Source organism: Odontesthes bonariensis, chromosome 2, assembly GCF_027942865.1.
Source record: "Odontesthes bonariensis isolate fOdoBon6 chromosome 2, fOdoBon6.hap1, whole genome shotgun sequence".
NCBI classification, from domain to species: Eukaryota; Metazoa; Chordata; class Actinopteri; order Atheriniformes; family Atherinopsidae; genus Odontesthes; species Odontesthes bonariensis.
Window position 1 is genome coordinate 56,063 of NC_134507.1, and position 143,792 is coordinate 199,854.

Consider the following 143,792-nt stretch of genomic DNA (forward strand, 5'->3'; position numbering starts at 1 on the left):
TGAACGGGGGGGGGGGTAATAGATGAACTGAGGGGTAATAGATGAACTGAGGGGTAACAGATGAACTGGGGGTAATAGATGAACTGGGGGGGGTAATAGATGAACTGGGGGGGTAAATAGATGAACTGAGGGGTAATAGATGAACTGAGGGGTAATAGATGAACTGAGGGGTAACAGATGAACGGGGGGGTAATAGATGAACTGAGGGGTAATAGATGAACTGAGGGGTAACAGATGAACTGGGGGTAATAGATGAACTGGGGGGGGTAATAGATGAACTGGGGGGGTAAATAGATGAACTGAGGGGTAATAGATGAACTGAGGGGTAATAGATGAACTGAGGGGTAACAGATGAACGGGGGGGGGGGGTAATAGATGAACTGAGGGGTAATAGATGAACTGAGGGGTAATAGATGAACTGAGGGGTAACAGATGAACTGGGGGTAATAGATGAACTGAGGGGTAACAGATGAACTGGGGGGTTAATAGATGAACTGAGGGGTAATAGATGAACTCAGGGGTAACAGATGAACTGGGGAGTAATAGATGAACTGAGGGGTAACAGATGAACTGGGGGGTTAATAGATGAACTGAGGGGTAATAGATGAACTGAGGGGTAACAGATGAACTGGGGGGTTAATAGATGAACTGAGGGGTAACAGATGAACTGAGGGGTAATAGATTAACTGAGGGGTAACAGATGAACGGGGGGGTTAATAGATGAACTGAGGGGTAACAGATGAACTGGGGGGGTAATAGATGAACTGAGGGGTAACAGATGAACTGGGGGGTTAATAGATGAACTGAGGGGTAACAGATGAACTGGGGGGTTAATAGATGAACTGAGGGGTAACAGATGAACTGGGGGGGTAATAGATGAACTGAGGGGTAATAGATGAACTGGGGGGTTAATAGATGAACTGAGGGGTAACAGATGAACTGGGGGGTTAATAGATGAACTGAAGGGTAACAGATGAACTGGGGGGGTAATAGATGAACTGAGGGGTAATAGATGAACTCAGGGGTAACAGATGAACTGGGGGGGTAATAGATGAACTGGGGGGGTAAATAGATGAACTGAGGGGTAATAGATTAACTGAGGGGTAACAGATGAACGGGGGGGTAATAGATGAACTGGGGGGGTAAATAGATGAACTGAGGGATAATAGATGAACTGAGGGGTAATAGATTAACTGAGGGGTAACAGATGAACGGGGGGGGTAATAGATGAACTGGGGGGGTAAATAGATGAACTGAGGGGTAATAGATGAACTGAGGGGTAATAGATTAACTGAGGGGTAACAGATGAACTGGGGGGGTAATAGATCAACTGGGGGGGTAAATAGATGAACTGAGGGGTAATAGATGAACTGAGGGGTAATAGATGAACTGAGGGGTAACAGATGAACGGGGGGGGGTAATAGATGAACTGAGGGGTAATAGATGAACTGAGGGGTAACAGATGAACTGGGGGTAATAGATGAACTGGGGGGGTAATAGATGAACTCAGGGGTAACAGATGAACTGGGGGGGTAATAGATGAACTGGGGGGGTAAATAGATGAACTGAGGGGTAATAGATTAACTGAGGGGTAATAGATGAACTGAGGGGTAATAGATTAACTGAGGGGTAACAGATGAACGGGGGGGTTAATAGATGAACTGAGGGGTAACAGATGAACTGGGGGGGTAATAGATGAACTGAGGGGTAACAGATGAACTGGGGGGTTAATAGATGAACTGAGGGGTAACAGATGAACTGGGGGGTTAATAGATGAACTGAGGGGTAATAGATGAACTGAGGGGTAATAGATGAACTGAGGGGTAACAGATGAACTGGGGGGGGTAATAGATGAACTGGGGGGGTAAATAGATGAACTGAGGGGTAATAGATGAACTGAGGGGTAATAGATTAACTGAGGGGTAACAGATGAACGGGGGGGGTAATAGATGAACTGAGGGGTAATAGATGAACTGAGGGGTAACAGATGAACTGGGGGTAATAGATGAACTGGGGGGGTAATAGATGAACTCAGGGGTAACAGATGAACTGGGGGGGTAATAGATGAACTGGGGGGGTAAATAGATGAACTGAGGGGTAATAGATGAACTGAGGGGTAATAGATTAACTGAGGGGTAACAGATGAACGGGGGGGTAATAGATGAACTGAGGGGTAATAGATGAACTGAGGAGTAACAGATGAACTGGGGGTAATAGATGAACTGGGGGGGTAATAGATGAACTCAGGGGTAATAGATGAACTCAGGGGTAACAGATGAACTGGGGAGTAATAGATGAACTGAGGGGTAACAGATGAACTGGGGGGGTAATAGATGAACTGAGGGGTAACAGATGAACTGGGGGGTTAATAGATGAACTGAGGGGTAACAGATGAACTGGGGGGTTAATAGATGAACTGAGGGGTAACAGATGAACTGGGGGGGTAATAGATGAACTGAGGGGTAATAGATGAACTGAGGGGTAACAGATGAACTGAGGGGTAACAGATGAACTGGGGGGGGTAATAGATGAACTGAGGGGTAATAGATGAACTGAGGGGTAATAGATGAACTGAGGGGTAATAGATGAACTGAGGGGTAACAGATGAACTGGGGGGGGTAATAGATGAACTGAGGGGTAACAGATGAACTGGGGGGTTAATAGATGAACTGAGGGGTAACAGATGAACTGGGGGGGTAATAGATGAACTGAGGGGTAATAGATGAACTGGGGGGGTAAATAGATGAACTGAGGGGTAATAGATGAACTGGGGGGGTAAAAGATGAACTGAGGGGTAATAGATGAACTGAGGGGTAACAGATGAACTGGGGGGGGTAATAGATGAACTGAGGGGTAACAGATGAACTGGGGGGTTAATAGATGAACTGAGGGGTAACAGATGAACTGGGGGGGTAATAGATGAACTGAGGGGTAATAGATGAACTGAGGGGTAATAGATGAACTGAGGGGTAATAGATTAACTGAGGGGTAATAGATGAACTGAGGGGTAACAGATGAACTGGGGGGTTAATAGATGAACTGAGGGGTAACAGATGAACTGGGGGGTTAATAGATGAACTGAGGGGTAACAGATGAACTGGGGGGGTAATAGATGAACTGAGGGGTAATAGATGAACTGAGGGGTAACAGATGAACTGGGGGGGGTAATAGATGAACTGAGGGGTAACAGATGAACTGGGGGGTTAATAGATGAACTGAGGGGTAACAGATGAACTGGGGGGGTAATAGATGAACTGAGGGGTAATAGATGAACTGAGGGGTAATAGATGAACTGGGGGGGGTAATAGATGAACTGGGGGGGTAAATAGATGAACTGAGGGGTAATAGATGAACTGGGGGGGTAAAAGATGAACTGAGGGGTAATAGATGAACTGAGGGGTAACAGATGAACTGGGGGGGGTAATAGATGAACTGAGGGGTAACAGATGAACTGGGGGGTTAATAGATGAACTGAGGGGTAACAGATGAACTGGGGGGGTAATAGATGAACTGAGGGGTAATAGATGAACTGAGGGGTAATAGATGAACTGAGGGGTAATAGATTAACTGAGGGGTAATAGATTAACTGAGGGGTAATAGATGAACTGAGGGGTAACAGATGAACTGGGGGGTTAATAGATGAACTGAGGGGTAACAGATGAACTGGGGGGTTAATAGATGAACTGAGGGGTAACAGATGAACTGGGGGGGTAATAGATGAACTGAGGGGTAATAGATGAACTGAGGGGTAATAGATGAACTGAGGGGTAACAGATGAACTGGGGGGGGTAATAGATGAACTGAGGGGTAATAGATGAACTGAGGGGTAACAGATGAACTGGGGGGGTAATAGATGAACTGAGGGGTAATAGATGAACTGAGGGGTAACAGATGAACTGGGGGGGGTAATAGATGAACTGAGGGGTAACAGATGAACTGGGGGGTTAATAGATGAACTGAGGGGTAACAGATGAACTGGGGGGGTAATAGATGAACTGAGGGGTAATAGATGAACTGAGGGGTAATAGATGAACTGGGGGGGGTAATAGATGAACTGGGGGGGTAAATAGATGAACTGAGGGGTAACAGATGAACTGGGGGGGTAAAAGATGAACTGAGGGGTAATAGATGAACTGAGGGGTAACAGATGAACTGGGGGGGTAATAGATGAACTGAGGGGTAACAGATGAACTGGGGGGTTAATAGATGAACTGAGGGGTAACAGATGAACTGGGGGGGTAATAGATGAACTGAGGGGTAATAGATGAACTGAGGGGTAATAGATGAACTGGGGGGGGTAATAGATGAAATGGGGGGGTAAATAGATGAACTGAGGGGTAATAGATGAACTGAGGGGTAATAGATTAACTGAGGGGTAACAGATGAACGGGGGGGGGGGTAATAGATGAACTGAGGGGTAATAGATGAACTGAGGGGTAACAGATGAACTGGGGGTAATAGATGAACTGGGGGGGGTAATAGATGAACTGGGGGGGTAAATAGATGAACTGAGGGGTAATAGATGAACTGAGGGGTAATAGATTAACTGAGGGGTAACAGATGAACGGGGGGGTAATAGATGAACTGAGGGGTAATAGATGAACTGAGGGGTAACAGATGAACTGGGGGTAATAGATGAACTGGGGGGTAATAGATGAACTCAGGGGTAATAGATGAACTCAGGGGTAACAGATGAACTGGGGAGTAATAGATGAACTGAGGGGTAACAGATGAACTGGGGGGTTAATAGATGAACTGAGGGGTAATAGATGAACTGAGGGGTAACAGATGAACTGGGGGGTTAATAGATGAACTGAGGGGTAACAGATGAACTGGGGGGGGTAATAGATGAACTGGGGGGGTAAATAGATGAACTGAGGGGTAACAGATGAACTGGGGGGGTAATAGATGAACTGGGGGGGTAAATAGATGAACTGAGGGGTAATAGATGAACTGAGGGGTAATAGATGAACTGAGGGGTAACAGATGAACTGGGGGGGGTAATAGATGAACTGAGGGGTAACAGATGAACTGGGGGGGTAATAGATGAACTGAGGGGTAATAGATGAACTGAGGGGTAACAGATGAACTGGGGGGGGTAATAGATGAACTGAGGGGTAACAGATGAACTGGGGGGTTAATAGATGAACTGAGGGGTAACAGATGAACTGGGGGGGTAATAGATGAACTGAGGGGTAATAGATGAACTGAGGGGTAATAGATGAACTGGGGGGGGTAATAGATGAACTGGGGGGGTAAATAGATGAACTGAGGGGTAATAGATGAACTGAGGGGTAATAGATTAACTGAGGGGTAACAGATGAACGGGGGGGGGTAATAGATGAACTGAGGGGTAATAGATGAACTGAGGGGTAACAGATGAACTGGGGGTAATAGATGAACTGGGGGGGGTAATAGATGAACTGGGGGGGTAAATAGATGAACTGAGGGGTAATAGATGAACTGAGGGGTAATAGATTAACTGAGGGGTAACAGATGAACGGGGGGGTAATAGATGAACTGAGGGGTAATAGATGAACTGAGGGGTAACAGATGAACTGGGGGTAATAGATGAACTGGGGGGGTAATAGATGAACTCAGGGGTAATAGATGAACTCAGGGGTAACAGATGAACTGGGGAGTAATAGATGAACTGAGGGGTAACAGATGAACTGGGGGGTTAATAGATGAACTGAGGGGTAATAGATGAACTGAGGGGTAACAGATGAACTGGGGGGTTAATAGATGAACTGAGGGGTAACAGATGAACTGGGGGGTTAATAGATGAACTGAGGGGTAACAGATGAACTGGGGGGGTAATAGATGAACTGAGGGGTAACAGATGAACTGAGGGGTAACAGATGAACTGGGGGGTTAATAGATGAACTGAGGGGTAACAGATGAACTGGGGGGTTAATAGATGAACTGAGGGGTAACAGATGAACTGGGGGGGTAATAGATGAACTGAGGGGTAATAGATGAACTGAGGGGTAACAGATGAACTGGGGGGGTAATAGATGAACTGAGGGGTAACAGATGAACTGGGGGGGTAATAGATGAACTGAGGGGTAATAGATGAACTGAGGGGTAATAGATGAACTGAGGGGTAACAGATGAACTGGGGGGGGTAATAGATGAACTGAGGGGTAATAGATTAACTGAGGGGTAACAGATGAACGGGGGGGGGTAATAGATGAACTGAGGGGTAATAGATGAACTGAGGGGTAACAGATGAACTGGGGGTAATAGATGAACTGGGGGGGTAATAGATGAACTCAGGGGTAACAGATGAACTGGGGGGGTAATAGATGAACTGAGGGGTAATAGATGAACTGAGGGGTAATAGATGAACTGAGGGGTAACAGATGAACTGGGGGGGGTAATAGATGAACTGAGGGGTAATAGATTAACTGAGGGGTAACAGATGAACGGGGGGGGGTAATAGATGAACTGAGGGGTAATAGATGAACTGAGGGGTAACAGATGAACTGGGGGTAATAGATGAACTGGGGGGGTAATAGATGAACTCAGGGGTAACAGATGAACTGGGGGGGGGTAATAGATGAACTGGGGGGGTAAATAGATGAACTGAGGGGTAATAGATGAACTGAGGGGTAATAGATTAACTGAGGGGTAATAGATTAACTGAGGGGTAACAGATGAACGGGGGGGTAATAGATGAACTGAGGGGTAACAGATGAACTGGGGGTAATAGATGAACTGGGGGGGTAATAGATGAACTCAGGGGTAATAGATGAACTCAGGGGTAACAGATGAACTGGGGAGTAATAGATGAACTGAGGGGTAACAGATGAACTGGGGGGGTAACAGATGAACTGAGGGGTAACAGATTAACTGGGGGGGTAATAGATGAACTGGGGGGGTAAATAGATGAACTGAGGGGTAATAGATGAACTGAGGGGTAACAGATGAACTGGGAGGTAATAGATGAACTGAGGGGTAATACATGAACTGAGGGGTAATACATGAACTGAGGGGTAACAGATGAACTGGGGGGGTAATAGATGAACTGGGGAGTAATAGATGAACTGAGGGGTAATAGATGAACTGAGGGGTAACAGATGAACTGGGGGGGTAATAGATGAACTGAGGGGTAATAGATAAACTGAGGGGTAATAGATTAACTGAGGGGTAACAGATGAACGGGGGGGTAATAGATGAACTGAGGGGTAACAGATGAACTGGGGGTAATAGATGAACTGAGGGGTAACAGATGAACTGGGGGGGTAATAGATGAACTGAGGGGTAACAGATGAACTGGGGGGGTAATAGATGAACTGAGGGGTAACAGATGAACTCAGGGGTAACAGATGAACTGGGGGGGTAATAGATGAACTGAGGGGTAATAGATGAACTGAGGGGTAACAGATGAACTGGGGGGGGTAATAGATGAACTGGGGGGTAACAGATGAACTGGGGGGGGTAATAGATGAACTGGGGGGGTAATAGATGAACTGAGGGGTAACAGATGAACTCAGGGGTAACAGATGAACTGAGGGGTAATAGATGAACTGAGGGGTAACAGATGAACTGGGGGGGGTAATAGATGAACTGAGGGGTAACAGATGAACTGGGTGGGTAATAGATGAACTGGGGGGGTAACAGATGAACTGAGGGGTAACAGATGAACTCACCGCCGGGTCGGCCACGCAGCAGGAGAATGGGACGCCGCACTTCTCCCGGCTGCGGTGGGTCCCGTTGCAGCTGAAGTACACGTTCAGGTCCCAGTCCATCGGGTCCTGGGCGCCGCAGCAGTGGTTCTGTTCAGAGAGCGGGACACAGTCAGCGGTTCTGAGCGGTTCTGAGCGGTTCTGAGTTAGGAAGTGACCCAGTTACCATCCTCTGCAGCGAGTCGATCAGGTTCTGCAGGTCGATGTCATCACGGTAACCCCGGATGTTCTGGAGGAAGAAGTCGTTGATCCACTCTCGGACCTGGTTCTGGAACACCACGGCCAGCACCGCCGCCGTCAGCTCCAGGAAGAAGATGAGGCCGATGACGCCTGAGAACTGGACGAAACCAGAGGTGAGCCGGAGGTCGTGCGGTCGGGGTTACTTACAGATGTTTCCACCCATAGATGTGTATAGAATGGCTAGATGTGTTACGTCTGAGTTTAGAACGTCCGCACAAGTCGGCCATCTTACCACAGGGTGAGATGTCCGGGAGACAGTCAGACCTGAGGTAACCTGAGTTACGGTAAGTGATCTGCTCTGACGCTATTATTCTTATCTCCCAGAAATCTCGACGATTTTACACTGTTTTACATACTAAAAGACCCTGTGCGATATTTTATTTATTCGGTCATCTGTGCAATAATTCCCGTCACCATGTGCAATATCTTATCTGTTTATGGTCAGACTATGTGCATACAATGTGTAATTAACACAAGTGTAGTGCAATATGGGCAATAACTCAACCATAGTGCTATAACTTACTTTATTTAACTCTCTTTACTTTGTATATCTTATATAGCCTATATTCTTTTTTACACTTTGTTTTAGATTATTCTATTTTAATTATATATTTTATTAATTATTCTATATTATACTGTATTTTAGATTTATAGAGATCCTATGCGTCCCAGCAACACGGACGAGACATCTAGCCATTCTATACATATCTATGATTCTATACATATCTATGATTCTATACATATCTATGTTTCCACCTACAAACTTCAGCAGACAGATGTTTTCCCTCAGTGCGCCCACGCAGCCGGCGAAGCCCAGCGTGAACGTGACTCCGCCCACCACCAGGACCAGCCAGACCGGGTCGAAGCCGTGCAGCCGGGTCACCTGGGTCAGGTCCAGCAGGACTCCCTGCGGAGCACAACAGAAAGCTTCAGAGGATGCGTCGCGGTGCCGCAGAAAGGCATCGTGGGTAACGTGGTTCCCTCACCTTCTCGCTCCACGCCCAGAACCCGGCCGCGATGAAGGCGGCGCCGGCCAGCTGCAACACAACACAAGCGTCAGAGCGGCCGCACAGGAAGTGACGTCACTTCCTGTCAGGCAGAGAAAACAGGAAACAGAGCTTCCTGTTCACAGTGTCCCACAATGCACTGCTGCAGCTGGTCATGTGACTCACCCAGAAGACGATGTTGTAGCTGAACATCAGATACTTGTAGCAGCAGCTGACCTCAGCGTTATCATAGCGGTAGTAGTACATCTGGGGGGGGGCAAAAGGGGCAGAAGGTTATATACTGTACATCAGGGGGGGCAGAAGGTTATATACTGCACATCAGGGGGGGGGCAGAAGATTATATACTGTCCATCAGGGGGGGCAGGAGGGGGGCAGAAGGTTATCTACTCTCCATCAGAGGGGGCAGAAGGGGGGCAGAAGGTTATATACTGCACATCGGGGGGGGGGGGCAGAAGATTATATACTGTCCATCAGGGGGGGCAGGAGGGGGGCAGAAGGTTATCTACTCTCCATCAGAGGGGGCAGAAGGGGGGCAGAAGGTTATATACTGCACATCAGGGGGGGGGGGCAGAAGATTATATACTGTCCATCAGGGGGGGCAGGAGGGGGGCAGAAGGGGGGCAGGAGGTTATCTACTCTCCATCAGAGGGGGCAGAAGGGGGGCAGAAGGTTATATACTGCACATCAGGGGGGGCAGAAAGTTATATACTGCACATCAGGGGGGGCAGAAGGTTATTTACTGTCCATCAGGGGGGACAAAAGGTTATATACTATACATCGGGGGGGCAGAAGGGGGGCAGAAGGTTATATACTGTCCATCAGGGGGGTCAGAAGGTTATCTACTGTCCATCAGGGGGGGCAAAAGGTTATATACTGTACATCGGGGGGGCAGAAGGTTATATACTGTACATCAGGGGGGGCAGAAGGTTATCTACTGCACATCAGGGGGGGCAGAAGGTTATATACTGTCCATCTGGGGGGCAGAAGGTTATTTACTGTCCATCAGGAGGAGCAAAAGGTTCTATACTGTACATCAGGGGGGCAGAAGGTTATATACTGTAAGTCTGGGGGGGGCAGAAGGTTATCTACTGCACATCAGGGGGGGCAGAAGGTTATATACTGCACATCTGGGGGGGTAGAAGGTTATCTACTGTACATCTGGGGGGGGCAGAAGGTTATATACTGCACATCAGGGGGGCAGAGGGTTATATACTGTACATCCGGGAGGGGGGTAAAAGGGGCAAAAGGTTATCTATTGCACATCAGGGGGGGCAGGGTTCTTATTATTTTAATCTAACCTAACCCTTTGGTTCCTACTTTAACCCTTCAGTTCCTACTCTGACCCTTTGGTTCCAACTCTAACCCTTTGGTTCCTATTTAACTCTTTGGTTCCTACTTTAACCCTGCGGTTCCTACTCTAACCCTGCGGTTCCTACTCTAACCCTGCGGTTCCTACTCTAACCCTGCGGTTCCTACTTTAACCCTTTGGTTCCTATTTAACTCTTTGGTTCCTACTTTAACCCTGCGGTTCCTACTCTAACCCTGCGGTTCCTACTCTAACCCTGCGGTTCCTACTCTAACCCTGCGGTTCCTACTCTAACCCTGCGGTTCCTACTCTAACCCTGCGGTTCCTACTTTAACCCTTTGGTTCCTATTTAACTCTTTGGTTCCTACTTTAACCCTGCGGTTCCTACTTTAACCCTGCGGTTCCTACTTTAACCCTTTGGTTCCTACTTTAACCCTGCGGTTCCTACTTTAACCCTTTGGTTCCTACTCTAATCCTTTGGTTCCTACTCTAATCCTTTGGTTCCTACTCTAATCCTTTGAATCCTAGTCTAACCCTGCGGTTCCTACTCTAACCCTGCGGTTCCTACTTTAAACCTGCGGTTCCTACTCTAACCCTTTGGTTCCTACTTTAACCCTGCGGTTCCTACTCTAACCCTTTGGTTCCTACTTTAACCCTGCGGTTCCTACTTTAACCCTGCGGTTCCTACTTTAACCCTTTGGTTCCTACTCTAATCCTTTGAATCCTAGTCTAACCCTGCGGTTCCTACTTTAACCCTGCGGTTCCTACTTTAACCCTGCGGTTCCTACTTTAACCCTTTGGTTCCTACTTTAACCCTTTGGTTCCTACTTTAACCCTTTGGTTCCTACTCTAATCCTTTGGTTCCTACTCTAATCCTTTGGTTCCTACTCTAATCCTTTGGTTCCTACTCTAATCCTTTGAATCCTAGTCTAACCCTGCGGTTCCTACTCTAACCCTGCGGTTCCTACTTTAAACCTGCGGTTCCTACTCTAACCCTTTGGTTCCTACTCCAACCCTTTGGTTCCTACTTTAACCCTGCGGTTCCTACTCTAACCCTGCGGTTCCTACTTTAACCCTTTGGTTCCTACTTTAACCCTTTGGTTCCTACTTTAACCCTTTGGTTCCTTGTTTAACCCTTTGGTTCCTACTCTAACCCTGCGGTTCCTACTTTAACCCTGCAGTTCCTACTTTAACCCTGCGGTTCCTGCTCTAACCCTGCGGTTCCTACTTTAACCCCACTCTAACCTTTTGGTCCCTACTTTAACCCCACTCTAACCCTTTGGTTCCAACTTTAACCCTTTGGTTCCTACTTTAACCCTATGGTTCCTACTTTAACCCTGCGGTTCCTACTTTAAACCTGCGGTTCCTACTCTAACCCTTTGGTTCCTACTCCAACCCTGCGGTTCCTACTTTAACCCTGCGGTTCCTACTCTAACCCTGCGGTTCCTACTCTAACCCTTTGGTTCCTACTTTAAACCTGCGGTTCCTACTCTAACCCTGCGGTTCCTACTTTAACCCTGCGGTTCCTACTTTAACCCTTTGGTTCCTACTTTAACCCTGCGGTTCCTACTTTAACCCTTTGGTTCCTACTTTAACCCTTTGGTTCCTACTTTAAACCTGCGGTTCCTACTCTAACCCTTTGGTTCCTACTTTAAACCTGCGGTTCCTACTCTAACCCTTTGGTTCCTACTCTAACCCTGCGGTTCCTACTTTAACCCCACTCTAACCCTTTGGTTCCAACTCTAACCCATAGGTTCCTACTTTAACCCTTTGGTTCCTACTTTAACCCTTTGGTCCCTACTTTAACCCCACTTTAACCCTTTGGTTCCTACTTTAACCCCACTCTAACCCTTTGGTCCCTACTTTAACCCCACTTTAACCCTCCTTTAACCCTACTCTAACCCTTTGGTCCCTACTTTAACCACACTTTAACCCTCCTTTAACCCTACTCTAACCCTGCGGTTCCTACTTTAACCCTGCGGTTCCTACTCTAACCCTGCGGTTCCTACTCTAACCCTTAGGTTCCTACTTTAACCCTACTTTAGCCCTCAGGTTCCTACTTTAACCCCACTCTAACCTTCAGGTTCCTACTTTAACCCCACTTTAACCCTTCGGCTCCTACTTTAACCCTACTCTAACCCTTTGGTTCCTACTTTAACCCCACTCTAACCCTTTGGTTCCTACTTTAACCCCACTCTAACCCTTTGGTCCCTACTTTAACCTCACTTTAACCCTTTGGTTCCTACTTTAACCCCACTCTAACCCTTTGGTTCCTACTTTAACCCCACTCTAACCCTTTGGTTCCTACTTTAACCCCACTCTAACCCTTTGGTCCCTACTTTAACCCCACTCTAACCCTTTGGTCCCTACTTTAACCCCACTCTAACCCTTTGGTCCCTACTTTAACCTCACTCTAACCCTTTGGTTCCTACTTTAACCCCACTCTAACCCTTTGGTTCCTACTTTAACCCCACTCTAACCCTTTGGTCCCTACTTTAACCTCACTTTAACCCTTTGGTTCCTACTTTAACCCCACTCTAACCCTTTGGTTCCTACTTTAACCCTTTGGTTCCTACTTTAACCCTGCGGTTCCTACTCTAACCCTGCGGTTCCTACTTTAAACCTGCGGTTCCTACTCTAACCCTTTGGTTCCTACTCCAACCTTGCGGTTCCTACTCTAACCCTTTGGTTCCTACTTTAAACCTGTGGTTCCTTTTTTAACCCTTTGGTTCCTACTCTAACCCTGCGGTTCCTACTTTAACCCTGCAGTTCCTACTTTAACCCTGCGGTTCCTGCTCTAACCCTGCGGTTCCTACTTTAACCCCACTCTAACCCTTTGGTTCCGACTTTAACCCTTTGGTTCCTACTTTAACCCTGCGATTCCTACTTTAACCCCACTCTAACGCTTTGGTTCCTACTTTAACCCCACTCTAACTCTTTGGTTCCTACTTTAACCCTATGGTTCCTACTTTAACCCTGCGGTTCCTACTTTAACCCATAGGTTCCTACTTTAACCCTTTGGTTCCTACTTTAACCCTTTGGTCCCTACTTTAACCCTACTCTAACCCTTTGGTTCCTACTTTAACCTCACTCTAACCCTTTGGTTCCTACTTTAACCCCACTCTAACCCTTTGGTCCCCACTTTAACCCCACTTTAACCCTTTGGTCCCTACTTTAACCCTACTCTAACCCTTTGGTTCCTACTTTAACCTCACTCTAACCCTGCAGTTCCTACTTTAACCCTGCGGTTCCTACTTTAACCCTGCGGTTCCTACTCTAACCCTTTGGTTCCTACTCTGACCCTGCGGTTCCTACTTTAACCCTATTCTAACCCTTTCATTCCTACTTTAACCCTTAGGTTCCTACTTTAACCCCACTTTAACCCTTCGGCTCCTACTTTAACCCTACTCTAACCCTCTGGTTCCTACTCTAACCCTTAGATTCCTACTTTAACCTGTAGGTTCCTACTTTAACCAAATTTGGTCGCCTGAGGCTGTTTAAGTGTGTTTAAATGTGCCCTATAAATAAACTATGACTATGAGGGGTCCAGAGACCTGCAGATATCTTGTGATCGATCCACTGATCATGATCAGATCATCAGTTATCGATCACCTGATCACTTACCCGCTGAAGCTGATCGATAGTTTCATAAAGTGGTGACTATATCCCCTTATTTTGGTTAAATTACCGAATGACCGGACGAGGTGAGGGCCGTTAGCGGCTGTTGGTGGGGACTTTCCGCTATGGATGAGCGGAGTTTGGGGGCGAACAGGAAGTGTGTGGAGCTAACAGTAAAGCTAACAGTGAAGCTAACAGTGAAAGAACAACAACAACATGTGGAATATAACGGGACATTTGATCACTAGCAGTAAGACTCACCTCAGATCAGTGATATCGATCGGTTCCTGTCGCTCTGTGATCAATAACACACCGCTGAAACCCGAAACTCTTCTTCAGTTGTTTACCACAGGAGCGGCTCTTCTTCTTCCTCCTTATTGGGCGGAAACACAGTGAGGTCACAGCGCGCCCCGGTGGTCAGACGGGGTAAGGCGCTCTGACCCAACTCTAAACAGAGAAAGTTGGCCTTTTCCTCTCTCAGGGTGTTGCGCCTTCATATTTAAACCCATACTGAATTAAAATCTTTTGTTTAATCCCATTTGCCCCATTCTCAGCCCTTTAATGTCCTCAGTGGGTTTCATGAGAGCAACTGGAAGAAATCTCTTAATTCTCACTGTTCCATCGTCACTGTGAGAAGCCTTTGGTTTCAACTCCATATGTTTCTACTTTATTTCTGTCTTTTCCTCAGCTGGTACCTGAGCAAACCCTGGGGATCTGACAGGCCTAACCGGCTGTTTCACCTTATCATTACTAACTAATCAGAATAATAAATCAGAACCAGAACCAGAACCAGGTCCAGATGCATGAGAGCATGTCAGCTGTGTGTGATCTGTTACCGTAACATCTCGCCTCCAGCATCCTATAACCATCTCCATAGCAACCAGAACCAGAACCAGAACCAGGTCCAGATGAATGAGAGCATGTCAGCTGTGTGTGATCTGTTACCGTAACATCTCGCCTCCAGCATCCTATAACCATCTCCATAGCAATAGAACCAGGTCCAGATGAATGAGAGCATGTCAGCTGTGTGTGATCTGTTACTGTAACATCGCGCCTCCAGCATCCTATAAGCATCTCCATAGCAACCAGAACCAGAACCAGGTCCAGATGGATGAGAGCATGTCAGCTGTTTGTGATCTGTTACCGTAACATCTCGCCTCCAGCATCCTATAAGCATCTCCATAGCAATAGAACCAGGTCCAGATGGATGAGAGCATGTCAGCTGTTTGTGATCTGTTACCGTAACATTGCGCCTCCAGCATCCTATAAGCATCTCCATAGCAATAGAACCAGGTCCAGATGGATGAGAGCATGTCAGCTGTTTGTGATCTGTTACCGTAACATCTCGCCTCCAGCATCCTATAAGCATCTCCATAGCAACCAGAACCAGAACCAGGTCCAGATGGATGAGAGCATGTCAGCTGTGTGTGATCTGTTACCGTAACATCTCGCCTCCAGCATCCTATAAGCATCTCCATAGCAACCAGAACCAGAACCAGGTCCAGATGGATGAGAGCATGTCAGCTGTGTGTGATCTGTTACCGTAACATCGCGCCTCCAGCATCCTATAAGCATCTCCATAGCAACCAGAACCAGAACCAGGTCCAGATGAATGAGAGCATGTCAGCTGTGTGTGATCTGTTACCGTAACATCTCGCCTCCAGCATCCTATAACCATCTCCATAGCAACCAGAACCAGAACCAGGTCCAGATGGATGAGAGCATGTCAGCTGTGTGTGATCTGTTACCGTAACATCTCGCCTCCAGCATCCTATAACCATCTCCATAGCAACCAGAACCAGAACCAGGTCCAGATGAATGAGAGCATGTCAGCTGTGTGTGATCTGTTACCGTAACATCTCGCCTCCAGCATCCTATAACCATCTCCATAGCAACCAGAACCAGGTCCAGATGGATGAGAGCATGTCAGCTGTGTGTGATCTGTTACCGTAACATCGCGCCTCCAGCATCCTATAAGCATCTCCATAGCAACCAGAACCAGAACCAGGTCCAGATGAATGAGAGCATGTCAGCTGTGTGTGATCTGTTACTGTAACATCTCGCCTCCAGCATCCTATAACCATCTCCATAGCAACCAGAACCAGGTCCAGATGGATGAGAGCATGTCAGCTGTGTGTGATCTGTTACTGTAACATCTCGCCTCCAGCATCCTATAACCATCTCCATAGCAACAGAGCCAGAGATGTGATGGTGTCTTTGGAAGGTTTGACTCACGGGTCTGAGCTGTTGAACAGTTTCTGAGTCGGCTCAAAGGAAAACACAGAAAGCTGTGGTTCGGTTTTTATTTCATCGGTAAAGAAACTCATGAAATCATCACTGCTGAGAGTTAAAGGAGTACCTGGCTCAGGGTAAACCCTGACCCTGGTTAACCCTGGTTAACTCTAACCCTGGTTAACCCTGCTTAACCCTGGTTAACCCTCAACAGAGCTTTGACTCTTCGTCAGTCTGGCTGACGGACCAACCAGGTAACAACAGAGAACTTGTAACAGGAAAATAACCTTTATTGACTCTCCAAACTAAACATTTCTGTACAAAGTGTTTCTCCAGACGACCTCGCCGTCCCGCTGAGTATCCACAGAAACCTCTGGTCCAATCAGAGCGCAGTGGCTGGCTGCATCACTTGTTGCCGGGCTGTGCAGCAACATAGAGCGCCACCAGACAGTAGAGCACCCCCCCCACCGTCAGGCCCATGGTGGTCCGGTACAGCAGCTTATCCATCAGACCCTTCTTCAGGTGAACCGGGACGCCGTCAGAGATCTGAGGGAGAGGAGAGAGTTTACCTGTGAGGGGCGGGGCTTACATCACCTGCCACATTGGGGGCGGGGCTTACATCACCTGTCACATTGGAGGCGCGGCTTCACCTGCCACATTGGGGGCGGGGCTTACATCACCTGACACACTGGGGGCGGGGCTTACATCACCTGACACACTGGGGGCGGGGCTTACAACACCTGACACACTGGGGGCGAGGCTTACAACACCTGCCACATTATGACCTGCTGCTGAGTTACCTGGAAGAACTTCTGCATGGCGGGGACTTTGTTGGCCCCCAGGTACTCCACCTGACTTCCTGCTTCAGACACGACTTTGGTTGGAGTCGCAAAGATGACGGGAGGACTCTGAGGGGCGGCGGCTGGACGCAGACCCTGAGGAACGCCAACAGGTGTCAATAGGTAACTTAACATCTGAGCACACAAGAATCACGTGTGGAGTTCCCCAAGGTTCCATCCTGGGACCTCTTCTGTTTAACATCTACATGCTCCCACTGGCACAGATTATAAAAAACAACAAAATAAACTACCATAGCTATGCAGATGACACGCAGATATATATTACAATGTCACCAGGAGACAGAGGCCCTGTACAGGCTCTTGGTAAATGCATTGAGGAGATTAATGACAGGATGTGCCACAACTTTCTCCAGCTAAACAAAAACAAAACTGAGGCAATCGTTTTTGGAGCCAAAGAGAAACGATTACAGGTCACCACAGAACTTCAATCTATACACCTAGAAACTACCAACCAGGCCAGAAATCTGGGTGTAGTGATGGACTCAGACCTAAACTTGGAAAAACAAATTAAGGCAGTAACAAAGTCAGCCTACTATCACCTTAAGAATAGGGTTAAAGTCTGTGTAAAGCACTTTAAATCCCCCTGTAGTTGGGTTGTTCTGCAGATAAACCTGCCACATTGACAGCAATCCATCATCTGACCACCTGATCACGAGATCCGAAGCATTAATAAACTAACTATCTTCAGGTTGACTCGGGTTAACTCAGGTTAACTCCCCAAATAGCGCTGTGACTGTCTGTAGCTGTGAACATCTGGATCTGTGTTCCTGCTTGGCATTAGCATTAGCACTAGCTTTAGCATTGGCCGCTGTCCGGTGAAGGTCAGGCGCCCCCGGCCTCACCTGCGGGCTGTAGGCGGTGGCGGAGGCTCCGGTGAGCCGCTGCGTCACTCCGTTCAGTCTGTAATACATGTTCCTGCCGAGCTGAGCCACAACACCTGCACGCAAGGGAGTTCGCTGCGCCGAACAACGGGGCTACGCTGACCTGCCACTTCAGAGGCTGAGCGTGATGACGTCACGGCAGCTCAGAAAGGACCTGCCAGGCGGAAGCTGTCCACCACCTGCCTGAGTGGAAATAACGTGCAACAAAAGCCCCTTTGACTAATAAAAGTCCTGTTTGGGTTTCAACTAAGTGGCAAAATGAATCCCAAGATTTTCTTTATTCATTTATTAATTATCAAAGCTAAACTTCACATACACAAATGCAAATGTTTGAAAAGAAAACCAAATTTCAATGTTTTTTTTTATTGAATTAAATCAATACTTGCAGAGCCTTCAGTTATCAGGCCCCTCTCTGTGGAACCAGCTGCCAGTTTGGGAGGCAGAGCCTTCAGGCCCCTCTCTACCTTTAAGATCAGGCTTAAAACTTTCCTTTCTGATAAAGCTTATAGTTAAGGATGGCTCAGGTGATCCTGAAACATCCCATAATTAAGCTGCTATAGGCCTAGACTGCTGGGGGAGCTCCCATGATGCACCTCTCCATGTACATGTGAGATCATTGTTGTCATTAACTTGTGTTTTTCTCTCTCAGCAGGGGCCCGTTGCACAAAAGTAGGATTTAGACATCCAGGATGAATTACTTAGCCAGGTTCAAGGAATCCAAAACATGGCGCCCAGGCTTAGTTGGTTGCACAAAGGCCAAGCCAGGATGAGCAGACACGGATTCATTAAGCCAGGTGAAACCGATCCTGGATAAGTGCTGCACACGGCTTGCTTAAATAGACCCCACGATCGATCATAGATTCACTGATTCACCATGGCCACAAGGGCGGCGTATTTCTCCCCAGCGGAGCAAGAATTATTAATGGAAGCATATGAAGAGGTGACGGAGAAAATAAAACAAAAAGGAAATACTGCCACAGTTAAAAAACAAAGGGAGCAAGCGTGGCAAACCATTGCTGACCGCCTGAATGCGTAAGTAGTGCACAAATACACACTCACCACTCCACTGAAACTATCACAATTAGGCTACAATCCAAAATAAAATGTTAATTAACATATTTGTAGCCTACTTTGATTATGAATAAGTTGAAATTGACTGCATGTGAGTGAAACTATCTAAATGTAATGCAGTGGACTGCACACACATCAAAATAAAATCCCCCTCAGGTGGCCATGAGGGGGATTTTGTGACCAGGAAAAACTTCCACAGCATCAATGTACAGGTGAACATGACTTTTGATAAAGTTAATTAATGAACACTGTACATTGCCTGTAATGTGCATTAATTGGTTTAACATCTTATCATTTCAGATGGTCTGCAATGCTGACTATTTGATCAGTAATGTTGTGGCAAAGTGGCCCGGCTCGGTCCACGACTCCCGAGTGTTTTGGTACTCAGAGATCTATCGGCGCCTATCACAAGGTGAGCCACAGAACCTCTATTGATAACCACTTTTAACATCATGGCTGTGTTAAGAATGTCACTACTTATCAGGTTGTGATGGTAACATTTTGTATTCACAGGTGAATTCCCGGGTGTATTGCTGGGTGACAGAGGGTATGCCTGCCAGCCTTTTCTGCTCACTCCATTTGCAGACCCTCTGGAGGCACAACTGGCACACAACCATGCCCATGCCAGAACAAGGGCCCGGATAGAAATGACATTTGGCCTACTGAAGGCACGCTTTCAGTGTCTGAACCACCTGAGGGTCAGCCCAGACAGGGCATGTGATATCATTGTGGCCTGTGCTGTCCTCCACAATGTGGCCTGCCTGAGAAAGGAGAGGGCCCCCAGAGTGCCAGCTCTCATAGACTGGGACATTCCTGCCATCTTCCCGGATGACGACTGTGGTCGGCTGGTCAGAGACAATAGTTGTTAAATTATTTTAATTAATATCCATCCATCCCATCCATCCATTATCTTCCGCTGGTCCGGGGATCGGGTCGCGGGGGCAGCAGCTTGAGCAAAGAGACCCAGACGTCCCTGTCCCCGGCCACTTCCTCCAGCTCTTCTGGGGGGACCCCGAGGCGTTCCCAGGCCAGCCGAGAGACATAGTCTCTCCAACGTGTCCTGGGTCTTCCCCGGGGCCTCCTCCCAGTGGGACGGGCCCGGAACACCTCACCGGGGAGGCGTCCAGGAGGCATTCTCACCAGATGCCCGAGCCACCTCATCTGACTCCTCTCGATGCGGAGGAGCAGCGGTTCTACTCCGAGCCCCTCCCGGATGACCGAGCTTCTCACCCTATCTCCAAGGGAGAGCCCAGACACCCTGCGGAGGAAACTCATTTCGGCCGCTTGTATTCGCAATCTCGGTCTTTCGGTCCCTACCCACAGCTCGTGACCATAGGTGAGGGTAGGAACATAGATTTACTGGTAAATCGAGAGCTTCGCCTTCTGGCTCAGCTCCTTCTTCACCACGACGGGCCGGTGCAGAGCCGCATCACTGCAGACGCCGCACCCATCCGCCTGTCAATCTCCTGTTCCATTCGTCCCTCACTCGTGAACAAGACCCCGAGATACTTGAACTCCTCCACTTGGGGAAGGATCTCATTCCCGACCCGAAGAGAGCATTCCACCCTTTTCCGGCCGAAGACCATGGTCTCAGATTTGGAGGTGCTGATGGTCATCCCAGCCGCTTCACACTCGGCTGCGAACCGCTCCAGTGAGAGCTGAAGGTCACGGCCTGACGACGCCAACAGAACCAAATCGTCCGCAAAAAGCACAGACCCGATTCTGAGGTCGCCAAACCGGACCCCCTCAACGCCCTGGCTGCGCCTAGAAATTCTGTCCATAAAAATTATGAACAGAATCGGTGACAAAGGGCAGCCCTGACGGAGTCCAACCCTCACAGGAAACATGTCCGACTTACTGCCGGCAATGCGGACCAAACTCTGACACCGGTCATACAGGGACCGAACAGCCCATATCAAGGAGTCCGGCACTCCATACTCCCGGAGCACCCCCCACAAGAGTCCCCGAGGGACACGGTCGAACGCCTTCTCCAAGTCCACAAAACACATGTAGACCGGTTGGGCGAACTCCCATGCACCCTCCAGGATCCTGCTGAGGGTATAGAGCTGGTCCACTGTTCCACGGCCAGGACGAAAACCACACTGCACCTCCTGAATCCGAGATTCGACTATCCGGCGGATCCTCCTCTCCAGTACCCCCGAATAGACCTTACCAGGGAGGCTGAGGAGTGTGATCCCCCTATAGTTGGAACACACCCGCCGGTCCCCCTTTTTAAAGAGGGGGACCACCACCCCGATCTGCCAGTCCAGAGGCACTGCCCCCGATGTCCACGCGATGCTGCAGAGGCGTGTCAACCAAGACAGCCATACAACATCCAGAGCCTTGAGGAACTCAGGACGGACCTCATCCACCCCCGGGGCCACCGAGGAGCTTTTTGACCACCTCGGCAACCTCAGCCCCAGAAATGGGAGGCCCCACGTCCGAGCTCCCCAACTCTGCTTCCTCATCGGAAGGCGTGTCGGTAGGATTGAGGAGGCCCTCGAAGTATTCCCCCCACCGACTCACGACGTCCCTAGTTGAAGTCAGCAGAGCCCCGCCCTCACCATACACGGTGTTGACGGTGCACCGCTTCCCCCCCCTGAGCCGCTGGATGGTGGACCAGAATCTCCTCGAGGCCGTCCGGAAATCGTTCTCCATGGCCTCCCCGAACTCCTCCCAAGCCCGAGCTTTTGCCTCAGCAACCGCCGAGGCCGCATTCCGCTTGGCCTGTCGGTACCCATCAGCTGCTTCCAGAGTCCCACTGGCCAAAAAGGCCCGATAGGACTCCTTCTTCAGCTTGACGGCGTCCCTCACCACTGGGGTCCACCAGCGGGTTCGGGGATTGCCGCCACGACAGGCACCGACCACCTTGCGGCCACAGCTCCGGTTTAATTAATATGCATGTTGATTTGAGTTGGGCCTGCAATGGCAGTTTTTGTTAGGTTTTTGTGGTGTATAGGCAAGGCAATTTTATTTGTATAGCCCATTTTTCAAACAGTTTGTCTCAAACTGCATGATTTGATTCTGTACTTTTTGTCTTGTAGAGCACTGTGTGACTTCAGTTTTGAAAGAAGCTGATGGTTTACTTGCTTTGATTTATCCTTGTTTAATAAAGGAACATCATGGTACTCTCTAATGTGTATTTATATTTATATGGTGATGTACTTTATGTGTAGTCTGTGGGAAACTAAATTATCTAATGATTGCAAGTTCATCTAAAATCATCAGTTATCTAAACTGATTGCAATTAATGATCACAAATGTTTCAATAATGATAGTGGGTATAGTTAAATGTTTAACAATATGTTCTAGGCAGTGGAATAAATATTGGTTTCCATATGTGGCGACCGCTGACTGAGATAAGGAATGAGATTAAATAGATCCTGGAACTTAGCCTGGTCTGGAGCAGGCTAGCTTCACAGAATAAATCTCAATGGTAACTTAGGTCTGAACATATCCCACTTCCCTCTATCCCACTTTTGTGCAACCGGATCACGGATAAGTTGAGCCAGGATAGCCAACATATCCCGGCTTAATCCCTTAACTTAGTTTTGTGCAACAGGCCCCAGGTGTCTCTGGCCTGGTGTTACGGTGCTTGTTGTCCCCTCTTTCCTGTCCTCGTCCTTCATTATAAGTTGTCCTTCTTGGACTCACTGTGTGACTACAGTCTACACAATCTCCTCAGATCCACCTGAACCTCTTTATTCTGGCTGGTTCCTGGTTCCTTATGTCAAAGACCTGACAGCATAATAACTATAATCAACTGTATCTGCTGGCATTTTTAGTGACTGTAGGACTGTTTAGGTGAGTTTGTCTGCTGAATCTGCTTGTGTGTCTTTTCCTGCCTCCACCTCTGGCACCCTCTATACTTTCATTACCCCCTACCACAACCAGGGTTTGAATCGCATTCCTACTTATCTTTAAGGGTTATGGTTATGGTTAGGGTTAGGGTTCTATTTCTACCCCCTACCCGAACCAGGGTTTGAATCCCCCACCCCGCTGTGACTGGTGTGCTGGGGTAGCTTGTGGCTGTAAAAAAAAAAAAAAGATGGTTGTTGTGGTGTGAGGATCAGTGATGGCTGCCATTTGGGGGGGTGACTCTGGGACGCCAGTGATCACTCTCTAGCCTCTTGGAGGTGTCATGGGCCCAACTAGACGAAACACTGATGAAAGGAGGTTCTCTACCTGATGACCCCAATGACCTGTTGGTCAGCACTGCTCACTGGTCTTTATTAAAGGGATTATAGGGACCAGGAGGTTCTTCATTAGGCACTGAGTCAGTATTAGAAGGTTATTTGAGTCTGGTCCATTTTTTTTTTTGTAGCACAAGTTTCTTGTATTTACTTTGAATGATGAATGAATTGTTTAAAATGAGACTGTGAAGCACTTGTGAAGCCTTCCCTATTTTCAAACTGATAAAAAAAAAATAATTCAGACATTTATTGATGAGTTATTTCAGTTTCAGAACAGACTTAACCCCTTAACGCCTATTGTCGCATGTATGCTACAAACCGTTTGACTCAATCAACCAGCTGAGATAGCATCTTTATTCCCCCAATGCCAGTTAGTCCATATTCACTATGGACCTAGGAACCTTCGACAAGCACTTGTTTCTAGTGGGACCGCAAAGTGACGGACTTATTTCCTGTTGCAGATTTAAGAAATAAATATGTTTTAAAAAAAAGGGGGAATAAAAAACATTGTTTTTTCACTGTTATATTGCTGTGTTGTTGTTATCTTATTATTGACCATTATGCCTGTTGTTGCAAATTTAAAACATACCAAAATTTCTATTTATTTTTTGTGCAAAAGTGAAATTAATAATCTCAGCATTATTTACCATCTACTTAAAGGCTAAAACACACACAAAACATTTTTTTTATATACAGCTATATAAATTCAGGCGTTAAAGGGTTAAAATTGTTTCAGTTCAAGAAGGTTAATATTCAGAATTCATCCTGATATCACTGTGGTGCTTATTGTTGTTGTTGTTCAGGTAAAGTTTTCCTGACTCCACGGTGAAAGTTAGACCGTTGCGTGACGTGTTTAAAGGATCAGAGAGAAAATCTGCTCAGCTCCACTTTAATCTCTGAGTTAGCTGTGAACTCTGGCCCTTCATGTGCGTCACCCATGGTTCATCTCTTCTGTCTCAGGTCGTCAGACCCTGGATGTCTGACATCAGTGGCCCATTGGAACAGCAGACCACCGACCTCTGAACAGACTCTGATGGGACTCCAGTTTCATATCTGAACATGTTACAAAGAACTTTCTGCAGTAAAGAGTCTGTCAGGTCCAACCCACCCCGTCCGGACCCCCGTGGTGTGTCCCTGCGTCATGGTGGCCATCCTGAGTCTCAGCTGACATCAGCAGAGTTAATCTCTTCTTCATCTCATTAACTCTACTTACCTGTACTTACTTCTAATTGGAGGTTTGGTTATTGCTTTGATGGACAGAGGACTTCCTAACGAATCGGGCCAGTAGACCACCGGCGGACCACCGGCGTTAACCCCTTAACGCCTATTGTCGCATGTATGCTACAAACAGTTTGACTCAATCAACCAGCTGAGATAGCATCTTTATTCCCCCAATGCTGGTTAGTCCATAGTCACTACGGACCTAGGAACCTTTATTTAAATAAATGTAAAAAACAAAAAGGGTGAATAAAAAACATTGTTTTTTCACTGTTGTATTACTGTGTTGTTTTTATCTTATTGTTGACCATTATGCCTGGTGTCGCAAATTTGCAACATACCAAAAAATCTATTTATTTTTTGTGCAAAAGTGAAATTAATAATCTCAGCATTATTTACCATCTACTTAAAGGCTAAAACACACACAAAACATTTTTTTATATACAGCTATTTAAATTCAGGCGTTAAGAGGTTAATGGACAGGAAAGTTCAGAGAGACAGGAAGCAGGGGGCAGAGAGAGGGGGAACAGCATGCAGCAAAGGGCCGTCCGATGCGGGACTCGAGCCGGCGCCCGCTCAGCCCACTACGCCCACTACGCCACAGACCCCCCCTGGAGACTTCTTAAAGGCTCTTTAAGATGATTGAAATAAGACGAGCAGACAGTTTGATCTCAGTCTTGATCTTTTTATACGTGTTACTGTGCACATCAGAGCGACTACAAGCTCCGCCCAACAACAACTGACAGCAAACAGCACAACAACAACAACAACAGAAACACACAAAGATCAACAGATGGAATTTAAAAGCTACACAGCATGAAGAACACACTCTGTTACACTGAACCAGGGCCAGAACAAGACCAGTTTATAGGTGTGTTTACACCTCTGGATACACCTGAGAGCACCCCTGGATACACCTCTGGATACACCTGAGAGCACCCCTGGATACACCTCTGGATACACACCTGAGAGCACCCCTGGATACACCTCTGGATACACCTGAGAGCACACCTGGATACACCTCTGGATACACCTGAGAGCCACCTGGATACACCTCTGGATACACCTGAGAGGACACCTGGATACACCTAAGAGCCCACCTGGATACACCTCTGGATACACCTGAGAGCACACCTGGATACACACCTGAATGTACGTGTACAAACTTTAAGTGGCTCTGAAAAAGATTCTGCAGATTTTTGGTATTCTAAAGACGTAGGTGTGCACACCTGTACATACACGTCAGACATGTTGGACGCTGGACTTCAGCTGAGCTTCGAGCGGCTGGAGTCAGGAAAACCACCTCTCTCTCCACATCAGCAAAACTAAGGAGATGATCGTGGACTTTAGGAGGCGGCAGGGGGTGGAGCATGCACCCCTCCACATTAACGGCTCTGAAGTAGAAAAGGTCAGCTGCTTCAGGTTCCTTGGGGTTAATATCAGCCATGATGTCACATGGTCTGTCCACACGGACAAGGTGGTCAAAGCTGCCCGGAAACGTCTCTTCTTCCTGAGGAGACTCAAGAAGTTTGGCATGAACCCAGTCATCCTCACCGACTTCTATAGGTGCACTATAGAAAGCATCCTAACTGGCAGCATCTCAGTGTGGTTGGGGAGCTGCACAGACATGGACCGTAAGGCCCTACGCAGTGTGGTCCGATCTGCTGAGTGCATCATGGGTAGGAAACTCGCAACCCTTCAGGACATCTACCACACAAGGTGTCTTCGTAGAGCTGGCAGGATCCTAAAAGACTGCCATCCCCCATCCTTCAGACTGTTCACCATCCCTCAGCCTGTTCACCATCCTTCAGACTGTTCACCATGCTGCCTTCTGGTAGGCGGTACAGAAGCATCCGGTCTCGCACCCGCAGAATGGAGAACAGTTTCTATCCTAAGGCCATCAGGCTCCTAAATGGACTATAATGCACTCTCATCACTTACATACTTATACTTTATACACTTATACTTTACACACTCGACACTTTACACATGCCTACCTCCTCTGCTGTTTGCACTGCAACATGCAATATTGCACAACATTGTATTTTTTATTTTTCCTTATGTTATAGGTTAGTATAGGTCTTAGATTAGCATAGGCTATCATTGCCTATCTATTGTTACTGTCTTGTAAATATTTTTGGTAGAGTACTTATGACATGACATGTTACGGCATGTTATGTCTTGTTATGGTAGCTGCTGTACGGTGTCATGTCCTAAGGATTTCAGTGCCCAGTCCGACTCTGTTGTTCTGTGTATCTGACAATAAAAGACTTGACTTGATCGATGGCGTTTGGTATCAGATGAAGAAAAGCATCAGAACGCTGAGGGTTGGGGGGGCAGTTAATATGTTTTACAGCTGCATCAGAACGCTGAGGGTTGGGGGGGCAGTTAATATGTTTTACAGCTGCATCAGAACGCTGAGGGTTGGGGGGGTGCAGTTAATTTGTTTTACAGCTGCAGGTTCCTGAGGTTTGAAAATAAACTCAACAACATATTTACAAAGCTGTGTGTGTGTGTGCAGAGGTGTCCGGTTGTTCTCAGTTCTTTGCAGTGGGCGGAGCTCTCAGGATGTGGCCTCAGGTGCGTCCGCACCCTCCTCCACCTGGTTGGCCCTCCCCAGCGTCTTCAGCTTGGTGATCATGTCGGCGAACGTCTCCTTCATGCCCTTCTCCAGCAGCCAGCCTTCGCTCTCACACTCCGGGTTCTCCGGGTCCGCCATCGTCTCCAGAGAGGTGCTCAGGTACTTCAGCCCCGCCACGTCGGCCGACTGTGGAGACAAAAATCTGTTTACCAGCTGGAATGAACGAGCTCCCTTCCTTTAAAAATACAGATGAGACAATGAACGCTAACAAACTTTAAAGCAGCTTTTGTGTTAGCAGCGAGCGTAACCAAGGTATAACTCTGCTGAAATTAACCCAAACCATCAGCAGTAGGGATGGGAATCGAAAACCGGTTCTTGTTGAGAACCGGTTCCCAGTGTTTCAATTCCTTGGAATCGTTTGGCGATTTTGCAAACGATTCCCTTATCGATTCCAGTGGGCGTGAATGACGTCACCACGCAACATTGCGTGGCGAGTCCGGCGCAGCCAGCAGCCAACAGTACAAACGCTACAAACGCTCGAAAGTTTGATTACACATCCCTAAAAAAGACGACAACAGGGGAACTTGCAAAGTGAATATTTCACCAAAGAGAGGAAATACTACCAACATGCAATAACTATGAATGAATGTCGCGTTTTCCATCTGCTCCTGACTAACGTTGGTGAATCTGAACCCAGCAACGTTAGCATGTCCTCGGCTAACACTGCAGGTCACTAACTAACAAACACTGCCTATCATGTTAGCACCATTTGCCTGATTGTAAAAGCTGCTGTTAGTAACGGTTAAGGTTAAATGAATGCCTTCTCAGGCATTACATTTAGATGAAATCATGAGAGACAGAGCCTGACTGGCTCAGAGCCAGAGGCTGGTGGTACTACCCCCAGTTCACCTCTACCTCCAGCTTCTCCTTTCACCAGAGCAGGAAGAGTTAAATTACCCAGGCCAGGATAGACCAATGTGGACCTCACTGTTGTTGGGTTTGTGAGGTCATGACTTGTGTTACTTCTAAACTAAACAAAGTTGATGCTGATCGACCGGTTTGTTATCCTTTTTCTCCAAATGAGAATCGATAAGGGAACCGACAAAGAAGCGAATCGTTAAGCAGAATCGAACATGGAATTGGAATCGTAAAAAACTTATAAATTCCCATCCCTAATCAGCAGTCATCAGAGAGGTGATATGGGACAGACCGAAGGCCCTGGGTGATCTATAGATCCAGTGATTATCATGGTTACCTCACAGACATCCTGGAGTATGGAACCCGTCTGTCTCTGTAAACAACATGTTTTACTGCGGCCACTTGTTGTTGGAATGGGAGGTTTGGATCTAAAGACTTTTTACGGTTCCAACTTGTTCTGTGGGGCAGCCATGTTGGTTCTTTACCATCAGGCTGGTCCTGTGGGTAATAATGTTCCGCTAACAGGGAATGTAGCATTGATGCTAAAGCTTCTAACGTGATGTTTCAGTTGTTGGGATGTAATCAGTTTCAGCTTTGATGATGTGAATGTTGGCCCCCCCACTCAGTATCCCCCCCACTGGTGTTCACGCTCCCATAATGAAGCTGATGCTGGTGGATCGTGGTTTTCTGTATCTGATTCAGAGTGAGTGCTCTGTTCAGACCAGGATCTCTGTGTCACCTTCATCTGAAGGAAACATAGATCTTAGACCAGATCTAGACAAGAAGAAGTAAAACTCTCAAGTGATAGTTGAAAACAGGTGAAGTATTCAGATACTTATTGAACATTTCTGGTGGGTAAAAGTAGCAGAAAACACTTCAGAGCTGAATAAGGTCAGCTGGACTTCTTCTTCTTTGGTTCTTGGTGACGTTTCACCCGTCATCGAAAAGGATTCTTCAGTTTTAAATGAGTTGGTGGAAAGTCCAGTTATCCTTATTCCAGCTCTGAGGACCACCTGACTGGGATGAACCATCAGCCCACAGAAACTCCTTCAAACATCTTCTTGGTTTCATTTGTAAGAAAATGTCAGAAACTTCCGGTCCTGGTACTGCCAGCTGGAGTTTTTAGAGGTTTCAGCAGCAGAACCAAAAGTGGAACCTGATCCTTATGACCTGCGGAACCTGATCCTTAGGACCGGCGGACCGGACTCTGCCTGGAATCATGATGACCTCTGATAACTACCACACAGGGAAGGAAACCGGTCCCTAAAAGTAGGCCAGGGCCCGCCTCCCCAGGCCTGAAACCCAATCAGAACCCACGCCGGGGTCGGAGTACATCAGTTCAGGAAGTCGGTGTAAAGCTGTTCAGGTCAAAGCTGTTGTTCTGACCCAGATAACAGATCCGTTTGGCCTCTCAGGAGGCCTTCCTCATCACGCTCTTCCCAGAATGCATCCTGCTGCTGCTGGAAGATTAGTAGCTGATCCTCGGTGAGCCTGACCCCCGCTCGGCAGATTAAGGAGGAGGAAGGTGGTGACATTTCAGACACATTCCAGTTAATGATCAATATTACTGACATCTGTACGCTCAGTGTGTTCGTGGGTTAGGTCTGTGAAAAATGATAAAGAGGAAGTACAGATAACAGATACAGGAAGTAAACCTTTAACAGCAGGTGCAAAGAGTGAGAACCTGAGAACCAGAGAACCAGAGAACCTGAGGACCAGAGAACCAGAGAACCTGAGGACCAGAGAACCAGAGGACCAGAGAACCAGAGAACCTGAGAACCAGAGAACCAGAGAACCAGAGAACCAGAGAACCAGAGAACCTGAGGACCAGAGAACCAGAGAACCATAGAACCAGAGGACCTGAGGACCAGAGAACCAGAGAACCAGAGAACCAGAGGACCTGAGGACCAGAGAACCTGAGAACCTGAGAACCAGAGAACCAGAGAACCAGAGAACCAAAGGACCAGAAAACCAAAGGACCAGAGAACCAGAGAACCAGAGAACCAGAGAACCAGATAACCAGAGAACCAGAGGACCAGAGGACCAGGGGACCAGGGGACCAGGGAACCAGAGAACCAGAGAACCAGAGGACCAGAGAACCAGAGGACCAGAGGACCAGAGGACCAGAGAACCAGAAAACCAGAGGACCAGAGAACCTGAGAACCAGAGAACCAGAGAACCAGAGAACCAGAGAACCAGAGAACCAGAGAACCAGAGAACCAGAGAACCAGAGAACCTGAGGACCAGAGAACCAGAGGACCAGAGGACCAGATAACCAGATAACCAGAAAACCAGAAAACCAGAAAACCAGAGGACCAGAGAACCAGAGAACCTGAGGACCAGAGAACCAGAGGACCAGAGGACCAGAGAACCAGAGAGCCAGAGAACCTGAGAACCTGAGAACCAGAGAACCAGAGAACCAGAGAACCAGAGGACCAGAGAACCAGAGAACCTGAGGACCAGAGGACCAGAGAACCTGAGAACCAGAGAACCAGAGAACCAGAGAACCAAAGGACCAGAAAACCAAAGGACCAGAGAACCAGAGAACCAGAGAACCAGAGAACCAGAGAACCAGATAACCAGAGAACCAGATAACCAGGGAACCAGAGAACCAGAGAACCAGAGGACCAGAGAACCAGAGGACCAGAGGACCAGAGGACCAGAGAACCAGAGGACCAGAGGACCAGAGAACCTGAGAACCAGAGAACCAGAAAACCAGAGGACCAGAGAACCTGAGAACCAGAGAACCAGAGAACCAGAGAACCAGAGAACCAGAGAACCAGAGGACCAGAGAACCAGAGGACCAGAGAACAATAGGACCAGAGGACCAGATAACCAGAGAACCAGAAAACATGAGGACCAGAGGACCAGAGGACCAGAGGACCAGAGGACCAGAGGACCAGAGGACCAGAGGACCTGAGGACCAGAGAACCAGAGAACCTGAGGACCAGAGAACCAGAGGACCAGAGGACCAGATAACCAGATAACCAGAAAACATGAGGAACAGAAAACCAGAAAACCAGAAAACCAGAAAACATGAGGACCAGAGGACCAGAGAACCAGAGAACCAGAGAACCAGAGGACCTGAAAACCAGAGAACCAGAGAACCAGAGAACCAGAGAACCTGAGGACCAGAGAACCAGAGGACCAGAGGACCAGAGAACCAGAGAGCCAGAGAACCTGAGAACCTGAGAACCTGAGAACCAGAGAATCTGAGAACCAGAGAACCAGAGAACCAGAGAACCAGAGAACCTGAGGACCAGAGAACCAGAGGACCAGAGGACCAGAGAACCAGAGAGCCAGAGAACCTGAGAACCTGAGAACCAGAGAATCTGAGAACCAGATAACCAGATAACCAGAGAACCAGAGGACCAGAGAACCAGAGAACCTGAGGACCAGAGGACCAGAGAACCTGAGAACCAGAGAACCAGAGAACCAGAGAACCAAAGGACCAGAAAACCAAAGGACCAGAGAACCAGAGAACCAGAGAACCAGAGAACCAGAGAACCAGAGAACCAGATAACCAGGGAACCAGAGAACCAGAGAACCAGAGGACCAGAGAACCAGAGGACCAGAGGACCAGAGAACCAGAGGACCAGAGGACCAGAGAACCTGAGAACCAGAGAACCAGAAAACCAGAGGACCAGAGAACCTGAGAACCAGAGAACCAGAGAACCAGAGAACCAGAGGAGCAGAGGACAAGATAACCAGAGAACCAGAGAACCAGAGGACCAGAGGACCAGAGAACCAGAGAACCAGAGAACCAGATAACCAGAGAACCTGAGGACCAGAGAACCAGAGGACCAGAGGACCAGAGAACCAGAGAGCCAGAGAACCAGAGGACCAGAGGACCAGAGAACCAGAGAACCTGAGAACCTGAGAACCAGAGAATCTGAGAACCAGAGAACCAGATAACCAGAGAACCAGAGAACCAGAGGACCAGAGAACCAGAGAACCAGAGGACCAGAGGACCAGATACTCTGAGAACCAGAGAACCTGAGGACCAGAGGACCAGAGAACCTGAGAACCAGAGAATCTGAGAACCAGAGGACCAGAGAACCAGAGAAACAGAGAACCAGAGGACCAGAGAACCAGAGAACCAGAGAACCTGAGAACCAGAGGACCAGAGGACCAGAGGACCAGAGGACCAGAGAACCAGAGAACCAGAGGACCAGAGGACCAGAGGACCAGAGGACCAGAGAACCAGAGGACCAGAGGACCAGAGGACCAGAGAACCTGAGAACGTGAGAACCTGAGAACCAGAGAACCAGAGGACCAGAGGATTTCGCAGGGCCACCGGTCGGACCACCGGTCGGACCCCCGGTCGGACCACCGGTCGGACACCCGGTCGGACCACCGGTCGGACCACCGGTCGGACCACCAGTCGGACCCCCGGACCCTTGAACAGTCCAGTTTCAGGAGTTCTTACCTCCAGGACGATGGTGACGATGAGCAACGCTCCGATGCTGTTCATGATGCTGCTGTAGTAGGAGAAGACGGCCCCCCGGCAGCCCCGGCTCCAGATGTTGAGCTGTTCGATGCGGTGGTCGTAGTCATAGTGGGCCGTGTTGTTGGTCAGGTGGTGCTGGATGCAGGGCCGCGGGGACCCGGGGTTACAGCAGCTGAACGGGACGCTGTCCATCAGGTACTTCCCCTCCACGTTACTGAGGACCCGGCTGCAGGACAAAGACATTCTGAGGTCAGACATTCTGAGGTCAGACAATCTGAGGTCAGACAATCTGAGGTCAGACATTCTGAGGTCAGACATTCTGAGGTCAGACATTCTGAGGTCAGACAATCTGAGGTCAGACAATCTGAGGTCAGACAATCTGAGGTCAGACATTCTGAGGTCAGACATTCTGAGGTCAGACAATCTGAGGTCAGACATTCTGAGGTCAGACAATCTGAGGTCAGACAATCTGAGGTCAGACATTCGGAGGTCAGACAATCTGAGGTCAGACAATCTGAGGTCAGACATTCTGAGGTCAGACAATCTGATCTGGTCCCCCTGAACCCTCTGGACCAGGGGTGGGCAATTAATTTCTTCAGGGGTCCGCATGAAAAATCTGAAATGTGTTGGAGGGCCGAACCAGCAATGACTCAAATTTAATATTTAATTTCTCATTATATTTCTTTTTATAATAAAATATTTAAATCAGATTATTTTGGTAATAAATAAGAATATTTAAATATTTATAAACATGAACAAATTGTGGTTTAGGTTGAAGTGAGTTGAAGTGGCATGTGAGTGAGAATATTATGTCTGATTTGGCTTGAAGCTTCAACTTCCTACTGAAGGCCTCGACTGCACTGTACATTTCATACACAAAAAGGCCCTTGCTTTGCAGTTTAACATTTAGTTCATCCATCTGAGCAGTCACATCAACAGTAAAAGCAAGATCTGCCAGCCAGTCTGCCTCTGAAAGCTGAGGGATGGCATGTCCCTTCCTCACACAGAACTCCTGAATCTCCTCTCTCAGGTCCCAGAAGCTCTTCAGCACTTCTCCCAGACTCAGCCACCTGACGGCTGTGTGGTAGCTTAGGTCACGGTGGTCAGTCTCAGTTTCTAAAAGTGAAACAAACTGTCTATGATTCAGTGCCCTTGATCTGATAAAGTTAACAGTTTTAGTTACAACATCAACAACGTGATTCACTTGTAACACTGACTTGCATAACACTTCCTGATGTATAATACAATGAAAAAAAGTTCTTTTCTGCCACTTTGTCCTGGATTCGCTTTAACAGACCAACTTTTTTTCTTGTGAGATTTGGACCCCCATCTGTTGTCACGCCCACCAGTTTGTCCCATTTCAGCCCCACGCAATCGAGACGTGCATTTACCTCAGCTAAGACATAACTCCCCGTTGTTGTCCCTTTCATACATGTCTGCCAGCTCCTCCGTGATTCTGAAGTCTGCATTGATCCCGTGCATGAAGATGAGCAGCTGGGCAGTGCTGGGGCTATAGCTTCCCGCTGCTGGGGCTACAGCTTCCCGCTGCTGGGGCTATAGCTTCCCGCTGCTGGGGCTACAGCTTCCCGCTGCTGGGGCTACAGCTTCCTGCTGCTCGGGCTACAGCTTCCTGCTGCTCGGGCTATAGCTTCCTGCTGCTTCCTGCTGCTTCCTGCTGCTCGGGCTATAGCTTCCTGCTGCTTCCCGCTGCTCTGGCTATAGCTTCCCGCTGCTCGGGCTATAGCTTCCCGCTGCTCGGGCTATAGCTTCCTGTTGCTCTGTCTATAGCTTCCCGCTGCTCGGGCTACAGCTTCCCGCTGCTCGGGCTATAGCTTCCCGCTGCTTCCTGCTGCTCGGGCTACAGCTTCCCGCTGCTTCCCGCTGCTCGGGCTACAGCTTCCCGCTGCTTCCCGCTCCTCGGGCTATAGCTTCCTGATGCTTCCTGCTGCCGGGGCTATAGCTTCCCGCTGCTCGGGCAATAGCTTCCTGCTGTTCGGTCTATAGCTTCCTGTTGCTCGGGTTATAGCTTCCTGCTGCTCGGGTTATAGCTTCCTGCTGCTCGGGCTACAGCTTCCTGTTGCTCGGGCTATAGCTTCCTGATGCTTCCTGCTGCCGGGGCTATAGCTTCCCGCTGCTCGGGCAATAGCTTCCTGCTGTTCGGTCTATAGCTTCCTGTTGCTCGGGTTATAGCTTCCTGCTGCTCGGGCTATAGCTTCCTGCTGCTCGGGTTATAGCTTCCTGCTGCTCGGGCTATAGCTTCCTGTTGCTCGGGTTATAGCTTCCTGCTGCTCGGGCTACAGCTTCCCGCTGCTTCCAGCTGCTCGGGCTACAGCTTCCCGCTGCTTCCCGCTGCTCGGGCTACAGCTTCCCGCTGCTTCCCGCTGCTCGGGCTATAGCTTCCTGCTGCTTCCTGCTGCTGGGGCTATAGCTTCCCGCTGCTCGGGCTATAGCTTCCCGCTGTTCGGTCTATAGCTTCCTGCTGCTCGGGCTATAGCTTCCTGCTGCTCGGGCTATAGCTTCCTGCTGCTCGGGTTATAGCTTCCTGCTGCTCGGGCTATAGCTTCCTGTTGCTCGGGTTATAGCTTCCTGCTGCTCGGGCTACAGCTTCCCGCTGCTTCCAGCTGCTCGGGCTACAGCTTCCCGCTGCTTCCCGCTGCTCGGGCTACAGCTTCCCGCTGCTTCCCGCTGCTCGGGCTATAGCTTCCTGCTGCTTCCTGCTGCTGGGGCTATAGCTTCCCGCTGCTCGGGCTATAGCTTCCCGCTGTTCGGTCTATAGCTTCCTGCTGCTCGGGCTATAGCTTCCTGCTGCTCGAGCTATAGCTTCCTGCTGCTTCCTGCTGCTCGGGCTATAGCTTCCCGCTGCTCGGGCTATAGCTTCCCGCTGTTCGGTCTATAGCTTCCTGCTGCTCGGGCTATAGCTTCCTGCTGCTCGGGCTATAGCTTCCTGCTGCTTCCTGCTGCTCGGGCTATAGCTTCCTGCTGCTTCCCGCTGCTCGGGCTATAGCTTCCCGCTGCTCGAGCTATAGCTTCCTGCTGCTTCCTGCTGCTCGGGCTATAGCTTCCTGCTGCTCGAGCTATAGCTTCCTGCTGCTTCCTGCTGCTCGGGCTATAGCTTCCTGCTGCTTCCCGCTGCTCGGGCTATAGCTTCCCGCTGCTCGGAATATAGCTTCCCGCTGCTCGGGCTATAGCTTCCTGTTGCTCGGTCTATAGCTTCCCGCTGCTCGGGCTATAGCTTCCTGCTGCTTCCTGCTGCTCGGGCTATAGCTTCCCGCTGCTCGGGCTATAGCTTCCTGCTGCTTCCTGCTGCTCGGGCTATAGCTTCCCGCTGCTCGGGCTATAGCTTCCTGTTGCTCTGTCTATAGCTTCCCGCTGCTGGGGCTACAGCTTCCCGCTGCTCGGGCTATACCTTCCTGCTGCTTCCTGCTGCTCGGGCTATAGCTTCCTGCTGCTTCCTGCTGCTCTGGCTATAGCTTCCCGCTGCTCGGGCTATAGCTTCCTGCTGCTTCCCGCTGCTCTGGCTATAGCTTCCCTCTGCTCGGGCTATAGCTTCCCGCTGCTCGGGCTATAGCTTCCTGTTGCTCTGGCTATAGCTTCCCGCTGCTCGGGCTACAGCTTCCCGCTGCTCGGACTACAGCTTCCCGGTGCTCGGGCTATAGCTTCCTGCTGCTCGGGCTATAGCTTCCTGCTGCACGAGCTATAGCTTCCTGCTGCTCGGGCTATAGCTTCCTGCTGCTCGAGCTATAGCTTCCTGCTGCTCGGGTTATAGCTTCCCACTGCTCGGGCTATAGCTTCCTACTGCTCGGTCTATAGCTTCCCACTGCTCGGGCTATAGCTTCCTGCTGCTCGGTCTATAGCTTCCCGCTGCTCGGGCTATAGCTTCCTGCTGCTCGGTCTATAGCTTCCCACTGCTCGGGCTATAGCTTCCCGCTGCTCGGTCTATAGCTTCCCACTGCTCGGGCTACAGCTTCCTGCTGCTCGAGCTACAGCTTCCTGCTGCTCAGGCTATAGCTTCCTGCCATTCGGGCTTTAGCATTCTATAGCTATAGAACACCTGAACACCTGAACATCAGAACACCTGAACACATGGGGGGTTTATGTATGGAGGGGTCCCTCCAGTTGAGGATCACTCTACCTGGCAGCACATCCAACAGGACAATGGGTTGTCACCAGGTGACTTTTATTTAAAGAAATCCTTAAATGCGTCTGAAAACTGAGGTGAACTGAGGTCAGGTGCTGTTTGTGTGTTATATAATACACAGATATTAATAAACCAAACAACCCAGCTGAAAACAGCTTCACTGGCTGGTTACTGTTGAGTCTGGAGGAGAGCAGGGAGCCTCACATTGAACCCTGAGGGACACCTTTTAATCAGCTGATCCCTCCAAAAGTTCAACTTGGCGTCCCCTTTAGGCTGCAAAGTTCACTTCCTGGAAAATAATGTGCTTCAGAGAAGAGAAACCCTCCCTCAGAGTCAGTTCACCAGCAACAGAACATGGAACATTATTGGTCAGATTTTACGTCCGACATCATAGTTTTGTAGAAACGAGTCTCATAAGTTATTCAGCATCAACTCTGCCTGCGGTGTTGGTGGATGTGAAAGATGCAGCGAGCTGCACATATCAGCCCGATCCTCTTGGAGAGGAGAAGCTGGGACATGGAGCTGGGAACCTTTACCTCATTAAGTCATAATTGATCCTCAGATCCTCTGACCGACCGGACTCTGAGCTCTGGATGCTTCAGAGCTGCCGGTTAAATCCCGCCTCTCTCAGGCCTCAGAGAGATTAAAGCAGAAGAGAAGTTTTCAGTCTAATGAGGACTTTGGATCAATAAAACAAATTAAGCTCTATCAGAATCATTTTTGATGTAACTATGTAATTAAAAACAACCAAACTACAGTTTGCAGACACATGTAGGTCTGATCTCTCAGGGTAAGGGTTACAGTTAGGGTTAGGGTTGGGGTTAGACAGTGGTGTAGTGGTCCCTGGAGAAGTGGGTATACTCTCAATTTTGTCCCAATTTTTTAAGAAGTCCAGAAAAATTAACCGTTTTAGATCCAGTAACATGTAAGACTACTCTATTTAGTTTACCCAAAAATTTGTCAGTAGTATTTATTCACTATTACAACTTGATCAGGTGGAGTTTGTTGGTGTTACTGGTCACACAAGCAGCCTACATGAATGTAAAATATATTCAACATGAGGCAAACATGGTGTTTCAGGTCATTTTTCAGCATTTATTTAAATAAAATACTTAAAATCTGAAGTTGACAATGTATCCTTGTTCAAATCTCATCATATTTCACCAAAAATCATTCCCTTCCAAACTTCAATACCAATCAGATAAACTCAAAAGTCCACAGTCGTAACATTGAAACTAACCATTCACTTCTCAATAGCTGAACACTATTCCAGCATACTTTGTTAGATATACAGAATATAAATATAACTGAAAATATTGAATATAATTTTTTTTGGATGAATGTTATTTTAAATCATTCAACAAAATTTGGATTTAAATTCTTCTTTTTATTTGGCAGTCCACAGGTCTGGCCAGTCACTATTGATGTCTACTGTAAAGAACTAAAATGATGCCTGCATATCTCTCTATCTCACCCACTCACATTACTGCGATCACAATATTCATCAGCAGGACATACGCGTCCCCCTCTTTACATTAACAATCTGGGCAAAGCGAGGCTACACTTCTATAAAGTGGAGATGCATTTAGCTGCCTTTGAATACTCTGACCTGGTGGTGGTAGCCTGGCTCCTTGTGTCTGCCCACACTGACTTGCCTGGTTGGGAGCTGGCAGGGCTGCTGGTTTCATGGCTGGGGTCTGACTGGGCCTGATCTGGGTCTGACTTGTGCTTCTTTACAAAGAAGTCTTTTCATTGTTATCTGTCCCTACACAAAATAAGACAGCCTGGTTAAACCTCGATATTGTGTTAATCTTAAACCATTTGTCTCCATTCTTGTGCTTTAACTTACTTTAAAATCAACTACAAGCCGAGCTGCTATAAAATTAAACCAGATCATGTAGGTTAGTCAGGTGAAGTAGCTTGGCTAAAGTTATACTTTTAGACCTTTATAATAACAAACAAGCTTCATGGACATTGTAACAAATGCCCAAAGATTATATCAGTTTCATCTAACGTTACAGTATGAAATCCTTATGAACTGTGTTGATTATACACTTACTGAAAACCAACAATGATATGCTCCCCCCCACATTATCCCAACACAGTGATACATTGAGTTACGAGTTTAATTCGTTCCGTGACAGAGCTCATAAGTCAAATCAATATTCACCATTGAAATAAATGGAAATGCCATTAATCCGTGCCCCCCCAAAAACCTCCCCAATTTTTTTTGTGATGGCTTAAATTTATTTTTAAATAAAAAACATTGTAGAACATAATACGATATGATAAAAGAGAATGTAAAGAAATATACAGATTTTATCAAGTATATTTATCTTGGAGATCAGACGCTTGGACTGGCAGAAGATGCGAAGCAGGTTTGCAACTTTAAAAATTTAGACAACTTACTCATCTTCACTGACGTTTGGCTTATTCGCCACGCTTTCCCCACTTTCATCTGCAGCGCGTTTTAATAAAAACCTGTCCGAGCAGGTTTGGTTAATCCTGCCTTTCAGAATGTTTCTGTTTCTGTGTCATTATATAGCGCAGCCGCGCGACCAGTTGCATTTTTTCAGGGTGTTTCTTTCAAATGGACTTTGAAAGTTTGGCTAAACAACTGCACAAATGCGAGCCCAAAACACGAGATGCTTCCATGTGAACGAGTAGGAGGCGGGATGCTGGCCGGATTCACTCACCAAGCCAACTAGCGACGGTGTCCCTAAAGCTTCATAACAAGTAACTTAAACTTCTGCACGCAAACCAAAGCAAAAAAAAAGAAATCGACGGAATAAAGGCTCGTAACTAAAAAAAAACTCGTATGTCGGGACACTCGTAACTCAAGGTACCACTTCATTGTGCTACATAGCTTCATTCTAACGTGACGTTAGCCTTTCATAACTTTAGCCTACTTGTACAGTGTAGCAATTGGCAACAACATTTCTTCTGTAAATGTGCAGTCTTTAAAAAACAATGACTCATTTGGAAATCAGATTAAAACTTAACTCAAATTGATGTATTCCACGAAAGTAGGTTCACTCCGACAGTAGCTTCAACACCACACTGTCTATGCCTGCCACTCATTTCAAAGACGCCGCGTTTCTCATTCGCATCGAGCATCTTTCTAAGAGACATACCTGTCAATCAACTGGAGTGGCACCTGAGTTGTCCAATCAGGTTCTAGAAGTGGCCAGCACATCTCCCGCCCCACTGCCTCTGATTATCTCACTAGTTCTTGTGCCTAAAATTAACCGGTGTAATCAGTGAAGGCACTGGCAGCGAGTACCGGGGGAGATTTAGAAGTGGGTATACGCAATGCTGACTGAAAAATAAGTAGGTATACGCCGTATACCCGCGTATACCCTGGACTACACCACTGGCGTTAGAGGTCACTGACAACTGAGGGTTAGGGTTGGGGTTAGGGTTAGAGGTCACTGACAACTGAGGGTTAGGGTTGGTTGTTAGGGTTAGGGTTAGAGACCACTGACAGCTGAGGGTAGGGGTTGGGGTTGGTGTTGGTGTAAGGTTAGGGTTAGGTTAGGGTAGGGTAGGGTAGGGTAGGGGTAGGGGTTGAGGTTAGGGTAAGGGTTGGGGTTAGGGTTGGGGTTGTGGTAGGGTAGGGGTTGGGGTTAGAGGTCACTAACAGCTGAGGCTGTACTCACTCTTTCACCAACTCGTTGCTCATGTCCAGGTAGCGGTTGCTGATCCACTGAACCTCGAACCAATCCCTGAAGTTGTTGTTGCCACAGCAGCGGAACTCGATCTGCGTCATGTCCAGAGTCCTCTTCATGAAGCAGCGTCCTGGCGTGTCGGTGTCCTTGTAGAACCGGATGGCGTTCTTCAGGCCCTCGGCCAGCGTCAGGTAGACAGAAAACTGCATGATGAAGCAGAGCAGCACCAGCAGCAGCAGCAGCGCGTTGAAGCCGCAGCACAGCAGCATGTACGGCCTCAGGAGGGGCTTCAGCTTGGCGAACTTCAGTGGGTCCAGAGAGTCGTGGCACGTCTTCCCTCCGAAAGCGTTGATCCCGCAGGCCAGCGCGCCCACCAGGATCAGCAGGTTGGGCACCAGGTGGCTCTCGCTGTTGTCCATGATCTCGCTCCTCTTACGCAGCTCGATCTTGAAGAAGAGGCCGAGGCTGAAGATGGCGATTCCCACGATGACAGAGAGCCAGTATAGCATCCACAGACCCTGAGCCAGCTTCACCCGGTTCTGCAGGTTGAACTTCACCGTCAGGAACGGCATTGTGTCGTCTCAGGACCGAACGGTCATTCACGGATCAGCAGCAGCCTCAGTACGAGCCCTGAGGAACCTCGAACCCTAAGAGCCCTGAGGAACCCCAAATCCGAACCCGGGTTTCAGAGCTCTGAGTCCATCCAGAAACAGGCTCCTGGTTTCACAGCCATGATGCGCAGCAGCAGCTCCATCCTGCAGGAAAGACTCCGGCTCGGTGTGTGAGAGCTTCCCACCGGAGGAGGTGTGAGGAGCTGCGACACGTCATCCTAAACCTTTGATCCCATCATCAGATTATCTGCTGCCTCTAATCCTGATAATTGGTTTGGAGTTAAGCAGCAGCTTCCTCCTCTGAGTGGGTTAGGGTTAGGGTTACTCTCTCTCTGCATATCACCTCTGCACAGGTGAGCCTGATGCTCCAATCTGTCCAATCAGAGAAAGACTTCGACATCAGACATCACTGATAAAAGCATGTTGCCATGGCAACAGACTGTCCAATCATGGAGCTTCAGCTTCAAGTTTTCACTCGATGTTCCATAATGTCTGTATTCTCCAAAGAGCTGAGGGTCCCACCAAAGCTCTCTGAGGGTCTGAGGTGGAAAATTGTAAAACTGCCTAGTTGGTTTTAAAGTCTGTTGACTTCCTGATGACCCCAACTCATTCTGTGATTCTGTTGTTGGTCATTAAGGGAGGCAAGTTTTAAATTCATCAGGAGGTTTTATGGTTGACATATCCTGAGAAGTTTAGCTCAAGGAAGTCATAAAGGGGCACCTCGTAAACCGTGTTATCTCAGATCCAGAACAGAGCAAAGGGGCCATTTGTTCTTTGAACATCTGAGTATAAAAATTTGGAGTATAAAAATGAATGTGTTGATTCTGTTCGATGCTCACTGTGCTGGGAGCGCCCAGACAGGAGACTTCAAACACTATGTGCCTTTGAATAAAATATAAAGAAAGACAAAATCTGGATTTTCTCTTATTATTATTTGAGTAGTCTTCTTACCCACTTTGATAAAAAAAAAAAAATCCACAACAGGTCCCACCACAGCTCTCTGTGGGTGCAGAACCAGCCCACATCATCAGCCCTCCACCTCCATGCTGACAGCTGGTGTGAGGTGTTTGGTTTCCTCCAAACGTGCTGCTGTGCATTATAAGCAAACATCTGTTCAATTAAATTCAGTTTTTATTTAGCACCAAATTACAACAAATGTCATCTGAAGGCCCTTCAACGGAACATATCTCCATCGTTTTACACCGACTCACTCCCAGTTAGAAGAATCATTTCAGGACGATAAACTGGGAAACAAAATGCTTTAAAGTCCATTTTTATTCATTTTTCTTGTTCTTTTACAATATGGTACAGTTACTAATTTTTACAAGAATTCACATATTAACAGTCATGTGATCATCATGAGGCGACACGCCGTCCAGACGAGCAGCGGACTCACCGTTTAAAAAAAACAAACTGAAAACCAGAAAATCACATTTTCACTTATTTAAAGAAAATCTGTTCCAAACTCAAAACACTCAAACAGGAAGTGACATCACAGCACACCACCAATCACCTCTTTAAATAAAACATTAAAAGGAACTAAACTAAAACTTCCTAATACGCAGCTCATAAGTTTTCCTGATTCCTGCTGAAGCTGCTCACATGGGTCAGTTTATTGATCAGCTCTCGTCACATGGTGCTTTATCCCTGTTGCCACAGAGACAGAAAAACCACCAGCTTCTGCAAGTTAAAATAAATATTCTTTAAAGATCATCCGATTCCAGCAGAAACAGCTGAAGATGATGACGTCACTGAGGACTGAAGTCATGTGACTGAATGAATCCCTGCAGAACTGACGGCGTCAGCAGATCACTGTCCAACACTTCAGTTTCCATGGAGACGCAGCCTGTCAGAGGAGACCTGCATTGGCTTTTTGCCGGTGAAATGCATCATGGGAGCATTCACATGTAAGAAAAAAATAAATAAATGTATTAACGTCCATTTGTAACTCGTAGCCAATCAGAGGGCAGGACCCCGGTTAGTTTTTCCCCAGGCAAGAGGGGGCGGGGCTTCGCTCAGATGATGTCACCGAGTCCCGTAAACTCAGATGATGTCACAGAGTCCCGTAAACTCAGATGATGTCACAAAGTCCCGTAAACTCAGATGATGTCACCGAGTCCCGTAAACTCAGATGTCACAAAGTCCCGTAAACTCAGATGATGTCACAGAGTCCCGTAAACTCAGATGATGTCACAGAGTCCCGTAAACTCAGATGATGTCACAGAGTCCCGTAAACTCAGATGATGTCACAGAGTCCCGTAAACTCAGATGATGTCACAGAGTCCCGTAAACTCAGATGATGTCACAAAGTCCCGTAAACTCAGATGATGTCACAGAGTCCCGTAAACTCAGATGATGTCACCGAGTCCCGTAAACTCAGATGATGTCACCGAGCGTAAACTCAGATGATGTCACAAAGTCCCGTAAACTCAGATGATGTCACAGAGTCCCGTAAACTCAGATGATGTCACAAAGTCCCGTAAACTCAGATGATGTCACAGAGTCCCGTAAACTCAGATGATGTCACAGTCCCGTAAACTCAGATGATGTCACCGAGCGTAAACTCAGATGATGTCACAAAGTCCCGTAAACTCAGATGATGTCACAGAGTCCCGTAAACTCAGATGATGTCACAGAGTCCCGTAAACTCAGATGATGTCACAGAGTCCCGTAAACTCAGATGATGTCACAGAGTCCCGTAAACTCAGATGATGTCACAAAGTCCCGTAAACTCAGATGATGTCACAGAGTCCCGTAAACTCAGATGATGTCACAGAGTCCCGTAAACTCAGATGATGTCACCGAGCGTAAACTCAGATGATGTCACAAAGTCCCATAAACTCAGATGTCACAGAGTCCCGTAAACTCAGATGATGTCACCGAGCGTAAACTCAGATGATGTCACAAAGTCCCGTAAACTCAGATGATGTCAGAGTCCCGTAAACTCAGATGATGTCAGAGTCCCGTAAACTCAGATGATGTCACAGAGTCCCGTAAACTCAGATGATGTCAGAGTCCCGTAAACTCAGATGATGTCAGAGTCCCGTAAACTCAGATGATGTCACAGAGTCCCGTAAACTCAGATGATGTCAGAGTCCCGTAAACTCAGATGATGTCACAGAGTCCCGTAAACTCAGATGATGTCACCGAGCGTAAACTCAGATGTCACAAAGTCCCGTAAACTCACTGATATTGCCTCTTATTGGTGGGTGAGGCTGAAGGAAAAGAAATCCCTGAAAACTGATTTGTGCTCCACAGGCAGCTGAAAGGAGCCGATTGGTTAAATGGATGGTTTTTATTCAAGGTGGGGTGAAGGCTGAGCCAATCAGGTGGTGTCCAGGTCAGGTCCAACATCACAGGTGCTGCCAGTCGATGGCGACAAGCGTCTGATTGGCCTCTTGAGCATGGCCAATGACCTCAGAGATGCCGTGCTGCCGCCACAAACGCTCAATTTTCCTGTAACGCTCCAAACACAGGTGGAGGGGGTTTCCCCGCCTGTAAACAAACAAACAAACAAACAAACAAGTCAATAAACAAACAGGTGGAGGGGGTTTCCCCGCCTGTAAACAAACAAACAAACAAACAAGTCAATAAACAAACAGGTGGAGGGGGTTTCGCCGCCTGTAAACAAACAAACAAACAAAGTCAATAAACAAACAGGGGGGTATTCCTAGAAAGTAGCTAAAGAAAGCCAGGCTATACGGTAAGCGTCGCTTCAACTAGCGCCATCTCCCATTTAAGCCTCAAGTTGTTCCTCGAAGATATTTTAGCTGCATCTCGGTGAGGCTAATCCAAGCGAGGCTTACATAGCCTAGCTTAGTGCGAGTGCACGAGCAACGTAAGAAGCCCTGACGAGTGGATGGTGGAAAAACGGAGATCTGTGTGAAAATGAGAGCAAGACACGAGCTGTTATTTTTTCGGCAGCTGAACAAATAATGCTGGTGGAGCTGTATGAGGATTTTAAAAGTGTCATCACCAGAAATGGTAATACAGCTGCGATCAATAAAGCGAAGAAACGGCATGGCTAACAACTGCAGACAGACTAAATGCGTAAGTTATGAAAGTTTCATACCATTGTCAATTGTTAGACATTCATTTTACTGTCCTCGTGTATTTATGCTCTCCTCTTTGTGTAATGTGTTCACATAAAGCATGCTGAATTGTCTCTGTATGTGATGTACAGCACAAATATACTGGCCCTGCTCACTTTATTAATACTGTAACCAAATAATCGACACGCATCATCATACTTTGTGACTATAATATCGTGAGTGTGAGACCCACATATTAATTTTTTACTGTTACATCTCAACAGGAGGAATCTTAACAGCCAAAAGCGTACCTGGCAGCAGGTGAAGGTAAAGTACAGGAAAATATTTCAGAGTGGTAAGTAGCCTTTGAAGAAATGTGTTTGTCCAATAAAGAGAGCACCAAACTAGATATGGAATACAAGAAACTGAAAATAAAAAAGATCAAGCCAGAGATCATGAAACTGGAGAGGGATGTTAGTATAAATTCAGATAAAGGAGAATTTGGTGTTGTGAACTGTATTTAATTCTGTTTTCTATCCACAGCTTGAGAAACATGTAATAATAATTAAACAATTGAACTCAACTTTAACTCAAACTTGTCATTATTGTACGGTTCATGCAACGTGTTAGACATGTGTTTTTTACATTTATATTCACAGTGGGGTGCCATGACCTAACGTGTGGAAAGTTATAAATCATCTCTGTCTATTTAGCGAGCATTAAAGAGAAACAAATAAAATAAAATCATTTAAAAACAAGCAACAGTCTAGATAAACTAAAAGATAGCGTGCAGATTTCATGCATAGACACATGAAATACACACACAGAAATAATCTGTTTGAAGAGTTTCAGTCTGGATTCAGTGTGCATCATAGCACAGAAACTGCACTGCTGAAAGTTACCAATGATCTCCTCTTAGCCTCTGATAGCGGACTTGTGTCTGTGCTTGTCCTGTTGGATCTCAGTGCTGCATTTGATATGGTCGATCACAGTATCTTATTACACAGACTTGAACATGTTATTGGGATTAAAGGAACTGCATTAGGCTGGTTTAAGTCATATTTATCTGATAGATTTCAGTTTGTTCTTGTAAATGAAGAATCTTCCTCACACACCAGAGTAAGTCATGGAGTTCCCCAGGGTTCTGTGCTTGGACCGATTCTTTTCACTTTATACATGCTTCCATTAGGTAACATTATTAGACAGCATGGCATAAATTTCCATTGCTATGCTGATGATACTCAGCTGTACTTATCTATAAAACCAGATGAACCCAATAGGTTGGTCAGACTACAGGCATGTCTTAAAGACATAAAGACCTGGATGACTCAGAACTGTCTGCTTCTAAATTCAGACAAACTGAAGTCGTTATCTTTGGACCTGAGCGTTTCAGGGAGAAATTGTCTAGCTATATAGTTACTCTAGATAGTATTTCCTTGGCTTCTAGTTCTACAGTGAGGAACCTTGGAGTTATTTTTGACCAGAACTTATCATTTGACGCGCATATAAAACAGGTTTCTAGGACTGCCTTCTTTCACCTTCGTAATATTGTTAAAATCAGGAACATCTTGTCTCAGAGTGATGCAGAAAAACTAATTCATGCATTTGTTACTTCAGGATTGGACTACTGTAATTCTTTATTATTGGGCTGTCCCACATATGCTCTGAAAAGCCTCCAGCTGATCCAAAATGCTGCAGCCAGAGTTCTGATGAGAACTAACAGGAGAGATCATATTTCTCCAGTTTTAGCTTCTCTTCATTGGCTCCCTGTTAAATTCAGAATAGAATTTAAGATTCTTCTCCTTACATATAAAGCTCTTAATGACCGAGCTCCATCATATCTTAAAGATCTCATTGTAAGATATTTTCCTAACAGAGCACTTCGTTCCCAAACTGCAGGTTTACTTGAGGTTCCCAGAGTTTCTAAAAGTAGAATGGGAGGCAGAGCCTTCAGTTATCAGGCCCCTCTATTGTGGAATAAGCTGCCAGTAAATGTCCGGGAAGCAGACACCCTTTCCACTTTTAAGACCAGGCTTAAAACTTTCCTTTTTTATAAAGCTTATAGTTAGGTCTGTTGAATCTGATAGTGTATCTGCTAGTGTGTCTTGTTCTGCCTCCACCTCTGGCACCCTCTATACTTTCATTACCCCCTACCCGAACCAGGGTTTGAATCCCATTCCCGCTTATCTTACCTCTTTTATTTCTCCCCCTACCCGAACCAGGGTTTGCATCCCCACCCCGCTGTGACTGGTGTGCCGTTGGTGAGAGGCTGAGGTAGCTTGTGGCTGTAAAAGATGGTTGTTGTGGTGTGAGGAGCAGATCTATATAGGGAGTATAGGGAATTACTCACTGAGTCTGCTCCTTTATTTTATTATTTATTTTTTCGTTAGCACAAGTTTCTTGTGTTTACCTTGAATAGGGATGGCTCAGGTAATCCTGAAACATCCCATAGTTAAGCTGCTATAGGCCTAGACTGCTGGGGGGCCTCATCTGTCACACCTTTCCTCACTTAACTCTCTTTATGTATATGTGATATTATTGTGGTCATTAACTCGTGTTTCCCTGTTCCAACAGATATCCTTTGAATGGTGTTACAGTGCCGCCGCCGCGGCGGCCCCCTCCCCCCCCCTTTCTGTCTTCTCAAACCCCAGCTGGTCGAGGCGGATGGCCACCCTTCCTGGTTCTGGTTCTGCCAGAGGTTTCTTCCTGTTCAAAGGGAGTCGTTTCTCTCCACAGTCGCCTCAGGCACGCTCAGGACGGGAGATTGGACCGAAAAACAAAAAGTTTTCAGTGTAATCTGTTGGTTTTCTTAGCTAGGAAATTGTTTTTGAATTGGCTCTATATGAACGAATTGGATTATTTTATGAATTATGATTATTATTAATTAATTGCATTCCAATTGGCTTGAATTGGACTTACTATCTAAGTGCCTTGAGATGAAATTTGTTGTATTTGGCGCTATATAAATAAAAATGAATTGAATGAGAACAGAAATGTTTTTAACCTGGATTTAAAAATGTCTACATTTTATCCCCAAGTGTACCTGTACATTTAGGATATGGAAAAATGTTGGGTTTACATTGTCAGCCTCCACGGGTCAAGCAGGGGCCTGGACAATGTGACAATGTTTAAATCCAGACTGAAAACAGTTCTATTTAGATGTGCATATGACACCTGAAAGTATTTTATCTGCACTCTTCACTTTTAAATTAATTAATTAATGATTTTTTTTGTTTTTTGGAATGATTTTATTGCCTTCTTGTGATTTTATGTAGCTGTAAAGCACTTTGAATTGCCCTGTGTACGAATTGTGCTCTACAAATAAAATTGCCTTGCCTTGGATGCGTACATGGGTACAGTACGCCCCCCCCCCCCCCCGACATTCGCAATAATCCCTCTGTTCAAGTCTTAACTCAAAACCCATCCGTTTAACTTTGCTTACCTACAGTGATTGCTCCGTTCTGTGTATTTTTAATATGGCATGATGTTTTAATTCCTGCGTTTTATCTAATATCTTGTTTGTACAGTCCTTGACTGTTTTGAAAGGAGCTTTCAATAATTTGTATTATTAACATTATTACCTGTCCCCCATTTTTCTGAGTCTGGTCCTACGTGGGCGTAGATCGGATGTTTGTTAGGTATTGATTAGTTTTAATGAATACCATGTTCTCTCTCATTTCATTTCATGCTCAATACGTGTGTATACTTGCGTTTCTTTAGTTGCACTGGCACCGACTGATTGATTTTTCGAGACAGTGAAAGTGGTGATATGATAACCACAGTTTTTGCTTCGTTTTTTTAGACAAGACATGAGTTGCGGGAGCGCAGAATTCTTGGTGAACATTTCTTTCCGGAGTCCGTTTCAGCCGGTCGGACATTTGAGTTGCAGCTAAGCTAAGCTTCAACTTTAGCCTGCCCGAGACCAGGCTAGTTCAGCAGCATAAACTACCATGGTTACCCGAACCAGGGTTTGCTACCCGAACCAGGGTTTGCATCCCATTCCTGCTTTTCTTACCTCTTTTTTTTCTTCCCCTACCCGAACCAGGGTTAGCATCCCCACCCCGCTGTGACTGGTGTGCAGTTGGTGAGAGGCTGAGGTACCTGACTTATCGCACTTACTCTAGCACTAGTTTTGCTCTTAGCTGTTTGGTTTTGGAAGGAAATGCACTTATGATTTCTTGGGATCTGAAGTTCTTTTGCCTACCGATGTTGAACGCACTTATTGTAAGTCGCTTTGGTTAAAAGCGTCTGCAAAATGACCGTAATGTAAATGTTATGTACTCAGCTGGCGTTCAAATAAGCCACCTTTAGGGAACGGAAGTCTCGCTAAATTTAGCCAGAAGTAGCAAAATAAGCCAGGCTTTCCGCTAAGCCAGCTTCTAGGAATACCCCCCAGGTGGAGGGGGTTTCCCTGCCTGTAAACAAACAAACAAACAAGTCAATAAACTAACAGGTGGAGGGGGTTTCCCCGCCTGTAAACAAACAAACAAGTCAATAAACAAACAGGTGGAGGGGGTTTCCCCGCCTGTAAACAAACAAGTCAATAAAAAAAACAGGTGGAGGGGGTTTCCCCGCCTGTAAACAAACAAGTCAATAAACAAGCAGGTGGAGGTTGTTTCTCCGTCTGTAAACAAACAAGTCAATAAAAAAAACAGGTGGAGGGGGTTTCCCCGCCTGTAAACAAACAAGTCAATAAACAAACAGGTGGAGGGGGTTTCCCCGCCTGTAAACAAACAAACAAACAAACAAGTCAATAAACAAACAGGTGGAGGGGGTTTCCCCGCCTGTAAACAAACAAGTCAATAAAAAAACAGGTGGAGGGGGTTTCCCCGCCTGTAAACAAACAAGTCAATAAACAAACAGGTGGAGGGGGTTTCCCCGCCTGTAAACAAACAAGTCAATAAAAAAAAAACAGGTGGAGGGGGTTTCCCCGCCTGTAAACAAACAAGTCAATAAACAAGCAGGTGGAGGTTGTTTCTCCGTCTGTAAACAAACAAGTCAATAAAAAAAACAGGTGGAGGGGGTTTCCCCGCCTGTAAACAAACAAGTCAATAAACAAACAGATGGAGGGGGTTCCCGGTCGAATTTGAGAAAAAAATAAATAAAACATGCACAGAAAGATTTATTCCAACAAACCAAACGCTAACAAATAAAGAAATATATACATAAAGAAGCAAACAACACATCTGACAAACAAACAGCTTCCTGTCACTAAATAGTTTAAAAGTATGTTACACTGACTGTGTTACCATGGTAACATAACAATCAGACAATAAACACAAACACGTACTTGAGGCCTTGGTCGGTCTCGCCATAGTCGTCCAGGTACGGAGGAGGATAGAAACAGCCCTTTGTTTTACCTGCGACGAACAACACCTGACTCTCTCTGACCCTGCACACACACAGATCAACAGGTCAACGTTAGCCTGTAGCATCCCATCATTAGCTAACCAGCCAGGTGTGTGAAGATGAATAAAACACTGTCATAAAACACAACAATGGGAACCTAAAGTTCGATTCTCACTGGACCGACTCGTCTGTAATATCAGAACATCACAGAGTTCTCTTTGTTACATATCAGAGAGCCCACAGTTCAGTATGTGTACCTGTGTAAATGAAAACATGTGCGGCAGGTAACAGAAAGAGGAATTCAAATCGTCCCAGATTTACCGTCATGGCTTCATCTCACTGACAGTTTTTGGGTTCAGCTGCTGACACAAAATCAAACTGGTGTGTTCATCAGTAACCTTCACTACCCCTCAGTCTGTTACCGGGGTTACACTACCCCTCAGGTAGTCTGTTACCGGGGTTACACTACCCCTCAGGTAGTCTGTTACCGGGGTTACACTACACCTCAGGTAGTCTGTTACCGGGGTTACACTACCCCTCAGGTAGTCTGTTACCGGGGTTACACTACCCCTCAGGTAGTCTGTTACCGGGGTTACACTCCCCCTCAGGTAGTCTGTTACCGGGGTTACACTACACCTCAGTCTGTTACCGGGATTACACTACACCTCAGGTAGTCTGTTACCAGGGTTACACTACCCCTCAGTCTGTTACCGGGGTTACACTACCCCTCAGTCTGTTACCGGGATTACACTACACCTCAGGTAGTCTGTTACCAGGGTTACACTACCCCTCAGTCTGTTACCGGGTTTACACCGCACCTCAGGCAGTCTGTTACCGGGGTTACACCGCACCTCAGGTAGTCTGTTACCGGGGTTACACCGCACCTCAGGTAGTCTGTTACCGGGGTTACACCGCACCTCAAGTAGTCCGTTACCGGGGTTACACTGCACCTCAGGTATTCTGTTACCAGGGTTACACAACCCCTCAGTCTGTTACCGGGGTTACACTACCCCTCAGGTAGTCTGTTACCAGGGTTACACTGCACCTCAGGTAGTCTGTTACCAGGGTTACACTGCACCTCAGGTAGTCTGTTACCGGGGTTACACTACACCTCAGGTAGTCTGTTACCGGGGTTACACTGCACCTCAGGTAGTCTGTTACCGGGGTTACACCGCACCTAAGGTAGTCTGTTACCAGGGTTACACTGCACCTCAGTCTGTTACCGGGGTTACACTGCACCTAAGGTAGTCTGTTACCAGGGTTACACTGCACCTCAGGTAGTCTGTTACCAGGGTTACACTGCACCTCAGGCAGTCTGTTACCAGGGTTACACTGCACCTCAGGTAGTCTGTTACCAGGGTTACACTGCACCTCAGGCAGTCTGTTACCGGGGTTACATCGCACCTCAGGCAGTCTGTTACCGGGGTTACACCGCACCTCAGGTAGTCTGTTACCGTGGTTACACTGCACCTCAGGCTGTGGGAGGCGTTTCCTGTCTGAATATCTCTGACAGCAGATGGCAGGTGAGAAGTGTAGAAAGGTGACACGTTTTGATAAATACAGCTGACAGTTGTGTGTGCACGTGATGCATTCAATGACCAGTAAAAAAAGGTGAGCTACCTGAGGAAGAGGCCAACACCTGCTCCACAGGTGAAGGTGTGGGCGGTGCAGGCTCCCACATCGTCTCCGTCCACCTCAGTCTGACAGCAGTAACTCTGAGAGCACAGCATGGAGCCGCAGACCAGGCACAGCGTAGGCGCACGAGACTTATCCCCACCTGAGCGTGGACACCTGCACAGGTGACACAGCCACAGCAGGTAAGGTCAGCAGCACACTGTACATGTGACATCAGCATCAGAGAGAGACGTTTTCATGTTGGGAAAAACAATGGAAATATACCTGACAGACACACAGAAACCTGTGTTCAACTGCGCTCACCTGAGCTCACCTGTGTTCACCTGAGCTCACCTATGCTCACCTGTGTTCACCTGAGCTCACCCGTGTTCACCTGAGCTCACCCGTGTTCACCTGAGCTCACCTGAGCTCACCTGTGTTCACCTGTGTGTGTGTGTGTGTGTGTGTGTGTGCATACTGACGTGAAGCTGGATGCCTGGTTGATCAGGACGCTGTAATCTTCAGGCAGATCAATCAACCTGTTCGACTCTCTGGGGAATCTGACCATGACTCCGCCCCCTTGCAACATCTGTCTCACACCTGGATGACAGCACCATCTGAGGACCGCAAACAAACAAGTGTGTGAGAGTGTTACCTGTGTCAGACTGTCACCTGTGTGAGAGTGTTACCAGTGTGAGAATGTTACCAGTGTGAGAGTGTTACCTGTGTGAGTGTGTTACCTGTGTGAGTGTTACCTGTGTGAGAGTGTGAGAGTGTTACCTGTGTCAGAGTGTTACCTGTGTGAGAGTGTCAGAGTGTTACCTGTGTCAGAGTGTTACCTGTCTGAGAGTGTTACATGTCAGAGTGTGTTACCTGTGAGAGTGTTACCTGTGAGAGTGTTACCTGTGTCAGAGTGTTACCTGTGTGAGTGTTCCCTGTGTGAGTGTGTTACCTGTGTGAGTGTTCCCTGTGTGAGTGTGTTACCTGTGTGAGTGTTCCCTGTGTGAGTGTTACCTGTGTCAGAGTGTTACCTGTGTGAGTGTTACCTGTGTCAGAGTGTTACCTGTTAGTGTGTTACCTGTGTGAGTGTTACCTGTGTCAGAGTGTTACCTGTTAGTGTGTTACCTGTGTCAGAGTGTTACCTGTGTCAGAGTGTTACCTGTGTGAGAGTTCCCTGTGTGAGTGTTACCTGTGTGAGTGTTACCTGTGTGAGTGTGTTACCTGTTAGTGTGTCACCTGTGTCAGAGTGTCACCTGTGTCAGAGTGTTACCTGTGTCAGAGTGTTACCTGTTAGTGTGTTACCTGTGAGAGTGTTACCTGTGTGAGTGTTCCCTGTCAGAGTGTTACCTGTGTGAGTGTTACCTGTGTCAGAGTGTTACCTGTGTCAGAGTGTTACCTGTGTGAGTGTTACCTGTGTGAGAGTTCCCTGTGTGAGTGTGTTACCTGTGTGAGTGTTCCCTGTGTGTGTGTGTTACCTGTGTGAGTGTTCCCTGTCAGAGTGTTACCTGTTAGTGTGTTACCTGTGTCAGAGTGTTACCTGTGTCAGAGTGTTACCTGTGTCAGAGTTCCCTGTGTGAGTGTTACCTGTGTGAGAGTGTTACCTGTGAGAGTGTTACCTGTGTGAGTGTTACCTGTGTGAGTGTTACCTGTGTGAGTGTGTTACCTGTGTGAGTGTGTTACCTGTGAGAGTATTACCTGTGTCAGAGTGTTACCTGTGTCAGAGTGTTACCTGTGTCAGAGTGTTACCTGTGTCAGAGTGTTACCTGTGTCAGTGTTACCTGTGAGAGTGTTACCTGTGTCAGAGTGTTACCTGTGTCAGAGTTTTACCTGTGTGAGTGTGTTACCTGTGAGAGTATTACCTGTGTCAGAGTGTTACCTGTGTCAGAGTGTTACCTGTGTCAGAGTGTTACCTGTGTCAGTGTTACCTGTGTCAGAGTGTTACCTGTGTCAGAGTGTTACCACCTGTCAGAGTGTTACCACCTGTCAGAGTGTTACCTGTGTCAGTGTGTTACCTGTGTCAGTGTGTTACCTGTGTGTGAGTGTGTTACCTGTGAGAGTATTACCTGTGTCAGAGTGTTACCTGTGTCAGAGTGTTACCTGTGTCAGTGTGTTACCTGTGTCAGTGTTACCTGTGTGAGTGTGTTACCTGTGAGAGTATTACCTGTGTCAGAGTGTTACCTGTGTCAGAGTGTTACCTGTGTCAGAGTGTTACCTGTGTCAGAGTGTTACCTGTGTCAGTGTTACCTGTGAGAGTGTTACCTGTGTCAGAGTGTTACCTGTGTCAGAGTTTTACCTGTGTGAGTGTGTTACCTGTGAGAGTATTACCTGTGTCAGAGTGTTACCTGTGTCAGAGTGTTACCTGTGTCAGTGTTACCTGTGAGAGTGTTACCTGTGTCAGAGTGTTACCTGTGTCAGAGTGTTACCACCTGTCAGAGTGTTACCACCTGTCAGAGTGTTACCTGTGTCAGTGTGTTACCTGTGTCAGTGTGTTACCTGTGTGTGAGTGTGTTACCTGTGTGAGTGTGTTACCTGTGAGAGTATTACCTGTGTCAGAGTGTTACCTGTGTCAGAGTGTTACCTGTGTCAGTGTGTTACCTGTGTCAGAGTTTTACCTGTGTGAGTGTGTTACCTGTGAGAGTATTACCTGTGTCAGAGTGTTACCTGTGTCAGAGTGTTACCTGTGTCAGAGTGTTACCTGTGTCAGTGTTACCTGTGTCAGTGTTACCTGTGAGAGTGTTACCTGTGTCAGAGTGTTACCTGTGTCAGAGTGTTACCACCTGTCAGAGTGTTACCACCTGTCAGAGTGTTACCTGTGTCAGTGTGTTACCTGTGTCAGTGTGTTACCTGTGTGTGAGTGTGTTACCTGTGTGAGTGTGTTACCTGTGAGAGTATTACCTGTGTCAGAGTGTTACCTGTGTCAGAGTGTTACCTGTGTGTGAGTGTTACCTGTGTCAGAGTGTTACCTGTGTCAGAGTTTTACCTGTGTGAGTGTGTTACCTGTGTCAGAGTGTTACCTGTGTCAGAGTGTTACCTGTGTGAGTGTGTTACCTGTGTGAGTGTGTTACCTGTGTCAGAGTGTTACCTGTGCATGAGTGGCTCCAGCTGTGAGACTTGGCTCTGGTAGAGCAGCAGCAGGTTGGAGGGCAGACTGAGGTAGCTGCACAGCGCCTCCCACTGAGCGGGACCTGCAGCTGCAACAAAACAATTAAAGAGTCCAAATAAAGCTGAGTTTTCACGGTGTTTTTGTTGTTGTTTTGTTGTTGTTCAGCGTGTTGTTACCCAGCAGGTCAGCAGGGGGCACTGAAGAGTTCAGGTAGTGGAAGAAAAGGGCAGCGGCTCGGAGGAATGGCAGGACGCCGGCTTTAACACAGTTCCACAGCTGCCACCCAGAGGACACCTCAGGTAACACACTGTCAACATAGAACAATCCATAAATCTACCAGTAATCAGATCCAAGTTAGATTTATTTATTATTTTATAAATGTGTCAGATTCAGGAGTTCACACTCACCTGCCCAGGTGTTTCCTCAAAGTGCTATAAAGCTGACAGGTGAGCTCCTCTTCCTCTGATCCTCCGCTGTCCTGATCCATGCACACTTCCTCTGGACACACACAGGTGAGACACAGACAGGTGAGACAGAAACAGATGAGACAGGTGAGATACAGACAGGTGAGACAGAGACAGGTGAGATACAGACAGGTGAGATACAGACAGGTGAGATACAGACAGGTGAGACACAGGCAGGTGAGACACAGGCAGGTGAGACACAGGCAGGTGAGACAGAGGCAGGTGAGACAGAGGCAGGTGAGATACAGACAGGTGAGATACAGACAGGTGAGACAGAGACAGGTGAGACAGAGACAGGTGAGATACAGACAGGTGAGACACAGACAGGTGAGACAGAGACAGGTGAGATACAGACAGGTGAGACACAGACAGGTGAGACACAGGCAGGTGAGACAGAGACAGGTGAGATACAGACAGGTGAGACACAGACAGGTGAGACAGAAACAGGTGAGACAGGTGAGATACAGACAGGTGAGACAGAGACAGGTGAGATACAGACAGGTGAGATACAGACAGGTGAGATACATACAGGTGAGATACAGACAGGTGAGATACAGACAGGTGAGATACAGACAGGTGAGACACAGGCAGGTGAGACACAGGCAGGTGAGACAGAGGCAGGTGAGACAGAGGCAGGTGAGATACAGACAGGTGAGATACAGGCAGGTGAGACAGAGGCAGGTGAGACAGAGGCAGGTGAGATACAGACAGGTGAGATACAGACAGGTGAGATACAGACAGGTGAGATACAGACAGGTGAGATACAGACAGGTGAGACACAGGCAGGTGAGACAGAGGCAGGTGAGACAGAGGCAGGTGAGATACAGACAGGTGAGATACAGGCAGGTGAGACAGAGGCAGGTGAGACAGAGGCAGGTGAGACAGAGGCAGGTGAGACAGAGGCAGGTGAGCCAGGTCAGACAGAGACAGGTGAGACGGGTGAGACAGAGACAGGTGAAAATGTGTGTGTCAAACCTGTGATCGAGGTGAGCAGGATCTGAACCAGGTGCGCCACAGTTACCAGGTGAAGGAGGTGGACATGAGCAGAATCCACAAAGCTCTGTCCTGATTGGTCCAGACTGTGAAGTGAGCTGTAGGACAACACGCTGTACACCTGCAGACACACACTAAAGGTTACCTGGATTCAGCCCCATTCAAACGCATCCCAAACTGGTTTAACTGGTTCTAAACTGAATTTGCCTTCATTAAACTGGTTTAACTGGTTCTAAACTGAATTTGCCTTCATTAAACTGGTTTAACTGGTTCTAAACTGAATTAGTCTTCATCAAACTGGTTTATGTAAATTTAAACTGAACTGGGACTGGATTAACTGGAGTTAACTTTAACTAGAAAACTTAAAAATGTGGCTGAAACTGCTTTAATTGGAATAAAACTGGACCCAAACTGGATTGAAACTGGGTTGAAACTGGGTTGAAACTGGATAGAAAGTCGATTGAAACTGGATAGAAACTGGATTGTAAGTCACTCACCAGCAGGTGGAACATGTCGATGTCCAGGATGCAGGGCGTGTCTTCTTCCTGAGGGTTTGGAAGCAGAACTGCAGCACACGAGCCCAGTCAGTCAGAGATAAAACAGTGCATGAGCAGACGTGTCGTGTGAGGTTGGTTGTGCACGTGCGTGTACCTGCAAACAGCCTGATGAAGTGAGCGTGCACGGTTTTCAGAGGAGCTGAAGTCCAACAGGCTGAACTGAACCTGGTCAGAGAGCTCAGACAGTCGTCCTGCAACACACAGAATGATCACACTGCGATACCGCCAACAGCCACCAGGGGCTTTAAAGGGGCCACCAGGGGCTTTAAAGGAGCCCCACCTGACCATGATGTCATTAGACAGCCTGAGCAGAGTGCTGATGATGCATGTTGAATGTGCAAAATACAGGTGTGGATGTGACTGCTCTGATAGACACATCAGGAGGTTCGGTTGGCCGACTGAACGGCTTCTTTACCTGTCGGCAAGGTAAGCTTCCAAACAACGGCTTCCCCTCATCCATCAGGAGGCGCTCTGCAAAGCCAACGAAGAAAAGAAGAAACCAGTGAGCATGAACACAGAGCTGCCAGCCAGTCGGAGGGGGAGCTACGTATACCTGAGTGCACCTGTCAGGTGGGTGTACCTGTGGTCAGAGGTACGTATACCTGAGTGCACCTGTCAGGTGGGTGTACCTGTGGTCAGAGGTACGTATACCTGAGTGCACCTGTCAGGTGGGTGTACCTGTGGTCAGAGCTACGTATACCTGAGTGCACCTGTCGGGTGGGTGTACCTGTGGTCAGAGGTACGTATACCTGAGTGCACCTGTCGGGTGGGTGTACCTGTGGTCAGAGGTACGTATACCTGAGTGCACCTGTCGGGTGGGTGTACCTGTGGTCAGAGGTACGTATACCTGAGTGCACCTGTCGGGTGGGTGTACCTGTGGTCAGAGCTACGTATACCTGAGTGCACCTGTCGGGTGGGTGTACCTGTGGTCAGAGGTACGTATACCTGAGTGCACCTGTCGGGTGGGTGTACCTGTGGTCAGAGGTACGTATACCTGAGTGCACCTGTCGGGTGGGTGTACCTGTGGTCAGAGGTACGTATACCTGAGTGCACCTGTCAGGTGGGTGTACCTGTGGTCAGAGGTACGTATACCTGAGTGCACCTGTCGGGTGGGTGTACCTGTGGTCAGAGCTACGTATACCTGAGTGCACCTGTCGGGTGGGTGTACCTGTGGTCAGAGGTACGTATACCTGAGTGCACCTGTCGGGTGGGTGTACCTGTGGTCAGAGCTACGTATACCTGAGTGTACCTGTCAGGAGGGGGCGTATCTGTCAGTTGGGGGCGTACCTATGCTTTGGATGGTGTAGGCGCAGGTGGACCAGCTCAGCACCGGGACCCTCTGGTCCTGCTCGTTGGGGTTCACCTTCAGTCCCACTTTGTAGGCAGACATGCTGAAGGTGGTCATCATCTCACTGATGCTGCTTGAGAACAGGGACCTGCAGACACAGTGACATCACTGCTGACATCACTCAAACATCATCACTACCGACGCCAACCCCTGCGGAAGGTCCCTGATCTGGATCGCCTCAGACGGGTTTATACTCACCGTGGCGTGAGGTTGACCCTGAATCCTTCAGGACCAGCAGGCTCCACCCCCTCTGCGGCGCCTTACAGGTGACACATAAACACGCGTTAACACGTTAACGGACACAAACACTCAGCGGCTACAGCGCTCTCAGACAGCTGACTGACCCTCAGGCTGCGTCCTGTGGGCGGAGTTTACTGCTGCCATCTGCTGACTCGTCATCTTTAACCACGCCTCCAAACTGGGATGGTCAACGCTGAGAAAGAAACACACCTGTCAGGTATCAAATACACCTGAACAGGTAGCACAGCTGATGGGGAGGTCTGGGGAGTTAACTGTCCTCTTACCTCCACCAGAACAACCTCTTGGACCCCCACCAGTCCGGGTTCCAGGTGGGCCCCTCACCTGAGACGGCCCTCCCAGCAGTAACTGAGTCCCTCCAAACTGCTGGAGCTAACTCTCTCTCCTCTGTCCTGGTTCTCCTGGACCCTAACCCTGGACCTGGTTCTCCTGGACCCTAACCCTGGACCTGTCTGCAGCATCTGACACAGTGAACCACCACATCCTTCTCTCTACCCTGGAGGGAATGGGGGTCTCTGGCTCTGCATTCCATGTTCTCATCCTACCTGACAGGTCGCTCCTACCAGGTAACACTGAGAAAATTGTCTTCCCATGTGTCTCGGTACCTAACTTACCGCACTTACTCTGCACTAGTTATGCTCTTAGCTGTTTGGGTTTGGAAGGAAATGCACTTATGATTTCTTGTGACCTAAAGTTCTTTTGCCTACCGATGTGGAACACACTGATTGTAAGTCGCTTTGGATAAAAGCGTCTGCAGAATGACCGTAATGTAATGTCTGGGGAGGCGTACCTGTGGTCAGGTGTGGTCAGGTGTGGATTACCTGTGGTCAGGTGTGGTCAGGGGAGGAGTACCTGTGGTCAGGTGTGGTCAGGGGAGGAGTACCTGTGGTCAGGTGTGGTCAGGGGAGGAGTACCTGTAGTCAGGTGTGGTCAGGGGAGGCGTACCTATGGTCAGGTGTGGTCAGGTGTGGGTTACCTGTGGTCAGGTGTGGTCAGGGGAGGCGTACCTGTGGTCAGGTGTGGCTTTGTGAGGCAGCAGAGGGATCACGGTGTTGCTCAGACACTCGCACAGAGGACACAGGAACTCGCCGTTCTCCACATCGTAGCTGGTGTGGCCTCTCAGACGCTGCTGACGCCTTTGCTCCTTCAGCTGCACGGCCTCAAAGTACCTGAACGCACACAGGTGGCGTGAGACGAGGCATCAACCGGGAAGGCTGCTGAGTGATGGTGGACAGGTGACTGACCTCTGCCAGCAGGTGGCGTGCATTATGTGTCCACAGCTGGCGGTGTGGATGCCCAGGGACAGGTCGGGGTGCATGAACAGCGAGTCGTGATGCTCTGAAACAGATAAACACACCTTCAGCTTGGGTTAAGAACACAGCAGGTGACTCTCCAGGTGGTAACGGGCTCACCTGGGTCGGGCAGGCTGCGGCGGCGGTTTTTGGACAACACGGTGGACCTCTGGACAAACGCTGCCAGCACCATGGCTCGGCCGTGACCTCTGACCTCCTGTTCCTCCTGACACAGGATGCAGGTCACCAGCTGACGGCGCTCAGCCCCGCCCACCCTCCTGGGGCCAACGCACACCTGAGAGGTGCAGGTGTACTCCGATTTGGGAGTACTGGAGGGGTTGAGGAGGAGAACAGGTAAATCTCTGGGGAGCAATGTTCCCTCTGAGCTGCTTGCACATTCTCAGCGCACAAGAAAATCTATTCAGCGCATAAAATAAAATTCACCATAAACGTATTAATTAATATCGAATACTAGACCTAATCTAATCTAATCTAATTAATTAGACCAATAATGTGTTTTTCTGTACCATTTTTCAATGTAACGCAGTGAGTGACAGGTGTTCAGCCAATGATACGATACGGTTTACTTACGCTATGCAGCCAATCAGAGCATTGATAGTGCTTTCATATGTGCCCTGCCCATACGCGCCGTGCAGGTTAGCTAGCTAACAACAGTGCGGCTTAACTCTTAACACTGTTAGAGTTAGGAGTTAAGAATTAAGAGACCCCTTATCATGGCAAAACGAACGGGCAGCGAATGGCCAAAGGACGACTCTTCCCATGGCCAAAGGACGACTCTTCCCATGGCCAAAGGACGACTCTTCCCATGGCCAAAGCATGACTCTTCCCATGGCCAAAGGACGACTCTTCCCATGGCCAAAGCATGACTCTTCCCATGGCCAAAGGACGACTCTTCCCATGGCCAAAGGACGACTCTTCCCATGGCCAAAGGACGACTCTTCCCATGGCCAAAGGACGACTCTTCCCATGGCCAAAGGACGACTCTTCCCATGGCCACAGCACGACTCTTCCCATGGCCAAAGCACGACTCTTCCCATGGCCAAAGGACGACTCTTCCCATGGCCAAAGGACGACTCTTCCCATGGCCACAGCACGACTCTTCCCATTGCCAAAGCACGACTCTTCCCATGGCCAAAGCACGACTCTTCCCATGGCCAAAGCACGACTCTTCCCATGGCCAAAGCACGACTCTTCCCATGGCCAAAGCACGACTTTTCCCATGACCAAAGGACGACTCTTCCCATGGACAAAGGATGACTCTCACATATAACATACTACACATCTCATGAACAACAAGATTTTTGTCTTTTTCATTTTAGGTGGGCCGAATCGCTTATATTAAAAGTAAACTAATGAAAATTTGAACAGGTGTGATACAGGTGTGATACAGGTGTGTGGCCACAGCACATCTGATGCTGCTCACAGTGGTCCTCAGTGTGTTTGCCCAGACACATGAAAAGTTAGAGGGAACATTGCTGGGGAGGTTGTTTTGTTTAATGAGGACCGATAGATGATTTTATTAATCTTAGGGTAAGAGAGGCATCTGCAGCAGGTGTTAACAGGTCTACCTGTGGTGTGTTCAGGTGCACCTGTGGTGCGTTCAGGCGTACCTGTGCTCCACAGCAGACGTCGAGGCCTCCAGCTCCTCCATACTTTGCTGAAACAGCTCTTTGTTCTCGTTGATGAAATGTTTCTGCATCTCAGACATCTGAGCCATGATCTTCTCCCTGCGGAGCCGAGCCATCTCCGCCTTCCTCTTCCTCTCCGCCTTGTCTTTGTCTCTCACTGTCTGCACAAGGGCCACCCAATAATCAATCAACCAACCAACCAACCAACCAACCAACCAACCAATCCATCCATCCAATCCATCCTTATCTGGTCCTGGTCTGGGTGCCTCACCTCCTCCAGCATGCGTCCATGGTTGATCGGGACGGTGGAGATGGAAGATGTTCGCTCTCTGATGGTCTTGATGTTTCCCACCATCTGCACAGACACACAAACATGGAACAGCTCAGAGAACCACACAACTCTGAACTCTTGCTTCCTGAAAGCAAACTTTAACAGGTCTGCAGAGCTGAATGTGAGGACAGCCTCAGAGTGGTGCTACAGCCCTCTGATGATGTCAGAATGTCTGATGATCCAAACATTCTTACAACAAGAGTTTCTCCTGAAGCATAAACGGATGTTAAGTCACCTGCTCAGAGCTGCTTCCTCTGCAGGGGAACTGTTGTAGTTCCCGGTGTGATATTTGTCAACTACATTTTCAGGATGGGTTAGATTTAGAATAAGCAACTTTAAAACACATTAGGTCTAGGTTTAGGATAAGCAACTTTAAAACACATTAGGTCTAGGTTTAGGATAAGCAACTTTAAAACACATTAGGTCTAGGTTTAGGATAAGCAACTTTAAAACACATTAGGGTTACGATTATGTAGCATGCTCTCAGGAAAGACAGAGAACGGAGATGTTTACATAAAAACCTCCCCCCCTTCTCCAAATGTCTTCACCAAAAACATTTCACTGTTTACGATCCTTTTAACGGATTACCTAAAGAAGATAAGGACCCAGATGTGAATTCTGGCCAACTGGAGTTTCTTTGTGAGATTCTCTCCTCCACGCCAGCCACGCATAATAAATTATGCAAACTGACACCTTCTGACAGAGAAACAGACCAGGCTTGCTTTTCTTTCCTGGCCTGTTACGAAAGGAATGTTCAACTCTCTATTTTCTAGAAAGTAGAAGTTTCACCATAATCCTCACTTCTCCTGGAATAAAACTGTGAAAATCGGAACTGGATAAATCTGCAGGTCATTTTAAGACTTTCCATATTCTTCTACGAGGGTTATTCGGAAAGTTATAATTATCTCATTTTTATAGAAATTCTCCGGTGGAGCGCCACCCAGAGGACACGGATGACGGACACTTTTCACTATGTCAGCCTAATGACCAGGGACAATTACAACTATGGATGTTTTAATGTTCTCAGTATGTGCAATGCATAACCCAATGGTGTTAATTCCACAGGTATTACTCAAAGAGCTGCAGATTATTCTAGTTAACACTAACCAAAAGTTTGTCATACCATTTTTATCATGATAATATGAAGTATTGTATGCTGATAACTGTTTCATGCTCATATTTGTGTTTATGCCTGATTTTATGCAACATTATTGTCTGTTAGGAACATTATATTGTATAAATCAGTGTAACGTAGGTAAATGCGTTTGAAAGAGAGAATTTTCCCTTTGTTCTGAGTTTTACAGTTCCACCCCCCTTTTTAGCTTTTTGGGTTGGGGGTCAGCTAAAACGCTGACTGGACGAAAGCTGACACGTGACCTCAAGCTTAAAGGCAGAGGCGCGCAGGAGATTCGCTCTCTTACTCTTATCTTCACCCTGCAACTCTCTTGTCTTCAAACTCTTCCTCATCAAATCCGCAACTCTTAAGGTCCTCTCTCTGTTTTACTCGGTAACTATTAATTCCCATTTTTTTTAGACTTCCCTTTTTTTAAAAGTCTGGTCCGATACACGCGAGTGTTTGCCAACTCATACAGCCCCGGCCCAAGCAACCACGTGGTCTCCAACAACGATGCTCAGCAAAACAGTATCACGCGATCTTCCACAAAGGTGCTGAATTCTGAGATCTTTGAAGCAGTAGAACTCTGAATGCTGAACCCTTCCTCTGAAAGTGATGGTTGTGCAGAGATCCGTAGGAAATAACCGGCCGAAGTGATTAGCCATAGCAGCTCCGTGTGAAGGCCCAGACTTAGTATTAACGTTTTAACCCCAGGTCACTAGTCCTCCCTTTTAGTTAAGTTATCTCTCCCTTTCAACCGTGTTTCCTTATAACTATTGCAAAGTACCCATATTCTGTCTCTTATCAATTGTTTATACACCTATACCTGTGGAATGTTGAATAAATGTTTGTAAGTAATCCATTCAAGCGCGTCACGGACAGTTTATTAAGCCGGTTGTCACTTTAAACAGAATTTACGTTTCAGTGAGACTACCCATTTTATTATCTTAACAGTTTTCCTCTCTGGAATTTAACTTAAACAAGTTAAACAATTACAGCGAGGTGGTGCCCTAAATTCGAGGTTTAAGGTTTATTGAGACTTTGAGAACATCTTATAAATCCTTATATTTAATACATATATAAACGCCCAATAACGCTACAATTAGCAACTTTAAAACACATTAGGGTTAGGATAAGTTACCTTAAAACACATTAGGGTTAGGTTTAGGATAAGCAACTTTAAAACACATTAGGGTTAGGTTAAGCAACTTTAAAACACATTAGGGTTAGGTTTAGGATAAGTAACTTTAAAACGCATTAGGTTTAGGATAAGTAACTTTAAAACACATTAGGGTTAGGTTTAGGATAAGTAACTTTAAAACGCATTAGGTTTAGGATAAGCAACTTTAAAACATTAGGGTTAGGTTTAGGATAATTAACTTTAAAACGCATTAGGTTTAGGATAAGCAACTTTAAAACACATTAGGGTTAGGATAAGCAACTTTAAAACGCATTAGGGTTAGGTTTAGGATAAGTTACCTTAAAACACATTAGGGTTAGGTTTAGGATAAGTAACTTTAAAACGCATTAGGTGTAGGATAAGCAACTTTAAAACACAGGGTTAGGTTTAGGATAATTAACTTTAAAACGCATTAGGGTTAGGATAAGCAACTTTAAAACACATTAGGGTTAGGATAAGCAACTTTAAAACGCATTAGGGTTAGGTTTAGGATAAGTTACCTTAAAACACATTAGGGTTAGGTTTAGGATAAGCAACTTTAAAACGCATTAGGTTTAGGATAAGCAACTTTAAAACACAGGGTTAGGTTTAGGATAATTAACTTTAAAACGCATTAGGGTTAGGATAAGCAACTTTAAAACACATTAGGGTTAGGTTTAGGATAAGTAACTTTAAAACACAGGGTTAGGTTTAGGATAATTAACTTTAAAACGCATTAGGGTTAGGATAAGCAACTTTAAAACGCATTAGGGTTAGGTTTAGGATAAGTTACCTTAAAACACATTAGGGTTAGGTTTAGGATAAGCAACTTTAAAACGCATTAGGTTTAGGATAAGCAACTTTAAAACACAGGGTTAGGTTTAGGATAATTAACTTTAAAACGCATTAGGGTTAGGATAAGCAACTTTAAAACACATTAGGGTTAGGTTTAGGATAAGTAACTTTAAAACACAGGGTTAGGTTTAGGATAATTAACTTTAAAACGCATTAGGTTTAGGATAAGCAACTTTAAAACACATTAGGGTTAGGATAAGTAACCTGAAAACACATTAGGGTTAGGTTTAGGATAAGTAACTTTAAAACACATTAGGGTTAGGTTTAGGATAAGTAACTTTAAAACACATTAGGGTTAGGTTTAGGATAAGTAACTTTAAAACACATTAGGGTTAGGTTTAGGATAAGTAACCTTAAAACACATTAGGGTTAGGATAAGTAACCTGAAAACACATTAGGGTTAGGTTTAGGATAAGTAACTTTAAAACACATTAGGGTTAGGTTTAGGATAAGTAACTTTAAAACACATTAGGGTTAGGTTTAGGATAAGTAACCTTAAAACACATTAGGGTTAGGATAAGTATCTTTAAAACACATTAGTGTTAGGATAAGTATCTTTAAAACACATTAGTGTTAGGGTTAGGATAAGTAACCTTAAAAAGCATTAGTTATCGATGAGTTCACAGACCCACTGGGATCTTTGGCACCCCCCCCTAAAGAGACCAAAGATTGGGAACCCCTGGCTGAGGGAACATAGTTTTCACTTCCAAACATTTATTGGAGCCGAGGAAAATATTTCTGAAGCGTGAGTCTGATCTGGACTAATGTCTCATCAGCGTTTACCTTGAGGATCCAGCTGATGGTGTCTTTGTGGACCTCCAGGTGAGGAGCATTCTGCAAATTCTCCAGCAGAGCCAGGACACTTCCTGAAGTACTGGGAGCTTCACCTGGTCCTGAACCACACAAACAGAGTGTGAAGACACTGAAACACAAAAGGCTCCTTCAGAGAGTTTGCTTTCTACATTCTGCATGAACACATGTGGGGGTGTACTGACGTGTGATTTTGCAGGTGTAGTTGAAGGTGACATCCTCATCCCCGCTGCTGTTCTCCAGCTGCTGTTGCTCCTCCAGCAGAGCCATGCCCACCAGGTGCAGCACCTGTGCAGAAAACACACAGGTAACACACAGCTAACACACAGCTAACACACAGTCCTTAGAGCGTCGGTCGAATCATTTATGTTAGTTATGGAAGGAAACCCGGCGGACGATAATCTAACAGAACGGTAATCTAAAGAACGATAATCTAAAGAACGGTAATCTAACAGAACAGTTAGGGTTAGGGCGGACGATAATCTAAAGAACGGTAATCTAAAGAACGGTAATCAAAAGAACGATAATCTAAAGAACGATAATCTAAAGAACGGTTCTGGGGACTCACGATAATCTAACAGAACGGTTAGGGTTAGGGCGGACGATAATCTAAAGAACGGTAATCTAAAGAACGGTTAGGGTTAGGGTTAAATTGTCTCACCCGCTGCAGCATGGACTCGGTCCAACCGCCCCCGCTGGGCTCCACGGCCCACTGCAGCACGGCGCCCTCCACGGCGAGCAGCACGTCGCACTGCAGGAGGTTCACCAGGCTGGCGAACAGGGGGCAGAGAGGTGGCGGGAGGGGAGGGGGAAGGGCTGCAACACAGACACAGGTTACCACGGTGACCAGGTGAGTCCTTTCTGTTGGTACTCAGGACAGGTGTGCTTACCTGTGTCCTCCCCGTTCTGCCTCCTCAACTTCCTCTGAGCCTCCTCAGCCTGAACACCACAAATAACGTTACCATGACAACGCAGATCAGCACTTCACAGATCAATGCCCCCCCACCCCCCCCCCACCCCCATCTGGACCGGCGCTCGTACCTTCGACTGGTCGGCCCGACTGTAGTGATGGAAGTACAGATTGAAGCGTTTGTTCCACTCGGGACGCAGCTCATAGAGACCGCGACCCGTCACACCTGGTTTCCTGTAAGGGACGAAAAAAGACAAATAAGGACGAATAAGGACACATAAGGACAAATAAGCACAGGAGGCGTTAGCCCCTGGAGGCGTTAGCCCCTGGAGGCGTCAGCCCCTGGAGGCGTCAGCCCCTGGAGGCGTTAGCCCCTGGAGGCGTTAGCCCCTGGAGGCCTTAGCTCCTGGAGGCCTTAGCTCCTGGAGGCCTTAGCTCCTGGAGGCCTTAGCTCCTGGAGGCCTTAGCTCCTGGAGGCGTAAGCCCCTGGAGGCGTTAGTCCCTGGAGGCGTTAGCTCCTGGAGGCGTTAGCTCCTGGAGGCGTTAGCTCCTGAAGGCGTTAGCTCCTGAAGGCGTTAGCTCCTGGAGGGGTCAGCTCCTGGAGGGGTCAGCTCCTGGAGGGGTCAGCTCCTGGAGGGGTCAGCTCCTGGAGGGGTCAGCTCCTGGAGGCGTTAGCTCCTGGAGGGTTAGCCCCTGGAGGCGTAAGCCCCTGGAGGCGTTAGCTCCTGGAGGCGTAAGCCCCTGGAGGCGTTAGCTCCTGGAGGCGTTAGCTCCTGGAGGGTTAGCTCCTGGAGGGTTAGCCCCTGGAGGCGTAAGCCCCTGGAGGCGTTAGCTCCTGGAGGCGTTAGCTCCTGGAGGGGTTAGCTCCTGGAGGGGTCAGCTCCTGGAGGGGTCAGCTCCTGGAGGGGTCAGCTCCTGGAGGTGTCAGCTCCTGGAGGTGTCAGCCCCTGGAGGTGTCGGCCCCTGGAGGTGTCGGCTCCTGGAGGTGTCGGCCCCTGGAAGAGTTGGCCCCTGGAAGAGTTGGCCCCTGGAAGAGTTGGCCCCTGGAAGAGTTGGCCCCTGGAAGAGTTGGCCCCTGGAGGCGTTGGCCCCTGGAGGCGTTGGCCCCTGGAGGCGTTGGCCCCTGGAGGCGTTGGCCTCTGGAGGGTTAGCCCCTGGAGGCACCAACCAGGGGGAGCTGGGAGTAGAGCCGCTGCTCCTCCACATAGAGAGGAGTCAGCTGAGGTGGTTCATCTGTTAGGATGCCACTTGGTCGCCTCTTTTTGGAGGTTTTTCAGGCACGTCCTCCTGGGAGGAGGCCCTGTGGCAGACCCAGAACTCACTGGAGGGATTATACATCCCATCTGGCCTGGGAACGCCTCGGGATCCCCAGGAGGAGCTGGAGAGGGGGGCTAGGTTTAACTCCTGGACCTGTTGGCTCTGACCTCAGATAAGAGGGAGATGATTGGTGGGTGGGTGGATACTGTTGCTCATTTTAATGAACTCAAAATGATGGGGTGACTGCGGTGACTGCGGTGAGGTCAAAACAACTTCAAACTACCTTTAACAGTAAAAAAAAAAAAAAAGAAACCTTGATCAGAACCCAGCTGTTTCAGGTGGATTGTTGGTTTTTAAGGTGGACATGTTTTTGAGTTGGAAAGTTTGAAGAATACAGACTGACTTGAATGAGGCCACGCTGTCGATGACCCTCTCCAGACCGGTCTCCTTATTCCCCTGAAAAAGTAAGCAGACAGACAGGTAGAGGGATAGCTACAGACAGGTGAACACCGGGCCACAGACAGGTGGGCCTCTCACATTCTCAGGCAGGGCCTTCACCAGCTCGCTGTGAGCCATCGGTCTGATGGACAGCTGGTGGACGATTTCTCTTCTGACCTCATCATAGGGCTCCAGTTGGCCGACACCTGCCACATACCGCTCACCTGGAACCCAGACAAAATGCAGCTAAATAAGCCTGAACTGGGCCTGTTTCTGGGCCTGAAACAGGTGAAGCTGCACAGATGGACTCACCAACAACCATAATGATGAGGTGAAGCATCTCCTCAATCAGAGTGTTCTGCTGGACCAGGTCCTGCGGAGGACACAGAACAGCATCACTACGGACCTTTGTCGCCATCAATAAGCAACAGAAAACCAGCAGAACATCAGTCAGTCGAGTCCTTAGAGCCTCGGTCGAGTCATTAGGGTCCTTAGAGCCTCGGTCGAGTCATTAGGGTCCTTAGAGCGTCGGTCGAGTCATTAGGGTCCTTAGAGCGTCGGTCGAGTCATTAGGGTCCTTAAAGCGTCGGTCGAGTCATTAGGGTCCTTAAAGCGTCGGTCGAGACATTAGGGTCCTCTAGAGCGTCGGTCGAGACATTAGGGTCCTTAGAGCGTCGGTCGAGACATTAGGGTCCTTAAAGCGTCGGTCGAGACATTAGGGTCCTTAAAGCGTCGGTCGAGACATTAGGGTCCTCTAGAGCGTCGGTCGAGACATTAGGGTCCTTAGAGCGTCGGTCGAGACATTAGGGTCCTTAGAGCGTCGGTCGAGTCATTAGGGTCCTTAGAGCGTCGGTCGAGTCATTAGGGTCCTTAGAGCGTCGGTCGAATCATTAGGGTCCTTAGAGCGTCGGTCGAATCATTAGGGTCCTTAGAGCGTCGGTCGAGACATTAGGGTCCTTAGAGCGTCGGTCGAGACATTAGGGTCCTTAGAGCGTCGGTCGAGTCATTAGGGTCCTTAGAGCGTCGGTCGAATCATTAGGGTCCTTAGAGCGTCGGTCGAGTCATTAGGGTCCTTAGAGCCTCGGTCGAGTCATTAGGGACCTCTAGAGCATCGGTCGAGTCATTAGGGTCCTTAGAGCGTCGGTCGAGTCATTAGGGTCCTTAGAGCGTCGGTCGAGTCATTAGGGTCCTTAGAGCGTCGGTCGAGACATTAGGGTCCTTAGAGCGTCGGTCGAGACATTAGGGTCCTTAGAGCGTCGGTCGAGACATTAGGGTCCTCTAGAGCGTCGGTCGAGACATTAGGGTCCTTAGAGCGTCGGTCGAGTCATTAGGGTCCTTAGAGCGTCGGTCGAGTCATTAGGGTCCTTAGAGCGTCGGTCGAATCATTAGGGTCCTTAGAGCGTCGGTCGAATCATTAGGGTCCTTAGAGCGTCGGTCGAATCATTAGGGTCCTTAGAGCGTCGGTCGAATCATTAGGGTCCTTAGAGCGTCGGTCGAGTCATTAGGGTCCTTAGAGCGTCGGTCGAGTCATTAGGGTCCTTAGAGCGTCGGTCGAGACATTAGGGTCCTTAGAGCGTCGGTCGAGTCATTAGGGTCCTTAGAGCGTCGGTCGAGACATTAGGGTCCTTAGAGCGTCGGTCGAGTCATTAGGGTCCTTAGAGCGTCGGTCGAGACATTAGGGTCCTTAGAGCGTCGGTCGAGTCATTAGGGTCCTTAGAGCGTCGGTCGAGTCATTAGGGTCCTTAGAGCGTCGGTCGAGTCATTAAGGTCCTTAGAGCGTCGGTCGAGACATTAGGGTCCTTAGAGCGTCGGTCGAGACATTAGGGTCCTTAGAGTGTCGGTCGAGTCATTAGGGTCCTTAGAGCGTCAGACGAGAGAGTCAGAACCTACCTTGTTGGCTTCTCTGTATCTCTTCCTGATGTCTGCTGAACTGAAAATATGAAACAGTTCAAAGCGACTCAGGACGATCATCAGGAAATGGTTTGGATCCATCATGGACGCCCCCGCCTGCATCAGAACAGAAACAACCGTCAGTACCAGAACCAGCACACCCAGAGGGCTGAACCAGCGGCCCCAGAGGAGGCTGAACCAGCGCACCCAGAGGAGGCTGAACCAGCGCACCCAGAGGAGGCTGAACCAGCGCACCCAGAGGAGGCTGAACCAGCGGACCCAGAGGAGGATGAACCAGCGGAGGCTTTACCTGCAGCATGATGACGTCTTTGTCGAACATCTCCACTCTGCACTTCACGTTGTGGTAGTAATAAATCTGAAACAGGAAAGCAGTTTACTCAAAGCTGCATGTCCTCCTCTGATCAATACTACGCTGAGGTATGGATCACCAGGTACAGACTCACCTGGTTGATCAGAGAGAAGCCGTTCCTCCTCCACATCCCAGCATGCACCTGGGCACAGAGGACCAGGCATCGGAGGGGGAGTTCAATCAGGAGGTGAGGGCTGAGTTCCCCCTGAGGACCAGTGGAAACAGAGATCAGTTATCTGAAACAGCTGCTGTCACCAAGGAGAGGGAAACCGATCCCCAGGGGAGGGACACCGATCCCCAGGGGAGGGACACCGATCCCCAGGGGAGGGACACCGATCCCCAGGGGAGGGACACCGATCCCAAGGGGAGGGACACCGATCCCAAGGAACACTGAAAAGGTGTTTTCATGATGTTCCATCTGTGATCTGTGATCTGCAAATGTATTACTCTGTTGAACGCATATTGTTTTGAGAAGCAAAACACTTTATTTTTTTAAACCCCAGCCAACTAGCCGGACTACCTTCATCAACACCAGAACGAGGCTGGAACTCTGCTCACAGGACACAGCAGGGGGTAAGAAGATGTTCATAAATGATGTTGCTGATATGAGATGTTATACAGCTTCATGTCAAAAGAGGCGAACTGTCCCTTTAAATCAGCGCACTGCTCAGAAAACAAAGTGTCTAAAGAACCCGAGTTACTGACCAGCGGGAGCTGCTCGGGGAAACGAGACGCCACATCCGTCCTGCTGAGGAGAACATGGAGGCCTGATGGGAGAGACAGAGTGAGTGGTGGCGCAGACCTGCGGCGGGCTGCGTGCTAGCGAGCTAACGGGGGTTTACCTGCCAGCAGCCGGCACACCGGCAGGTGTATGGACACTTTGTCCTGAGACACCTGGTACCTGAAGGTGTCCACAGAGTGCCCGGCCAGGCTCAGAGTGATGGGCTGCTCCCCGTCAGGGAGGCTGCTGTGGCAGTGGCTGAGGGCGCCTAGGCACGTCTTATAGGCCTCCATCAGGACATGCTCCTAGGTAAACAGGTAAACAGGTCAACAGTTAAACAGGTAAACAGGGAGGCTGCTGTGGCAGTGGCTGAGAGCGCCTAGGCACGTCTTATAGGCCTCCATCAGGACATGCTCCTAGGTAAACAGGTCAACAGTTAAACAGGGAGGCTGCTGTGGCAGTGGCTGAGAGCGCCTAGGCACGTCTTATAGGCCTCCATCAGGACATGCTCCTAGGTAAACAGGTAAGCAGGTAACAGGTGAACAGGTAAACAGGTAAAAACCCAGTTTTTATACGAATGTTTATGGATGCCTATGACTCCAAAAACCCAGGTTTTGTACGAATGTTTATGGATGCCTATGACTCCAAAAACCCAAAAGGCCTCATTGGCAAACTTTATAAAAGCCTCACATTCATGAACAAAAGTTCCACAGACGACATTAGATAAATGATTTTCCCTTAGAGGGGGCGGGGCTCAGCCGTTGAGATAAGGGGAGGAGCTCCGAGATAAGGGGAGGAGCTCCAACATCCGGGGGGAGGAGCTCCATCATCCAGAGGGAGGAGGAGCTCCAACATCCAGGGGGAGGAGCTTCACCATCCAGAGGGAGGAGCTCCACCATGACTCCTGACCCGACCTCAGATAAGAGGGAGATGATGAATTGGTGGGTGGATGTGGTGCAGGTGTGTTCCAGGTGTGTTGGCTTACGTCGGTGGAGCACCACTCCTGGATCATGGAGATGATGTTGGTCAGCTTCATCTGCAGGGTGAACGCTGCCTCCCACTCAGGCTCCATCTCTATGTGCTGCCCCACTTGTCTCACCACGGGGTCCATCCCCTGGGACACAGAGACGGGGTGAGACACCGACCGGCTGCACCTTAGCAGGTGCACTGGGACTCGGGCTTACCTGCATACACTTGAGCAGCTCCAGAAAAGCGTTGAAGCCCTCCAGGAACTTGAGTCTGAGCTGGCGGCTCCATTCGGTGGGGGGGCTGATGAGGATGTACCTGCAGACACAGCAGCTGATTAAACCGGGAGGCCTGGCCGGCGGTCGAATGGCCACAGGTGCGGAACTGGTGCGGAACTGGTCCTCACTTCAGGTCCCCGATGAGGCTCTGGACCCGACCGAACTTGAAGGCCTGCTGGGCCGTGTAGCGGTCGAACTGGAAGCGCCCCTGCAGGTCTCGGTGGCGGAGGTGGTCCACGAAGGTCCTGATGATGGTGGTCATCAGGTCCTGCTCCACCATGAGGATCCGGGCCTGCAGCGCACACACAGGTGTGTTTCCATGACGACAGACAGACTTTGGCTTCCAGGAAGAAGTTCTACACAACAGCTCAGACAAAGAGAGGCTCTCTGATTGGACGAGAGGGCCTCCAGAAAGAGTCCAGGAAGATTCCAGGAAGAATCCAGGAAGGTTTCACTACAAACAGGAAGTTAGAGGAGCGAGTGCAGTGGGTTAGGGTTACCCTATCCTAGGGTTAGGGTAGTCCTACCCTAGAAGGTCACAGAACCCTAGGGTTAGGGTTACCCTATCCTAGGGTTAGGGTAATCCTACCGGTGACCCTACCACAGAACCCTAGGGTAGGGTTACAGAACCGGTAACCCTAACCCTACTGCACTCGCTAGGATACTCTGAACTGATGATCAGGTATTGATTGAAGCTGTATTGATTAGGATACTCTGAACTGATGATCGGGTATTGGTTGAAGCCGTATTGATTAGGATACTCTGAACTGATGATCAGGTATTGATTGAAGCCGTACTGATTAGGATACTCTGAACTGATGATCAGGTATTGATTGAAGCTGTATTGATTAGGATACTCTGAACTGATGATCAGGTATTGATTGAAGCCGTATAGATTAGGATACTCTGAACTGATGATTGGGTATTGATTGAAGCCGTATTGATTAGGATACTCTGAACTGATGATCAGGTATTGATTGAAGCTGTATTGATTAGGATACTCTGAACTGATGATCAGGTATTGATTGATGCTGTATTGATTAGGATACTCTGAACTGATGATCAGGTATTCAAATCAAATCAAATTTATTTGTATAGCACATTTCATATACAAACAGTTCAAAGTGCTTTACATAAAATAAAAGCATTGCAGCAGGGAGTGCAAGAAGCATTAAAAATACATAAAAGAATATAAAGAGAAACAAGTAAAATCATTTAAATTAATTTAAAATTAGGCAACAGTCTAGATAAGTTAAAAGATATTTCATGCATAGACACATGAGAAAAGAAATGTTTTTAACCTGGATTTAAAAATGTCTACATTTGGTGAAAGTTTAATCTCCACTGGCAGTTTGTTCCACTTATTTGCAGCATAACAGCTAAATGCTGCTTCTCCATGTTTAGTTTGGACTCTGGACTGGACCAGCTGGCCTGAGTCCTTGGATCTAAGTGCTCTGCTGGGTTTATATTCTCTGAACATATCACATATGTATTTTGGGCCTAAACCATTCTGGGATTTGTAAACCATCAGCAGTAGGGCTGAACGATCTATCGTTTTCGACCGAAAATCGCGATCTCAGACAACACGATTTTGCGATCGTCAAAGCTGCGGTTTTTTTTGGTGCATCTTTTTTTTTTTTTTTTTTTTTTTTTTTTTTTTGAAAAGCTGCAGTCGGCAGGTTTTCAAAATTGCGAGTCTAAAGTCGGAAAATTCGAACTGATACAACTTTCAGGTCCCTCCCCCAACCTCTACCAAGCTCCGAATCGCCCCCCAAACCCCTCCCCCTCTGTGGACGAGGTTGTGCACGTGAGTTCACACCAGTGTGAGCGCACACAAGCTGGGGCAGACTCACGCTCAGCAGCGTGTGCACAAGCTGTGATTGACAGGTAGGATTCCTCCACCCTAACTTGATTGGTTAAAAACAGCCGGAGCGCTCGGTTTTTGCAGGCATGATTACAGGCTTCAGAGGGAGCTACAGATTTCGTTATTTTTCCTAAACAGCCTATTTAATATTCTACTTCCAGAATCCCATGACAGTTCAAGCTAATATGACGAAAAAAAAGTTGCCGACCGCAGCTATTTTTTGGGGCTTTTTATGCCTTTATTGTTAGGACAGTTTGGGAGAGACAGGAAGCAGGGGGCAGAGAGAGGGGAAAAACACACAGCACAGGGCCGCCCGGTGCGGGAGTCGAACCGGGGCCAGCCGCATTGAATTAATTTACATTGAAACTTGATTTAAAGAAAATAAACCGTGGTTGAAATCGAAATCGCAATTTCTACCAGAAAAATCGCAATTTCAATTTTTTCTTAAAATCGTTCAGCCCTAATCAGCAGGCTTTTAAAATCTATTCTGTGACTGACTGGAAGCCAGAGTAAAGATTTTAAAGGTGCTGTGATGTGTTCAGATCTCTTAGTCCGGGTTAAACTCTAGCAGCAGCGTTCTGGATGAGCTGCAGATGTTTAATGCTCTTTTTGGGAAGTCCAGTTAAAAGAGCGTTACAGTAATCGAGTCTACTGGAGATGAATGCATGGATGAGTTTCTCCTGGTCTTTTTGGGAGAGGAAACCTTTAATTCTGTTGATATTTCTGAGGTGGTAAAAAGCTGCCTTGGTGACAGCTTTGATGTGGCTGCTGAAAGTCAGATCTGAGTCTATCAACACTCCGAGGTTACCAACTTGGTCAGTGATTATAAGGTCCCGAGTCTCAAGATATTTACCAACGCTGACCCTCTTCTCTTTGCTCCCAAACAGAATGATCTCAGTTTTGTCTTCATTTAATTGTAGAAAATTATCTCTCATCCAGGTGTTTACTTCCTCCAGACACTGACACAGTACGTCTGCTGGGCTGCAGTCGTCCGCTGACAGAGACACATAAAGTTGTGTATCGTCTGCATAACTGTGATAATTGATGTTAAAATTCTGCAATATCTGACCCAAAGGGAGCATATACAAGTTAAACAGAAGAGGTCCAAGAATTGACCCCTGGGGGACTCCACAAGTCATGGCATTGATTGAAGCTGTATAGATTAGAATACTCTGAACTGATGATCGGGTATTGATTGAAGCCGTATTGATTAGGATACTCTGAACTGATGATCAGGTATTGATTGAAGTTGTATTGATTAGGATACTCTGAACTGATGAGGTGTGATGTCAGACTGGCTGATGATGTCATCAGGTCGGCGTCCTGCTGCAGGAACTCACCAGAGACGGGACTGTGAACACTTGCACTGACAGGTCAGTGATGGAGAACTCACGGTCGTGGTCGTCTTTCACGTAGTCGCTCTGCAGGTGTTGGTAGTTCTACCAGCAGAGAGACAGGGGAAGACAGAGAGGCTCAGAGAGGGGGAGGAGCTACTCACCACGGTCGGGACGGTGAAGAGCTGAACGGACAGTGAGGTCACCGACACCACCCGCTCGTGGTCGTCCTCCATAAAATCTGTCTGAAGGCGTCGGTAGTTCTAAAGGGGGACGACATTTCACCTCTGGGTCAGAGGTAGCTGTTGTACCCCGACCCGACCCACCACCCCACTAACAGACAGTCAACCAGAACCGTACGGCCCGTCTCGTGTTCTGGAGCCGAGAGACGTGTACACTGTCCACAAACTTCTGAAAAGCGGGTCAGTCCTCAGAACACTGCTAACGGGTTAAGACTTCCCATTCCTAAAGACTTCCCATTTAATTAAGACTTTCCATTTCATTAAGACTTCCCATTCCTAAAGACTTCCCATTTCATTAAGACTTCCCATTTAATTAAGACTTTCCATTTCATTAAGACTTTCCATTTCATTAAGACTTCCCATTTCATTAAGACATCCCATTTCGTTAAGACATCCCATTTCGTTAAGACATCCCATTCCGTTAAGACTTCCCATTTCGTCAAGACTTCCCATTTCGTTAAGACATCCCATTTCGTTAAGACATCCCATTTCGTTAAGACATCCCATTTCGTTAAGACATCCCATTCCGTTAAGACTTCCCATTTCGTTAAGACATCCCATTTCGTTAAGACATCCCATTTCGTTAAGACATCCCATTTCGTTAAGACATCCCATTCCGTTAAGACATCCCATTTCGTTAAGACATCCCATTTCGTTAAGACATCCCATTTCGTTAAGACTTCCCATTTCGTTAAGACATCCCATTCCGTTAAGACTTCCCATTTCGTTAAGACTTCCCATTCCGTTAAGACTTCCCATTCCGTTAAGACTTCCCATTCCATTAAGACTTCCCATCCCGTTAGGATAACAAAACGTTAAACAAGTTCTCCTCTCAGAACTATAAAATGAAAGGTGGTGCCCCTTCTTTTCTTAATATTCTGCATATTAATCCATTTTCGGTGCAGAAACGCTCCAGCTGACACGCTTTATGAGACAAGCTTTCTGTGACGGGTCGGCGACCTCAGAGACTAACCTTCCGACTTGATCGGAGCGCCGGCTGCCGGGCGGGTTGATCCCGGCTTAGGATTCAAACACATGTTAAACTGAGAACGTCACTGTCCAGAACAGCTCTGCAGCTTCCTGATGGCACCCACACAGAAGCCCAACATACTGGCGGCTGGATCAAATGTGGCCAAAGGCTAAACAAACACTGTAGGCTCCTCCCACCAGGTCATCACATGCCTAGGCTCCTCCCACCAGGTCGTCACATGCACCCACCAGATCAAACTACTTGGGTTAGGGTTACACTTACCTTGGCAAACTGGATGGCAAAGATCTTTTTGTACTTCAGGTCCATGAGGAGGCTGTTCATGAGCAGCTGGTGGTAGATGTTCCTCGCTCCTGCAAACACAGAAAGGTGATGTCAGAGCGGACAGGTGGGGTCTACACATCAGGTGGGATCTACACATCAGGTGGGGAGATCAGGTGGGGTCTACACATCAGGTGGGGTCTACACATCAGGTGGGGTCTACACATCAGGTGGGATCTACACATCAGGTGGGGTCTACACATCAGGTGGGATCTACACATCAGGTGGGATCTACACATCAGGTGGGGTCTACACATCAGGTGGGATCTACACATCAGGTGGGGTCTACACATCAGGTGGGGTCTACACATCAGGTGGGGAGATCAGGTGGGGTCTACACATCAGGTGGGATCTACACATCAGGTGGGGTCTACACATCAGGTGGGATCTACACATCAGGTGGGGTCTACACATCAGGTGGGGTCTACACATCAGGTGGGATCTACACATCAGGTGGGGAGATCAGGTGGGGTCTACACATCAGGTGGGGAGATCAGGTGGGATCTACTCATCAGCTGTGGGGATCAGGAGGGATCTACACATCAGCTGTGGGGATCAGGAGGGATCTACTCATCAGCTGTGGGGATCAGGAGGGATCTACTCATCAGCTGTGGGGGTCAGGTGGGATCTACTCATCAGCTGTGGGGATCAGGAGGGATCTACACATCAGTGGGGATCAGGTGGGATCTACACATCAGCTGTGGGGGTCAGGTGGGATCTACACATCAGCTGTGGGGGTCAGGTGGGATCTACACATCAGGGGGGATCTACTCATCAGCTGTGGGGATCAGGTGGGATCTACTCATCAGCTGTGGGGATCAGGAGGGATCTACACATCAGCTGTGGGGATCAGGAGGGATCTACACATCAGTGGGGATCTACACATCAGCTGTGGGGGTTAGGCAGGATCTACTCATCAGCTGTGGGGATCAGGAGGGATCTACTCATCAGCTGTGGGGGTCAGGTGGGATCTACTCATCAGCTGTGGGGATCAGGAGGGATCTACACATCAGGGGGGATCTACACATCAGCTGTGGGGGTCAGGTGGGATCTACTCATCAGCTGTGGGGATCAGGAGGGATCTACTCATCAGCTGTGGGGGTCAGGTGGGATCTACTCATCAGCTGTGGGGATCAGGAGGGATCTACACATCAGGGGGGATCTACACATCAGCTGTGGGGGTCAGGTGGGATCTACTCATCAGCTGTGGGGATCAGGAGGGATCTACACATCAGGGGGGATCTACACATCAGGTGGGATCTACACATCAGCTGTGGGGGTTAGGTGGGATCTACTCATCAGCTGTGGGGATCACTTACCTTTCCACATCTTGGAGTCATTGAGCATCAGTCGGTCCACCAGAGAGGAGTTCTCTCCTTCTGGACCCCTCTGTAGGCCCACCTGGCACAGGATCCTCCTGAGACCATCTGAAACAGAGTCAGCACATCAGCAACAGGAGCTCACAGGGAATTATGGGTAATGGAGTCCAGACGTACCGGAGTACTGAAGGATCTGTCCCAACCAGCTCAGAGCCTTCAGAGCAAAACACTGATGAGCCACGACAGACGAGTGCATCACCTCCACCCTGAGGGGCTTCGACTGGCGGCTGGTGTTCCTCTGAGGGAAGAGGGCAGGGGTCAGGGGTCAGGGGGCAGAGGCTTGACACGATCACATAAATCAATGAATCAGAACTCTTACCACTATGACAGACTTGGCCTGTTCACAGAACTGAAAGTCTCCGTATCGGACCGACTTCCTGCCCTGCACACACACAGACAGGAGCAGGGGGCATTAACCTGGGGAATATGTGCTGTGCATGTGCTGTGCATGTGCTGTGCATGTGTGAGCACTGACGTCTCTGTCCACGGTGGTGGCGAAGCTGACGGCCTCTTTGTGGCTGCAGCTGACGGCCTTCTGCAGGGTGTATATCACCTGTTCGTAGGTGTGGACCTCATCGTTGAACAGCATGCAGTAGTAGGTGTCAGCCCTCTCCCTGCACACACAGAGCAGATCTTATGCCACTGGAAAAGCAGCCTACATGTAGCCATGCTACATCGTTACCGTGCTACATCGTTACCGTGTTACATCGTTACCGTGCTACATCGTTACCGTGCTACATCGTTACCCTGCTACATCGTTACCCTGCTACATCGTTACCCTGCTACATCGTTACCGTGTTACATCGTTACCGTGTTACATCGTTACCGTGCTACATCGTTACCGTGCTACATCGTTACCGTGCTACATCGTTACCGTGCTACATCGTTTCCGTGCTACATCGATACCGTGCTACATCGTTACCGTGTTACATCGTTTCCGTGCTACATCGTTACTGTGCCACATAGTTACTGAGCGTGCACGTACGGGGGCTCCAATCCTGCAGGCAGCTGCCCTTCTTGTTCCCAGGTCAGCAGGTCCACGGCGTACTTCAGGATGACGTAGAAGATGCTGTAACCCCTGGCAACCATGTCAGGCGGCAGCTGGGTGACGGGGTCCTGGAAAACAGGCAGGTGGTTCACACAGAGTTTATCCATGAGTCGTTTCGGCCATATTTCACACCGCTGCTCTAAAACTACAAGGGGACCCACGGGTGGAATAATGGGTGGATGTCTCACCTCCTCTGAGTCTCTGCTTCCATCTGTAGGAGTGTGTTTCTGACAGTAGGCGCCCTCCTTCCAGGCCTCGGCATCTCCACAGTCACAGAAACCTCCACCTCCTGATGTAGTCATCTGCAAACACCAACAGTCAGGGCCGACCCAACCCCACCTAAACTAAACTTGCCCTGACTGACCCGCTGTGTGTGTGAGTGTGTGTGTGTGTGTGTGTGTTCTCACTCTGTATCGATGGTCTTTGTGAACACTCTCCAGGAAACACTTCATGCAAAGAACGCACGTCGGGTCAGCTGCACACTGCCTGAACACAGACAGACAACCTCAGTCACACAGTGTGTGCGTCTGTTAGCATCTCTGTTAGCATCTCTGTCAGCGTCCCTGTTAGCATCTCTATTAGCGTCCCTGTTAGCGTCTGTCAACGCCTCTGTTAGCATCTCTGTTAGCGTCTCTGTTAAGGCTCGTGTATACTCTCGCAGCAGTATGTCGCAGTGAGCTTGTCGCAGACATGACGCAGTTATTTTTGATTTATGCCCACTTTTGAAGCGCGGTCTGCGCTATGTTAATCCCACGCCACAACGCAAGAGGGACAATCACGAACAAGCTAGGATTGTGGGTGTGGTGGGTGGCGTGTTTCTCTTCCGGTTACGGAGCTCATTCAACAACAATGGCGACTGGACGAATGCGCACTTTGATTGAGATGCAGCTGATCGATATAGAAATAGAAGAAATATTGCTACTACTGGAGCTGGCAGAGAGGTGAAAGAATCGTCACGGTTAGCACGGTTAGCGTCACCATTAGCCGGTTAGCAAACCGGAAATACGCATAGTGTAGAGCGGATGTAGAGTTGACCAATCAGAGGCCTCCTTTCTCTCCTCCCTGCGGCGATGTCTGCGGCACTGTCTGCGGTCAGTTACAATTTTGGGGAGGTGCACCAGAGTGTCTGCGTAAGGGGGGGGGGGGCATGTCTGTGTTAACTGCGAGACACACGCAGACAACCTGGTTTCCGACCATAAACCGCCCTTTAGCGTCTCAGTTAGCGTCTCTGTCAGTGCCCTTGTTAGCATCCCTGTTAGCGTCCCTGTTAGTGTCTCAGTTAGCATCTCTGTTAGCGTCTCTGTTAGCATCTCTGCTAGCGTCTCAGTTACCTGCAGGAGTAGGTGGGCTCCCCCACCTTGAACACGTGGCCACACAGCGGGGACGGCTGGTTGTTCTCCTGCAGGGCGGCGAGGCCGGCCGCTGGCTCCTCCCCCAGAAGGAACCACTCCAGCGGCGCCAGCAGCAGCAGCTGACAGCCCAGCTCCTCCCTCTGCTCCTCCCGGCTGCTGCCATTCAGACCCAGGCAGAGGATTCTGGGTACGTACGCAGCCAGGTGGCGGTACACCTCCTGCTGCAGGTCGGCCGCCGCCAGCCACCGCTGAGGAGGGACCAGACGTTAGTTTGACTGACAGCCGATCAAATCAATATTCTGAGTTATGAACACACTGGGATTCAGTCAGGTGAAACACATCAAGGTGTTTGTTTGTTCAGAGTGAAAGATACACAAAGCAGAGGGGTAAAGCCTCAACTCAACGCGCTGCTTCCAACTGCAGCCATTTTAACCGTTCTGACACACCTGAGCAGCTCCCTGACACACCTGAGCAGCTCCCTGACACAACTGAGCAGCTCCCTGACACAACTGAGCGGGTAAATAACAACTACAGAACCAGTGGGAGCAGGTAAATAACAACTACAGAACCAGTGGGAGCAGGTAAATAACAACTACAGAACCAGCAGGTAAATAACAACTACAGAACCAGTGGGAGCAGGTAAATAACAACTACAGAACCAGCAGGTAAATAACAACTACAGAACCAGCAGGTAAATAACAACTACAGAACCAGTGGGAGCAGGTAAATAACAACTACAGAACCAGTGGGAGCAGGTAGATAACAACTACAGAACCAGCAGGTAAATAACAACTACAGAACCAGTGGGAGCAGGTAAATAACAACTACAGAACCAGTGGGAGCAGGTAAATAACAACTACAGAACCAGCAGATAAATAACAACTACAGAACCAGGGGGAGCAGGTAAATAACAACTACAGAACCAGTGGGAGCAGGTAGATAACAACTACAGAACCAGCAGGTAAATAACAACTACAGAACCAGTGGGAACAGGTAAATAACAACTACACAGAACCAGTGGGAGCAGGTAAATAACAACTACAGAACCAGTGGGAGCAGGTAAATAACAACTACACAGAACCAGTGGGAGCACGTAAATAACAACTACAGAACCAGTGGGAGCAGGTAAATAACAACTACAGAACCAGTGGGAGCAGGTAAATAACAACTACAGAACCAGTGGGAGCAGGTAAATAACAACTACAGAACCAGTGGGAGCAGGTACATAACAACTACACAGAACCAGTGGGAGCACGTAAATAACAACTACAGAACCAGTGGGAGCAGGTAAATAACAACTACAGAACCAGTGGGAGCAGGTAAATAACAACTACAGAACCAGTGGGAGCAGGTAAATAACAACTACAGAACCAGTGGGAGCAGGTACATAACAACTACACAGAACCAGTGGGAGCACGTAAATAACAACTACAGAACCAGTGGGAGCAGGTAAATAACTACAGAACCAGTGGGAGCAGGTAAATAACAACTACAGAACCAGTGGGAGCAGGTAAATAACAACTACAGAACCAGTGGGAGCAGGTAAATAACAACTACAGAACCAGTGGGAGCAGGTACATAACAACTACACAGAACCAGTGGGAGCACGTAAATAACAACTACAGAACCAGTGGGAGCAGGTAAATAACTACAGAACCAGTGGGAGCAGGTAAATAACCAGCAGGTAAATAACAACTACAGAACCAGTGGGGGTGGACACTCGGCGCTGACACGCTGACAGCAGTGATTTCTGGGTCCAGATGCTTGGACCCGCTGAGGTTCAGTTTTAACCGGAAAACAAGCCGAGCCGCGGGCAGCTTAACCTCCGAACCCGGCGCTCAGCGGCCGGCCGAGGCGGGGCGGCACCGGACACGGTCAGCCGGGATCTCAGGTCCAGGAGCCACTTACCGACGAGGTGTCTTTGGCGGAGAAGTTCAGGAACTCTGAACACAGAGCGGACGGTGGATCTCTGTCGGTGTCGGCCGCCGCCATCTTTCTTTCCTCTCTCTGCGATGAGGCTGCTGGAACAAGAAGATCCCGGAACCGGAAATGATTAGCCGGGGGGCGGGGCCGCGGGAAATAATAATAATGATTATAATGTTTTTAGGTAAACAAGCACGAGCTTTGAAAAAAGGGAAATTAAGAATATTATGTTTGATAAAGAAAAATATCTGCAAAGAACGAAATGGATTCAAGATAAACTGAAAAAACTTAATCTAATGAGGAAGTTTAACTCAGTTCAGCTCAATAAATGAATCCCAAGGTTTTCTTTATTCATTTATTAATTATCAAAGCTACATTTCACATACACAAATGCAAATTGTTTTAAAAGAAAACCAAATTTCTATGTTTTTTTGATTGAATTAAAGCAATACTTGCTCACAATTAAACCTTCAACAAATCATAAAGCAAAACTAAAAAATCCCAATTTGGGATTATGGACGAACTGTTGTCCTAAATCTTTGTTTTATTAGATTTTTTTTTTTTTTTTTTTTTTTTTTTTTTTTTTTTTTACACGAGACTCCTTGGCACATATGTCAGTTTTGTTCAGTAGTTTTCTTTTTTTGCAAGTGTTTTGTGACTGTTATAATCTTATTATTATTACTATCCTCATACTCCACTTGGCTGGCTTTTTTTTACGTTATGTACACATTTATATGTCGTTATTCTGCTTTGTTCCGAATAAAGTTCTTAAAAAATAAAAATACATAAAAAATAAAATAAAACAAAAAAAATAATTTAAAAAAAAAGTTCAGCTCAATAAAACCTAAATAATCCCAGATGGATAATAATTATCAGTAAACATATTCTGTTATTATAGGTACGACATGGTAATGTAAATAAATATAAATCAGCTGATCAACATATAGAAAGTGTAGCAGAGAGGAAGGTGAGATAAATCTGAGGTGTGATGCTTTCCTGGGTTAGCATCACCTGATGGAGGAGAAAACAGGTTCTCCATCAGTCAACTTAATCTGGTTAAAGCCACATAAATGTTTACTCCTGTTTTCTGCCTTCATCTCTCCTGTATTCTTCATTCTTCTTGGTGCTTTATAAATAAAACTAAATTGAATTTAATACCAGTTTAATGTTTTAATTGTAATAAATGCTCATGATTTAACTAAAGTGATCATTTTGAAAATAAATCTAATAGCTGACTTTTAAAGTGGAGCCAGGCTGTCATCAGTTGTAAAACCTTCTCTTCTTATGTCAGTGCATTTATAATTACATGCTATGCTGACTAACACCTACAGTAACCGTGCCGTTCGCCAAGTAACCAACTGAAAATGACACAAGTATAAAACAAAACCACAACATTAATTACACGGACATATTACCCACCGTGTTACCCACATACATGAACATATTTATGGTATTTAACGCAAGTTTTAATCACTTTGTATACATATATATCTTAAAGGATTACTATGTAACTTCTCAAAAAGCCCATTATGGAGTTCCCCCTACAGGCTTGGAGGTAAGTCCGGTCTCTTGCTTTGTCGGCCTCTCTCTTTCTCTTCCTTGCTTCATCAGTCAACGTCTTCTTCTGTTTCTTCGGTGCCTCTGCCATGATGATCGTACTGACAATGTTGCGCTAGCTTAGCCTTATACCTGAGAGCGTGAGAAGGGTCTATTTGTTTTTGCGGTAGGTGTGCCAGAAAGCAAGTCGAAGTACTTCCGCTCAGCTCCCGGGCCGGTCCAGCAAAGTTACATAGCGCAGTTTTTCCAACTCAGACCCCCGAAGGGCATAGGAGACAGGCCAATCGTAATATCAAAACTCATTCTTGCCGCACAATTTTTTTCAAACTGTTATTTTAAGGTAGAAATGTTACATAGTATTGCTTTAACTCACCAGCTCAGCTCCACCAGTCAAAACGACATCCATAAAAAAGAAGATCCGGCAAGTTACTACATCCGCCCCAAATAAAAATGGGGGTAAATTCTAACACAAGAGGTCGCTATGAAATCACCACAAATGTAACAAATGGTAGAAAATATACCAACATGTTTGAAAAACAGGAGAACTTCACACACCTCCCACTCGGGCTACTTGTCAGTGACCAAGTAGGCCACAATAACTATTATTAATAACAACAATAATCCACTAATATATATATATATATATATATATATATATATATATATAATAATAATATAATAATGCAATATGCAAGACCCCTCAGGTGACAAATAAAGAAACAGCACATAACTGTTCAGTGAAATAGATTTGAGTCCACAGTTTCAGCACCTCTTAGGTCCTTAGGGGAGTAAGTAAAGCCCCCTCCTGCTCCTCTACAGGCAGCAACACCACCAGCCTCCTGGTGTCCCTGTGTAGGATGGTGGAAGGACACGGCCCCTTGGCGTTCCTAGCCTGGGACAGGTCAATGGGAAGGCTATGACCCTTATCAACTGGACACGACTCCTCGACACGACCCATACCAGGTCTCCAACGGAGACATTCCTGGGTGGGGCATACCACTGTTGCCGAACGGACAGGTGAGGTCCTGCCAACTGGCTCCAACGTCTCCAAAACTTATCCACCTCCACCTGGACTGCTCGCAGACGACTGAACCGGTAGGTAGTAAATTCAAAACCCAGTGTGTCACCTCTCGGCCCCGCCCGACCCAACAGCAATGAGTTCGGTGTCACAATGTCCATAGGCTCCTCCTGAACTTGAGCTATTGTCAGGGTGGGGTGGTGAGGTAGGACACAGATGCGGACTTTCAAAAGAAAACTGGGTTTATTTTCAAAAGAAAAAAACAAAGTTCAAACAAAAGCGCGGCTGAGCCGGATTCAAAAACTAAACTGTGACTAAAACAAAACAAAATCACTTGACATGGCATGGAATAAATACTGAGCTTGGTTTGCTGTGACAAGGACCATGGATGACCTAGTAAGGATCTGACAAACTGAAAGGGGAAACCTGGAAACTAAATAGGGACCTGGGAGTGATTAGTGAATGAGTGCAGCTGTTGGGGTAAACACAGGTGACGTGAGTGAAGTTAACAAACTGAGTGAAAAACAATGGCCTAAAACATGATAAAACACAAAACTAAAACATGGCAGAGTCCCGTGGGCGGGACAGCTATGGCACCGATCGGCCTCTCATTGGAAATGTTGCCAGCCAAGTAGAGGAGGACTTCAACCTCTGCAGCAGACTCGTAGGACAAGCCACCGTCGCGTGAGCTACACGGGAGGGCGACCAATGAACCACACAGTGACAATGCCCTCGGCAAAGGGCCCCGAGCAATCCGTGCATACATTTTAGTAATCTATGTGCATGGATATCCAATGTTTTTGGATTTTTTCTTTCTCTCCTGGCGGCACTTGCAGGGCTCCGTATTCTTCCATTTTTTTATGTGCCAAATGTAGCTTTAATGAGCTTTCATACATTTAAAATGGAAATATTTTCCCTCCAATAATGAGACCAAATCTATTCATCAACGATGGATGAAAAGTGTCTGATTTATTAAAATGTGTGGTATTTAATAGATTGTTTTTCTGGCATTTTTTCACAGCAGTCCATATGATTATCGTGACCTTCATCAACATTTTTTATTTTATTTTACGTTTTATTTTTGTTGTAAACTGTTCATTTTTGTGAATTTCATTACACGTTTGAAATAAATAATTTAAAACCAAAGCAGTTGAAGAGAAAACAACAAGGTGAACACTTCAAAAATGAAACTAAAATATCTAATCAAAAATATTTAATTTGCATATTTAAAATCTTCTGATAAAGGAACAGAATGGGCCATTAAATAAATTATTTAGTATAAATTAATAAGTGTTTAGTAAATTTTACCAACATTTAAGTCATTCATTTCAATATTCAGACATCCATATGATACAGATATCAAGAATCAAAGATAATGTCCTGATATCCAGCAGCAGAGGGCGCAGCTGCTCAGAGGAAGTACAAACAAACCGCTCTCCTTTTATAAATGATGCACTTTGTAAAGTCTGTAGATATAAATTAAACACAGTCAGTCCTGTTCTGAACCAGCTGCTGGACCAGAGTCCGGAGCTCCTTTAACTCTGCTCGGATGGCCTGAAGCTCCTGGTTTTGCTGATTCTGGTCCTGAGGCTCCTGGTTCTGCTGATTCTGGTCCTGAGGCTTCTGATTCTGCTGACCCTGGTCCTGAGGCTCCTGGTTCTGCTGACCCTGGTCCTGAGGCTCCTGGTTCTGCTGATTCTGGTCCTGAGGCTCCTGGTTCTGCTGACCCTGGTCCTGAGGCTCCTGGTTCTGCTGATTCTGGTCCTGAGGCTTCTGATTCTGCTGACCCTGGTCCTGAGGCTCCTGGTTCTGCTGACCCTGGTCCTGAGGCTCCTGGTTCTGCTGATTCTGGTCCTGAGGCTTCTGATTCTGCTGACCCTGGTCCTGAGGCTCCTGGTTCTGCTGACCCTGGTCCTGAGGCTCCTGGTTCTGCTGATTCTGGTCCTGAGGCTTCTGATTCTGCTGACCCTGGTCCTGAGGCTCCTGGTTCTGCTGACCCTGGTCCTGAGGCTCCTGGTTCTGCTGACCCTGGTCCTGAGGCTCCTGGTTCTGCTGATTCTGGTCCTGAGGCTCCTGGTTCTGCTGACCCTGGTCCTGAGGCTCCTGGTTCTGCTGATTCTGGTCCTGAGGCTTCTGATTCTGCTGACCCTGGTCCTGAGGCTCCTGGTTCTGCTGACCCTGGTCCTGAGGCTCCTGGTTCTGCTGATTCTGGTCCTGAGGCTTCTGATTCTGCTGACCCTGGTCCTGAGGCTCCTGGTTCTGCTGACCCTGGTCCTGAGGCTCCTGGTTCTGCTGATTCTGGTCCTGAGGCTTCTGATTCTGCTGACCCTGGTCCTGAGGCTCCTGGTTCTGCTGACCCTGGTCCTGAGGCTCCTGGTTCTGCTGATTCTGGTCCTGAGGCTCCTGGTTCTGCTGACCCTGGTCCTGAGGCTCCTGGTTCTGCTGATTCTGGTCCTGAAGCTCCTGGTTCTGCTGATCCTGGTTCTGCTGACCCTGGTTCTGCTGATCCTGGTCCTGAGGCTCCTGGTTCTGCTGATCCATGTCCTTCCACAGAACCAGGAACTGGTCCAGAGTCTCCTGCAGAACACACAGAACCATCATGACCTGGCAGAGATGTTGGAGAACATTTAGTTTTCATTATACAGACTTTGATCTGAGCGGTTATGCGTCCCACTTCCTGATGGTCTCGGGGGGTTGCTATGATGTCATCGCACGCGTCGGCCAGCGGACTGCAGTGTTTGGAAATGTACCCGTCACCACGGAAACGAAAGAGGAGGGACATGGACTCCTCCACCTGCAGGATGACGGCGGCCTGCTGCATCACAGCAACAGCCTGCGAGTTATCGTGGACCCTGAAAGACAAAAAGGTCCAAACAGGTCCAAACAGGTCCAGGTCTCAGAATGTAAACACTTTCACAAGTCTGGACACACCTGAGGCAATGACTGGGGAAGTCTAGGTTCAGGTGTCAGTCCAGGTGAAACCCCAGGTGAACCCCCAGGTGAACCCCTCGGTGAAACCCTGGTGAAACCCCAGGTGAACCCCTCGGTGAAACCCTGGTGAAACCCTGGTGAAACCCTGGGTGAAACCCCAGGTGAACCCCCAGGTGAACCCCCAGGTGAACCCCTCGGTGAAACCCTGGTGAAACCCTGGTGAAACCCTGGTGAAACCCTGGGTGAAACCCCAGGTGAACCCCCAGGTGAACCCCTCGGTGAAACCCTGGTGAAACCCTGGTGAAACCCTGGGTGAAACCCCAGGTGAACCCCCAGGTGAACCCTTCGGTGAAACCCTGGTGAAACCCTGGTGAAACCCTGGGTGAAACCCCAGGTGAACCCCCAGGTGAACCCCTCGGTGAAACCCTGGTGAAACCCTGGTGAAACCCTGGGTGAAACCCCAGGTGAACCCCCAGGTGAACCCCTCGGTAAAACCCTGGGTGAAACCCCAGGTGAACCCCCAGGTGAACCCCAGGTGAAACCCCAGGTGAAGCCCCAGATGAACCCCAGGTGAAACCCCAGGTGAACCCCCAGGTGAAACCCTGGTGAAACCCAGGTGAAACCCGAGGTGAACCCCAGGTGAAACCCCAGGTGAACCGACCTCTGAAAGGTGTCGGTGAGCAGTGCGATCAGCAGGTTGACACACAGGATGGAGGACGCAGCCAGAAACGTTCCACACAGCAGAGGAGCCATGACGCCATCCACCGTCGCCATGGCAGCGTACTCGTACTCGTCCACCAGAGTGATCCGGTAGAGACTGTAGAGAAGGCCGGAGACAGACTGCATGCTGGGAACTGAGGAGGACCCTGGGGAAACCCCAGGTGAACCCCCAGGTGAACCCCTCGGTGAAACCCTGGTGAAACCCTGGTGAAACCCTGGGTGAAACCCCAGGTGAACCCCCAGGTGAACCCCTCGGTAAAACCCTGGGTGAAACCCCAGGTGAACCCCCGGGTGAACCCCCGGGTGAACCCCCGGGTGAACCCCCAGGTGAACCCCCAGGTGAACCCCAGGTGAAACCCCAGGTGAAGCCCCAGATGAACCCCAGGTGAAACCCCAGGTGAACCCCCAGGTGAAACCCTGGTGAAACCCAGGTGAAACCCGAGGTGAACCCCAGGTGAAACCCCAGGTGAACCGACCTCTGAAAGGTGTCGGTGAGCAGTGCGATCAGCAGGTTGACACACAGGATGGAGGACGCAGCCAGAAACGTTCCACACAGCAGAGGAGCCATGACGCCATCCACCGTCGCCATGGCAGCGTACTCGTACTCGTCCACCAGAGTGATCCGGTAGAGACTGTAGAGAAGGCCGGAGACAGACTGCATGCTGGGAACTGAGGAGGACCCTGGGGAAACACCATCATTATTCTCACTGCCACAATGTCACTTATCATCCCAAAAACAAGATGGCCGACACGCTGACCTCCGAATATGATCCAGAAGCTGCAGGCGTAGGGGACGAAGATCTCAGCGTACAGGAAGAGGAAACGCATCACATCCCCCACGATGCTCCCCAACATAACGATGAAGGGTCCCATGAGCCTGGAGAGAAGCCAACGTTAACACCACCGCCTGATGTCGGTCAGTCTGAGACACTTCAACAGAAACATGCGTCCATTTGGGCGTCCTCACAGAGTATTCATTCACTGGAAAAAATGCCCCTCCAAAAATAAGTAAAAAAACAACAAATAAAAGACGTTTTTGCTTGAAATAAGCAAAAAAATCTGCCAATGGAACTAGTGAAAATCAGCTTGTCAAGATTTCTTGAAATAAAATGTGATATTTAGGACTTTTGAGTTAAAAGTGATCTTGAAATTAGCTTAAAAACCTCTTCAAATGAAAATAAAGCTTGTTTCATGTGAAATATGACTCAAAACAAGATATTTTCAAGACTTTTTCACTTAACAAGATATTCAGGATGTATTGTATTAAAACAAGTCCCTATATCTGGCTGAAATGGTACTTGTTAGGCAGTTGAGTCATATCAAGTATAATGAGATACTCAATGAGACAAATATACTTGGTAAGATTTAGATTTTTTCCAGTGTATTCATTAAGGGTCCACCAGGCTAAAGCTAAGATCTGTGACCCTAACACATCTGTATCTTGATGAGAATCCTGTTCAAAACAAGAAACATCAGATAAAACATCTTGACTTATGAAGATTCTCAGTCATCTATTTCATGGTCATCATAAGAGCTTGAATAAGGGCGACTGGACTTCTTCTTCTTGGATCCTGAAGAAGTTTCACCTCAGATACAGCTTCTTCAGTTCTGAACTAGATGGTGGAGAGAATCAGCTCTTCTGTAGTAACCCGTAACCCTTCTGTAGTAACCCGTAACTCTTCTGTAGTAACCCGTAACTCTTCTTTAGTAACCCGTAACTCTTCTTTAGTAACCCGTAACTCTTCCGTAGTAGCCCGTAACTCTTCTTTAGTAACCCGTAACTCTTCTTTAGTAACCCGTAACTCTTCTGTAATAACCCATAACTCTTCTGTAGTAACCCGTAACTCTTCGGTAGCAACCCGTAACTCTTCTGTAGCAGCCCGTAACTCTTCTTCAGTAACCCTTAACTCTTCTGTAGTAACCCGTAACTCTTCTGTAGTAACCCGTGTGTCTTCTTTAGTAACCCGTAACTCTTCTGTAGTAACCCGTAACTCTTCTGTAGTAACCCGTAACTCTTCTGTAGTAACCCGTGTGTCTTCTGTAGTAACCCGTAACTCTTCTGTAGTAACCCGTAACTCTTCTGTAGTAACCCGTAACTCTTCTTTAGTAACCCGTAACTCTTCTGTAGTAACCCGTAACTCTTCTGTAGTAACCGGTAACTCTTCTGTAGTAACCCATAACTCTTCTGTAGTAACCCATAACTCTTCTGTAGTAACCCGTAACTCTTCTGTAGTAACCCGTAACTCTTCTGTAGTAACCCGTAACTCTTCTGTAGTAACCCGTGTGTCTTCTTTAGTAACCCGTAACTCTTCTGTAGTAACCCGTAACTCTTCTGTAGTAACCCATAACTCTTCTGTAGTAACCCGTAACTCTTCTTTAGTAACCCGTAACTCTTCTTTAGTAACCCGTAACTCTTCTGTAGTAACCCGTAACTCTTCTGTAGTAACCGGTAACTCTTCTGTAGTAACCCATAACTCTTCTATAGTAACCCGTAACTCTTCTGTAGTAACCCGTAACTCTTCTGTAGTAACCCGTAACTCTTCTGTAGTAACCCGTAACTCTTCTGTAGTAACCCGTAACTCTTCTGTAGTAACCCGTAACTATTCTGTAGTAACCCGTAACTCTTCTGTAGTAACCCGTAACTCTTCTGTAGCAACCCGAAACTATTCTTTAGTAACCCGTAACTCTTCTGTAGTAACCCGTAACTATTCTGTAGTAACCCGTAACTCTTCTTTAGTAACCCGTAACTCTTCTGTAGCAACCCGAAACTCTTCTGTAGTAACCCATAACTCTTCTGTTGTAACCCGTAACTCTTCTTTAATAACCCGTAACTCTTCTTTAGTAACCCGTAACTCTTCTGTAGTAACCCGTGTGTCTTCTATAGTAACCCGTAACTCTTCCATAGTAGCCCGTAACTCTTCTTTAGTAACCCGTAACTCTTCTGTAGTAACCCGTAACTCTTCTTTAGTAACCCGTAACTCTTCCGTAGTAGCCCGTAACTCTTCTTTAGTAACCCGTAACTCTTCTTTAGTAACCCGTAACTCTTCTGTAATAACCCGTAACTCTTCTGTAGTAACCCGTAACTCTTCTGTAGCAACCCGTAACTCTTCTGTAGCAGCCCGTAACTCTTCTTTAGTAACCCGTAACTCTTCTGTAGTAACCCGTAACTCTCCTGTAGTAACCCGAAACTCTTCTGTAGTAACCCGTAACTCTTCTTTAGTAACCCGTAACTCTTCTGTAGTAACCCGTAACTCTTCTGTAGTAACCCATAACTCTTCTGTAGTAACCCGTAACTCTCCTGTAGTAACCCGAAACTCTTCTGTAGTAACCCGTAACTCTTCTTTAGTAACCCGTAACTCTTCTGTAGTAACCCGTAACTATTCTGTAGTAACCCGTAACTCTTCTTTAGTAACCCGTAACTCTTCTGTAGTAACCCGTAACTCTTCTTTAGTAACCCGTAACTCTTCTGTAGTAACCCGTAACTCTTCTTTAGTAACCCGTAACTCTTCTGTAGTAACCCGTAACTCTTCTGTAGTAACCCATAACTCTTCTGTAGTAACCCGTAACTCTTCTGTAGTAACCCGTAACTCTTCTTTAGTAACCCGTAACTCTTCTGTAGTAACCGGTAACTCTTCTGTAGTAACCCATAACTCTTCTGTAGTAACCCATAACTCTTCTGTAGTAACCTGTAACTCTTCTGTAGTAACCCGTAACTCTTCTGTGGTAGCCCGTAACTCTTCTTTAGTAACCCGTACCTCTTCTGTAGTAACCCTTAACTCTTCTTTAGTAACCCGTAACTCTTCTGTAGCAACCCGTAACTCTTCTGTAGTAACCCATAACTCTTCTGTAGTAACCCGTAACTCTTCTTTAATAACCCGTAACTCTTCTGTAGTAACCCGTAACTCTTCTGTAGTAACCCGTAACTCTTCTGTAGTAACCCGTAACTCTTCTGTAGTAACCCGTAACTATTCTGTAGTAACCCGTAACTCTTCTGTAGTAACCCGTAACTCTTCTTTAGTAACCCGTAACTCTTCTGTAGTAACCCGTAACTCTTCTGTAGCAACCCGAAACTCTTCTGTAGTAACCCATAACTCTTCTGTTGTAACCCGTAACTCTTCTTTAATAACCCGTAACTCTTCTTTAGTAACCCGTAACTCTTCTGTAATAACCCGTAACTCTTCTGTAGTAACCCCTAACTCTTCTGTAGCAACCCGTAACTCTTCTGTAGCAGCCCGTAACTCTTCTTCAGTAACCCGTAACTCTTCTGTAGTAACCCGTAACTCTTCTGTAGTAACCCGTGTGTCTTCTTTAGTAACCCGTAACTCTTCTGTAGTAACCCGTAACTCTTCTGTAGTAACCCATAACTCTTCTGTAGTAACCCGTAACTCTTCTTTAGTAACCCGTAACTCTTCTGTAGTAACCCGTAACTCTTCTGTAGTAACCGGTAACTCTTCTGTAGTAACCCATAACTCTTCTATAGTAACCCGTAACTCTTCTGTAGTAACCCGTAACTCTTCTGTAGTAACCCGTAACTCTTCTGTAGTAACCCGTAACTCTTCTGTAGTAACCCGTAACTCTTCTGTAGTAACCCGTAACTATTCTGTAGTAACCCGTAACTCTTCTGTAGTAACCCGTAACTCTTCTGTAGCAACCCGAAACTATTCTTTAGTAACCCGTAACTCTTCTGTAGTAACCCGTAACTATTCTGTAGTAACCCGTAACTCTTCTTTAGTAACCCGTAACTCTTCTGTAGCAACCCGAAACTCTTCTGTAGTAACCCATAACTCTTCTGTTGTAACCCGTAACTCTTCTTTAATAACCCGTAACTCTTCTTTAGTAACCCGTAACTCTTCTGTAGTAACCCGTGTGTCTTCTATAGTAACCCGTAACTCTTCCATAGTAGCCCGTAACTCTTCTTTAGTAACCCGTAACTCTTCTGTAGTAACCCGTAACTCTTCTTTAGTAACCCGTAACTCTTCCGTAGTAGCCCGTAACTCTTCTTTAGTAACCCGTAACTCTTCTTTAGTAACCCGTAACTCTTCTGTAATAACCCGTAACTCTTCTGTAGTAACCCGTAACTCTTCTGTAGCAACCCGTAACTCTTCTGTAGCAGCCCGTAACTCTTCTTTAGTAACCCGTAACTCTTCTGTAGTAACCCGTAACTCTCCTGTAGTAACCCGAAACTCTTCTGTAGTAACCCGTAACTCTTCTTTAGTAACCCGTAACTCTTCTGTAGTAACCCGTAACTCTTCTGTAGTAACCCATAACTCTTCTGTAGTAACCCGTAACTCTCCTGTAGTAACCCGAAACTCTTCTGTAGTAACCCGTAACTCTTCTTTAGTAACCCGTAACTCTTCTGTAGTAACCCGTAACTATTCTGTAGTAACCCGTAACTCTTCTTTAGTAACCCGTAACTCTTCTGTAGTAACCCGTAACTCTTCTTTAGTAACCCGTAACTCTTCTGTAGTAACCCGTAACTCTTCTTTAGTAACCCGTAACTCTTCTGTAGTAACCCGTAACTCTTCTGTAGTAACCCATAACTCTTCTGTAGTAACCCGTAACTCTTCTGTAGTAACCCGTAACTCTTCTTTAGTAACCCGTAACTCTTCTGTAGTAACCGGTAACTCTTCTGTAGTAACCCATAACTCTTCTGTAGTAACCCATAACTCTTCTGTAGTAACCTGTAACTCTTCTGTAGTAACCCGTAACTCTTCTGTGGTAGCCCGTAACTCTTCTTTAGTAACCCGTACCTCTTCTGTAGTAACCCTTAACTCTTCTTTAGTAACCCGTAACTCTTCTGTAGCAACCCGTAACTCTTCTGTAGTAACCCATAACTCTTCTGTAGTAACCCGTAACTCTTCTTTAATAACCCGTAACTCTTCTGTAGTAACCCGTAACTCTTCTGTAGTAACCCGTAACTCTTCTGTAGTAACCAGTAACTCTTCTGTAGTAACCCGTAACTATTCTGTAGTAACCCGTAACTCTTCTGTAGTAACCCGTAACTCTTCTTTAGTAACCCGTAACTCTTCTGTAGTAACCCGTAACTCTTCTGTAGCAACCCGAAACTCTTCTGTAGTAACCCATAACTCTTCTGTTGTAACCCGTAACTCTTCTTTAATAACCCGTAACTCTTCTTTAGTAACCCGTAACTCTTCTGTAATAACCCGTAACTCTTCTGTAGTAACCCCTAACTCTTCTGTAGCAACCCGTAACTCTTCTGTAGCAGCCCGTAACTCTTCTTCAGTAACCCGTAACTCTTCTGTAGTAACCCATAACTCTTCTGTAGTAACCCGTAACTCTTCTTTAGTAACCCGTAACTCTTCTGTAGTAACCCGTAACTATTCTGTAGTAACCCGTAACTCTTCTATAGTAACCCGTAACTCTTCCGTAGTAGCCCGTAACTCTTCTTTAGTAACCCGTAACTCTTCTGTAGTAACCCGTAACTCTTCTTTAGTAACCCGTAACTCTTCCGTAGTAGCCCGTAACTCTTCTTTAGTAACCCGTAACTCTTCTTTAGTAACCCGTAACTCTTCTGTAATAACCCGTAACTCTTCTGTAGTAACCCGTAACTCTTCTGTAGCAGCTCGTAACTCTTCTTCAGTAACCCGTAACTCTTCTGTAGTAACCCGTAACTCTCCTGTAGTAACCCGAAACTCTTCTGTAGTAACCCGTAACTCTTCTGTAGCAGCTCGTAACTCTTCTTCAGTAACCCGTAACTCTTCTGTAGTAACCCGTAACTCTCCTGTAGTAACCCGAAACTCTTCTGTAGTAACCCGTAACTCTTCTGTAGCAGCTCGTAACTCTTCTTCAGTAACCCGTAACTCTTCTGTAGTAACCCGTAACTCTCCTGTAGTAACCCGAAACTCTTCTGTAGTAACCCGTAACTCTTCTGTAGTAACCCATAACTCTTCTGTAGTAACCCGTAACTCTTCTTTAGTAACCCGTAACTCTTCTGTAGTAACCCGTAACTATTCTGTAGTAACCCGTAACTCTTCTTTAGTAACCCGTAACTCTTCTGTAGTAACCCGTAACTCTTCTTTAGTAACCCGTAACTCTTCTGTAGTAACCCGTAACTCTTCTTTAGTAACCCGTAACTCTTCTGTAGTAACCCGTAACTCTTCTGTAGTAACCCATAACTCTTCTGTAGTAACCCGTAACTCTTCTTTAGTAACCCGTAACTCTTCTGTAGTAACCCGTAACTCTTCTGTAGTAACCCATAACTCTTCTGTAGTAACCCGTAACTCTTCTTTAGTAACCCGTAACTCTTCTTTAGTAACCCGTAATTCTTCTGTAGTAACCCGTAACTCTTCTTTAGTAACCCGTAACTCTTCTGTAGTAACCCGTAACTCTTCTGTAGTAACCCGTAACTATTCTGTAGTAACCCGTAACTCTTCTGTAGTAACCCGTAACTCTTCTGTAGTAACCCGTAACTCTTCTTTAGTAACCCGTAACTCTTCTCTAGTAACCCGTAACTCTCCTGTAGTAACCCGTAACTCTTCTTTAGTAACCCGTAACTCTTCTGTAGTAACCCGTAACTCTTCTTTAGTAACCCGTAACTCTTCTGTAGTAACCCGTAACTCTCCTGTAGTAACCCGTAACTCTTCTTTAGTAACCCGTAACTCTTCTGTAGTAACCCGTAACTCTCCTGTAGTAACCCGTAACTCTTCTTTAGTAACCCGTAACTCTTCTTTAGTAACCCGTAACTCTTCTGTAGTAACCCGTAACTCTTCTGTAGTAACCCGTAACTCTTCTGTAGTAACCAGTAACTCTTCTGTAGTAACCCGTAACTATTCTGTAGTAACCCGTAACTCTTCTGTAGTAACCCGTAACTCTTCTTTAGTAACCCGTAACTCTTCTGTAGTAACCCGTAACTCTTCTGTAGCAACCCGAAACTCTTCTGTAGTAACCCGTAACTCTTCTGTTGTAACCCGTAACTCTTCTTTAATAACCCGTAACTCTTCTTTAGTAACCCGTAACTCTTCTGTAGTAACCCGTGTGTCTTCTGTAGTAACCCGTAACTCTTCTGTAGCAACCCGTAACTCTTCTGTAGCAACTCGTAACTCTTCTGTAGTAACCCGTAACTCTGTAACTCTGTCTAACACCCTGAGGTTGTGTTTTTACCGGAAGGCTCTGACATGCTTCATGAGTCGCAGCCACAGGAAGATGACGGTGACAGAGAACAGCCGCAGACTGACTTTCTGTAGATCAACATCTGGACGAAACACATCTGCCATGTGGACGCCGAAGGACGCCGTCAGCAGACAGTACACCAGCCAATCAAAGACGTTCCTGTTGGCACAAAGAAATCTGAATAGAAATCCAATTATACAGTCATTTGATTCCAAATGCAACTGTGACTTAAATGCTGAGTTTTTCTGTTGTTGAAGGAAACGTGTTAGTACCACCGGTCCTGGCTGTAGCCCCCCCTCATCCTGTGGATCTGATTGGCTTGATTCAGAAGGAACCGCTTCTCCTGCACATGCACACACATACACACGCACACACATGCACACACATGCATACATGCACACACACATGAACACGCACACACATGCACACACACACATGCACATGCGAACACACATATGCACACACACACACATGCACACGCACACGCAAGCACATGCACACACGCACATGCACACACACACATGCACACGTACACGCACACACACACGCACATGCACACGCACACGTGCACACAAACACACACATGCACACGCACACGTGTACACACGTGCACACACACACACACACACATGCACACAAACACACAAATGCACACATGCACACACGTGCCCATACATGCACACATGTGCACACAGACACACACACATGCACACACACACACACAAATGCACACGTGCACACACACACACACGTGCACACACACACGCACACACATGCACACACACGTGCACACACACGCGCACGCACACACACACACACACACACACATAAGGACAGGAAACTGTTAATTATCTGATCTCATTGCATCATTTTCACAGTGTAACCGGGGTTACTCGTTTCCTCCTGAACGTTTCTCACCTGAGGCCACATGGGATGTGAGCAGCGCAGGTCGTCATGGAGACGGCCCTCCATCCATTTCTGCCTCGTGCGTAGCTTCCTCCTCGACCGCAGGATGTCCTGCACCTCCCTGAAGACCTCCTCCAGCGTCAGAAGGAGCGCCAGGACCACCAAGAGGACACGCCACCAGTCCTGAGATAGAGGAAGACAGGTGAGACCCCGACAGGTGAAGACAGGTGAGACCCCGACAGGGAAAGACAGGTGAGACCCCAATAGGTAAACACAGGTGAGACCTCAACAGGTAAAGACAGGTGAGACACCCACAGGTAAAGACAGATGAGACACCCACAGGTGAAGACAGGTGAGACCCCGACAGCTGAAGACAGGTGAGACTCGACAGGGAAAGACAGGTGAGACCCCCACAGGTAAAGACAGGTGAGACCCCCACAGGTAAAGACAGGTGAGACCCCAATAGGTAAAGACAGGTGAGACCTCAACAGGTAAAGACAGGTGAGACACCCACAGGTAAAGACAGGTGAGACCCCGACAGGTAAAGACAGGTGAGACCCCGACAGGTAAAGGCAGATGAGACCCCTACAGGTAAATACAGGTGAGACCTCAATAGGTAAGGACAGGTGAGACCTCAACAGGTAAAGACAGGTGAGACGCCAATAGGTAAAGACAGGTGAGACCTCAACAGGTAAAGACAGGTGAGACCCCAATAGGTAAAGACAGGTGAGACCTCAACAGGTAAAGACAGGTGAGACCCCAATAGGTGAAGACAGGTGAGACCTCAACAGGTAAAGGCAGGTGAGACCCCGACAGGTAAATACAGGTGAGACCTCAATAGGTAAGGACAGGTGAGACCCCAATAGGTAAAGACAGGTGAGACCTCAACAGGTAAAGACAGGTGAGACCCCAACAGGTAAAGACAGGTGAGACCCCAATAGTTAAAGACAGGTGAGACCCCAACAGGTAAAGACAGGTGAGACCTCAACAGATAAAGACAGGTGAGACCTCAACAGATAAAGACAGGTGAGACCTCAACAGATAAAGACAGGTGAGACCTCAACAGATAAAGACAGGTGAGACCCCGACAGGTGAAGACAGGTGAGACCTCAACAGATAAAGACAGGTGAGACCCCGACAGGTGAAGACAGGTGAGACCCCGACAGGTGAAGACAGGTGAGACCCCGACAGCTGAAGACAGGTGAGACCCGAAAGGTAAAGACAGGTGAGACCCCCACAGGTAAAGACAGGTGAGACCCCGACAGGTAAAGACAGGTGAGACCCCAATAGTTAAAGACAGGTGAGACCCCAACAGGTAAAGACAGGTAAGACCTCAACAGGTAAAGACAGGTGAGACCCTGACAGGTAAATACAGGTGAGACCTCAATAGGTAAGGACAGGTGAGACCTCGACGGGTAAAGACAGGCGAGACCCCAATAGTTAAAGACAGGTGAGACCTCAACAGGTAAAGACAGGTGAGACCCCAATAGGTAAAGACAGGTGAGACCCCGACAGGTAAAGACAGGTGAGACCCCAATAGTTAAAAACAGGTGAGACCCCAACAGGTAAAGACAGGTGAGACCCTGACAGGTAAATACAGGTGAGACCTCAATAGGTAAGGACAGGTGAGACCTCGACGGGTAAAGACAGGTGAGACCCCGACAGGTAAAGACAGGTGAGACCCCGACAGGTAAATACAGGTGAGACCTCAACAGGTAAAGACAGGTGAGACCCCAACAGGTAAAGACAGGTGAGACCTCAACAGGTAAAGACAGGTGAGACCCCGACAGGTGAAGACAGGCGAGACCCCCACAGGTGAAGACAGGTGAGACCCCGACAGGTGAAGATAGGTGAGACCCCGACAGCTGAAGACAGGTGAGACCCGACAGGTAAAGACAGGTGAGACCCCCACAGGTAAAGACAGGTGAGACCCCCACAGGTAAAGACAGGTGAGACCCCAATAGTTAAAGACAGGTGAGACCCCAACAGGTAAAGACAGGTGAGACCTCAATAGGAAGGGACAGGTGAGACCTCGACAGGTAAAGACAGGTGAGACCCGACAGGTAAAGACAGGCGAGACCCCCACAGGTAAAGACAGGTGAGACCCCGACAGGTAAAGACAGGTGAGACCCGACAGGTAAAGATAGGTGAGACCCGACAGGTAAAGACAGGTGAGACCCCGACAGGTAAAGACAGGTGAGACCCGACAGGTAAAGACAGGTGAGACCCCCACAGGTAAAGACAGGTGAGACCCCCACAGGTAAAGACAGGTGAGAGCCCCACAGGTAAAGACAGTTGAAACCCCGACAGGTGAAGACAGGTGAGGTAAATACAATTCAAAATATGGTTGGTGATAACCAATTATATAAGGAACTTAAAATGAATATGGATCCAATCACAGTGCACACATTAGATCTGTGGTTTAAAATACTGAAAATGTACAAGATCCAGAATGATGCAAAAATATTAAAATGGATAGCTTATGACAGCAATTTCAATCCAGCAAAATATGACCCAAGATTCCGACAATGGACAGAAAAGAGAATAACTGCTTGGTGTATGTTAGAAAACAAAGGGGAGCTGATGAGTTTTGAAAGACTCAGAGAAAGGTACAATTTGGATGCGTGTGAACTCTTAGATATTATCAAGTGAGGGACTACTATAAGAAGGAGATCAAGTCAGATTCCTCCAGGGAAGTGAATGATGTCATCTGAATTATAGTGAAAGCATATCAGGAAAGCAACACAAGAATAATTTCATCATTATATCAAGGATTGAACAATAACAACAAGCATTCAACTACATATATTAAGTTGAAATGGGAGGAAGAACTTAATTTAGAAATTTCAGATGAGGAATGGCATGAAATGTGGAAGGTTCATCACTCAACTACTTACTCACGAATCTGGAGAAAGTTCGCATGGAAGAACCTAATCCGCTTTTTTATTACACCGAAAATGAAAAGTAGGTAACTGAATAGTCGTCAGAAGTGTTGGAGGGGATATGGATCTTTTGATGTGAACCATTCTCATGTTTTCTGGAATTGTCAAAAAATAACTGTGTTTTGGGAAATGGTATGTACGGAGCTAAAGAAAATATTAGGATATGGAGTGTCAAAGACCTGTTCAGGGCTTTATCTATGTAAATTTTCAGAAGAGACTGTTGCCACTGGTGACAGCTACTTGATCAAAATATTGTTGGTGGCAGGCAAAGAAGCCATCACTAGAAACTGGGGAAAAGAAACACCACCAACAAAAGATCAGAGGCTCTCAATTATGGAAGAAATCTTTCTAATGGAAAAACTGACACACATATTGAGGCTTCAGGAAGCTCAACTGGACAAGAAATGGGAGAAATGGACACTATACAAGGCTCAAGATGATATTGGACAGTAATTGATGAATAGACTAATCCGCAAGATGGTAATAATTTGTTGTATTCCAAGGCAGCTTTTTGTTTAAGTTGATTGTGTTTGTATTTGCTTCTGTTGATTTGTCAATAAAAATTTAAGTGACAAAAAAAAAAAACAGGAGACAGACAGACAGGTAAAGACAGGTGAGACCCCCACAGGTAAAGACAGGAGACAGACAGACAGGTAAAGACAGGTGAGACCCCCACAGGTAAAGACAGGTGAGACCCCGACAGGTAAAGACAGGTGAGACCCCCACAGGTAAAGACAGGTGAGACCCCGACAGGTGAAGACAGGTGAGACCCCGACAGGTGAAGACAGGTGAGACCCCGACAGCTGAAGACAGGTGAGACCCGACAGGTAAAGACAGGTGAGACCCCCACAGGTAAAGACAGGTGAGACCCTGACAGGTAAAGACAGGTGAGACCCCAATAGTTAAAGACAGGTGAGACCCCAACAGGTAAAGACAGGTGAGACCTCAACAGGTAAAGACAGGTGAGACCCTGACAGGTAAATACAGGTGAGACCTCAATAGGTAAGGACAGGTGAGACCTCGACGGGTAAAGACAGGTGAGACCCCAATAGTTAAAGACAGGTGAGACCTCAACAGGTAAAGACAGGTGAGACCCCAATAGGTAAAGACAGGTGAGACCCCGACAGGTAAAGACAGGTGAGACCCCAATAGTTAAAGACAGGTGAGACCCCAACAGGTAAAGACAGGTGAGACCCTGACAGGTAAATACAGGTGAGACCTCAATAGGTAAGGACAGGTGAGACCTCGACGGGTAAAGACAGGTGAGACCCCGACAGGTGAAGACAGGTGAGACCCCGACAGGTGAAGACAGGTGAGACCCCGACAGCTGAAAACAGGTGAGACCCGACAGGGAAAGACAGGTGAGACCCCCACAGGTAAAGATAGGTGAGACCCCGACAGGTAAAGACAGGTGAGACCCCCACAGGTAAAGACAGGTGAGACCCCAATAGTTAAAGACAGGTGAGACCTAAACAGGTAAAGACAGGTGAGACCTCAACAGGTAAAGACAGGTGAGACCCTGACAGGTAAATACAGGTGAGACCTCAACAGGTAAAGACAGGTGAGACCCCAACAGGTAAAGACAGGTGAGACCTCAACAGGTAAAGACAGGTGAGACCCCGACAGGTGAAGACAGGCGAGACCCCGACAGGTGAAGACAGGTGAGACCCCGACAGGTGAAGATAGGTGAGACCCCGACAGCTGAAGACAGGTGAGACCCGACAGGTAAAGACAGGTGAGACCCCCACAGGTAAAGACAGGTGAGACCCCGACAGGTAAAGACAGGTGAGACCCCAACAGGTAAAGACAGGTGAGACCTCAATAGGAAGGGACAGGTGAGACCTCGACAGGTAAAGACAGGTGAGACCCCAACAGGTAAAGACAGGTGAGACCTCAATAGGAAGGGACAGGTGAGACCCCGACAGGTAAAGACAGGTGAGACCCCCACAGGTAAAGACAGGTGAGACCCCAATAGTTAAAGACAGGTGAGACCTAAACAGGTAAAGACAGGTGAGACCTCAACAGGTAAAGACAGGTGAGACCCTGACAGGTAAATACAGGTGAGACCTCAACAGGTAAAGACAGGTGAGACCCCAACAGGTAAAGACAGGTGAGACCTCAACAGGTAAAGACAGGTGAGACCCCGACAGGTGAAGACAGGCGAGACCCCGACAGGTGAAGACAGGTGAGACCCCGACAGGTGAAGATAGGTGAGACCCCGACAGCTGAAGACAGGTGAGACCCGACAGGTAAAGACAGGTGAGACCCCGACAGGTAAAGACAGGTGAGACCCGACAGGTAAAGACAGGTGAGACCTCAACAGGTAAAGACAGGTGAGACCCCGACAGGTAAAGACAGGCGAGACCCCCACAGGTAAAGACAGGTGAGACCCGACAGGTAAAGATAGGTGAGACCCGACAGGTAAAGACAGGTGAGACCCCGACAGGTAAAGACAGGTGAGATCCGACAGGTAAAGATAGGTGAGACCCGACAGGTAAAGACAGGTGAGACCCCCACAGGTAAAGACAGGTGAGACCCCCACAGGTAAAGACAGGTGAGAGCCCCACAGGTAAAGACAGTTGAAACCCCGACAGGTGAAGACAGGTGAGGTAAATACAATTCAAAATATGGTTGGTGATAACCAATTATATAAGGAACTTAAAATGAATATGGATCCAATCACAGTGCACACATTAGATCTGTGGTTTAAAATACTGAAAATGTACAAGATCCAAAATGATGCAAAAATATTAAAATGGATAGCTTATGACAGCAATTTCAATCCAGCAAAATATGACCCAAGATTCCGACAATGGACAGAAAAGAGAATAACTGCTTGGTGTATGTTAGAAAACAAAGGGGAGCTGATGAGTTTTGAAAGACTCAGAGAAAGGTACAATTTGGATGCGTGTGAACTCTTTAGATATTATCAAGTGAGGGACTACTATAAGAAGGAGATCAAGTCAGATTCCTCCAGGGAAGTGAATGATGTCATCTGAATTATAGTGAAAGCATATCAGGAAAGCAACACAAGAATAATTTCATCATTATATCAAGGATTGAACAATAACAACAAGCATTCAACTACATATATTAAGTTGAAATGGGAGGAAGAACTTAATTTAGAAATTTCAGATGAGGAATGGCATGAAATGTGGAAGGTTCATCACTCAACTACTTACTCACGAATCTGGAGAAAGTTCGCATGGAAGAACCTAATCCGCTTTTTTATTACACCGAAAATGAAAAGTAGGTAACTGAATAGTCGTCAGAAGTGTTGGAGGGGATATGGATCTTTTGATGTGAACCATTCTCATGTTTTCTGGAATTGTCAAAAAATAACTGTGTTTTGGGAAATGGTATGTACGGAGCTAAAGAAAATATTAGGATATGGAGTGTCAAAGACCTGTTCAGGGCTTTATCTATGTAAATTTTCAGAAGAGACTGTTGCCACTGGTGACAGCTACTTGATCAAAATATTGTTGGTGGCAGGCAAAGAAGCCATCACTAGAAACTGGGGAAAAGAAACACCACCAACAAAAGATCAGAGGCTCTCAATTATGGAAGAAATCTTTCTAATGGAAAAACTGACACACATATTGAGGCTTCAGGAAGCTCAACTGGACAAGAAATGGGAGAAATGGACACTATACAAGGCTCAAGATGATATTGGACAGTAATTGATGAATAGACTAATCCGCAAGATGGTAATAATTTGTTGTATTCCAAGGCAGCTTTTTGTTTAAGTTGATTGTGTTTGTATTTGCTTCTGTTGATTTGTCAATAAAAATTTAAGTGACAAAAAAAAAAGACAGGAGACAGACAGACAGGTAAAGACAGGTGAGACCCCGACAGGTAAAGACAGGTGAGACCCCCACAGGTAAAGACAGGTGAGACCCCCACAGGTAAAGACAGGAGACAGACAGACAGGTAAAGACAGGTGAGACCCCCACAGGTAAAGACAGGTGAGACCCCGACAGGTAAAGACAGGTGAGACCCCCACAGGTAAAGACAGGTGAGACCCCCACAGGTAAAGACAGGTGAGACCCCGACAGGTAAAGACAGGAGACAGACAGACAGGTAAAGACAGGTGAGACTCCGACAGGTAAAGACAGGTGAGACCCCCACAGGTAAAGACAGGAGACAGACAGACAGGTAAAGACAGGTGAGACCCCGACAGGTAAAGATAGGTGAGACCCCCACAGGTAAAGACAGGTGAGACACCCACAGGTAAAGACAGGTGAGACCCTGACAGGTAAAGATAGGTGACACCCCGACAGGTAAAGACAGGTGAGACCCCGACAGGTAAAGACAGGCGAGACCCCCACAGGTAAAGACAGGTGAGACCCCCACAGGTAAAGACAGGTGAGACCCCGAAAGGTAAAGACAGGTGAGACCCCGACAGGAAAAGACAGGTGAGACCCTGACAGGTAAAGATAGGTGAGACCCCCACAGGTAAAGACAGGAGACAGACAGACAGGTAAAGACAGGTGAGACCCCGACAGGTAAAGATAGGTGAGACCCCCACAGGTAAAGACAGGTGAGACACCGACAGGTAAAGACAGGTGAGACCCTGACAGGTAAAGATAGGTGACACCCCGACAGGTAAAGACAGGTGAGACCCCGACAGGTAAAGACAGGCAAGACCCCCACAGGTAAAGACAGGTGAGACCCCGAAAGGTAAAGATAGGTGAGACCCCGACAGGAAAAGACAGGTGAGACCCTGACAGGTAAAGATAGGTGAGACCCTGACAGGTAAAGATAGGTTAGACCCCGACAGGTAAAAACAGGAGACAGACCTCAGGAAAGACGTATCGATCAGGTGATTCTCGGTGGACAGAAACAGAGATGGCGACAGTTGTCCAGGAAACGTTGAAGAGGAAATTGAGGATCAGGAGAAGCCACGCCCCCAACCTGTCAGCAAAAGAGGTGGAGGGAAACGCACTCGGGTATAAAGGTTATGATGTCTGAAAAATTAGACCAATCAGAGAGGGTTTACCTTCCATAGAGTTTCCACTTTACCTCGATCAGTTTGAGAAACACCGGACTCATGATGAGGTCCAGTTTGCCCTCCTGAACCACGACCTGCAGCTGACAAACAGAACGGTTTATGATCCGTAATGTGTCCTCTGAGATGTGTCAGAGTTTAAAGTTTAAACTTACTGGAGACATCGGATCACTGACCACTGCTTCTGCAACAGAGAGAAAGTGAGAAGCTGTACCCCAGCTGCAGTACACCTGTACCCCAGCTGTACCCCAGCTGTAGTACACCTGTACCCCAGCTGTACCCCAGCTGCAGTACACCTGTACCCCAGCTGTACCCCAGCTGTAGTACACCTGTACCCCAGCTGTAGTACACCTGTACCCCAGCTGTACCCCAGCTCCAGTACACCTGTACCCCAGCTGTACCCCAGCTGCAGTACACCTGTACCCCAGCTGTACCCCAGCTGTACCCCAGCTCCAGTACACCTGTACCCCAGCTGTACCCCAGCTGTAGTACACTTGTACCACAGCTGTACCCCAGCTGTACCCCAGCTGTAGTACACCTGTACCCCAGCTGTAGTACACCTGTACCCCAGCTGTACCCCAGCTCCAGTACAGCTGTACCCCAGCTCCAGTACACCTGTACCCCACCTGTACCCCAGCTCCAGTACACCTGTACCCCAGCTGTACCCCAGCTGCAGTACACCTGTACCCCAGCTGTCCCCCAGCTGCAGTACACCTGTACCCCAGCTGTACCCCAGCTGTACCCCAGCTGTACCCCAGCTGTACCCCAGCTCCAGTACACCTGTACCCCAGCTGTACCCCAGCTCCAGTACACCTGTACCCCAGCTGTAGTACACTTGTACCCCAGCTGTACCCCAGCTGCAGTACACCTGTACCCCACCTGTACCCCAGCTGCAGTACACCTGTACCCCACCTGTACCCCAGCTGTACCCCAGCTGCAGTACACCTGTACCCCACCTGTACCCCAGCTGCAGTACACCTGTACCCCACCTGTACCCCAGCTGCAGTACACCTGTACCCCACCTGTACCCCAGCTGCAGTACACCTGTACCCCAGCTGTACCCCAGCTGTAGTACACCTGTACCCCACCTGTACCCCACCTGTACCCCAGCTGTAGTACACCTGTACCCCACCTGTACCCCAGCTGTAGTACACCTGTACCCCAGCTGTACCCCAGCTCCAGTACACCTGTACCCCAGCTGTAGTACACCTGTACCCCACCTGTACCCCAGCTGCAGTACACCTGTACCCCAGCTGTACCCCAGCTGTAGTACACCTGTACCCCAGCTGTAGTACACCTGTACCCCACCTGTACCCCACCTGTACCCCAGCTGTAGTACACCTGTACCCCAGCTGTACCCCAGCTCCAGTACACCTGTACCCCAGCTGTAGTACACCTGTACCCCACCTGTACCCCAGCTGCAGTACACCTGTACCCCACCTGTACCCCAGCTGTAGTACACCTGTACCCCACCTGTACCCCAGCTGCAGTACACCTGTACCCCACCTGTACCCCAGCTGCAGTACACCTGTACCCCACCTGTACCCCAGCTGCAGTACACCTGTACCCCACCTGTACCCCAGCTGCAGTACACCTGTACCCCACCTGTACCCCAGCTGCAGAACACCTGTACCCCACCTGTACCCCAGCTGCAGTACACCTGTACCCCACTTGTACCCCAGCTGCAGTACACCTGTACCCCACCTGTACCCCACCTGTACCCCAGCTGTACCCCAGCTGTACCCCAGCTGCAGTACACCTGTACCCCACCTGTACCCCAGCTGTAGTACACCTGTACCCCACCTGTACCCCAGCTGTACCCCACCTGTTCCTAATCTTTTCCGTGTTACCTGGCAGGTGTTCCTCAGGTGAGTGGCGCTCTGGTTCCATCAGGTTCAGGTAGAAGAACTGCTGTCTGCTCAGTCTGTCCTTCACATGGAACTGACTGAGAGCCAGCTGGGCCTGAAAACAACACACAGCTGTTAGGTTGCTGTGTCCGGACCAATCAGAGCACAGCATTCTGTCAGTGGGTGGAGCTTCGTTACCACAGGACTCATCCGACCAATCAAAGCACTGATACAGAGCTGTCCGTCAGAGTCCTTCACCCCCGCCTCCGCCCCCAGTTCCAGCAGGACGCGGGCCGCCTCGCTGCGATCTGAGAGCAGAGTGATGTCACTGATGATGTCACTGATGACGTCAGAAGTCATGTTGCATTCACTGTACCTCAAAAACTGGAGGCTCGAACATGAAAACTGGTTTGTTTTTGTTTTTTAAATTTCAGTTTGTTATGTAATAAGTGAGAAAATAAAGATTAGCAGTAATTTCTCAATTACTGCTAATCTGACCTTCTCTTTTTTTTGTTATTTTTGGGGTTTTTTATGCCTTTAATGGACAGTTTAAGAGCGACAGGAAGCAGGAAGCAGAGAGAGGGGGAATGACATGCAGCAAAGGGCTGACCGATGCGGGACTCTAGCCTCTTGTACATGGGGCTTAACCCACTACGCCACCGAACGCCCCTAATCTGACTTTTAACAACAAATTAATGAAAATAAAGTTGGCAAAAGAACTGTTGCATATCTGTGAGATGAACAACACCAGCTGGCATGTTACCGTTACCTAGCAACCTACTTTTAGGAGGAAACTACGGAGGTTAGCAAACCGAGCAAAACTTCTTACTTCTTGTTTTCTTCATTTTTCACAGACGGAAGACAAAAAAATACAAGTTCCCAGCTGTTATTGAACACAGCATGAGGTGAGGCGGTGATGATGTCATCAGTACCTGTGTTGGCGGCGAGCTGCAGCGGTGTCCGCTGTTTGTAGTCGGTGCAGCGGATGGAGGCTCCGCCCCCCAGCAGCAGCCTGATGGAGCCCACGGCGTCGTTCTTAGCAGCGAAGTGAAGCGGCGTCTGCTGGTCCAGCAGAGTACGAGCACCTGGATCAGCTGACACACACACACACACCTGGATCAGCTGACACACACACACACCTGGATCAGCTGACACACACACACACACACACACACACACCTGGATCAGCTGACACACACACACACACCTGGATCAGCTGACACACACACACACCTGGATCAGCTGACACACACACACACACACACACACACACCTGGATCAGCTGACACACACACACACACACACACACCTGGATCAGCTGACACACACACACACACACCTGGATCAGCTGACACACACACACACACACACACACACACACACACACACACACACCTGGATCAGTTGACACACACACACACACACACACACACACCTGGATCAGCTGACACACACACACACACACACACACACACCTGGATCAGCTGATCTCTCGGGGTGGGCCTCACCTTTTCGGGCCAGCAGGAACCGGACCATGTCCTGGTAGTCCAGCGCTGAGGCCACATGCAGAGCGGTGACTCCAAACTGATCCGGACGCAAAAGGTCAGCGCCACGGTCCACAAAGAACCTCATAACATCCACATTCCAGGCCCGGGAAATCTATATAATAATATATAATAACTGTATAATAATGTATAATAATATATAATAACTGTAGAATAATATATCATAACTATATAATAATATATAATAACTGTATAATAATATATAATTACTGTATAGTAATATATAATAACATCTACGTTCCAGGCCTGGGAAATCTATATATAATATATAATAACTGTATAATAATAAATAATAACATATAATAACATCCACGTTCCAGTCCCGGGAAATCTATATAATAATATATAATAACTGTATAATAATGTATAATAATATATAATAACTGTAAAATAATATATAATAACTATATAATAATATATAATTACTGTATAATAATATATAATAACATCCACATTCCAGGCCCGGGAAATCTATATAATAATATATAATAACTGTAAAATAATGTATAATAATATATAATAACTGTAGAATAATATATAATAATATATAATAACTACATAATAATATATAATTACTGTATAATAATATATAATAACATCCACGTTCCAGTCCCGGGAAATCTATATAATAATATATAATAACTGTAGAATAATATATAATAACTGTAGAATAATATATAATAATATATAATAACTATATAATAATATATAATTACTGTATAATAATATATAATAACATCCACGTTCCAGTCCCGGGAAATCTATATAATAATATATAATAACTGTAGAATAATATATAATAACTGTAGAATAATATATAATAATATATAATAACTATATAATAATATATAATTACTGTATAATAATATATAATAACATCCACGTTCCAGTCCCGGGAAATCTATATAATAATATATAATAACTATATAATAATATATAATAACTGTATAATAATATATAATTACTGTATAGTAATATATAATAACATCTACGTTCCAGGCCTGGGAAATCTATATATAATATATAATAACTGTATAATAATAAATAATAACATATAATAACATCCACGTTCCAGGCCCGGGAAATCTATATAATAATATATAATAACTGTATAATAATGTATAATAATATATAATAACTGTAGAATAATATATAATAATATATAATAACTATATAATAATATATAATAACTGTATAATAATATATAATTACTGTATAATAATATATAATAACATCTATGTTCCATGCCTGGGAAATCTATATATAATATATAATAACTGTATAATAATAAATAATAACATATAATAACATCCACGTTCCAGGCCCGGGAAATCTATATAATAATATATAATAACTATATAATAATATATAATAAGTGTAGAATAATATATAATAACTATATAATAATATATAATAATGTATAATAATATATAACTGTAGAATAATATATAATAACTATATAATAATATATAATTACTGTATAATAATATATAATAACTATATAATAATATATAATAACTGTCTAATAATATATAATTACTGTATAGTAATATATAATAACATCTACGTTCCAGGCCTGGGAAATCTATATATAATATATAATAACTGTATAATAATAAATAATAACATATAATAACATCCACGTTCCAGTCCCGGGAAATCTATATAATAATATATAATAACTGTATAATAATATATAATTACTGTATAGTAATATATAATAACATCTACGTTCCAGGCCTGGGAAATCTATATATAATATATAATAACTGTATAATAATAAATAATAACATATAATAACATCCACGTTCCAGTCCCGGGAAATCTATATAATAATATATAATAACTGTATAATAATGTATAATAATATATAATAACTGTAGAATAATATATAATAACTACATAATAATATATAATTACTGTATAATAATATATAATAACATCCACATTCCAGGCCCGGGAAATCTATATAATAATATATAATAACTGTATAATAATGTATAATAATATATAATAACTGTATAATAATATATAATTACTGTATAGTAATATATAATAACATCTACGTTCCAGGCCTGGGAAATCTATATATAATATATAATAACTGTATAATAATAAATAATAACATATAATAACATCCACGTTCCAGGCCCGGGAAATCTATATAATAATATATAATAACTGTATAATAATGTATAATAATATATAATAACTGTAGAATAATATATAATAATATATAATAACTATATAATAATATATAATAACTGTATAATAATATATAATTACTGTATAATAATATATAATAACATCTATGTTCCATGCCTGGGAAATCTATATATAATATATAATAACTGTATAATAATAAATAATAACATATAATAACATCCACGTTCCAGGCCCGGGAAATCTATATAATAATATATAATAACTATATAATAATATATAATAAGTGTAGAATAATATATAATAACTATATAATAATATATAATAATGTATAATAATATATAACTGTAGAATAATATATAATAACTATATAATAATATATAATTACTGTATAATAATATATAATAACTATATAATAATATATAATAACTGTCTAATAATATATAATTACTGTATAGTAATATATAATAACATCTACGTTCCAGGCCTGGGAAATCTATATATAATATATAATAACTGTATAATAATAAATAATAACATATAATAACATCCACGTTCCAGTCCCGGGAAATCTATATAATAATATATAATAACTGTATAATAATATATAATTACTGTATAGTAATATATAATAACATCTACGTTCCAGGCCTGGGAAATCTATATATAATATATAATAACTGTATAATAATAAATAATAACATATAATAACATCCACGTTCCAGTCCCGGGAAATCTATATAATAATATATAATAACTGTATAATAATGTATAATAATATATAATAACTGTAGAATAATATATAATAACTACATAATAATATATAATTACTGTATAATAATATATAATAACATCCACATTCCAGGCCCGGGAAATCTATATAATAATATATAATAACTGTATAATAATGTATAATAATATATAATAACTGTAGAATAATATATAATAATATATAATAACTACATAATAATATATAATTACTGTATAATAATATATAATAACATCCACGTTCCAGTCCCGGGAAATCTATATAATAATATATAATAACTGTAGAATAATATATAATAACTGTAGAATAATATATAATAATATATAATAACTGTATAATAATGTATAATAATATATAATTACTGTATAATAATATATAATAACATCCACATTCCAGGCCCGGGAAATCTATATAATAATATATAATAACTGTAAAATAATGTATAATAATATATAATAACTGTAGAATAATATATAATAATATATAATAACTACATAATAATATATAATTACTGTATAATAATATATAATAACATCCACGTTCCAGTCCCGGGAAATCTATATAATAATATATAATAACTGTAGAATAATATATAATAACTGTAGAATAATATATAATAATATATAATAACTATATAATAATATATAATTACTGTATAATAATATATAATAACATCCACGTTCCAGTCCCGGGAAATCTATATAATAATATATAATAACTGTAGAATAATATATAATAACTGTAGAATAATATATAATAATATATAATAACTATATAATAATATATAATTACTGTATAATAATATATAATAACATCCACGTTCCAGTCCCGGGAAATCTATATAATAATATATAATAACTATATAATAATATATAATTACTGTATAATAATATATAATAACTATATAATAATATATAATAACTGTATAATAATATATAATTACTGTATAGTAATATATAATAACATCTACGTTCCAGGCCTGGGAAATCTATATATAATATATAATAACTGTATAATAATAAATAATAACATATAATAACATCCACGTTCCAGTCCCGGGAAATCTATATAATAATATATAATAACTGTATAATAATGTATAATAATATATAATAACTGTAGAATAATATATAATAACTACATAATAATATATAATTACTGTATAATAATATATAATAACATCCACATTCCAGGCCCGGGAAATCTATATAATAATATATAATAACTGTATAATAATGTATAATAATATATAATAACTGTAGAATAATATATAATAATATATAATAACTACATAATAATATATAATTACTGTATAATAATATATAATAACATCCACGTTCCAGTCCCGGGAAATCTATATAATAATATATAATAACTGTAGAATAATATATAATAACTGTAGAATAATATATAATAATATATAATAACTGTATAATAATGTATAATAATATATAATTACTGTATAATAATATATAATAACATCCACATTCCAGGCCCGGGAAATCTATATAATAATATATAATAACTGTAAAATAATGTATAATAATATATAATAACTGTAGAATAATATATAATAATATATAATAACTACATAATAATATATAATTACTGTATAATAATATATAATAACATCCACGTTCCAGTCCCGGGAAATCTATATAATAATATATAATAACTGTAGAATAATATATAATAACTGTAGAATAATATATAATAATATATAATAACTATATAATAATATATAATTACTGTATAATAATATATAATAACATCCACGTTCCAGTCCCGGGAAATCTATATAATAATATATAATAACTGTAGAATAATATATAATAACTGTAGAATAATATATAATAATATATAATAACTATATAATAATATATAATTACTGTATAATAATATATAATAACATCCACGTTCCAGTCCCGGGAAATCTATATAATAATATATAATAACTATATAATAATATATAATTACTGTATAATAATATATAATAACTATATAATAATATATAATAACTGTATAATAATATATAATTACTGTATAGTAATATATAATAACATCTACGTTCCAGGCCTGGGAAATCTATATATAATATATAATAACTGTATAATAATAAATAATAACATATAATAACATCCACGTTCCAGTCCCGGGAAATCTATATAATAATATATAATAACTGTATAATAATGTATAATAATATATAATAACTGTAGAATAATATATAATAACTACATAATAATATATAATTACTGTATAATAATATATAATAACTGTAGAATAATATATAATAATATATAATAACTACATAATAATATATAATTACTGTATAATAATATATAATAACATCCACGTTCCAGTCCCGGGAAATCTATATAATAATATATAATAACTGTAGAATAATATATAATAATATATAATAACTATATAATAATATATAATTACTGTATAATAATATATAATAACTATATAATAATATATAATAACTGTATAATAATATATAATTACTGTATAGTAATATATAATAACATCTACGTTCCAGGCCTGGGAAATCTATATATAATATATAATAACTGTATAATATTAAATAATAACATATAATAACATCCACGTTCCAGGCCCGGGAAATCTATATAATAATATATAATAACTATATAATAATATATAATAACATCCACTTTCCAGGCCCGGGAAATCTATATTATAATAATAATAATAATAATAATAATAATAATAATAATAATTATATATATATATATATATATATATATATATATATATATATATTAACTGTATAATAATATATACTAATATATGATAACTGTATAATAATATATAATAATGTATAATAACTGTATAATAACTATATGATTAATGTGGATGGAAGAATAAATATATATATATACATAAATAAATAAAGAGACACGTTTTCAATGTTAAATCCCATAGACTTTTGCCAACGGAATAGTAATAGGTGCCTTGCCATGCATTTACGAAGCAATGCTATGCAGTGCTCTCCTATGCAATGCTATGGCAGGCCCCAATAACTATATAATAATATATAATAACTAAGAAATTTAGAAGGGGCCTGACATGGATGCTTCTTCTTAAAGTGGTGAACTGTCCCTTTAAAGCGGCAAACTGTCCCTTTAAAGAGGCGAACTGTCCCTTTAAAGAGGCGAACTGTCCCTTTAAAGCAGCGAACTGTCCATTTAAAGAGGCGAACTGTCCCTTTAAAGAGGCGAACTGTCCCTTTAAAGCGGCGAACTGTCCCTTTAAAGAGGCGAACTGTCCCTTTAAAGCAGCGAACTGTCCCTTTAAAGAGGCGAACTGTCCCTTTAAAGCAGCGAACTGTCCCTTTAAAGAGGCGAACTGTCCCTTTAAAGAGGCGAACTGTCCCTTTAAAGAGGCGAACTGTCCCTTTAAAGCAGCGAACTGTCCATTTAAAGAGGCGAACTGTCCCTTTAAGAGGCGAACTGTCCCTTTAAAGCGGCGAACTGTCCCTTTAAAGAGGCGAACTGTCCCTTTAAAGCAGCGAACTGTCCATTTAAAGAGGCAAACTGTCCCTTTAAAGAGGCGAACTGTCCCTTTAAAGAGGCAAACTGTCCCTTTAAAGAGGCGAACTGTCCATTTAAAGAGGCGAACTGTCCCTTTAAAGAGGCAAACTGTCCCTTTAAAGAGGCGAACTGTCCCTTTAAAGAGGCGAACTGTCCCTTTAAAGAGGCGAACTGTCCATTTAAAGAGGCGAACTGTCCCTTTAAAGCGGCGAACTGTCCCTTTAAAGCAGCGAACTCTCCCTTTAAAGCAGCGAACTCTCCCTTTAAAGAGGCGAACTGTCCCTTTAAAGAGGCGAACTGTCCCTTTAAAGAGGGAACTGTCCCTTTAAAGAGGCAAACTGTCCCTTTAAAGCGGCGAACTGTCCCTTTAAAGAGGCAAACTGTCCCTTTAAAGAGGCGAACTGTCCCTTTAAATCGGCAAAGGACTGGCTGGGCCACTAATAGCCTTGTTTCTATGGTAACATTTAACTGACAGTTAAGCTGCTGCTACACTAATTATATGAGACTCAGGCTTCTCAGAGCCAAAAAAACCTCTACGAACAGATGCTTCCCATTCGGAAACCGTAAGAGCTACGGAAAAAATTCTCGCAGAATGAGCGAGGGACGCCTTTGGACTTCAATATTCCCGCGTTTCAGATCTGTAGCACATTCACAGTGAAAGCACGGATGAGAGAAAGAAGGGCTGCAGGAGCTGCTGAAATTCTGAGAATAGCTTGGTTTTAGTCACGTGGTCGTAAGGGGGCGCGGTTTTCAGATGGTTGTCAGGAAGTGAATTCTGCCCATAGAACTGCAAGCAAGATGCTCGTGTTTTGTGCTGTTTACGGCTGCTCCAACCGTTCTACCCGTGAAAAGGACAAAAGTTTATTAGAATACCAAAGGTGGTCGTACACAAAGGTGAGAAATATAAAAAGCTAACAGAACAACGCCGTAAAAAATGGATTTTAAACCTTCGTCTGCAGTCGGGAGGAGCAGAGTCTGTTTACTCGTGTCTGCAGCGACCACTTCGTCAGAGGAATGTTTGCTAACTGCTAACTTTGTTTTTGTGGCTCTGGTTATAACATACCTCTGACGAAGTGGTCGCTGCAGACACGAGTAAACAGACTCTGCTCCTCCCGACTGCAGACGAAGGTTTAAAATCCATTTTTTACGGCGTTGTTCTGTTAGCTTTTTATATTTCTCACCTTTGTGTACGACCACCTTTGGTATTCTAATAAACTTTTGTCCTTTTCACGGGTAGAACGGTTGGAGCAGCCGTAAACAGCACAAAACACGAGCATCTTGCTTGCAGTTCTATGGGCAGAATTCACTTCCTGACAACCATCTGGATTTCGCGCGTTCGCGTTGCAGCACTGTGACGTCACGTGAAACCCTCCTATTGTCTATGTCAACACATTGAATACCGGCGGTTTTTACAGAATTATGTCGTAGAATCCTAGCGTTCTAAACCATTTTTTGTACAGTCACAGCATATTATGTGATAGGGCCACTGAAACATGTTATGGCTCGTTTGAAAGCTGAGACTTTAAACTCTTTGTGGGTCAAAACTGCGTGTCTCTAGGTGCCGCCATTAGCGAGCTATCCTTAGCTAAACCAAGGCGGGTATCCACCAAAATCAACAACAAACTGAGATATCGGGGCTTTTGTGAAACGTGCGCTCTTTCAGCCTGTCGCACTTTAGATACTTACATATCCGGGTCAGAGGATTTGCGTCGTGTCGCATGTTGCAAAGCTAACCTGTTCATAAGACCGCCTCCTTAGACTTGTCGCGTGTCTTCTTCTCCTTCTTGTTGTTTGTTTATGTTACTTTACCGCCACCCTCTGGAAACCGACACGTGCGATTGGACAAAATGCGGAAATGCACAACAATCAATGCCTAACCCTAACCCAATCAATGCCTAACCCTAACCCAATCAATGCAGCGTTATCACAACTGTTCTTGAGTTGACGCAAAGCCATTGGCGTAATGATCAAAATGTCCAGATGATGACACCAGTTTTTGACTGCCATCTATGTCAGTTCTGTTCATCACATAATTACAAAAATCACACAGAATGTGCATTAGAATGTATAGATCCAGAATCCATAAAAGAACCGTAAAAACATATTTTTACCATGTGGGAGCCAACGCATGGGCAGTAAAAACGTAGTTTTACGTGACTTGGGAGTCAATGTGTTAAATCCCATAGACTTTTGCCAACGGAATAGTAATAGGTGCCTGCCATGCAATGCTATGGCAGGCACCAAGAATATATAATAACTACATAATAACTGTATAATAATATGTAATAACTGTATAATAATATTTGATAACTGTATAATAATATATAATAACTGTATACTAATATATAATAACTGTATAATAATATATAATAACTGTATAATGATATATAATAACTGTATAATAATATATAATAACTGTATAATAATATATAATAACTGTATACTAATATATAATAACTGTATAATAATATATAATAACTGTATAATAATATATAATAACTGTATACTAATATATAATAACTGTATAATAATATATAATAACTGTATAATAATATATAATAACTGTATAATAATATATAATAACTGTATACTAATATATAATAACTGTATAATGATATATAATAACTGTATAATGATATATAATAACTGTATAATGATATATAATAACTGTATAATGATATATAATAATATATAATAACTGTGTGACCTCATGCAGGACGGTCTGTCCGTATCTGTCTGAGCTGTTTGGATCAGCGCCGTCTGAGACCAGCTGGTCCAGGAGCTGCAGATCCACCTGAGAACACACACACACCTGGTTAGAGTCACCTGGTAACCTGGTTAGTGTTACCAGGTCAGTGTTACCTGGTTAGAGTCACCTGGTAACCTGGTTAGTGTTACCAGGTCAGTGTTACCTGGTTAGTGTTACCAGGTCAGAGTTACCTGGTCAGAGTCCTGGTTGGTCACAGCCAGCTCTCTGAAGTGGTCGAGCAGTTTTTTATCCAGATCCAGTTTTTTATGGACAGCATCCACCTCGTCCTGCTGGTTTCTGCGGCCCTCAGCATCCTCAGCCAGACCTTTGAACTTCATCTCCAGCTCAGGTCCTGAACACCATGAAGTCATGAGGGTTTAAACACACCTGGATCTCCTGAGTGGGGCAACAGTGGGGCAACAGTAACCAACACACCTGCCAGCTTTCTTCTCTTCTGTTTCCAGCGGCCTGGAGAGTAAAACCCCCACCGAGCTGCATCCTTCATGGCCGAGGACTCAGAGGACCTGGACCCTGGAGGAGCCCCAGAGACCTGAGGACTCAGAGGACCTGGACCCTGGAGGAGCCCCAGAGACCTGAGGACTCAGAGGACCTGGACCCTGGAGGAGCCCCAGAGACCTGAGGACTGAGAGAGACCTTTTGGAGCTGAAAGATGGAGAGTCCTGCTGGGACTCCAGAAGGCTTCGGGTTCTGTTAGATCAGTCGGCTCTGAAAGGAAAGCTGCTCAGTCTGAGCCAGGTTCCTGATTCAGCTGCAGAAACCCACTACAGTCAGCTGTTTATCAGCCTGTTTCCTGTCCAAAGGTTGCTGCTGCACCTTATCAGTGGGTGGAGCTGGGACGCTCCAGCTGCTGCACCTTATCAGTGGGTGGAGCTGGGACGCTCCAGCTGCTGCACCTTATCAGTGGGAGGAGCTGGGACGCTCCAGCTGCTGCACCTTATCAGTGGGTGGAGCTGGGACGCTCCAGGTGCTGCACCTTATCAGTGGGAGGAGCTGGGACGCTCCAGCTGCTGCACCTTATCAGTGGGAGGAGCTGGGACGCTCCAGCTGCTGCACCTTATCAGTGGGAGGAGCTGGGACGCTCCAGCTGCTGCACCTTATCAGTGGGAGGAGCTGGGACGCTCCAGCTGCTGCACCTTATCAGTGGGAGGAGCTGGGACGCTCCAGCTGCTGCACCTTATCAGTGGGTGGAGCTGGGACGCTCCAGCTGCTGCACCTTATCAGTGGGTGGAGCTGGGACGCTCCAGCTGCTGCACCTTATCAGTGGGTGGAGCTGGGACGCTCCAGGTGCTGCACCTTATCAGTGGGAGGAGCTGGGATGCTCCAGGTGCTGCACCTTATCAGTGGGAGGAGCTGGGATGCTCCAGCTGCTGCACCTTATCAGTGGGAGGAGCTGGGACGCTCCAGCTGCTGCACCTTATCAGTGGGAGGAGCTGGGACGCTCCGGCTGCTGCACCTTATCAGTGGGAGGAGCTGGGACGCTCCGGCTGCTGCACCTTATCAGTGGGAGGAGCTGGGACGCTCCAGCTGCTGCACCTTATCAGTGGGAGGAGCTGGGACGCTCCAGGTGCTGCACCTTATCAGTGGGAGGAGCTCGGACGCTCCAGGTGCTGCACCAGGGTTGGACCTCAGGTTGTGTCAGAAAGACTCAAACAGGCAGAAACTGAATGAATGACTCATTATGTTTATTATTTTTATTATATATTATTCACAGAACATGTTGTTCACAAAGCTGTTTATTAGAGCTCAGACACATGAGATCATTTCAACATGTACAGAGAAACCAGCTCCTCATGAAGCCTCTGAGGTGTTAACTCCAGCTGGGAGCGTCCAGCAGAACCCTCTGATGGTGGGACCCGCCGCTCGCCGCTCAGCCGAACCAGTGGTCTCCCATACAGTCTCTGTTCCAGGGGACGCCGCAGAGCCAGCACCACTCAGTTCTGCACAGCGAGCACAGCATGTGCATGCAGCCGCCTGCAGGGGGCGACACACCTTACATCAGTGGCTTTCAAAGTGAAGTGGGCCCCGCCAGGGCGCTAGGGGGGCCTCAGAAAATTGGAGTGAAGATAAGAAAAAAATGCAAAAATAGAATTTAATTTTTTTTAAACATCATTATAAAAAAAATTGTCAAATTTTTTTAATCAGTATTGTAAAATACAATTTATAATAATATGTCATATCGAAATGTTGTTTGCCATGCTTGTCTTTCTGAGTGGCTGCCAGTCAGACCTGGCGGTTTGCGCCTGTTCTGAAGCTGCTCTGCTCCTCAAGCTAGCATGTAGCTAGCTTAGCCAAAATGGACAGATTTTTGACTTGGAAGAGACTGAAATAACTGGCCGACTAAAATCAGAAAGTATGAGGCAGCATACATTAAGTTTGGCTTTACAGATCTCCGATCTGAGCTCAGCGTGGCGTTTCTCACCGTTTCTCTCCACTGGAACCGAACACTGAGGGCAGGGTTTGGTGGATTCCTGGATGAGGAGCAGAGACGCCTGGTCCCACCTGCCCTGCCGAGACGCCTCCTGCCCCACCACGAAGGCCTGAGGGCAGAACAGCCGGTGAGGGTCTGTCACCCTCCCCCTGGAGCTGTGGGAATGTTCCACTGTCCCCCCCCCGGAGCTGTGGGAATGTTCCACTCACCTGTGAGGCTGCGTCTGTGGGCGGGGCCAGGACCGCCTCGCACGGCCCCTCGTGGTCGGCACCGCGGCACCGCCTGCAGAACGCCAGGCTGCAGCCCAGCGGGGGGTCGCACGTCACCCGCCTGCTGCCCTCAGGGGGGAGGAGCCCCGCCCCGCAGCCAGGTGAGGGGCACATCAGCCCCCCCATCCTCAGGAGACACTCCTCTGCCCCGTACTGCTGGTACCGCCCATACTGGGGCAAAGAGACAGGGGCATTATGGGTAATAAACTGCTGGTACCGCCCATACTGGGGCAAAAAGACAGGGGAATTATGGGTAATAAACTGCTGGTACCGCCCATACTGGGGCAAAAAGACAGGGGCATTATGGGTAATAAACTGCTGGTACCGCCCATACTGAGACAATGGCTGTGTTCCAAACCGCCTACTTCTCCTACTCCTACTAACTTTAACTTTTTTAAATTCCCGGATGCATACTAGATTCTCCTAAATGTTGGGTATGCATCATGAGGTTACTACTCATACTCAAACTACCCAAGATGCAACGTAACGTGACGTCGCCGATCGTCATTTCCTGTCAAAACGGCAGTTTCAAGCTAGCTACAACGAGGGTAGGTTCACTTCCTGTTTTCAGAACAAAAGCACCTACATATTGCATACTACATACTACATATTGCACATTGGAGAATCTAGTATGCATCCGGGAACTTAAAGCAATACAATGTAACTTAGGAGCTCCCCCTACAGGCTTGGAGGTAATGTACGGTTACACGTTCGTAAATACAACACCCTTTTGCTTTCACGTTTCACGTTTGTTGACGAACCGGCGAGGAGTCAGGTGCAAGCTATGTCGACCGAGAAGGTAAGAGTAATCAAATGTACCTGGGAGCGTGAGAGGGGTCTATTTGTTTTTGCGGTAGGTGTGCCAGAAAGCAAGTCGAAGTACTTCCGCTCAGCTCCCGGGCCGCTCCAGCAAAGTTACATAGCGCAGTTTTTCCAACTCAGACCCCCGAAGGGCATAGGAGACAGGCCAATCGTAATATTAAAACTCATTCTAGCCGCACAATTTTTTTCAAGCTGTTATTTTAAGGTAGAAATGTTACATAGTATTGCTTTAAAAAAAGTTAAAGTTAGTAGGAGAAGTGGGAGTAGTAGGAGAAGTAGGAGGTTTCGAATACAGCCTGAGACATGCCGACAGTGAGATGAGGGGCATTATGGGTAATAAACTGCTGGCACCAGTGAAACGCAGGTGTTAACAGGTAAGGTGAGTGAGGGGAAGTCACCTGATCGTGTCCCAGAATCCTGAAGTGATGCAACTCTTTAATCAGCGAGTCGTCGCAGCCGGCTATAAGAAAACACACCAACATGTGATGACATAATAAAAACTGCTCGTATGCTGCTTGTATCTCTGAAGTCCCTTGAGATGATATTTGGTGCTTTGTAAATAAACTTTCATAAAAGTGATTAAAATGTATTTGTTTATTTAGTCATTTTTAATTATTATTATTAGTTAGCAGTAGTATTTTCTTACTAGAATTGGTATTATTATTGTTTTTGTTAATAGAATCATTGTAAATATTTTAAAAAAATGTTGAGCTACTTGATGAATAAAGTATTTTTCTATTCTATTCTATGACATCACATGGCAGCGAGTATCCAACCACAGGGTGATAAACTCTTTTTTTAAGTATATATTTTATTCAAGAAAGCACAAAGTAAGATTCATTTAAATACAATATCTTGAATTGGATTTGTTTTCTTTTTAACAAACAGAACCCACCCACCCACAACACCCATATACTGCTGTAAAGGAAGAAAAAAACACATATAAGCATAGATAGCAAAGTTAAATAAATGAACAATGCAATAAATTAAATAAATAAATAAAGGGAAAAACAGTAATAATGATCGCTCTGGCCCAGGGGAGGTACAGGTGGCGACATGACCAAGTGCTCCGTGTGATGGCTGACATTTTCGAGCAGGCCAGGAGAAGACCACAACCAACCAAGCCACAAGTACCATCAATGCAATTTGTCAGGGCAGGGGAAAAACCATCCTCTGTTAAAAGGGCCAGGTCCAACATCCTCCAGGGGGCACAAGGATGGGAGATGTCAGTCGACCTGGGGAAGAAACTCACTTTCCCCCCCATCGTCCAGACCACCTTGAGGCCTGATATTGTCATCTGGTCAGAGCAGGCTAAGAAAATCATCCTAGTGGAGCTAACTGTGCCTTGGGAGGAAGGCTGTGATGAGGCCCATGAGAGGAAGAGCCTAAAGTACCAGGACCTCATCATGGAATGCAAAGAGAAAGGCTGGCAAGCATGGCTATTTCCAGTGGAGATCGGGTGCAGGGGGTTCCCGGCACAGTCAATGTGGTCGGGGCTCACTGCACTGGGCATAGCTGGCAAGGAGAGGAAAATAGCGGTACGCAGGACTGGGGAGGCAGCAGAGAGAGCCTCATGCTGGTTGTGGTTTAAGAGGGAGGAGGGGGGCTGGAGGCCTGGAGCTGATGGGCAGTGACCTGGCCACCACTGCTGACCCGCCAGCTGGAGGGTGTAGCGGTTAAGCGTTGAAACACCCCGTGAAGGTTGGGCACCGTCTGACGACATCAGCTCCAGGCCAAAAGCAACCCGCAGTCACTTTAGAGAGTGGCTGTTTGTATGGCATCACGTGATGTATTAAACAAGTAAATTCTGGGCAACCAGTGACGTCCAGGAAAGGCTGGATGGCAACTGAGGAAGATCAGTGACGCTGGAGAGACAGCTGACCTCCAGGAAAGTCTGGCACGGGTGCATGAGGCTAGCAACCTTATGTACAGCACTCGCAAGAGGGCACCAAATCGCGCTACAAATGACCACAATGAGCAATACCCCCAGAGTCTCCCGAGAGGGGGGGAGGATGAGAGACTCGCAAGGACGGATACAACGGTACAGACCAGGACTGAAATACGGTTAACGAGAAGGCTCACCCAAACCACACTGACAGGGACAGCACCAGAAGTGCAATGCCAATGTGGCAAGATATGCAAGAACACCAGAGGGCTTAAGATCCATCAAGCCAAGACCAAGTGTGGAGAGCAGGCAACTTCGTTGCAGCGCAGGGTGGCAACACCACGTCAGACGCAGGAGAACCCTAGTCAGGAGGCACCCCACAGCACTGGAGATCTCTTGGCAACAGCTTTGCCGCTGAACCACACAGTGGTCAACTCTGATGCCTCCCGGCAACCTCATCCTGCAAAAGATCGAGTGAAATGGCCAAAGATGAACAGCAACAAGGAGTGGCAGCAGCTGGATGAGGATCTGTGCAAGATTCTAGAAACTGCTCTGGTAGGGGCAGCAGAACAGAAAATAGCAACGATGACTGCAATCACCTACAACTTCGCCAGAGAGCGGTTTGGCATTGAGGAAAGGAAGACTAGCACTCCAAAGGTTCGGCAGCCAAATCGGAGGGAGAAGGAGATGCAGAGCCTGCGGAGAGAGATAAAGACACTCTCCAGGCAGTTCAAGAACGTCACAGAAGGGGAAAAAGAGGGAATTAGAGACCTAACATCAGGGCTTCGTGAGCGGCTTCGCAGGATGAGAAGGGCAGAGCAGACATGGAAGCAGAGGAAGAAGAAAGGGGCAAAGAGGGCACAGTTTATCAAAGACCCCTATAGGTTTACTAAAACCTTATTAGGGGAAGCAAGATCAGGAACACTCAGCAGCTCTAAAGAGGAGGTTGAAGAAGCTCTGAGGTTAACACACTGTGACCCACAGAGGTATGAACATCTGAGCAGCCACCCAAAGATCATCAGGGCACCACCCCCCTCTGAACCTTTGGTGACCAGAGAACCAACCTGGAAGGAAGTGGAGGAGGTGGTGAAAAAGGCAAGGACAGCTTCAGCCCCTGGACCAAGCGGGTTGCCTTACAAAGTCTACAAGAAGTGTCCACTTCTACTACGTAGACTTTGGAAGCTCCTCCGGACTATATGGGCAAAGGGCAACATACCAACTGCCTGGAGAGTGTCAGAGGGCTGCTTTGTGCCAAAAGAGAAGGACTCTTCTGTGATCGACCAATTCCGCACCATCTCTCTGCTGAGTGTAGAAGCCAAGATTTTCTTCTCAGTCTTGGCAAGAAGAATAACAACATACATGACAGCAAATGGATATGTCAACACCTCGATCCAGAAGGGGGGGATCCCAGGGTTCTCTGGATGCCAGGAACATACCACCATTCTCAGCCATCTGATCCAGGAGGCCAAGGGGAGTAAGGGCAACCTAACAGTTGTCTGGCTGGACCTTGCAAATGCATATGGGTCCATGCCCCACTCCCTCATCAACGAGGCCATGGAGCAGTACCACATCCCTGACACGATCAAGCAGATGATCAACAACTACCTGGGGTCATTCAAACTGCGGTTTCAGACTGCCAAGTTCACCACCACATGGCAGTCACTGGAGAAGGGCATTGTGACAGGATGCACAGTATCCCCCATTCTGTTCATCATGGGGATGAATCTCCTGATTACAGCACCAGCAGCAGAGGCCAAAGGAGCAGTCACGGCAGCAGGGAGCAGACAACCCCCATTGAGAGGATTCATGGATGACCTCACTATAACAACCACAACACATGTGCAGGCAAGGTGGATCCTGAAGACTCTTGGGGCTTTAGCATCATGGGCGAGAATGGCTTTTAAGCCCAGGAAGTCACGGAGCATGGTGATAAGGCGGGGAAAACTGACAGAGGCTTTCGAACTACAGGTCCAAGGCGAGCTGATCCCTACAATCAGGGAAAACCCCATTAAATGCCTGGGAAAGTGGTACGACGACACCCTCAGTGACAGAAACAACATCTCTGACACTGTAAATCAGGCGGAGGAGTGGCTAAGAAGGATTGACAAGTCAGACCTACCCGGCAAGTTCAAGTCCTGGATATACCAGCATGGGCTCCTACCAAGGCTGATGTGGTTGCTGACAGTCTATCAAATCCCAGTGACTGCAGTGGAGGAAATGGAAAGGAAAGTGAACAAACATCTGAGGCAGTGGCTTGGTATCCCTCCCAGCTTTACAGCAGTTGGGCTCTATATCCGATCAGGACAGCTCCAACTTCCATTTTCCTCTGTGGTGGAGGAGTTCAAGGTGGCTAAGTGCAGGGTGGCAATGATGCTCAGAGACTCAAAAGACGAGCAAGTTAGCAACGCAGGGGTCATAACACGAACAGGCCGTAAGTGGGCAGCAGACACTGCAGTTAGACAAGCTGAAAGCTCCCTGGAGTTGAGAGACATCATTGGCAATGTCTGCATGGGCCGGCAAGGACTGGGAGCATCTCACTTCGCCCAGTGGAGGAAGGCAAGCATCCAGGAGAGGCGGGAAATGGTGCAAGCGGAAGTTCGTCACCAAGAGGAAGAGACGCGGAAGGCGAAGGCTGTTGAACTGGCAACCCAGGGAACATGGACCAGATGGGTACTCCCAAACAGGAGGGTCACATGGACGGAGCTCTGGAGGCTGGAACCTTTCCGTGTGAGCTTCCTCTTGAGGTCCGTGTATGACACACTCCCATCACCAGTGAACCTAGCCAGGTGGGGCCTGAGGGAGGACCCGCTCTGCAAGTTGTGTGGGAAGAGGGGAACACTGGCCCACATTTTAGCAGGGTGCCAAACCGCTCTGGCCCAGGGGAGGTACAGGTGGCGACATGACCAAGTGCTCCGTGTGATGGCTGACATTTTCGAGCAGGCCAGGAGAAGACCACAACCAACCAAGCCACAAGTACCATCAATGCAATTTGTCAGGGCAGGGGAAAAACCATCCTCTGTTAAAAGGGCCAGGTCCAACATCCTCCAGGGGGCACAAGGATGGGAGATGTCAGTCGACCTGGGGAAGAAACTCACTTTCCCCCCCATCGTCCAGACCACCTTGAGGCCTGATATTGTCATCTGGTCAGAGCAGGCTAAGAAAATCATCCTAGTGGAGCTATCTGTGCCTTGGGAGGAAGGCTGTGATGAGGCCCATGAGAGGAAGAGCCTAAAGTACCAGGACCTCATCATGGAATGCAAAGAGAAAGGCTGGCAAGCATGGCTATTTCCAGTGGAGATCGGGTGCAGGGGGTTCCCGGCACAGTCAATGTGGTCGGGGCTCACTGCACTGGGCATAGCTGGTAAGGAGAGGAAAATAGCGGTACGCAGGATTGGGGAGGCAGCAGAGAGAGCCTCATGCTGGTTGTGGTTTAAGAGGGAGGAGGGGGGCTGGAGGCCTGGAGCTGATGGGCAGTGACCTGGCCACCACTGCTGACCCGCCAGCTGGAGGGTGTAGCGGTTAAGGGTTGAAACACCCCGTGAAGGTTGGGCACCGTCTGACGACATCAGCTCCAGGCCAAAAGCAACCCGCAGTCACTTTAGAGAGTGGCTGTTTGTATGGCATCACGTGATGTATTAAACAAATAGTAGTAATGCTAATAAGAATTAAAGTGTCCATACAGTGATGAGAAAATTGAGAAATATAAATAAATAAATAATAATAATAATAAAAATAATAAAAATGACAGACAATGGGGGCATTACATATTCAAGTACATGTCAATAATTAGGCAAAATCAAATATATATCTCAGGGCTCCATAGGCTTATGGAAGGGTCTTGAGATTTTTAAAGTACTCAATTAGAGGGTCCCACATCTTGTGAAATTGTCTTGTTGAGCCTCTAGAAAAGTATTTCATTTTCTCTAATTTCAAGAAAAACATTAATTCAGTGAGCCAGAGAGACACTTTGGGTGGTTCAGGGGATTTCCAATGTAAAACTATATTTCTACGGGCTGTCAAAGATGCAAAGGCAAACGCGTTCATCTTGTCAATGGGTAGCATGAGCTCATCAACCAACACTCCAAAGATGGCCGTATCTGCAGACAGTTTGACTTTGGTGTTAAATGCATCATTTAGTATTTGACAGATAGATGACCAAAATGCAGTTAACTTAGGGCAATTCCAAAACATATGGGTCATATTTGTTGGAGCAGAATTGCAACGTTCACACCTGTCATCAATGTCGTCGTAAATTCTTGAGAGTTTAGATTTAGTGCAGTAAATTCTATGAAAGACTTTGAACTGTATCAGGCTAAGCCGGGCACAGGATGATGTTCCGTTAATTCTTTCCTGAGCACGTTCCCAGAAGTGTCCAAGAATTTCAGAGCCAAGTTCTTCATGCCATTCTAAGCCCATCTAATGACGTTTCCTGAAGAGAGGTAATTATATTTGCATTTAAGGAGGCATATCGCAAACATCTCATAGGGTTACGCAAAATCTTCTCAAGTCCTGAGTCTGCTGGAAAAGCAGGAAACGTTGGACTCTGACTTCGAATAAAATGACGGACCTGAAAATATCTAAATAGGTCAGATATTTGTAAGTGGAATTTGGCAGAGAGGTCAATGAAATTGGGGAAAATACCATCTAAATAGAAACGGTCACATGCATCCAAACCATTCCTCCTCCATAGAGTAAAGGTGTGGTCTATTCTGGCAGCAGGGAAAAGGTGATTATTACAAATAGGGCTGTATACAGAAAAATCTTTTAGTTTGAAATGTTGTCTGAATTGTGTCCATATCCTAAGAGTAGAAGATACCACAGGGCTAGAAGTGAATTTAGAGGGCGAAAGTGGTAATCCGGCAGTGACCAAAGCAGGAAGTGAGGTAGAGGTGCAGGAGTTTGCCTCAATCTTACACCAATCCAGCTGTGGAATCTGTCACCAATATATAACTTTTTGAATATTAGATGCTCAGTAGTAATTTCTCATATTAGGTAGTGCCAGGCCACCCTTATCCCTAGGCCTTTCTAAAAACTCTCTACGGATTCTAGCATTTTTATTTGCCCAAAGAAAAGAGGAGATTAATTCATTTAAAGATTGGAAAAAAGATTTAGACAAAAATATTCGGAGACATTGAAACAGATACAAAAAACGGGGTAAGACATTAATTTTTATACAACTAACTCTATCTGGAAGAGATAAATAGAGACCAGACCATCTCTTAAAATCAGCTTCCAATTTGAGCAAGAGGGGTTTGAAGTTCTTTTCATAGAGATCAGAGAAAACACGGGTGATGTGTATGCATAAATATTTAAATCCAGATTTTAATATATGGAAAGGGAACACATTGTCTGATAACTGAAGGGCCACATTATTAATTGGAAAGCATTCACTCTTGGACAAGTTTAATTTGTAACCAAAGAAAAGCCCAAAGTCATTAAGGATATTGACAATATTAGGAATACATGATACTGGGTCCGAAATATACAGAAGTAAGTCATCAGCATATAAAGAGATTTTATGTTGAGTTTCAAACCTGTGAATACCAAAGATATTGGGGGTTGTCCTAAATTTAATTGATAAAGGCTCAATAGCTAATGCAAATAAAAGTGGGCTAAGGGGGCAGCCCTGGCGTGTACCCCTTGAGAGAGAAAATAGTTGGGAAGATATCTTGTTTGTAATTACTGATGCTTTGGGAGATGTATATAATAAACGTATCCAGGATATGAAGTTTGAGCCAAAGCCAAATTTCCCCAGTACAGCAAATAAGTAACTAAATTCCACTCTGTCAAACGCAGACAACAACCTCCGGAGTCTCCCTGGACGCTGGAGAGTGAACAACATTTAAAAGTTCACGAATATTCGAGGACCCTTTATGAAACCAGTTTGTTCTGTTGAGATGATATTGGTGGTAATATTCTCTAGTGTTGAAGCTAGCAGTTTGGCTAAAATTTTAACATCAAAGTTAAGCAAGGATATAGGTCGATATGACCCACAATCAGGGTGATAAACTAACCCACAGGGTGATAAACTCTTACCCACAGAGTGATAAACTCTAACCCACAGGGTGATAAACTAACCCACAGGGTGATAAACTCTAACCCACAGGGTGATAAACTCTAACCCACAGGGTGATAAACTCTAACCCACAGGGTGATAAACTCTAACCCACAGGGTGATAAACTAACCCACAGGGTGATAAACTCTAACCCACAGGGTGATAAACTCTAACCCACAGGGTGATAAACTCTAACCTACAGGGTGATAAACTCTAACCCACAGAGTGATAAACTCTAACCCACAGGGTGATAAACTCTAACCCACAGGGTGATAAACTCTAACCTACAGGGTGATAAACTAACCCACAGGGTGATAAACTCTAACCCACAGGGTGATAAACTCTAACCCACAGGGTGATAAACTCTAACCCACAGGGTGATAAACTCTAACCCACAGGGTGATAAACTCTAACCCACAGGGTGATAAACTCTTACCTGCACATGGCAGCGAGTATCCAACCACGGGGTGATGGACGAACTGCCGCTCGCTCAGGCGCGTCTGGCAGTACCGACGGAAACAGTCCAGACAGATGACGTGGCGCTCTGAACACTGGAAGACCAGGACGGTGTCGCTGAAAGACGGGACAGGACAGTTTACACCGTGAAAATGTTGTGGATTTTTTTTATCAAAGTGGGTAAGAAGACGACTCAAATCATAATAATAAGAGAAAATCCAGATTTTGTCTTTCTTTAAGTTTTACTCAAAGGCACACACGTTTGAAGTCTCTTGTCTGAGCGCTCAGAACAAAGAGCCAAGAACAGAATCAACACATTCATTATATACCCTAAGGGGGGGTATCTCAAAGAACAAATGGCCCCCTTACTCTGTTCAGGATCAGAGATAACAAAGATTTACGAGGTAGCCTCTTCACGATCCCCCCGAGCTAACCTCCCCACAAAGTGTGAACCATAAACCTCCTCCTGATGAATTTAGAATCTGCTCTCCCTCAGATGACCAAACAACAGGATCACAGGGCGAATGGGGTCATAGAAAAGTCGGATTTTTAAAACCAAATGGACAAATAAGGATTTTCCCATCTCAAAACCGTGACACCGTCGTGACATCATCACGTTCCGTGCGTGCGCCTTCTTACATGACGTCTGTGCAGGCGATGCACGGCACGTCCCTGATGTTGGTCATGATGAGGTCCAGGGCCACGGACGTGTCGTCATCCGCCGTCGGGTGGGACGCACACTTCATATAAAACTCCTGAACACACACACACACACACACACACATTGGTTTTCTGTCTTTGTGAGAACCATTAGTCCCACTTGACCCTCCCTCAGGTGATTCATAGGATCTTTAAGACGCCTGCTGTGGTCTCTAAATTTGTAGATAACCCAGCGGCAGTATACTGTTGGAGAGGGTGTGGAATGGTGGGCGACCACTCACACATATTTTGGGATTGCCCAATGATGCTTCCCTTTTGGAAGGGGGTAAAGAGCGAGATAGATAAAGTTCTGGTGATCAATGTACTATTCACACCAAGTCAGCCACCTACGGTGGCACAGTGGAAACAGAAGCTGAGGGAGGTGTATGGAATGGAAGCATTAACCGCTCAACTACAATTAAGGTCTGATGTTTTTGTGGGGAGGTGGCTACCTATAGCAAGATATCTTTCTAACTGAGGGGAATCCCACAATATGCTGGAATGTCTTAACTATGCCTTTATTTATTTATTTATTTACTTGTTATTTTTCACTCATGAGTAGTATCCAGGTTTCTGGGCCCCAACGGGTTGTTTTTGTTTTGTTTTTTTGTCGCTAGTACTGTCACACATAATCTGTGAACGTTGTCATGGAATGTTTGTGTTTCGCTTAATAAAAATAAAGTAAAAAAAACAAAACTAAAAACATCAGGAAAGTCATGTGGGCGTGACAAAGATCCCCCCTCAAGTGGTGGATCCCAGACGACCCAAAAGTCTGAGGGTGGGAGTGAGGGTCTCGAAGCCAGAGACGGCTTTATTACTTTATTTCTATTACTTTATTTTTGTTTCCATGTGGGCCGTACACCACTAGGGTACAAAGGTTGTCTTATGGGTCATTTTTGACCCGTGAATTATGAAAACATTTAAACAGCAGAAAAAAGTTCACTGTTTTTTTTCCCCTTTCAATATAATTAATTCAGAAGTAATTACTTCACATTTATATAATAGCAATAATAAACCTTTATTATGGAAAAGAAAACTGAGAAAACAAGAAAACTGTTGGTCCAACTGACAGTTGGTCTGTGGTAAAAAAAAAAGAAGAAGTGTAACCCTTTGTAGGACAAAGGGGGTAAACACAATGTTAAGACCTCACAATGTAACGCCATGTCACGAGTTTTAGGTCATGTTTTGGTTTATAGTTCATGTCTTAGTTTAGTTTTTTTTCTCATGTTTTAGGTTCAGGTCTTGTTTAGTTTTCATGTCACGCCACCCTCTCCTTCCCTGCAATCAGCCTCACGTCCCTCACCTGTGTTTTCCCCATCAGCTGCACTCCATCCTTAATCACCATCCACAGTATTTAGTTTCCAGGTTTCCTTTCAGTTCTTGTGAGATCCTTGCACCTTTTTTCGTCACCCATGCTACGCCACGTCACAGCACGCCACGCCACAGCTAAGTTAAGTTTAGTTTTTTTTTCCATAGTATGCCAAGTGTTTTGTTTTGTTGTAATTTTTCCACAGATCAGGTTTTTCTATCCGGCTCAGCCGCGCTTTCCTTTTGATACTTTGTTTTTGTTAAATAAATCTATTTTACTTTTGGAAAATCCGCATCCGTGTCCTCCCTTATTGACACACAAGGGTTACTATCTAATTGTTTATATATTAACATGAGGAACCCAGCAATAACTATCAATGCAGCTCCCTGAGTCCACAGTGACATCACAGCGCTTTCTTACCGCCTCGTTGCCGTGACAACCATCGGATTGACAGATGCCGTGGATACGTCCGGGGCGAAGGACGTCGTCCCAGCAGGACGGACCCTGGCGGACACAGAAGAGCTCAGTGTGACAGGCTGAACAGAGCAACTGACCGCAGATATAATATATAATATATAATAATAATAATTATATATCATATATAATAATAATAATAATAATATATAATACTATATAATCACATGTCAGACTTCAGTAAGCTCTCACCCTGCTGAGCGTCATGGTGGTCTGTCTGCAGCGCCGGCAGCAAACTCGCAGCTTTCCAGGCTGGACCGACTCGCAGCTCTTACAGAACACAAAGAAGGTGCTGCAGGTACGCCCACCTGTACACAGAGAACAATTCAATTCAATTCATTTTTATTTATATGGCGCCAAATACAACAAATGTCATCTCAAGGCACTTAGATATTAAAGTCCAATTCAAGCCAATTGGAATTCAATTAATTGTAATCATAATTATTCATAAAATAATACAATTCGTTCATATAGAGCCAATTCAAAAACAATTTCCTAGCTAAGGAAACCAACTGATTGCACTGAAAACTTTTTCTTTTTCGGTCCAATCTCCCGTCCTGAGCGTGCATGGACGGGAACCGGTTCCACGGGACCTGGTTCCATGGGTTCCATGGGTTCCACGGGACCTGGTTCCATGGGTTCCATGGGTTCCACGGGACCTGGTTCCATGGGTTCCATGGGACCGGTATGCTTTGCTGGTAGTGGAAACACTGAAATAGGCGTACCGTTCTGACCAGACCCTTACCGTTCTGAACCGGACTGCATAGTGGAAACGAGGCTTTACTGACCCTTCATGGCTGCAGCCCGTGGCTCCCCTGCTCCCCCTTCAGGACCCTCCAGGATCACAGCGAGTCCGGAGGAGACGGCCGGGAGGCGGGAGGAGCTGAGGTCCACCCGGGTCAGGCGGTCCGGCTCCTCCTCTCTGCCCTGAACCAAGCGCTCCTGCAGGAGGAGCAGCCGGGAGGAGGAGGAGCCTGGAGGGGGGAGGACCACATGAACAGTGCTCTGCTCTGGGAGATCACAGCCCTGAGGGGGAGAGGGGGAGAGGAGGAGAGGGGGAGAGGGAGAGGGGGAGAGGATGAGAGGGAGAGGGGGAGAGGGTGAGAGGGAGACAGGGGGAGAGGGTAAGAGGGAGAGAGGATGAGAGGGTGAGAGGGTGAGAGGGGGAGAGGGTGAGAAGAGGAGAGGAGGACAGAAACATCACCTGAGCTGCATTTTTGATTCCCTGGCTCCACTAAAGAACAGAGCTGTCTCCTGGTTCAGCCCAGATCTCCGACTCGTGAAAGCCAAAGGACGACAACTTGAACGACTCTATAGAGTAACCGGTCTCACTATACACAAAGAAATGTCCAATAACCACATCCTACACCATAAGGACTCCAACCAAAACTCACTATTATTCTAAAGAGGGTACAGAGTCTTTAAAACACATTGTATGTTGGTGCACTACGAGGGTGGGCAAATCGTTAAAATAATACATCCATGGGGCAAACGGGTTTACCTATGGAAAATATGTGTGTGTGTGTGTGGGGGGGGAGGGATCATATTCCTGTAAAAGTGGGGGTGTCGAAACACCCCCACCCCCCACGGGTGCGACGCCCATGACTGGAACTGTTCCTACACCTTTCAAAACTGCTGCCATTACTCCAATTACGAAAAAACCTGGTGCTGACCCCTCCAACTTTAACAACCTCCGTCCTATCGCCAATCTACCCTTCATTTCCAAAATCCTTGAAAAAACAGTTGCCTCTGAGATGGGAGATTCTCAAAACTGCCGAGATGGTTTTAAAGTCTGTTGACTTCCCTCTGACCCATTCACCCTGTGACCCTTTTGTTTGGTCATTTGAGGGAAAGCAGATTTTTAATCCATCAGGGGGAGGGTTATGGTTGACCCTTTCTGGGGGGATTAAGGCTCGTGTACACTTCGCAGCAGTGTGTCGCAGTGAGCTTGTCGCAGACACGACGCAGTTATTTTTGATTTATGCCTTGAAGCGCTGTCTGCGCTATGTTAATCCCACGCCACAACGCAAGAGGGACAATCACGAACAAGCTAGGATTGTGGGTGTTACGGTTACGGAGGTCATTCAACAACAATGGCGACTGGACGAATGCGCATTTTGATTGAGATGCAGCTGATCGATCTAGAAATAGAAGAAATATTGCTACTACTGGAGCTGGCAGAGAGGCGAAAGAATCGTCACGGTTAGCACGGTTAGCGTCAGCCGGTTAGCAAACCGGAAATACGCATAGTGTAGAGCGGATGTAGAGTTGACCAATCAGAGGCCTCCTTTCTCTCCTCCCTGCGGCGATGTCTGCGGCACTGTCTGCGGTGAGTTACAATTTTGAGGAGGTGCACCAGAGTGTCTGCGTAGTGTCTGCGTAGGGGGGGGGGGGCATGTCTGCGTTAACTGCGACACACACGCAGACGACCTGGTTTCCGAGTATAAATCAGGCTTTAGCTCAAAGGAGTCATAAAGGGGCACCTCGTAAACTGTCTTATCTATATCCTGAGGAGAGTAAGAGGGTCTTTTGTTCTTTGAAGATAACCCCCCGTTTGGAGTATAAAAATGAATGTGTGATGTTTCCTCTTCCCTCACTCTCCTGACACCGTGCAGACAGGGGACTGTTCAAATGCTATTTTGCCTTTGAATAAAATATGAAGAAAGACAAAATCTGGATTTCCTCTTATTATTATTTGAGTAGTCTTCTTACCCACTTTGATAAAAAAAAATCCACTACACCTCCCAGCTCCATTCTCACCTATCCCACAACAATCTGTATGAACAGTTCCAGTCCGGTTTCCGCCCACTCCATAGCACGGAAACAGCACTCATCAAAATGACCAATGACCTCCTAATGGCATCTGACTCTGGACTACTCACCATCCTCATCCTCCTTGACCTGAGTGCAGCTTTTGATACCATCTGTCACACCACCCTCCTCAGCAGGCTTTCTTCCATTGGCATCACCCACACTCCCCTGGACTGGTTTACATCCCTCCCCCGTCACCTCAGGTGTGCCCCAGGGCTCTGTCCAGGGGTCCCTCCTCTTCATCATCTACCTCTTTCCCCTTGGCAATATCTTACGCAAATTTAACTCTCCTGTAGAGACAATAAAGGCCAATCTTATCTTATCTTATCTTATCTTAACATCCACTTCCACTGCTATGCCGATGACACCCAGCTCTACCTCACCACTAAACCTTCGTCCTCTCTCCCGCCCACCTCCCTCACAGATTGCATCTCTGAAATAAAAGCCTGGTTCACTCAAAACTTCCTTCAATTAAACAGTAGTAAAACAGAGGTTCTCCTCATTGGCACAAAATCCACTCTATCAAAAACCAACAGCTTCCCACTCCTTATAGACAGCTCCTCCGTCTAGCCCCCCCCAGGTTAAGAGTCTGGGTGTCATCCTCGACAGCACACTATCCTTTCAATCCCACATCAATAACATTACCCGGTCCGCCTACTTCCACTTAACCCTTTGTGCGGTCTTAACATTGTGTTTACTCTCCTTTGTCCTACGGGTCAGAAATGACCCGCCCTACCAAAGCCCCAAAATAAAGCAACTTAATTTAATTTTAAATCCAAATTCTATTTTGTATGATGAAACCACCTGTTATTTATCTACTCAACTCAACTTAACACATTTTTTATCATGTATTTTTTGTTACACAATACAAAAAGACAATCACCAGTTTTCAGGATTACACTTTTTTTTTTTACTATCAGTTGGACCAACAGTTTTCTTGTTTTCTCAGTTTTCTTTTACATAATAAAGGTTTATTATTGCTATTATATAAATGTGAAGTAATTACTTCTGAATTAATTATATTGAAAGGGAAAAAAACAGTGAACTTTTTTCTGGTGTTTAAATGTTTTTATAATTCACGGGTCAAAAATGACCCATAAGACAATCTTTGTACCCTAGTGGTGTACAGCCCACATGGAAACATAAACAAAAATAAAGTATGACTTTTTCTAATGATGGAGTCCCTTTAGGAAAAGTCATAACATTTACAGTTGGAAAAAGATAGTTTAAGGTGTTTTTTCTACAGCTAAACATGGTCGTGGCTCACTTTGGACCCGCAGGACAACAGGAGGGTTAAGTAGCATCAACCGCCTCCGTCCCCCCCTGACCACCCCACACTGCCGCCATCCTTGTCCACAGCCTCGTCACCTCCCGCCTGCACTATTGCAACTCTCTCCTCTTTGGCCTCCCTCAAAAATCACTCCACAAACTTCAACTGGTCCAGAATTCAGCTGCCCGCATTATAACAAAAAACCCCTCTATCCACCACATCACCCCTGTCCTGGAACTCTCTACAGCCCCTACTAAAAACCCATCTGTTCAAAATGGCTTATTCTGTTTGATATCAACTTCCTGGTCCCAGCCTCTGTTTGTAACAATCCATATTCTGTCTATTTGTGATATTGTTATGTTTTTGTTTTTTACTACTTGTGATATTGATGTGTTTTTATCTACTTTATGTACGGTGACCTTGAGTGTCCAGAAAGGCGCCTTCTAAATTCAATTTATTATTATTATTATTATTAAGGAGGAGGTTCTCACCTGTAAGGAGGAGGAGCTACCTGTAAGGTTCTCACCTGTAAGGAGGAGGAGCTACCTGTAAGGTTCTCACCTGTAAGGAGGAGGAGCTACCTGTAAGGAGGAGGAGCTACCTGTAAGGTTCTCACCTGTAAGGAGGAGGAGCTCACCTGTAAGGAGGAGGAGCTACCTGTAAGGTTCTCACCTGTAAGGAGGAGGAGCTCACCTGTAAGGAGGAGGAGCTACCTGTAAGGTTCTCACCTGTAAGGAGGAGGAGCTCACCTGTAAGGAGGAGGAGCTACCTGTAAGGTTCTCACCTGTAAGGAGGAGGAGCTCTGCAGCTCCCTCCCGGCGAACAGAACCCGGAGCTGATCCGCCCGGACCCCCTGCTGACTCCCCACCACCTCCTTCAGCTGGGCCACGCTGGCCCCCCCCTGCAGCTCCACGGGCACCCCGGGGCCCAGGTTGAACCGGACGAACACTGGGGGCACACAGGTGGGATTTACCTGAACATGCATCATTCACTGGAGCCGTTTCAGGTGAGGATTATTATTATATTATTAAATTATTATTATTATTATATTTATCCAATAAAGTTACAGTGAAAATATTCAGCTCACAATGTTGTTTCATTTGTTCATCTGTTTTCTCATTTCTTCATGTAGATGAATAATTCAATAATACTTATGATAATCCGACAGTCGTACAGTTTAGAGCATTTCTTTCACCTATTATTATATTACTTATCTATTACTTATCCCATTACTCTGACAATGTTTAAATCCAGGCTGAAAACAGTTCTATTTAGCTGTGCATATGACACCTGAAAGTATTTTATCTGCACTCTTCACTTTTAAATGAATTAATTAATGATTATTTTTAATGTTTTTTTAATATTAATTATTTTTTTAATTTTTTAATTTTAATTTTTTATTTCTTTTTTAATGATTTTATTGCCTTCTTGTGATTTTATGTAGCTGTGAAGCACTTTGAATTGCCTTGTGTATGAATTGTGCTCTATAAATAAAATTGCCTTGCCTTAGATTACTGTTCAAATATTCCAAAGTAACACTTATGTAGTAAGCTGGAAAGATTGTTGGAGACATTTTCTATGAACATCAATCTTTTCTCAGTATAGCCCAAATCAAATCATCTAAAAATGAAACTAAAACTCTGATATGTGATTATTTTCATTTTGGACCTGTTGAAATTCGCATCCGTTAATTCAATCAGATAAACTAATGTATGATGTAGTTATAAGCAGGACCAGCAGGGGGCGCACTTCTGTCCCAAACATCATGGAGGAAGCTGCTACTTTAACCAGCAGAACCGGGCTGGAAGGCTAACCAATCACCAGAATAACTCATGTAACAGACAGTTCTACACATTATCCATCAATGTGGTACCAGAGGGGGCGGTTCAGACCCGGTTCAGACCCACACAACCCGGCTCAGACCCACAGAACCCGGCTCAGACCCACAGAATCCGGTTCAGACCCACAGAACCCGGCTCAGAACTCACCGATCATCCGTCGCCTCGTCCTTCGTGTGTTTACAGTCAGCGAGTCGCAGTGCATTCTGGGAGCTGCAGTCCCGCTGCCGTTTCAGTCACGGAGCAGCACCGGAAGTGGAGGTTAAAGCGGTCACCGAACACGGAAGTATTTGACTTTTTTTATTTATTTAAACATGTCACATAGACAGAACAATGACATTTACATATTCACACCTCCACATATAGAAAAAATAACAAATAAATAATAATAAATAATAATTTAAAAAAAAAACCTCTTCATACTGTAGATTTGTATATAGCTAATGTTTATTCACTGTTTTTATTTTATTTTATTCTATTCTATTTGCTTGCTGCTGCAACACAATAATTTCCCAAATCTATCTATCTATCTATCTATCTATCTATCTATCTATCTATCTATCTATCTATCTATCTATCTATCTATCTATCTATCTATCTATCTATCTATCCATCTATCTATCTATCTATCTATCTATCTATCTATCTATCTATCTATCTATCATTCTATCCATCTATCTATCTATCTATCTATCTATCTATCTATCTATCTATCTATCTATCATTCTATCCATCTATCTATCTATCTATCTATCTATCTATCCATCTATCTATCTATCTATCTATCTATCTATCTATCATCTATCTATCTATCTATCTATCTATCCATCTATCTATCTATCTATCTATCTATCTATCTATCTATCTATCTATCTATCATTCTATCCATCTATCTATCTATCTATCTATCTATCTATCCATCTATCTATCTATCTATCTATCTATCTATCTATCTATCTATCTATCTATCTATCTATCCATCTATCTATCTATCTATCTATCTATCTATCTATCTATCTATCTATCTATCATTCTATCCATCTATCTATCTATCTATCTATCTATCTATCTATCTATCTATCTATCTATCTATCTATCTATCTATCTATCTATCTATCTATCTATCTATCTATCTATCTATCTATCATTCTATCCATCTATCTATCTATCTATCTATCTATCTATCTATCTATCTATCCATCTATCTATCTATCTATCTATCTATCTATCCATCTATCCATCTATCTATCTATCTATCCATCTATCTATCTATCTATCCATCTATCCATCTATCTATCTATCTATCTATCTATCTATCTATCTATCTATCCATCTATCTATCTATCTATCCATCTATCTATCTATCTATCATTCTATCTATCTATCTATCTATCTATCTATCTATCTATCTATCTATCTATCTATCTATCTATCTATCTATCTATCTAAATCATAAGATAAAAAAGGGGATAATAGATTATAAAAAAATAAAAATAAAAATAAAAAACAGGAGAAAATAAAAGGTAAGTCCATTCTAAACAGTTATCAAATTTATTTATATAGCACATTTCATGTACAAACAATTCAAATAAAAGCATTGCAGCAGGGAGTGGAAGAAGCATTAAAATACATAAAGAATATAAAGAGAAACAAATAAAATCATTTAAATGAATTTAAAAACAGTTACAGGGGGTTAGGACAGGTAAAGATTTTCTGTCAGTGAGTATAATTTATCTGCATTATTTATATGTTTCAGACAGTTTTGTAACGAGGATATATTATATTTTAATGCGAGCCATGAAGGTGGGATTTGGCATATGGACACTTGTGACTATAAAATTTAGTGATGATGATGATGAAGTTATTTATCAAGAACTCTGTTTTTTTATCTTTGAGGATTACGCCTACTTGGACGTTTTGAAAAGACCAAAAATCCGTGTTTATGGAACTGGATGATAATAAGTGATGTAGAGATTTCCACAAATTTTGGACAGTCTCACATTCATAAAATAGGTGTTCTGTTGTTTCCAAATTTGTTTTGCAATTATAACAGTTTTCTACAACAAATTTAAATCTTCTTTTTAAAAATTAATTTGAGGGATAGATGTTGTTTATATTTTTTAAATTAACTTCTTTACATTTTGGGGGAACTGGGAATTTTCAGTATTTTGTCCGAATATTTGATTTTTCACATTTGTTATAATTTCTAAGAATGAACACCTGGGTATAAGGTGTTTACTGAATACTGTCTTAAACATTTATTGTTACATTTTTCACTTACTAGGTCCAAATCATCTGACTTTATTTTATGTAAATTTGGAGTTGGAATGTTTAAAATATTGTTCTTTATTGATTGGATAAGGACTGGTGGTGTCAGGGTTCCCCTCCTCATGTTCCCCTCCTCATGTTCCCCTCCTCATGTTCCTCTCCTCATGTTCCCCTCCTCATGTTCCCCTCCTCATGTTCCTCTCCTCATGTTCCCCTCCTCATGTTCCTCTCCTCATGTTCCCCTCCTCATGTTCCTCTCCTCATGTTCCTCTCCTCATTTCTCCCTCTTCCCCTCATGTTCCCTCCTCATGTTCCTCTCCTCTTTCCTCATGTTCCCCTCCTCATGTTCCCCTCCTCATGTTCCTCTCCTCATGTTCCTCTCCTCATGTTCCCTCTCCTCATGTTCCCCTCCTCAGTTCCTCTCCTCATGTTCCCCTCCTCATGTTCCTCTCCTCATGTTCCCCTCCTCATGTCCTCTCCTCATGTTCCCTCCTCATGTTCCCCTCCTCATGTTCCTCTCCTCATGTTCCTCTCCTCATGTTCCCCTCCTCATGTTCCCTCCTCATGTTCCCCTCCTCATGTTCCCCTCCTCATGTTCCTCTCCTCATGTTCCTCTCCTCATGTTCCCCTCCTCATGTTCCTCTCCTCATGTTCCCCTCCTCATGTTCCCCTCCTCATGTTCCCCTCCTCATGTTCCTCTCCTCATGTTCCTCTCCTCATGTTCCCCTCCTCATGTTCCTCTCCTCATGTTCCCCTCCTCATGTTCCCCTCCTCATGTTCCTCTCCTCATGTTCCTCTCCTCATGTTCCCCTCCTCATGTTCCCCTCCTCATGTTCCCCTCCTCATGTCCCTCCTCATGTTCCCCTCCTCATGTTCCCCTCCTCATGTTCCCCTCCTCATGTTCCTCTCCTCATGTTCCCCTCCTCATGTTCCTCTCCTCATGTTCCCCTCCTCATGTTCCTCTCCTCATGTTCCTCTCCTCATGTTCCTCTCCTCATGTTCCCCTCCTCATGTTCCCCTCCTCATGTTCCTCTCCTCATGTTCCCCTCCTCATGTTCCCCTCCTCATGTTCCCCTCCTCATGTTCCTCTCCTCATGTTCCTCTCCTCATGTTCCCCTCCTCATGTTCCTCTCCTCATGTTCCCCTCCTCATGTTCCCCTCCCCATGTTCCCTCCTCATGTTCCTCTCCTCATGTTCCTCTCCTCATGTTCCTCTCCTCATGTTCCCCTCCTCATGTTCCCCTCCTCATGTTCCCCTCCTCATGTTCCCCTCCTCATGTTCCTCTCCTCATGTTCCTCTCCTCATGTTCCCCTCCTCATGTTCCTCTCCTCATGTTCCCTCTCCTCATGTTCCCCTCCTCATGTTCCCCTCCTCATGTTCCTCTCCTCATGTTCCTCTCCTCATGTTCCCCTCCTCATGTTCCTCTCCTCATGTTCCCCTCCTCATGTTCCCCTCCTCATGTTCCCCTCCTCATGTTCCTCTCCTCATGTTCCCCTCCTCATGTTCCCTCTCCTCATGTTCCCCTCCTCATGTTCCTCATGTTCCCCTCCTCATGTTCCCTCCTCATGTTCCCCTCCTCATGTTCCCTCTCCTCATGTTCCCCTCCTCATGTTCCCCTCCTCATGTTCCTCTCCTCATGTTCCTCCTCCTCATGTTCCTCTCCTCATGTTCCCCTCCTCATGTTCCTCTCCTCATGTTCCCTCCTCATGTTCCCTCCTCATGTTCCCCTCCTCATGTTCCCCTCCTCATGTTCCTCTCCTCATGTTCCTCTCCTCATGTTCCTCTCCTCATGTTCCTCTCCTCATGTTCCCCTCCTCATGTTCCCCTCCTCATGTTCCCCTCCTCATGTTCCTCTCCTCATGTTCCCTCTCCTCATGTTCCCCTCCTCATGTTCCCCTCCTCATGTTCCTCTCCTCATGTTCCCCTCCTCATGTTCCTCTCCTCATGTTCCCCTCCTCATGTTCCTCTCCTCATGTTCCTCTCCTCATGTTCCTCTCCTCATGTTCCCCTCCTCATGTTCCTCTCCTCATGTTCCCCTCCTCATGTTCCTCTCCTCATGTTCCTCTCCTCATGTTCCTCTCCTCATGTTCCCCTCCTCATGTTCCTCTCCTCATGTTCCTCTCCTCATGTTCCTCTCCTCATGTCCTCCTCATGTTCCCCTCCTCATGTTCCCCTCCTCATGTTCCTCTCCTCATGTTCCTCTCCTCATGTTCCTCATGTTCCTCTCCTCATGTTCCTCATGTTCCCCTCCTCATGTTCCTCTCCTCATGTTCCTCTCCTCATGTTCCTCTCCTCATGTTCCTCATGTTCCCTCCTCTGTTCCTCCTCATGTTCCTCTCCTCATGTTCCTCTCCTCATGTTCCTCTCCTCATGTTCCTCATGTTCCCCTCCTCATGTTCCTCTCCTCATGTTCCTCTCCTCATGTTCCTC

General features: G+C 45.9%; 7 protein-coding genes and 1 long non-coding RNA gene across 10 annotated transcripts in view; all 8 read right to left on the reverse strand.

Annotated features, from left to right (window-relative positions):
• tspan14 (tetraspanin 14) overlaps positions 1-14,810 on the reverse strand; it is a 24,993-nt gene extending 10,183 nt beyond the window's left edge. Inside the window, exons 1-6 of the mRNA XM_075473211.1 lie at positions 14,124-14,810; positions 9,104-9,184; positions 8,918-8,968; positions 8,692-8,838; positions 7,858-8,028; positions 7,656-7,781 (exon numbers count right to left, since the gene is read on the reverse strand). Coding sequence (XP_075329326.1) covers positions 7,656-7,781; positions 7,858-8,028; positions 8,692-8,838; positions 8,918-8,968; positions 9,104-9,184 — 576 coding nt within the window. The 5' untranslated portion in view covers positions 14,124-14,810. The remainder of the gene's footprint in view (positions 1-7,655; positions 7,782-7,857; positions 8,029-8,691; positions 8,839-8,917; positions 8,969-9,103; positions 9,185-14,123) is intronic.
• Positions 14,811-16,363: 1,553 nt separating this feature from the next.
• Positions 16,364-17,984, reverse strand: LOC142398990 (cytochrome c oxidase subunit 7A2-like, mitochondrial). The gene is made up of 3 exons (XM_075483300.1): positions 17,797-17,984; positions 16,895-17,029; positions 16,364-16,640 (listed from the first exon to the last, which is right to left on the reverse strand). The coding sequence occupies exons 1-3, from the start codon at positions 17,863-17,865 to the stop codon at positions 16,500-16,502; spliced, it is 345 nt and encodes a 114-aa protein (XP_075339415.1). The 5' UTR covers positions 17,866-17,984; the 3' UTR covers positions 16,364-16,499.
• An 8,896-nt stretch (positions 17,985-26,880) lies between these two features.
• Positions 26,881-40,644, reverse strand: prph2b (peripherin 2b (retinal degeneration, slow)). Its single transcript, XM_075483310.1, has 3 exons — positions 40,064-40,644; positions 32,246-32,492; positions 26,881-27,084 (listed from the first exon to the last, which is right to left on the reverse strand). The coding sequence occupies exons 1-3, from the start codon at positions 40,642-40,644 to the stop codon at positions 26,881-26,883; spliced, it is 1,032 nt and encodes a 343-aa protein (XP_075339425.1).
• A 1,296-nt stretch (positions 40,645-41,940) lies between these two features.
• On the reverse strand, positions 41,941-83,001 carry ubr2 (ubiquitin protein ligase E3 component n-recognin 2). Of its 2 annotated transcripts, none has more exons than XM_075473234.1 (46): positions 82,877-83,001; positions 80,948-81,216; positions 80,024-80,102; positions 79,805-79,918; positions 79,554-79,684; positions 79,044-79,182; positions 78,888-78,950; positions 78,686-78,806; positions 78,509-78,616; positions 77,133-77,221; positions 75,645-75,743; positions 72,569-72,732; positions 72,381-72,480; positions 72,182-72,310; positions 71,318-71,501; positions 71,181-71,242; positions 70,570-70,680; positions 70,416-70,481; positions 70,106-70,222; positions 68,528-68,588; positions 68,315-68,439; positions 68,181-68,233; positions 66,652-66,754; positions 66,501-66,549; positions 66,272-66,426; positions 65,796-65,898; positions 65,584-65,693; positions 61,613-61,696; positions 61,324-61,502; positions 59,813-60,021; positions 59,645-59,738; positions 59,408-59,569; positions 58,487-58,575; positions 58,341-58,401; positions 58,082-58,230; positions 57,210-57,265; positions 56,889-56,985; positions 56,735-56,802; positions 56,220-56,358; positions 55,188-55,278; positions 54,957-55,087; positions 54,760-54,868; positions 52,160-52,294; positions 51,684-51,854; positions 50,005-50,106; positions 41,941-44,178 (listed from the first exon to the last, which is right to left on the reverse strand). In XM_075473234.1, exons 1-46 carry the CDS (start codon positions 82,958-82,960, stop codon positions 44,037-44,039), a joined length of 5,256 nt encoding a protein of 1,751 aa, XP_075329349.1. In that variant the 5' UTR covers positions 82,961-83,001; the 3' UTR covers positions 41,941-44,036. The 2 variants fall into 2 exon arrangements, with proteins under 2 accessions (XP_075329349.1, XP_075329341.1); XM_075473226.1 differs by lacking the exon at positions 75,645-75,743 and adding an exon at positions 75,803-75,901.
• On the reverse strand, positions 52,303-54,748 carry LOC142388223 (uncharacterized). The gene is made up of 4 exons (XR_012770297.1): positions 54,388-54,748; positions 53,807-54,355; positions 52,458-53,725; positions 52,303-52,417 (listed from the first exon to the last, which is right to left on the reverse strand). It is a non-coding gene; the product is annotated as an uncharacterized LOC142388223 (long non-coding RNA).
• Positions 83,002-86,437: 3,436 nt separating the features above from the next.
• LOC142399003 (uncharacterized) lies at positions 86,438-89,259 on the reverse strand. Its single transcript, XM_075483323.1, has 3 exons — positions 89,059-89,259; positions 88,114-88,318; positions 86,438-88,043 (listed from the first exon to the last, which is right to left on the reverse strand). The coding sequence occupies exons 1-3, from the start codon at positions 89,241-89,243 to the stop codon at positions 86,946-86,948; spliced, it is 1,488 nt and encodes a 495-aa protein (XP_075339438.1). The 5' UTR covers positions 89,244-89,259; the 3' UTR covers positions 86,438-86,945.
• Positions 89,260-89,598: 339 nt separating this feature from the next.
• On the reverse strand, positions 89,599-109,626 carry LOC142398679 (uncharacterized; the record flags this gene model as incomplete). Its single annotated transcript, XM_075482793.1, has 12 exons — positions 109,459-109,626; positions 108,883-109,044; positions 108,149-108,258; positions 107,954-108,065; positions 106,259-106,287; positions 106,095-106,186; positions 105,895-106,009; positions 98,166-98,336; positions 97,520-97,590; positions 97,239-97,406; positions 89,876-89,994; positions 89,599-89,798 (listed from the first exon to the last, which is right to left on the reverse strand). Coding segments are annotated over exons 1-12 (1,473 nt in total), but the record flags the coding sequence as incomplete, so codon positions are not given.
• Positions 109,627-120,438: 10,812 nt separating this feature from the next.
• On the reverse strand, positions 120,439-139,332 carry prkn (parkin RBR E3 ubiquitin protein ligase). 2 transcript variants are annotated; one of them, XM_075473257.1, is made up of 11 exons: positions 139,245-139,332; positions 138,041-138,204; positions 133,964-134,201; positions 133,368-133,483; positions 133,122-133,205; positions 131,333-131,448; positions 130,674-130,810; positions 122,695-122,756; positions 121,415-121,645; positions 121,197-121,314; positions 120,493-120,748 (listed from the first exon to the last, which is right to left on the reverse strand). In XM_075473257.1, the coding sequence occupies exons 1-11, from the start codon at positions 139,297-139,299 to the stop codon at positions 120,645-120,647; spliced, it is 1,425 nt and encodes a 474-aa protein (XP_075329372.1). In that variant the 5' UTR covers positions 139,300-139,332; the 3' UTR covers positions 120,493-120,644. The 2 variants fall into 2 exon arrangements, with proteins under 2 accessions (XP_075329381.1, XP_075329372.1); XM_075473266.1 differs by lacking the exon at positions 121,197-121,314 and having other exon boundaries at positions 120,439-120,748.
• Between the last annotated feature and the right edge of the window lie 4,460 nt (positions 139,333-143,792).

Bases quoted from the DNA above. Each gene is read 5' to 3' on its own strand.
- ubr2 (XM_075473234.1), bottom strand. From the start codon at position 82,960: ATGGCGGCGGCCGACACCGACAGAGATCCACCGTCCGCTCTGTGTTCA. The intron at 79,919-80,023 runs GTGAGAACACAC...TGGTGTTTGCAG, and splicing joins ACAAAGACCATCGATACAGA to ATGACTACATCAGGAGGTGG. The intron at 56,803-56,888 runs GTACACGCACGT...CGTGTGCTGCAG, and splicing joins CTTCATCAGGCTGTTTGCAG to TTCTGCTTCCAAACCCTCAG.
- LOC142398990 (XM_075483300.1), bottom strand. From the start codon at position 17,865: ATGTATTACAGACTGAACGGAGTGACGCAGCGGCTCACCGGAGCCTCC. The intron at 17,030-17,796 runs GTGAGGCCGGGG...GGCGTTCCTCAG, and splicing joins CCACCGCCTACAGCCCGCAG to GGTCTGCGTCCAGCCGCCGC. The intron at 16,641-16,894 runs GTAACTCAGCAG...CCTCTCCCTCAG, and splicing joins CCATGCAGAAGTTCTTCCAG to ATCTCTGACGGCGTCCCGGT.
- prph2b (XM_075483310.1), bottom strand. From the start codon at position 40,644: ATGCCGTTCCTGACGGTGAAGTTCAACCTGCAGAACCGGGTGAAGCTG. The intron at 32,493-40,063 runs GTGAGTACAGCC...TTTGTCCTGCAG, and splicing joins AGCAACGAGTTGGTGAAAGA to CCGGGTCCTCAGTAACGTGG. The intron at 27,085-32,245 runs GTAAGAACTCCT...TTGTCTCCACAG, and splicing joins TCGTCACCATCGTCCTGGAG to TCGGCCGACGTGGCGGGGCT.
- prkn (XM_075473257.1), bottom strand. From the start codon at position 139,299: ATGCACTGCGACTCGCTGACTGTAAACACACGAAGGACGAGGCGACGG. The intron at 122,757-130,673 runs GTAAGAGTTTAT...GTTTTCTTATAG, and splicing joins ATACTCGCTGCCATGTGCAG to CCGGCTGCGACGACTCGCTG. The intron at 120,749-121,196 runs GTGAGAAACGCC...CGCCCCCTGCAG, and splicing joins GGTTCCAGTGGAGAGAAACG to GCGGCTGCATGCACATGCTG.
- LOC142399003 (XM_075483323.1), bottom strand. From the start codon at position 89,243: ATGCAGTCTGTCTCCGGCCTTCTCTACAGTCTCTACCGGATCACTCTG. The intron at 88,319-89,058 runs GTCGGTTCACCT...TTTGTCTTTCAG, and splicing joins CTCACCGACACCTTTCAGAG to GGTCCACGATAACTCGCAGG. The intron at 88,044-88,113 runs GTCTGTATAATG...TGTGTTCTGCAG, and splicing joins GCATAACCGCTCAGATCAAA to GAGACTCTGGACCAGTTCCT.